General features: G+C 43.3%; 1 protein-coding gene across 3 annotated transcripts; it reads right to left on the bottom strand.

Moving 5' to 3' along the window:
• Positions 1–54,828: 54,828 nt before the first annotated feature.
• On the bottom strand, positions 54,829–143,638 carry LOC132427276 (transducin-like enhancer protein 1). Of its 3 annotated transcripts, none has more exons than XM_060014586.1 (20): positions 143,511–143,638; positions 142,629–142,729; positions 141,123–141,186; positions 140,964–141,008; positions 114,579–114,641; positions 112,611–112,715; positions 99,987–100,191; positions 99,232–99,248; positions 87,115–87,231; positions 83,250–83,303; positions 82,614–82,766; positions 81,077–81,221; positions 79,856–80,046; positions 78,313–78,389; positions 63,675–63,924; positions 61,451–61,698; positions 58,162–58,309; positions 56,624–56,774; positions 55,580–55,656; positions 54,829–55,434 (listed from the first exon to the last, which is right to left on the bottom strand). In XM_060014586.1, the coding sequence occupies exons 1-20, from the start codon at positions 143,532–143,534 to the stop codon at positions 55,327–55,329; spliced, it is 2,343 nt and encodes a 780-aa protein (XP_059870569.1). In that variant the 5' UTR covers positions 143,535–143,638; the 3' UTR covers positions 54,829–55,326. The 3 variants fall into 3 exon arrangements, with proteins under 3 accessions (XP_059870569.1, XP_059870570.1, XP_059870568.1); XM_060014587.1 differs by having other exon boundaries at positions 112,641–112,715; XM_060014585.1 differs by lacking the exons at positions 99,232–99,248; positions 99,987–100,191; positions 112,611–112,715; ... (3 more) ...; positions 142,629–142,729; positions 143,511–143,638 and adding exons at positions 93,616–93,698; positions 94,092–95,510.
• Positions 143,639–144,179: the final 541 nt, after the last annotated feature.

The raw sequence follows: 144,179 nt of genomic DNA, 5'->3' as shown, positions 1-144,179 counted from the left end.
TTGATTGGTGGGAATTTGTTCCTGTCTCATTGGTTGTTTGGCCTGAGGCCTCCAGCACTGGAGTTTGTAGGCTGTTGGGCAGGGCCGGGTCTTTGTGCCAAGATGAGGACCTCCAGGAGACTTTGCTCCAGTGAATATTCCCTGGGATCTGAGGTTCTCTGTAAGTCCAGTGGTTCAGATATGGAGCTCCTACCACAGGAGCTCAGGTCCAACCCCTGGCTGGTGAACCAAGATCCTGCAAGCTGCGAGGGGCAGCAAAAAAAAAGGAGCAGGACAATAACAAAGAGTAAAAAATAAAATAAGATTAGAAAACTAACAGATATGTTAGAAAAAATAAAAATGTAGATGAAACAACAACTGGAAGGTAAAACAGAACCACAACAGCAGAAAAAAAAAAAAAAGGCTGCAAAAGGCCTTGGCTGTGGGGAGCGGGGCTAGGCTCAGCGTGGCTGGAGGGGCCCAGGAGTGCCTCCGGACTTGGAGGGTGGAGGACCAGGTCTGGGACCCCAGCAGGCTCCCTGGGCCCGAGTGGACAGGGGAAATGCTAGGAGTGTTCCCCCCGATCCTCTGATCTCAGAGGGTCCTTCCCCTTTGGTCCCTCTTCTTCTTCACGCCTCCTCCCTCCCTCCTACGCCCCTAGGACCCTCAGAGGGCAGAGGACCAGGTCCAGGAGCCCAGCAGGCTCCCCGAGGCCTGAGTAGGTAGGGGAAATGCTAGGCACATTCCCCCCTGATCCTCTGATCCCAGAGGGTCCATTCCCATCCGCCTCTCCTCTTCTCCACCCTAGGATCCACGTGGTTGGACGGGGCCCTGGAGGGTATAGGACCCAGCCCAGGAGCCCATCAGACTTCCTGGGACCCGACTGGGTGCAGGAATCACCCACCACACCTCCCCTGATCCTCCAGTTCCAGAGGGTCCCCCCCCCACAGTCTGCCTCTCCTCCTCTTCTCCTCTCCTCCCTCCCTCCCTCCCATGCCTCTGGAGGGGGTCCTGGAGGGTGAAGGACCAGGCCCAGGAGCCAAGCAGGCTCCCCAGAGCTGAGTGGGCAGCGAAAATGCTAGGCACATTCCCCCCTGATCCTCTGATCCCAGAGGGCCCCTCCCAGTCTGCCTCTCCTCTTCTCCCCACCCCCACCCTATGCCCCTAGGACCAATGCAGCCGGAAGGGAACTTGGAGGGTGGAGAACCCAGCCCAGGAGCCCAGCCAGCTTCCCAGGGCCCAAGTGGGCAGGGAAAACACTAGCCGTGCTCCCCCTGATCCTCCAAGGCCCCAAGGGTCCCTCCAGGCATGTGAACCTCTCCCCACTCCCAGCCACCCTTCAGGGGCGCCAGTCCCGTCTGGCTTCCACTTCTCCCCTCCACTCACTCCCCACCACATCCTACCCAGTCACTCAGGGGTTCCTCCCATCTCCTCTGGGGTTGAGGTCCCCCACCAGCATCTAGCAGGTGCCCTAGTTGGGGGGAGACATGAACTCCAAGTCCTCCCACTCCGCCATCTTCAATAATAGAGTTTTTATAGCGATATATAATGGTATGTACCAAACTATTAATGGTGGTTGCCTTTGGAGATGTTGGGAAGGAAATGGGACATACAATAATGGTTAAATGGGATATCAATAGTTAATTCTGAATGATGGGAATATGGGTGTTTGTTATGTTCTCTTATGCTTTACTATATATTTTAATCAAAAAAATTTTTTAAATAAATGATAACCTCCTGTTCTCTGAGTGGGAATTGTGGATACCTGCAGCCCACAATGGAGAGAAAATCCATGATGTCCACCACACCATCAGTCACATGGATTCACCTGTGCACTGCCTTTAGCTCCCTCCATGCCTCAACTACTGTCATACAGTCTAGCTATCATTTTAGTTTCACTCATCTTGGGATGGTGTGATCAGGGAGTTTATAGTAGAGTAACAGTTTCACTGTAAAGAACTATTGGTGGTCCACAAAGCTTCCAGCTCTCAGTCCAGGCTGTCTTTCAGGAGTAGCTTTTCCAACAGTCATTCAGTGACTCATCAGAACCCATCCAGCCACACTTCCAAGCATCAGGGAATGGACCACTCTGACTCCTCACTAGACAAAGATTGCAGGGAAGTCAAGGAAACTTAGCAAGTGGACACTTTTTCATGGAACCCAGAAGCAGTCACTGAATAAAAGCTAAGTAGTAAAAAAGTAGCAAAGCCTGTTGATAAATCAGACTCAGGAAGCACAGTAATGTATCAATTATATTAAAAAATCCAAATTATCATTTGGTGAGTGCAATTTGGCATCCAGATGGACCACACTAAACAATGCAATTCTTTTTAATTATTTAAATATTATTTTGAGAATCACTTAACTTGGCAAGGAGAACTGTTTAAAATCTAATGTTTTATAGGAACCACATTACAGTTTTGCTACATAGGGGAAGACTTTCTGTAGTCTTTGCATCATTTGTAGTAGATGATTCTAAGGTTTTAACAGACTGCACGCTCCAGCAAGGAGGAAGGGAACTAATATTCACTGAGTTCTTTATATGTACCAGGGCCCGGACTGGTACATTTAAGTGTCTTACAGTATGAAACCAGTATCATGTAGAGATGATATTCTAGAGATTTTTTCCCACAATCTAAAGATTCTAGAGATGAGAAAACTAGGTTTTGACTATGGAAGTAACTTACCCAAAGTCAGACGTTCGGGAAGTGGCAGACCCAGATTTCAAACCTAGGTTGCTCAACTTCAAAGCCTTTACTCTAGAGACAGCTCATTTAAAATAAAGTTTTAAAAAGTAATAGAGACTATAGTAGGAAACATCATGTGTAGTCATCACAGTAAATGGAAATGGAAATTCTATGCTATATCTAAGGGCTTTTGTGAGAGAATCTGTAGAAACATGAATTCTTTGGCCTATGAACCCCTACCCCCCCAATACTCTGTGGATTGTGGAAATCTCCCTAATTGAGATTTAGTAATCCATGATCAAATTTTAATGAGCAGATGAATCCTCTGGGGATCTTATTAAAAGGCAGATTAAGATTCAGCTGGTTTAGGATGGAGGTGAGACTCTGCAGATCTAACAAGCTCTCCATGATAATGATCTTTCTGGTCCATGGACCACAGTTTAAGTAACAAGGAGTTGCAGAATATTTAACTATTTTCAAGTGAAGATGGCCTTCTGGGACAACCTTCTGCTGATGGAAATCATTAAATCCTGTTTTGAATGACAAGATCTCATCTTAAAAATTATTTAATTTTCTTGAAGACCTTGGATTTATATCTTGCAGAACACACCCTAAGGGATGACTTTCCTACAAAAAGAGCTCCTCTAAACTTCCCCAAATTACAGATCTATCATTTCACCAAACACATACCCCAAATCTGTGGTCTCTTTTTCCTCAATACATTGCACACGTTGATTTCTCATTTAAATAGTCAGCATAACCAGTAAGCTGGTTTCAAGATGAACTTTTTACCACTGAGCTTTGATATACTTTGCTTCACTTAACAGAGGAACTGGTTAAAAACAGCAGCAAGTATTAGACAACTCTAAGCATTTTTAAAATAAAATCTGTCTTTACGATCTCAATAAAATGATCCGAGACACTTAAGGATCCTTTGAGAGACTTTTTTTTTTTTGCAATAGCACCTTCAAAATCACACTGAAGTTAAGTATTTCAAACCACTATTTCAAATAGCATTAAAAAAAGACTATGTTCCAGCCGTCTCCTTTTTAATTTATACCTGAGCAATTTCATGCAAATCTTTAGATACATGCTCTCCTGCAATTAAAAAAACAATGGGTGTCATTCTTATCCATTCTGAGAACATAATTCTACTGTAATGTTCTAAAGAAGGTAAATATATTGGGTAATTAATCAGGTAGAAGCATTAACCTTGATTATAATTAAACCAAAATCATAATTTTTGGCCAACATGTCTCTGCCACGAGATGAATCATGATAAACAATCCTGCTCCTTGGGTTCACTCATTTGATTAATTGGACTATATTTTGTGGCTAATATGATCCTGACAGATCAGAATGCCTGCCTCATCAAAATTAAAACTTTCATGTTATAGAATTGAAGAACCTTACCCTCAATATCTTCCAAGAATAGTGAATATTGTGTTTGCCTAAAAAATAATACACTCCCTCTTCTTTCGTTAACTACTCAATTCTCTTTAGATATCTATATCCGTACATAATCACGCCCTTCCTGCCCCATGAAGCCAATGTGTTTTAGAGGAAGTCAACTCCACCCCTAGCCAGTCAGCCCTGAGCCAAGCAAAGTATCCCTTTCTCTGGGCAGAGCAACTGGTTCAGAGATGGACTCCTGATCCAACTGAAGTCAATAAAATATAAGAAAAGGTTTATTGTCACAATCCAGGAAAGAAGCTTTCTCACTCCCCAGAGGGAAGATTCAGAAGGATCCCTCTCCCTGTTCAAGGCAAGCATCAGTGAAGCCACCTTTAACCACAAGGGGGAGCCAACCCTTATGATGAAGCTGACACCATAGGGGAGCAAAAATAGAACCTATGCGAAGGGTTGTTACAGAGGAAATATCCTTCATACACTCTTTCCATCTTCTATTCAACCAATATTCCTCTAATTGATCTATGAAGACATTTTGAAAGCCTCTTCGGATGCCTTGCTTTAGTTCAAAAGTACACTCTGCCACATTTCCCCTGGCACGATAGTCCAATATATCTGTCAGAGAAGGAAATGAGGTTACTGTAATGATGACCCAAACACTTCCTCTTCTTGGAACTCCAGGAAATAAAATAAAGCTCATAATTCAGAGTTTGCTGAATCTCTCTTCCTCTTTTTGAAAACTGGAAAGGCAAAACGGCATTTGCCCACATCTGATCTTCCAACGTACCTCATTTGCCAAGATTACTCAACAATCGCATTTACAAGTCCTTTTTTTAATGTTGAAATATAATTTAAAGAAAAAACATGCATTTATTGCAAGGGGGTGCTTCAACTCCTCTTAACAATCTATTTGCTCAGGCTTCCCTGGTGGCGCAGTGGTTGAGAGTCCACCTGCCGATGCAGGGGACACAGGTTCGTGCCCCAGTCTGGGAAGATCCCACATGCCGCACAGCGGCTGGGCCCATGAGCCATGGCCGCTGAGCCTGCGCGTCCGGAGCCTGTGCTCCGCAACGGGAGAGGCCACAACAGTGAGAGGCCCGCGTACCGCAAAAAACAATCTATTTGCTCATTTTGGCTCTCTCTTCCCCTTTGACCACAATTCTAATTAAGGAGGGACTGTTACTATTTTCTCCACTGTGTTAAATTGGATAGAAGTTTCTTTGTCCCAAAAAAGAAGTCCAGAGGTATAGCTAGCTCACGGTACTTGTGGCAGCTTCATTGTCACCAAGGACTTGAGCGTCTTTTCTCTTACAGCTCAGGAATCTTAAGCTTGTACCCCATGATCCACACTAGTTAAGAGCATCAACCTGCTTGTCCATATCCCAATCAGCACAAAGGAGAAAGGGGGGTACAGAAACATGTGTCCCTTTCTTTAAAGGACTGCACTGATTAATTTGTGCTTATTATGCTATGACAACAAGCTCCAAAATATGAGGTGCTTACAACGTTTATTTCTCTCTCTCTCTCCACTCCTCAGATTCATCATCTCTCACCACTTAGAATGGATCCCCTTGTGGGTTCGTGCCTCCCCTAATCTGACTCAATTTCCGACACCTCCATGACTCCCTAACACCTTGCTCTGTGCCCTCTGCAACTGGAAATCCCCTATGCTGTGACCTCCTCTCTGGAAGTTGCCTTCACCTTCTTGCTCTAGCTAGAGCTTTCAGGTACCACTTCAAGAGGAGTCCTTTTAAGTAGAGGCTGTTTTTATTCTCATACCCAATTTTTTTTTTTTTTTGCGGTACGCGGGCCTCTCCAGTTGCGGAGCACAGGCTCCGGACGCACAGGCCCAGCGGCCATGGCTCACGGGCCCAGCCGCTCCACAGTATGTGGGATCTTCCCGGACCGGGGCACGAACCCGTGTCCCCTGCATCGGCAGGCGGACTCTCAACCACTGCGCCACCAGGGAAACCCCTCATACCCAAAATTCAACAAGGCTTGAGATGGGCAGGATCCCCCTTGCTCCTTATCTTTATTTCTAAACTATTGTTTCCCCCCAATCTCTAAAAGTCCTCAGTTACATGGAAACATGTGTTATCAGATTAGATTACCACATTAACCTGCCCTTATTGCAATAATCTACCTTCCACTGGTTCCCATATTAACGTCCTAGACCTTGTCATTACCAACAAATGTACTGCCTCCAAATTTTCCATTTAGGTCACCATCTCCTATTCTTCTTGCATCCCTTCAACAATCTTGATCCAATAATTCTTCAACCACATTGGGACTTCCACTGACTGCCCCTACCACATTTCACTGTCTGTTACACGCTCTTTTTTTGTTTTTTAATTGCACTCTTATTTGCCTCCTTGCCCTGGTTAGATTTCACAATCCATTATTATGATGTTTCCCTTGCATATGCCTGCTACACACCCAGCAAGATCCCAGTTCGACCAGGTGCCTGCCTCCAAGCAGCTGGACACCGCAGGAGTAAGCTCACAACCAGTATGACGGTTCACCGTTCAACGTCTGTGCAAACCTCAAGTGGGACCTCAGCGCTACCAGACAAGTCTTATTTATTCAACATTTCAGACACAATTTGCTCTCCCCCTCCTCCTTAGGAGGCCCATTCTACAATTTCTCCCTTCTCTGCAAACCTCCAACAACTCCTCCCTAGTCATTTTCAGCTGGCTTTTTTTTTTTGCTAAGAAAATAGAAACAAACCAAGAGGTTAACTGCTATGACAACCCACCCCAAAATTTCATTGAAAAGACCATGAGAGCTCTGGATTCTGAGAGAAAAGTAGGAACACAGGTAGGAAAAGTATAGTAAATAAGACAGCATCAACAACAGACTTTATCTTCTTTATACTTGTTTTAAAGGCCAGCTCTTCATTCTGTGTAGGACCCACCAGCCAGAGACCCTGGGCATATGGAGATGAACATACCCCCAAAGTCCAGTCCAGTCTTAGAACCCCGACTCCAGTCTTGGTTCTACCCACCTTACAGCTGCATAAACCTTCCTGCCCAAACAGGACGGACTGCCCAGGCAGTTAAAGGCATGAAACTGCAGAGACCTTATTTTCCTTATAAAATGGCACAATCAGCTTCTATGCTCAGTTTCTTTTAATGTATGCAAATGAATGGGGAAGTGGGAGTGGTTGAACTTTCCTATAAATCTATTTGAACTCCTTTGGGGAAAGATGTAAATAAGTAGAGCTACACATTCATTGTAAAGACACAGATATGGTATTATCATCATTAGTAATAATTTAATTATATTAGCTAATTGTTATTACATTTTTATGCATTCACGTGAAGGCAAATCTTGTCTTCCTGCTATCTCTGTCATTAAAACAAAAGAATAATGCTATCCTAGATGAGAAGAATAATGACTACACCTGTCAAAATAGATTTATATCTTGAGTCTCAGACAGCCTCTGTAGAATGTCTTTGCCAGGAATATTCATTTGTTCTTTTTTCTTTTCTTCTCTGTTTTAGAGAATAAGACAGAAAGCAGATTTTAATCTTTACTATTGAGCCTCCCTCTCCAATGATGCTTGGGGCAACAACCTTTCAAAATTAGGTACCAATCAGTGCCAATTCCTTTGGTAACCATTGTAATAACATTAACATGATGAACTAATGAGATATTAATGTGGTTGTAATAGACATTTCCATAGGAGTTCCATTGTAATTGAGCAGGTTAATAATCTGCCTTAATCTGTACTTGGCAAGTGGAATGTATGATGAATAGAGAAAGGCAGAATTTTGATGACTTTCAGCTTGTAAGGTGTTTACTCTTTCAAAACAGAAAGGAAATACCTGTTTTTAAAAGCAGGTGCACTGGGGCTTCCCTGGTGGCGCAGTGGTTGAGAGCCCGCCTGCTGATGCAGGGGACACAGGTTCGTGCCCTGGTCCGGGAGGATCCCACATGCCGCAGAGCGGCTGGGCCCGTGAGCCATGGCCGCTGAGCCTGTGCGTCCGGAGCCTGTGCTCTGTAACGGGAGAGGCCACAACAGTGAGAGGCCCGCGTACTGCAAAAAAAAAAAAAAAAGCAGGGGCACAAGTGAACATTGGAGAAAACTGAGCCCAGAGTGTCACAACCCTTATTCTTCAAGGCATTTTACGCACTTAACTTTCTAAACAGCACTAGATGTGGGGAATAAATCTTTATTTGTATTCGATATGCATCTGGTAGTTCATCCATTTATTTGACTTTTAGTCTATCAATACTTAGCAATTACAATTACGGATGGCAAAGCGTTGGGAATTCAACGATGGTACAATCAGCGTTGCTTTTAAAAGAAAGAGACACCACATACCCACCCCCACACACACACCCACAGCCACACATATACCACACACCTACAGACACACACTTGAACGTATACACAAAGACACACACACACATGTGTACACTCACACACAGAAGAGCTTCTACTGTTTGAGAGAAATAAAGAAATAAGGTCAAGAACCTATAAAGAAATAAAAAGGAATGAGGTGATGGAAAAGCCAAAGAAAGATTGAAAAGCCAAGATATTCAGAGTGTTTCAATTGGATTCAAAAGGATACCTGCAAATAACCCTGGTTTGAACTCTGCTGAAAGAGAGAGGAGCAGAAAGAGCAAGGCCTTTTGTATGATTATTTATTCCAGCAAACAACAGCACACGGCAACTCAGAGCCTTTCTATTCCCTGAGCTAATATTTGGAAGACATTGTATCTCCAGGGCAAATTCTAAGTGTTCCTCCTCTCTCTAAAGTAAAGAGGAAACGGGAAAAAATCACAGGTTTCCATCATCCAAGGATAAAAAGAAAATACTGATGATATTCACCACTGAACGTTGTACAAGGAAGATGAAAAATTAAGAGGAAAGTACGATGATAAGCTTTGCAAGGCAAATACAAATAAAGGCTGTGTAAACACGTGCGTTTTTTTTTTTTTTTTTTTTTTTCCGAGGCAGACTGTCGTTAAATTAACTGGCAGCATTTCAGAATCCCTTAGCAGTAAACACTGCTGCCAATTCTATTCAGACCTTAACCCCTCTGCATGAGATGTGCTTTCCTGGACTGCTCCAAGTGGTCTCAGTTCTGCCCAGCCTGAATTCAAGGAGGAAGTAGCCTGCAGATTCGCTAGCTTCCTCCATCTTCCCCAATTCCCTTTCCAGCTGATAATTACAGTGGCCCCATTTCTCTGCTTCCCCTGGAAGAACTGACTTCCTTAGTGTGACTCGGCACCTTGTACCTGCCTGGAGCACAGCTTCCAGGGCTTTTGCTTCGCTCCCTCATCATAGCCAACCTGCAATTACTAGAGGGGATTGTCCAGATTCTGCCTCGAGTTTCACCCAGAATTTCACTACTTAGCAAACTTTTGGACCCACCTGTAAATTTGACACCAGTAAGGGTTTTCAACACTAAGACTTTTGGAGAATTAAGCAGGCAGACCAGATAGGAGACAGACCATCATCATGGAAATCAGAACAGCCTGTTTTTAAATTCTGGTTTCTCCATTTAATACGTTATGCTACTTCACCTCTAGTGCATTTCAGCTTGCTCATAGATGAAAATCTCTGTATTAGTCTCCTCAGGCTGCCATAACAGAACACAGACTGGATGGGATAAACAATAAAAATATATTTTCTCACAGTTCTGGAGGCTGGAAGTCCAAGATCAAGGTGCTGGCAGGGTTGATTTCTGGTGAGCCCTCTCTTCTTGGCTTGGAGATGGTTGCCTTCTTGATATGTCCTCATGTGGCCTTTCCTCTGTGTGCACATTAGAGAGAGAGTTCTCCGGTGTCTCCTCTTCTTATAAGGACACCAGTCCCATCAGAGTAGGCCCTAACCTTATGACCTCACTTAACCTTAATTACCTTCTTTAAGGCCCTGTCTCTAAAAACAGTCATATTGAGGGTCAGGACTTCAACATGTGGATTTGGAGAAATACAATCCAGTCTCCCATAACACCTACCTTGGAAAATTTCAAGGATTTCCAGAGTTTTCATACTCCATGATGGAAGCCCCTGTCCTGAAATGTACAAAGAGGGTGAGAGGAGAAAAAGAAGGTCAAATCAAGGCAGCTTGTTTCAGGAACATCTCTGTGAAAAAGAAAACTTAGCTCTTATATTTTCTCAGGCCCTTATTAGCAAAGATTCTGTATTTATAAGAGATAACTAAATAATGGATAATTTTATTCTTCTCTTATATTAGGAAACATTGGGATAACCATAGTGCATATGACCAGAATATGCAGAATTCTAATTTCTGTCCCTGCCATTGACTGATATGGTCATTGTGAATATTATAATTTCCCTCTATTTTTAGAGGAAATCAAATATTGCATAATAAACTACAGTGCAAACAAAACTATGTTATGCTTCTCAGCAATTATAAATAACCAGATCAACCCTAATCAAATTGGGGGAACATTTAGAGTCTACTGAGTCCATTAGCTGTGGTGTAAGATAAACAGAATAAATAGAATATTCTTAATGAAAGACACAGACCATTGCTAGCTCTGCCCATACCCTCTTCTGAATGGACATAGGGATGTGCAACACCTTGGGATCAGGTGACTGGACCCAGGGTGTGTACCGAACCCAAACTTTGCCTAACCCTATATTAGTTAAGGAAAGGCCGCAGTTCCCGTGTCTTCCCAGCAACAGGGCCCCTAAGGCCCATCTTTTAGCTCTATTTCCTAATAAACCCCCTGAAACCTCTTAGAAACCTTTCTCTTTTCATGGGCTGGCTTGGGTGAGCTTCTCTTTCTGCAATGAAGGGAACCATCACTACCAGTTTTGGATCTAGGATTACAGCTTTTCTGTGCCTTTTGATGTCATCAAATCCAAGTAAACACTCCAAAGCCTGAATGTCTCTCGATCCAGTGGCTGCTAAAGGACTTGTTGTTGGTATTTGGCTTACTAGATGTTATGTATCTTATTCTATTACTGTTACTCCATATTCAAAGTGTGTGGAGATATCAGTCGGTATTGAATCACCATAATAGGTGATTTACAAAGAATTTGTCTTCACAACTGCAGACAAATTCACCTATAAATATTAAAACATATCTCGAGCAAAAAACAAAAACAACAACAACAAAACATTGGTTAATATTCCCCAGCAGGAAACAAAAAATCAATAGATGAGTTTTTAAATTCCCAGAGCTAGGAATCAGGAGGCCTAGACCCTGATGTCAAATCTCCCAATAACTAGTTCTATGACCTTGGGCACTTGTCCATCAGGATTTTTTTGTTTTGTTTTGTTTTGTTTATTGAAGTACAGCTGCTGTACAATATTATGTAAGTTACAGGTGTACAATACAGTGATTCACAATTTTTAAAGGTTATACTCCATTTATAGAATATTATAAAATATTGGCTATATTCCCTGTGTTATACAATATACCCTTGTAGCTTATTTTATACCTAATAGTTTGTACCTCTTACTCACCCACCTCTATATTGCCCTTCCCCCCTCCCCTCTCCCAACTGGTGACCACTAGTTTCTTCTCTATATCTGTGAGTCTCCTTCTTTTTTGCTATATTCACTAATTTCTTGTATTTTTTAGATTCCACATCTAAGTGATATCATACAGTATTTGTCCACGAGAACTTGAAGGTTCCTTATTTTTCTAACGGTGACAACAACACTTTACCAAGCTGACAGAGTTGTTATGGGGAGTCAGTAAGGCAACAGACGCACAGAGGTGACTGAATAGCTAGAATGCTACATCAACAGTAGGTTTTAAAAAATGATATGTAACATATTATTCAAAATATTATATATCAATATATTATTAAATAATGTATTATTGTAAAATTCTGCCTTGATAATTTCAAAGTTGTGATTATACTTCTATTTTGAAATGCAAGAATGTGTCACTCAAAATGTATGAAAACATCCTTTTATCTAACAAGTCTCCACTTTAACATGCAAAGTCTACTTATGAGAACCAGCAAGTGAAGTCTGCCCATAGCTCCCAACCCTGGCCTGACTAGGACATGAGTTGGGCATGAATTGGACACGATGGCTGACATCAATTTTCCTTCCTCATCCACACCCTACTTCCAGTCTTCCTATTTCAATCTTAAGCATCATAAGGATAGCAAGTGAATCTATCTCACTTTGCATTATATGCTCAGTGCTCAAAAAATACTAGGTGTTCAATAAATACTGTTGAACATACTGTTTGAATACTGTTGAATTTATTCAAATAAATGAATAAAATTTCCTCAAAAATTATTCCTTCTTGCGCACAAACTACACTACTACAACACAAATTTTCTCTTCCCTTCATTATTCAAGAAGCCTCAAAATACTTGCATTCCTCCAACTTGATTTAAGTTATTGAGGTCAGGAAATTTGTCTTTGACTTTTTATATTCTCTCCATTGCCTTTAATGCAGTAGATGCTCAGTAAGTGTTGGCTGATTGGTTGAATGATAACTTGAAAATTTAGTGCAACTGACAATTCTTTTTTTAAAAAAATCAAATCAGTTTTGTCATGAATTGACTAATCAATGCTTCAATATTCTAATACCCAAACAAACTTTTCCCATTTTTAAGGAGCAGTGATTTAAACCAAAATGTTCATATAGGACATTAGGAGAGTCATAATGTTTTTAATTCTTAACCTTCTCATTCATGCGTTATACTATTTTATGACTTCCTTGTTATCTTCAGAGCCTACTTTGTTTTAATGGGGAAAGGACTGCAGAAGTATATGTAGGAGACACCTTGGGAAAATGAGGAAGGAATTAACTTTGAAGTTTTCTAGTCTGAAAGATTAAAAAGCACTCCAAAATAAAACAAGTCAGCATTCTCGATGCTGGAAAATGACAGTGACTGAAAAAGCCTTTCTGCCTGTATGAGCACTGTCCTCTGTCCCCATCCCTAGTGCCGGGTAACTCAGAGATATAATTTATGATGGATTCACAAACAAAATGGTCAATGGTTCAGCACAAACCAAACATGAGCAGACACATTTCTAAACCCAACCGTCATGCTGCTTACACAATCTGTTGATCCATTGAACAAATATATGTTGAAAGATTAAGCGGGAGTTGACTGCCATTCAGGAAGATAAATGTAGAGTAGACTCATTTTCCGCCTGACTTAATGCTTAAGGATTTGTATTAGAAGGATGTTGGGGAGGGGATGTCTGCGGGGGATGGGAGGAAGGGAAATTCCAGTCACCCAGATCTTTAGAATGAGATTATCTCGCCAAGGACCTCACACAGAGGCCTTTACCAGCCACCTCTTACATCCTGGACCTTCTTTTCTCCTCATTCTTTTACTGTAGGAAAAAAAAGATCCAAGGGAATAAATGAGTGCTGCAGGAGCACTTGGCTCAGCTATTCAGGCCTCATTGATGGAACGATAGGAGACAGAATGTTTTATACAGTACAGTTGGAGATTTAAAAGGGGGAAAAAGAGTCAGCCAGTCATAAAGGCACATTGTTATCCAGCTGTCTCATAAAAGGGCTGTGAGCCATTAAGCTATAGAGAGAACTCAATGCCTGAAGCTAGAAACTCAGTGTTCCTGCTGGTGGGGCCAATGCCATCCCCAGGCAGAGAGCAGGGCCAGCCTTGATTCAACTCATTCTTGTTGACACCTTCCTCAATTGAGGTATGAGGCCAGGCTTCTGGATCTGCATTTGTCCAGCTTTGCTGGGCTGAAAAAGACAGCCCTTCAATGCTGTTGATCCTGTTATAAGTGTTTGAGCTTCACAGGAGAGCTTTGATAGAATGAAAGTAAAAGAAAGAGAGGGGAGGAAAGAGGGAGAGAGGAAGGAAGGAAGGAAGAAAAGAAAGAAGGGAGGGAGGGAGGGAGGGAGCAAAAGGAAAGAACAAAAGAGAAAGCACAACCACTTGTACAATAGAAGTGGAGTTTCCTTGATTTGTAAACCTTGGCCATGGCTACAATACAACAATGCAATCATGCTGCTTCCTTGTTTAGGAAGCTGTGAACAATTTTCAGAGACATCCAACACCTCTGGCCTGGTCGGGAATGCATTCAAAAAGAAAACCACTGAGCACTGCAAAAAGAGATGGATCTTGACTTACTGAAGTACATATGCCAATAAATGCAATGGGAAGCAATTCACTTCGATTCAACATTTACGGAACACCCATATGGGTCATGCATAACTCAGGAGTAGGAACCATGCAAGCTTTCAAAAGACCTGGCTCTTGCAAAGTGCACACGCCAAAAAATACCATGTGGACATGTGCAGAATGGTGCTTAGATGTCCAGGAAGAGGTACGTTTTCCATTGTATTGAGAGTAACTTGAATCTTCTAAATTGGAGAAAATTTTAGGCAGGTCCTAGACTTCAGCAGTGCTGTGAAGAAGAAAAGGGAGATGAGCACGGACAGTTTCACATATACATTGTGGGCACAAAGGCCAGAGAAGAAACAGTATTCAAAATAGACTAAGAACATCTTTATTTGCCAAACAAAGCAGTATGTTTGGAAATCAAGAGGTGATGGGTGAAAATGACTGATGAAAGGCCTTGAAGTTATCTTTAGCCAGTCATAAGCCCTTGTTTTCCATTTTTAAATGCATCTAGTGCAAGATGAAGAAATGCTAAAATATAAACGCGTGCACACAATTCTCTAAGTCACATTTCTTTGGGTTCGTGTTCTTTTTAACTTTTAATTTTGTTTCTTCTCATCAGATTTCCTACCCTGAGTCATCCCAGGCCTCCAAGTTGAAGAGGTTAATGACCAACATATTCTAGCCCATTATTTCAGTTTCTTGTTGTTTTTGTTGTTTTATTTCACTGGGACATTTTGCTGGGATTTAAAATGGGGTCACACAACAGGAGAGACTGGACCATTCCTTCAACATAACGCCCCCATTATCTCCTTGGTGACACTGTTATTAAGTTTATCTTTCATGAGCACCTTACTTTCAGATAAAACCAACCATCTCATAGCACAAGTCTTGATCAACAAGTTTTAACTTTTGGACCAGTAAGTCTGCAGTTCATTTTATTCCATTTGTTTATTTTAACCAAATATCATTAACTTGGAATGCTTAATCTTAAGTATCTGATCTCACATCTTCTTGGATGGCTAGCACTTGGCAAGCCAAACATTAACGGCAAGAATAGAAAAGAAGAAACACTGAAACTAGTGAATTCACTGGAAATGGTTTGCAGTCTAAAGAAAACAGGACCATCTGGGTTAAGTTATAGACTGAGCTTTTTGTTTGGTTTGGCTTGGGTCGGGGGAAGTCTTCCCTATCCCCCTTTTACACTTTTGTCGAGCAGCACAGTGTCAGATATTATTATTCTATGAGTGGCTTTAGGTTTTCTGCAAGGCTACCCTGTTGGACAAGCAAATCTATGTGAATCTTGTACATGATGGAAATTGGAAAGCATTCTCTGGTATGTTCATACAGCTTCCTAAACTTATTTCTCCTCTGCCCTGGCGTGCACAGGGAACATAGTGTATGGTCCAATCTCACCAGATCCAATCACCTCAGGTCCAGGCGAGTAAGACTCTCTTAAATTACCTCCATAGGTGAGTACGAGCCAGCTGACAGCAAAGCATAATCTGCCCAACATGGGCAGGGACTAGTACAGGCTCTCCTGATTGATTTGTGGCTGTCCCAGGGAAAGGAACAGGATGGATGTGGACCCAACCCTACTTTGGCAAGAGGTTATACTGGCCTGGATAGCCCTCAATAAAGGCGTACAGAAGGACTAAATGGTCACTGGGGGATTTCAAAGGTAGGGAAAGTTAGTGATTCTGCCACAAAATTCTATTCTGGATTGAAAAAAACAGCTCTATTTTTATCCACTAAACCTAGGAGAAATTCTTGCAGAATAGCAAAACTAATGGTAGCCAAAGCTAATGGAGTGTTCTAAGAAGTATTTTATTCTTTCTCAGTGAAGCTCCATGTGTATGATGACATTTTCAGAAGGAGCTAAAAGCTATCTTCCCCAAATTAAAAGCACAGTTAGAAAATCTGCTCCAAATACAATGGTCTGCTGGCTTTGAAATATTGCTCCAGAGACAAGCCCTATGGCGCTGGAGAAGACCTGAATCAGCAGAAGGCAGGAGGCGGCGCGAAGACGGTATTTATTATGTCTCGCAACGAACTACTCCATAGGTCACTGCTGATTTCTGTTTACACTGTGCTGACCCTTCACACTCCAGAGCAGTTTGTTCAGCTGTGATCTACAACCGAGAGTACACGCAGTCTGTCATCTGCTGGGCTCCGCTCAAGCCGACCGGTGTACCCAAGAAAACAGGCAGTGTTACATACAGAGAAATGCCCACCAACCTGCAGTTTCTGCAGAAAACAGAAAAATTGTCTGTTTTCTCACTTTGCACTTTTGCATTAATAAAAATTACGTCTTGGGATCCTGGTGTAAAGCATGATCCTAACAAACTGGATTTTAACAAAGCGATTCTTTCCACTTTACATTATGGAAACTGGAAAATGAGCCTGTAGAAACGATCCTATCTGTAGGTCATTATTTCACCCATTTCAGTTAGGAGGTTCAAATACTGACGTGCAGTAGTGCAGTGCTTTTTGGAATGCATTTGTGCCAACTTTTTTTGCAAAGGATTATCTGAGGTCACCATGCTGTGGTCGGAGAGAAACCATGGGCCATTCTGTTATCCTATGAGGTTGATGTTTATGGTCTGACTTATGAGGGTCTGTTTCTTGAACTTGGAGCTCCCTGATCGTTTTATCTACCCATTCAAGAGCAGAAGACTCCTCCTGTCTTCCTGGGTGTGAGAGTTTAACTACATTGCCATGGAAAAAATGTTTTGTGATTTTTCTGAGGCTAAAAACAGTCTCATACCTGTGTAATATAAGCAATAATAATACAGTGTTTGTTTCCCAGACAAATTCTAATGCCAGGGACTAGACTACTTCAGTCACTCACTCCTGATCTGCTCAGATGGGCTCTTTAAAGGGGAATTCCCATATACAGATTACCCTTTATGATGGGCTCCCCTAGAAAACCTTCTATATCTGCCCCCTCCTGTATCAATCTGGCACCTTGTACTTCCCCCTACCACAGCACTCAACACTGTACAATCACCCACACAACTGGTTATTTGAGGACAGGATCCATCTATGAATCCTGGTGCACCCACAGAGCACCAGTGCCTAGCCCAGTGCCCGACACACAGCAGGCAGTCAATAAATGCGGGAGTGAACAGTGATTCTGTTACTTCTTCCCTAAAACTCAACAGGATCTTGGGCTCTGGGGTCCTGGATTCCTTTAAAAAAAAAAATGAGGTTGGGGAGAAGGGGGTGGAGAGAGAGAGAGAGAGAGGAGGAGGGGAGGGGGAGGAGGAAAGAATGAGAAAAGAGGAAAGAAAAGAAAAGAAAAGGTAAAAAGGAAGGAACAGAAGAAGAAAGGAAAGAAAGAAATGAAGGGAAACCCATAGCTCTGTGTCTAACACAAAGAAGGATGGGCTAATAAAAGAAGTAATGCTGATGAATGTAAAGTGATCAGGTAGGCACTATTTTTTGAAGATGAAACACAACAGAATTTAGAACTCTGTTTCCAGCAACATGGCAGACTAATCCCTCCAGGCATAACTAAAATGCTGAATAAAATATTTAAAATGTCATTTGAATGCATGGTGTGGCTGGCAGGGAAATATAGGGATAGATTGGAGGCCAGAGGTGAAGAATGTGAATCTCAGAAGTAAGCAAGCAGTAGAGAAAGCACTCACCTTAGGACTATCTAAAAATCCTCAAGAGGCCCACAGCTCACTTTTTACTTGGCTGCACCCAGCACAACTTGGGGCTGTAGCAAGGGAGCAGGTCAGATTAAAAAGCGTTGGCATAGAGCTGCCCTCCTAACCCCAAATATATATACTTTCAGAGGTAGGGGAAAACATTCCATACACTTTACAGAGGAGACGTTGGGCATGTATGCCTCATTGGGCTTGAGAATTTCTAATCACAAGTCCCATTTATGTGGGTGTAATGTAAGAATGCCCTCTGTCTGTGTGACTCCCAGGAAAATACATATGGAAAAAATACTTCTTTAAGTAGTCCAGCCATCATATACTCATGCTATGAATGAAAGAGAAAAAAGGGAGGAAGACAAGCCACCTCCATTTCCCAGAAGTTGTACACACCAATTCTGGCCATAACTTACTCATATGACGATACCTAGCTGTGTATGCTGTCTTTATTCTGGGTTCCAAGGTTCTATTGATGGAGAGAAATGAAAGAATAAATATTGGGGGTAGGGAGCGCTGCCTCTATCTTCAAATATTGAGATGACTCTCAAGAGAGAATTAAGGTAATATTTGATCCTTGGACATCTTTCTGGTTAGTGATAGACAGGATTTTTTGAGTCTCATTGCAGAATAAATTGGTTTTGTTTGTCTGTCTTCAAATTTTCATTAAAAAAAGATAACTAGGTAAAAAATATATTTGAAATTGGAAATCAATTTCTTAAATAATAAGAAAAAGGGATGAAGAATCCAAGAGCAAGACATCATATAAACTGCAATTACAGTTCTTTTTCTCAGGGAGCTTGAAGTTCCTAGTATAGACAGAACTGCTCAGAACTGATGTGACCTTATTGTTTCTTACCTGTTTCCTTTCATTTTGCTCCTCAACACAAATTTCCTCAAAAGAGTATAGAAGCAAAGTCCTCCTGCCAGAGCTAGAAAAACAGGGAAATAGCTGAATGGTTTCCTTTTGGTGGACTGCCTTGCTTAAGGCTTTTTGTTTGTTTGTTTGTTTTAGGTTTCAACTAAAACATAGGAATAATTTGTCATCTTTAAAAGGTTTAAAAAGAGACACTTTCTATAATAAGATAGCATCTTTAAAAAAATAAAAAACAGATCCACAGCTAATGTAACTAAATGTTCTTTGCAGAAGGGAATTGTAAATTTCCCTTTATAGGATTAGCTTTACATAAAAATTAAATAAATAGGGCTTCCCTGGTGGCGCAGTGGTTGAGAGTCCGCCTGCCGATGCAGGGGACAGGGGTTCGTGCCCCGGTCTGGGAGGATCCCACATGCCGCGGAGCGGCTGGGCCCGTGAGCCATGGCCGCTGAGCCTGCGCGTCCGGGGCTTGTGCTCCGCAACGGGAGAGGCCACAACAGGGAGAGGCCCGCGTACCACCAAAAAAAAAAAAAAAAAATTAAATAAATAAAAATCACAGCACCAAATCTGAAAATCCACAGTAGAGGCATGTGAAAGGTCCCAGAAATAAGGGAGATATTTTATTTTCTGTATGGTGCTGCCAGCTAATGTACCAAATATAAAATAAAATTTATTATTGGTCAAGTATCAAAATGGCAGCGACTGGTAAGAATGGTTATTCTGGCTAAGTTAAAGGGAGAACTAAACTATGTATTGGTTTGGGGATGCAAAGAGGACACTCTTACACACTCTTGCACTCTCATACACCTATATGTACAGTTGTGAGTCACAGCAACCACTATATTAGTACAAAAGTTTTCCAGATGGTTCAGCCCTATTACCTGCATTTTCAATATCTCTACTTAGTCCCTGTACATGGATAGCAATAAATCTACTATAATCTAGTGCCCCAGGAGGAGAGGAAAACAAACCTAAAGCCTCTGTGAAATAGTGGTTACTTTCTGAAGAGCAGTTACAGTACAGATATTTTGTCCTCTTGCATTTCAAATGACTCTCGATTTATTTGGTAAGTGTATTCCTTGTAGCAGGAATCCTCTGCCCTCCAGTCATCCTCCTTTCCCCTCTATTTTTGAGACGCCCTGGGTCCATGATAGTAAGGCACCAAAATGTAATCCAATGGGCTTAACTCTCTGAAAAACTGGGATCATGAAAACAAAGATATTCAGCTAAGTCACAATTTGAGATGGGTGTATTTTGTAGGATTGTTTTTGGTTCAATGCAATGCAGATCCACTTAAAAAAGTTTAACCAAATATTGTATATTTCTCTTGCAATAAGTCTAGGAGTAGGCCATCCTTTTCTATCTTTTCATTCTGCCATCTTTAGCATTTTGCTTTCATCCTCCCTGCCTCACTATGGCCGCTATACCTCCAGGCATCACATCCACATTCCAGACAAGAAAAAACAAGTGACAAAGGGGAAGAGGAAATATCTACATCAGGAACGCAAAACTTTCCCAGATATCCCTAATAGAATTCAGCTTGTGTCTTGTTAGCCAGAATTAAAAGAAAAGCTGCAAGGAAGGTTATATGATAGACTGTTTTTACTAGACATGTTGCCACTGCAAACAAATCAGGGTTCTAATAGGAAGGATAAGAAAGAATGGTATAAATATTTAATGCCAAAATTCTAGAATTTCAATCCACAGAGAAAGTAATTAGCGTCTCAAAGGAAAGTATAATATCATATTCACTTTTTGCTCTCCAAGTGCTGACACGTAGTCCGTGGTCATCCAGCAGCTATTTCTTGAGCTCTTTTTGTATGCCAGGTGCTATTTTAGGTGCTTGGGATACACCCAGATAAAAATTCTTGTCCCATTATATCTTACATTCTAGCAGGCAGAGACAGATAATAAACTATAGTCACAATAAATAAAGACTGCAGTTTGTTCAAAGGTGATAAATTCTACAGGAAAAAAAAGTATAGCTGAGTAAAGAGAATTAGGAGAGGAAGGTGGAATGGACAGGTTGTAACAAAAATAACACAAGAATTAAGTATTAGTTTTTCCTTTCATTCCTCAGACCTTTCTAATTTCTGGAACATATAGTATGTTTTATCTTGGAAAAATAGTTCATTATTTTTTTCAACTCCCATTCCTGAAAGTGCTGAATCCAACTGCTGTTATTTACACAAGAAATATCAATAATTGTGTCATGTAGTGTAGTGGGCTAGACATTGCCTCACACAGAGAACTGTTTGCAATTTACTCAAAGGGTCTAATTCGATAAGGAAGAAGGAAAATTCTGAGGAAAAAAAGAGCAATCAACGAGGAGAAAATGCTCTTCTGACCTGGTGCCTTCTGAGTGTCAGAGCAGCGCCTTTCTGGGGAATGTGGCTCTTCAACAGACAGTGCAATTGGATTAACTCTCCTCTGCTTAAAATTATAAAAATAAGAAACACCACACACACACACACACACACACACACACACACACAGAGCTACATTTCAATGTAGAAAAAAAAAAAATCCAAAATCAACATCTCCCAAGGGATTGGGGTTTGATTGATTTTATTTAAAGTCTGGGTGGGTTTCTGACCACTAAATATTTGCTTAATTATCCCAGCAATGAAGAGTGATGCTCTCATTAGCAGGGGTTAGAAGCCCATCTGTGCTCTCTGTTGGTGTTTTGTACAGGATTGTAAACCTGCAAATTGCATGTACAGTTGGGGAGTTAGAAAATTATAATTGCAGCTCTGATATTCATTATCCCATGAACCCGGGTAGAGCAATTTTTTTTCCCTGGGCCTTGGCCTATTTTGCATAAATTGTCGTTAACGGTACTCTACCGCAATACATAATTTCAACACTATTTTATGCTAAGCCAAAAAGTCTTGCCTTGTGTACTGCTTACTGGCAAAAAGTGATGCTCTCCCAGATCCTGAAGCTGAGGTTATTACAGAGCTCAAAACAATTGCTGCACAATTAGAAAGCAAGAGGAATCTTATTGCTTTTGACTTTGCAAATACAGAAATCACAAAGATGCCACATCCCCTGTCCCTGAAGAAAACCAAAAGTGAATGCCTCTCCAGAAGGATGTGAAACACTATGAGGTGAATTTCACAAATGTCTGGGGAAATGACTGACCCAAAGTCCTTTGATAGTTACTCTCAGGAGAGGCAAATTCAGATTTTCTGAGGCTTGGAGCTTTTAAAAACATTTTTGTAAAAAAAAAAAAACATTTTTTTCAGGGAGAGAGAGGTGCTCTTCAGTAAAAGGAATACTTAGTATTTCTTCAGAATTTAAAGAAGTCACAATACATTATTAATTTTTAATAGGAAATATCATAAAAGTCACAAAACGTGTAAAAAACTGACATTTTACCTACAAGCCACACCTCCATAATACTTTTTCCCACATTTTTCATCTGCACCCTTGACCATCTCTTCGTACAACAACGATTTTGAAAAGTATTTTCCGAGGCAGATTTACCATGAAATGGATAAAGCTTCAGCTTCAGGCCCCTCACTCCCACGGGTCCCTTGCAAGGCCCTATACCAACTTCGTATTTTTCTCAATTTCGTTCACGAAAGAAAAAAGATTATGGTGTCTTTATAACTGTGCATGTTGCATTATCGCGTTATATTCCTGAGAGGAAAGAACTTCCATTTACTAGGCTTTGATGAGAACCAAATTTTCTACTAAGAGCTGACGGTGAGACACATTTTCCTTACCAGTTTCTGACTCTATATGCTTCAACTTCTGTTCTTCCTCCACTACTCATATCCTTAGTGCTGAGCTATGAAACATGTTCATGGTGCGAGATAACTCCTTCCCCGCACCTTCACGGCACGACACTGGGTCAAGTAGCCAATGGTCAGTAGGAGCCAATGGTTCCTGGAAGCCATTCCCACAGCAGAACAGCTAGGCTAATCCTCCTTCTAAAGAAACATCCACTATGTACTTCTGGAAGTGACTGTGAAACAAATAAACATATCTCACTAAACTTGAACTACATGTATCCCCAACTCAACTTCCTCTTAGCTGGATCCCAGCACACATGGCCTTTCCAGTGCCACCCTATGCAAGAGAAAGAAGAGTGGAAGGAACGTCTGAATGGAAAGGGACCCTGATCTTAAACAATATGTTTAAAACGTTTTATTTTGCATAGTTTATACCTATGACCTTGCAAGTAAGTGGCCCTGAAGTTTAATAATCATTCATTTAATGGTAAATCTTCACTGATTCTCCTGAGTTCTAGCGGCTCCACACATGGTCCTGCTGTGCGCGTGATGGCTCAGAGGAAATAGATGGCTGTACAGGTGTACAACATTCTGAGCTTCAGAAACACCAGTATGGCATCTCCGACTCCTTTGAATCTGGAGATGTGAATTCTGGTCTGGATTTCAGCTGACACAAATTATTCACTTAGTTGTGGTTCATTCATCTAGCTATCATGACACTGAAAAAATACTTATTGAAGTCTCTCATCATTAAGAGACTCTGCTAAGATGTGTCGCTGATTGAAAAATACGTCCCTGCCCTTACAGGACCCAGGGTCTAGCGGAGAAGACAAAAAAAATACATAACGCAGACTACATTGGAAGAACAAAGGAATTATCAACAGAAGTCCAAACTGGAGTCCAAATGGTCAAACTGTGGGCTTATTCAACTGAATATTTTTATAACCTCTGATCCTCAGTTTTACCATCTATAAAATACAGGTGGTAATATTCATCTCACAAGACTAATATAAGGATTAAGGGAGATAAAATTATACAAAATTGCTTAAATATAAGGCTTTCTTTAAATATCACTCCCCGGAAGCAAAAACAATCTTATTCTTTTATATATCTGCTTCTGTTCTAATGCTCCATAAATCTCTGCTCAAAGTAGAATAATAAATAACAGGGTGAATAAATAAAAATATAAGAGATGTGAGGGCTTCCCAGAGAACATCTGATGTTACCCAAGCCTTGAAGGGCATTTCAAACACAGAGAAAAGATACCAAGAATGTATCGGACAGGAGTCTTTTCAATAACACATGGCGGAAACACACCTCTAATGGCTTCAGCAAAAAAGGGGGGAAAGTTGGCTCACGAAACTGAGAAATCCAGGGGCAAACTTGGCTCCCCGTTGGCAGAACCCTGGTATCCAAACAATATTCCCAGAACCAGTTTCTCTCCACTGCTTGGCCTGCTTTTCTTCATGTTGGCTTTATTCCCAGGCAGCCTCTTCCCACACCATGGCAAACAGTCACCTTCAGCTTCAGGTTTACATGGGCCCAAATCTGCAGTCTCTGTGGATGGATTCTCAGATCTGGAATATGCAGATGAGATCACCCATGAAGATGACTGAAGGGTTGGCATACATACCGGGAGGCATTTCGCCCACCCTGAATCTCAGGAACTGAGAATGGGGAATGGGTGGATCCCTAAAAAATCCAGCAGCTACGTAGAAGGAGGGAAGAGACTGCTGGGGAATTCTCCTCAAAGCACATTTCAGGTAGAGAAGAAAATAAGAGCAAAAGCTCCAATGTCTACTTGAGTACATACTGCCCTGGTGTCTGGGAGGATACAAAGGTGAGGGAAATGTGATTCTGGCCTCAAGTAAGGGAGGTAAGGCACGTCGGAAGAATAAGCAACCATAATCCAAGATAGGAAATCAGTAAAGCCCTAAAAAGGTTGGTAGATGCCATTATTCGTCAGAGAAGGCAGAGATCTCTTTCAGCTCAAATTGGAGACTTTCTAGAAAAGACATGGCACCCGAATCGGATTTTGAAGGAGTCTGTAGGAAAGATGGTGTTCACAAATCATCTGAAAATGGAAATATCACAAAATCAGCTCTAGCATTGGCTTTTGGAGCTGTGGAGTTATTTAGCATTCTGGGACATCAGAACTTCCAGTCATTTCTCAAATCATCACCATGGTCAAACACCAGAGTGGAAAAAAGGCTGATAAGAAAGGTTACAGAGTGGTTTCTGCTGTGGAAAAGAGTTATACTCTCTGGGCTAAAATCTCCACTTTAAATTGTAAGTAATTATATATCCTTGCATTTGTTCCTTTATTCATCAATTTAAGTAGACCTCTTCCTTTGACTGAGGTAAAATTCACGTAACATAAAATCAACCATTTTAAAGTGTACCATTCAGCATCACCTAGTACATTCACAAAGTTGTTCAATCATCACCTCTATCTAGTTCCAAAACAGTCTCATGTCCCCAAAATGAAAACCCCTACCCCTTACGCAGCAACACCCCATTACCCCATCCTCCATATCACCAAGTCCCCGGCAACCACTAATCTGCTTTCTGTCTCTATGGATCTACCCGTTCTGGATATTTCATACAAATGCAATCATACAATATGTAACTTTTTGTGCCTTTTTTTTTTCCATTTAACATACTACTTTCAAAGTTAACTGGACCTCATTTGATATCCCTTCCCATATCCTATAATGTGGGGCTACATATATATGAACTCTATACCTAAGTTCCACTGCCTAGCAGCTGTCCTGTGATGGGCCGTCTACCATCTAATATCCACTCACCCTGGTAGTCAGTATGCCCCCAGGGGTCATGTCTTAAGAACTTTTTTAGGCCCTTCCGTAGTCACAGGCCAGTATTCACCTGACATAGAATGTTTGATAAGTTAGCTGGTTGCATGTTGGGTGCTTGCAGACTCCAAAATATATTCTTTGGCCAAACAGAACTCCTTCTCCAAGGACAGTCAGTCAAGGGAGCCCAAGAAATAGGCAGGAAGCAGAGCAGCAGCTCAGATCCAGATCCTTACCCTTTATTACAGAATTTAAATCTCAAAGGGTTCTTAAAGAACATCCTTTTTTTTTTCAGATCATGAAACTGAGGCCCAAGAAGCTTAAAAAAAATCACCCAAGATCACACAGGTAGAGCATCAGAGCCCACTTACAAGCTCAGAAATTCTCAGTCTAAATTCAGTGCGCTCTGATACAACATAGTGTCCGATACTTTATACTTTTCTCTCTAGAAGCAAGAACCAAATGTAAGAAGGCAGCAGATCTATAAAAAAAAAAAACCTCTCAATCCTGCAAGGAGCTGAGAGGAGTCTCATTTTTTTCATCTGTGCAAATCCAACAGGGAGTAACACTGCAGTTCACAAGGGAAGAAAAGCTGGGGTATCAAAACTGAGAGTAATTTTGATCTTAAATTAAAAGCATATTAATTGATGAGCAATGCTTTCTATCATGTATAAATCTGGAGCTACCATTGATGTTCTTTTTCCCTGTGTGGGGTTTCTCTTTGTCAATATGGCTTATATCTTATTGTTTTATAGCAATGACTATCTGTGTTCCACCATCTCATTTCATTCAAATTTGCTCCCAAGGGCACTGAACGTGAATGACCCAGTAATGAGGGAGAGGGTGGGATTTAGGGGACAATGTTTAGGATTCAGAGGCAGTGAGGGCGTCTGACTCATTCTGAGCAGCTAAACTGCTGTTCTCCCTCTCCAAAAATATCGCTTGTAAATGGGAGCTCAGATCCTTCTAGGTAGAAAGGCAAGCCTGTAAATATCATGTCAGGATCTTGATTTTTTTTTTGTAACATAAAGTTAATGATGCTTAAAATATGCACAATATGTACCCCTGAGGAGCACTGAATTATCTTGATGTCTGAACTTCTGGGGATGGTCTATAAAGAAAATAATTCAGAAGTGAGTGGAAATAGACAGAATTGTAAAACGCAATTAGGAAGGGGGGCGGGGAAGCCCCAGATGTAGGCGCAGCAGAACCAAAGGGAAACAAACCAGTGCCCTGATGCGCTCATCTTTGTTTTCTAATCTCATCTTTGAAAGATTCACTTCCTGGATTTTTGCCTGAGAGATTCGTGAGCACTTCCTTGAGACAATTTACCTCTTTTTAACTCGGGGAAGAGGTGCTTTTTCAAAAACAAGCCAACTGGACCATTTTCTCCTACAGCACTCAAACCCTCTGCACCTAAAACAAACAAATAAACCAAAAAATAAAATAAAAAAAAACTTCTAACTATTTAGGCTTTCAAAAGCAGGTTGGCTGCAAGCCTCCCTAGGATAATCATTTGCACCTTCCTTCACCCACGCATAATACACACTTTATTCAGCAGATAGCAAAGTCGTTTCCCGGTGAGTCAAAGGTCACTTTTTGCTGTATTAATAGCTGCTCTGGGAGGGTCAGTGTTGTGCTATCCTACATTTTTTCCAGGGCCTGGAGATGCAATTTCCTACAATCTGCAGGCAATTTCCCACCAATTTTCTTGGGGAGCTAATAGGCTGTGACAGGAGATGGAGCTAGCAAACAGCAGGCGGCTTCAGAAAAGACAAATTGCATCTCTGCCACCTAACTGGGCAATCTAGATCGACAGAGTTTATAGCTTTGTAGTGTTATTGGGCCCCATGCTAACAGCAAATCATTCACACTGCTCGCTGAATTTCATATTCCCTTCCTTCTGAATTTGTTATTGCCGCACATCACTTTGTAGCACTTTCCCTGGAAACTGCAGTAAAAAAGGCAATCACATATATATTAGTGACTTAAATGTCTCCTAAATTGCCTACCAGAAATTATTAGCATTCAATAACTTCTGTTTACGGAGTTAGGGCTACACTGGCCATTTTTAAGTGATGGGATAGGAAGGTTGGAAAGAAAAGCCAAAAGGGAATGGGTAACAGGTTGAAACCCTTTGGTGGGCACAGAGAGACTCTTTCTTCTTTTGAACAGGCCCGTGTGCTTGTGCACAGTCAAACGTATTTCAACAAATAATATAAGCATTTGTTAAACGTGCCCACAGCACTGATTTATGCTTTGCCTAGATTGTTTTTTAAAAAGTTAACAGTTTAAGATTAACAGTGGAAATGCTTTCACAGAATTAAACAGAAACACCCATATTTTAATTTAAATATTTTTTATTACATAAGTCATACAGGTTCAACCTAAAAGAGTTAGAAAAGATAAGGAAATAGAAGATCTGATTAAAGAAACACCTAGTCATTATATCAACTCAAGCATTTTTGTTTTCACTAACTGAATTTACAAAAGTCCTACTCTGTGCCAGGTGGGGCACAAAAATGAATTAGGCGGGCTCCTGCTACTGGGGGTTTCACGGTCTAGAGGAGGACACAGGCACACAAACAGATAAACGGGAAGACACTGTGCCCCAGCTGTCCAAATGCCACTTTTGAAGAAAGCAGGAACAGACTGCCTGCAAAAGTAAACTGAAGTGAGAAGCAGACCAACTCAGCTGGAGTTAAGAAGTGCAGGTGAATAGTGCAGGTTCTGTTTGAGAGGATCAATGTGGAAACAGTAACTGCATCTAGAGTCCATCACTTGAAAAGGACACAGGGAATCCCCTGGTGGTCCAGTGGTTAGGACTCTGCACTCTCACCGCCAAGGGCCGGGGTTCAATTCCAGGTTGGGAAACTAAAATCCCCAAAATCGCACAGCATGGCCCCCCCAAAAAAGGGACACAAACTTTAATGTTTTGGACAACATGGTCTACGCTGTAATGATTAAACTGATAGCAGCGTAATATTAGGGTAATTACACCCTCACTCCAGCATAAAAAGGCTGGAGCCAGCCTTGGGGTTACAGGGGCCCGCAGAGCAAAGGGTGCCGAGCAGAGTATGTGCCAGAGACAAAAGTAGAATTCCTAGCTCATCTTAAGAATCTCACTCCTAAACGACAGCTATTGCCAAGAACTCAGACAAGCCGGGAATGGTAAAAAAAAAAAAAAAAAAAGACTCCAGGAAGGCAAATTGCTAATCACGTCCTAAAGATTAGGAAGCACCTGTTCTTTACAGATTAGGAAAAACTGAAGCAGAAACACCTCCCGTTTCTCTGGGCTAGATTAGATGGCTACTGGAAGGATTGTGTAGTCTCTGCTATATTTGCCGATGCCTCCAGAGGAAGCAGTGTTATGATGCTTTCTTTTTCAGCTCATTATCACATCAGGTCTGCATAAAGGTAAGCAAAAAGGATCAGGGGAAAAGGAATACGTTTTTGGTGTGGAACTTTACTTTTTTTTTTTTTTCAATCCTGGGATTTTCGGGGTTGATTTAAGCAGAACACGGTTCGTGGTTTTTGAGGACAGGCAGGGGAGGTTCACCCAATAGAAACTGAAAGGGTTAGAAGAAGATTTCTGCTCTAAATGATCTCTTCCACTTGCCGGTTGTGAGATCTGAAACTTCATCCTCCATATTTGTTCCTATCCCGAAGGCTTGTTTAGATGACTGTGAGCCTTAAAGACAGAGTGTGTTTTTAATCTCATGGATCCAGAGTGAGGCCCTTAATAATCCTCCATATACAATGATTGTGTGAGCTGAATAGAATGAAGGATCCCTTAAATAAAATGCAAATAACCTCTTGTATAAGCCAGTCATTATCCATGTGTTCCCACCTGAGAAGGTTCCAATTGAATAGGCCTGGGCAAAGGCCCCAGCACCTTCGTATTAGATTCTCCTGCAGAGCTAGTTTTGAAAGCCCCTGGGATAGTCATGGGGTGAAAAGAGTGGAATGGACACTAAATGCACATCCGCAGCAAATCTCTAAGGGCAGCAATGACACCCTGTGGAGAAGGCAAGACAATGGGCCTTCCATTCAAAGCCACACTTTACATCTTAGGAGCAATAGGAACTGAACCACGTGACCTAGTCAGAACTTTCTATTTCCTTATCTGTGGTAGTGCAAGTGGTTACCAGGGTCACAGGAGGTAATGCTCGTGACACTCACCCCATTATGGCCAGCACTGGCAGAGCACCTTGCAGAGGGGAGGCTTAGAAGAAACGGCAGCTCTTTCTCCTCCTAGTCTGGAAATGGATTTTCTATTCCCTGCTGCCCAAGCCATCCCTGGCACATGAAGTTCAAAGCTTCTCCCAGGTCTCAATTTTCCACATGGATTCAGCCCAAGCACTGAGTACAGTGTTTTCTCTCCATCCTCCCTCTTCCCTGTCTCTGTCATTGCATTTCTCTTGGGCATAAATTCCAAATGGATAAGCCATTATGGAATATTATTGCTCCATGCGTGGATGCCCTCAGTTCCTTCTTGTTTCTAGACATAAGGGCTTTTCATCAGATTCTGTACAATTTCTTGCATGCTACATTCACTTCTCTGTTTCCCTAAGTATCAGAAAAGTGAACCCTAAAGTTAATACCGCTAGAACCATAACATACAAAACGGCACCCTGTGGCTTCAAAGAGTCAAAGGGCTTCACTGAGCATTTCACTTGCTGCTTTAAGAATTAGGTAAGGAAGAGAATATAGCTCATTAAATTTCTTAGATAATATAAGGACTTGTCCAAGATCACACAGCATTTCATATATTCCTCAAAGTTAAAAGAAAAATTTATGGAAACATTATCATGACTTTCAGGGACTTAGATACAAAGTGGTCGGACCCTATGACTTTTCTGGGAACACCCAAGAATTAGAAATGAACTAGGAAAGGTCACTGGTGAGACAAAAAATTCCATCTTTCATTTCTGTTTAACCTTTAATACTAAATGCACTTACTCAATCTAAGAATATTTAGAAAGAAATGATGTTGAATAAAATTAGTAAGGCTTGCAATTTTTCATAATATGAGTAAATGAGATAGGATTAAAAATATTTCCTACTTATATTAACGCTGTCCAGTGGGAAAGAAAATTAGTTTACCCTTAGTAGAAAGATACATAAAATTTTACTGTAATTCAGCCCTAAGGAATTTTTTAATTACCTCAGTAATGAAAAATGTAAAATTACTGAGTGTCTGTGCTGGGATCTTTCAACACCCATTCCTCAGCTTTGAACCACTTGCTATTTTAATATCCAATTTCATAAATATTATATTTCCAAAATGTTTGGCCCTTCAGAAAACAGGAGTGAATGCAAGATAACATCTAGCTATAGCTTGCACTCAACAAGAAGGGAATATCCACGGACTGTGCAGATCCAACTGAGTTTAAATGCCAGCCAGCCATTTCTTAATCAGGAGCAGTGACAAAAATCACAAATTCCATTGCTGCTCTGTCTTCAGAATCAGGTCCAACAAATCAAAAATAACAACCTTCACTAGTTTGTGTGGCCTGGCAAAGGATTAAGCCAAAAAAAATAACATATTTTCCCAATCAGCAAATGTTCCTATGAATGGATTGGCCCACAACCCCAAGTTCATTTCTTTGAATTATATTTTGCATGCAATTCCGTTTTTCCAATGATCCATTAGTTAACCAGAAATACTGTACATATTTTAATGGATTAGGAGACCTTAAGGGAATTGATGCATCCCAAATGCAGGCCTCGGGGGACTCTGGTTTATTGCACTGAAGATAATTCTTTCCTGAAAAGGAGCGAGCTTCATTTGAAATTAAGATTTGGAGATCATCAATGGAATCAATTGAGCCAGGAAGTCTTTTGTAATGTATGGCACATGGGAGGCAAATGAGCGTTTGCAGGTTACACGGGGAGAGGAAGGCCTAGCCGGTGACAGAAACCTTTTCCCCTACCTGCATCACTTCAGAGCCTGTAAATGGTATGTTTTGTGAAGGAGACGTAAACATTTTTCTCTGTCAATGTGCTACACCAAGAAGTTCATTAGAGAGAGAGAGAGACAGAGAGAGAAGCGTTGGTCGTGCTCCAGAATGTCTTGACGCAGTTAACCACAAAATAAGTTATTAGTTTATTGTAAGGGCAGCCAGTTTTTAAGTAATGGAGTAATCCACTGTGGATTGCAGCAAGGAAGTGGGACAAAGGGTGTGAAATGAACAGATGGATTTGATTTTAAACAAATTAGACCCATGACAAGGGATGTAACAAGTCATCTTTCAGTCTTCCATGCTATGAGGTAACTTCCCTTGTGACCTTTCCAACCTACTAGCTCATTTTTCCCCTACCAGGAACTCAGGTCTTTCTGGGAGAGCAGCCTTGTGCTTTGCAATTGTAAACTACTGTCTCTTGCTTCTAGGAAACTAATGGAACGAGGCACCACAGGGGACCGCCACCAGAGAATGCTTGATTACTTAATCTCCAAACTATTTGTTCTCTCAATCTCAGACTCATTCCTGGACAGGCTGATAAGAATAAGAACAAGAACAAATGCTCAGGAGATGTCACACCTTTGTAACTCTGGATTCTGAGAACACCCAACAATCTCACAGTGGCATTACCCATCAGTATGGCTGCCACCAACCCCAGGCTGATTCATGACCTGGACCATCTTTGTCCTTTCCACCCTTTCTTTAATCCCTCCCCTGCATCCCTGCTCCAACTTCATGCGTTCAGTGGCTGAAAGCTGCCAACGGTGGCCCCTCTGCTGTGAGGCACACCCCCTCCACTAAGTCTGAACTCCCTGGCAGTACCCGCTGCCTCAAAATGTCCTGCTGTCTCCTCACTGTGTCAGTAGAACTCCCATCCCCTCACTGCTAGTGTCAACTACAGCTTTGGAGGGAAGTAATGGGTGTATGTAAATTCATACTTACAGGTGAATGGCTGACCCCTTTGATCTAAATTATAAGTCTCCTAACTGACCCTTCCCTCTAGCCCACCTCCACAGAGCTGCGGTCTAAAACAAAAACTTGACCAGGTTCTGTTGGTTCCCTGTGACCCACAGAATGTGGAAGCCCCCACCCTCACTCCATCTGCATCCCCATCCAACCCAAATACCCACCATTTTGGTCCAGGACAACCCTGCTCCACCCTCTTCCCATTACAGAATCATGCTGCAATATTTACCTTTCCTCTGAACTTCCTTAATTCAAATTAGAACACACTTCTTCAGTCACAACCATTTAGCAGAATCTGAGTTCAAAATCTGAGTTCAAGCATCACCTTCTCTGGAAACTTCCCTGACCTGCACCCACCCAGTAAAGGTCATGGCTCACTTCTTAGTGTCAAAATCTTACCTCTTACCACCTCAAACAGGTCAGAATGGCCATCATTAAAAAATCTACAAATAACAAATGCTGGAGAAGGTGTGGAGAAAGGGAACCCACCTACATTGTTGGTGGGAATGTAAATTGGTGCAGCCACTATGGAAGGCAGTACGGAAGTTCCTCAAAAAACTAAAAATAGAGTTGCCATATGATCCAGCAATCCCACTCCTGGGCATATATCCAGACAAAACTATAATTCAAAAAGATAGGTGCTCCCCTATGTTCACAGTAGCACTATTTACAATAGCCAAAACATGGAAACGACCTAAATGTCCATCGACAAATGAAAGGATAAAGAAGATGTGGTACATATATACAATGGAATACTACTCAGCCATAAAAAAGAATGAAATAATGCTATTTTCAGCAATATGGATTGACCTAGAGATTATCATACTAAGCAAAGTCAGAAAGACAAATACCACATTATATCACTTATATGTGGAACTTAAAATATGACACAAATGAACTTATTCACAAAACAGGAACAGACTTGTAGAGAATAGACTTGTGGTTGCCAAGGGGGAGCGAGGTGGGGGAGGGATGGATTGGAAGATTCGGATTAGCAGATGCAAACTATATATAAAATGGATAAACAACAAGGTCCTGCTGTATAGCACATGGAACTATATTCAATATCCTCTGATAAACCATAATGGAAAAGAATATGAAAAAGACTATATATAACTGAGTCACTCTGCTGTACAGCAGAAATTAACACACATTGTAAATCAACTATACTTCAATTTAAAAAATATATATATCTTACCTCTTTCATGACAGCAACTCCCAGCAACATTCACTTAACCTCTGCAAATTCAACCCTACGTAAATTGTTCCATTAATCAGCTGTAAAATGTGACTGGCATGACACATATATTAAGTACAGAAAAACAAAATAATCCAGTGGGTGAACAAACATCAAAAAATGAGCACGGTAGAGAGAAGCCAACCCAAGGAGGAAGCTTGTAGCTTGTTCCCATTCCCAGAATGAGGGACACAAGGCCTTGTGCTTTGGTCTCATCCCATTGTTAGATGCAAGAGGAAAGGCCCAATGGGGCTGAGGTAGGAGGAACCTAACAAGGTTCCAGAGGTGATGTCAGCCCCAATAGCCACGGGGTGAAGTGGTAAGGATGGCCTGTCTTCCTCCTCTTCTAATACGGCCTCCAAACCCCTCTTCCCTCCAGAGAAGTCTGTCTCTGTCGGCCTAGTTCTCGCCGTAGTGGTGATATAGAATCCAGAAAACGTGTAGCAGGAACAGGGTGAGAGAGGCGACAGGAAAGTAGACGCCATCCGCTTGCTGCTCGGCTCTCGGCGCCTTGTTTCCACGTGGCGCAAGGGACAGAAGGCCCGTGCAGGGCAGAAAGGGAGCTAAACGAGGAGCTGGCGGGTTACGGAGGGTGAGGAGGAGGAGAGAAACTGAAAAGGCACAAGGGTTGGGTCCAGGAGATTCTTCAGGATGAGCAGGTGAGACGCTTTGAGACCGTTCCGGGCAGAGAAAGATTGGGCAATAGAGGGAGGCGTCGCTAAATGTGGCTGCGGATCTCGCGAGAACATAAAGATGTACTTCATGCAAAAAGGGGCTGTCCTGGGCTTCCCTGGTGGTGCAGTGGTTGGGAGTCCGCCTGCCGAGGCAGGGGACACGGGTTCGTGCTCCGGTCCGAGAGGATCCCGCGTGCCGCGGAGCGGCTGGGCCCGTGAGCCGTGGCCGCTGAGCCTGCGCGTCCGGGGCCTGCGCTCCGCGGTGGGAGAGGCCGCAGCGGTGAGAGACCCGCGTACCGCCACAAAAAAAAAAAAAAAAATGGTGCTTTCCGTGAGGTGAGGGTATTGACTGAGAAGGAGCAGAAAGGGGCATTTTGGGGTTCTGGAAACGTTCCGTTTCTTAATCTGGGGTGGGGAGGGGTATAGGCTTGCCAGGTAAAATATAGGAAACTCGGTTAAATATTTGGGACAATGAATATCAAAAAAGATTGTTTATCTGGGCTTCCCCGGTGGCGCAGTGGTTGGGAGTCCGCCTGCCGATGCAGGGGACACGAGTTCGTGCCCTGGTCCGGGAAGATCCCACATGCCGCGGAGCGGCTGGGCCCGAGAGCCATGGCCGCTGAGCCTGCGCTTCCAGAGCCTGTGCTCCACGAGAGAGGCCCGCGTACCGCAAAAAAAAAAAAAAAAAAAAGATTGTTTATCTGAAATTCAAATTTAACTGGGTGTCTTATAAACTGGGTGGATTTGCTAAATCTTGCCACCATAAGGTGGTAGTTACATGAGTACAGGCCAGTGCTTCTCAAGTGGAGGTGATTTTGCCCCAGCCGACAACTCTGGTGACATTTTTAGCTGTCATGACTTCGGTGGGCATGCTACTGGTACCTAGAAGGTAGAGGCCAGGGATGCAGCTGCTAAACATCCTACATGGCACAGGGCAGCCCCCTCAACACAGAATCATCCAGCCCAAATGTCAATAGTGTTCATCTTCGTAAAAAGTCAGCAAGCTGAGGTTTGCTGATATGTTCTTTTTACTGTACATATGTCACAATAAATAAATTTATGACAAAAAATTATTTACTCTGCAATATCAGAGACCTTAAAATGAGTGAAGGTTTGAATTAAACGGGATAGTGCATCTCAACAACATCAGGAAAAAACCCTCTATTTTTAACTACATTTTTTCATGGGAATGTGCTTCCCTAAATTTGAGTCCATGAGGAGATTGGGCAAGGTGGGGCTCCAGGGTTATTGAGTTGCATATTTCTGCAACATTTACCTAAGACTTCATGGCCATGGCTCCTGGGGCACCCCAGCAAACTCACAGGGACGCCATGAGATATTTTACCTTTTTAAGGGAAACACAGAGGCACTCAACAACTGCCAGACGTACAAAATACTAGCTTGAGCTCATTCCCAGTTTTTAGCATTAGATCAGAAAAATCACTATGGAACAGGAAATGAAGGGTGACAGTCTTCAATCTGCTTCCCAAATGTGAGAAGCTGTGAAGTTCCCAGTTGGTGCACACATCCCATTAGTAAGCATGGTCATCTCAAAATATTTTTTTCTTTTGATTTATGTTTATTTCTTTAAATAGCTACCAAGTTTATAAGACACAAATATTATTAAGTTGTTTGAACTTAACTACTTAATAAGTGGAACTGTTAGATATTTGTTTCGGCCTGTGGTGCTGTGAACAGAGAAAATTTGGGAAGCTCTGCCTAAGAGAACCGAATGGTTGTGTAAGTTCAGCAGTATTTATATATTATACATATCACACTATTTTAGTTTTTGAAAATAAGTGTGTCTCTTCTCCTTAAGGAGATCATCTTTGTCAACCTGAAGACAGAAATGTTTGCTAAATGACTATTGTATGAAGGGGAGGAAATGCCTTTTATTTATTTTTTAAACCACTTTTATTGAGATATGATTGACATACAAAGAGCCATACATATTTAACGTACACAACTTGATGAGTCTGGAAACCAACGAGACCAAAGGGGGAAAAGAAGAAAAAAAAAAAAAAAAAAAAAGCAGCTTTTTAGAGAGAGCTTGTTACTCCCAGAATGTAGCTAACATGTGATTTCAATCAATGGGTTAAAATGTGAAAACCCACAAAAAAGAGAAGAAAAAAGGAAAATTTGGGATCAGAAGATTTGAGAAGCAGGGTTTTCTTTCCTCATCTTGACATAACACAGACACAGCAGCCTCCTCTATTCATGGGAGCAGCTTGGCCTTAGTGTGAGCACAAAAGGCACAAGAAAAAATTCTGGACATTAGGGCAGCTGATGTCATGACATCTATCTCATAATCACCAGTGGAAAACAGCCCATTCCTCCATGGGTTAGCACAGAATTTTTCAGTTGTGTTCAAAGCATTGCCACAGACACACTCATTTTGTCACCAGCTTCTCACTTAGCAAACAGCAGGAACACCACTGGGCTTCCAAGCCTGGCTAGGTTCAAATTCCCTGGCTTTCCAGAAGGCATCCAGGCCTCTCCGCTTTTGCACAGGGCAGTATCCCCATGACCCCTTGCAGTTTTCCACGGTTGTCTCATACCCAGTCACTCTCAGGCAAGCACAATTAGTTGCACTGCCTAGTGCCAAGGGAGAAGTGCCAAGCTAGTGAGGAAATGAATCAAAATGAATTGAAATTATCTGCAGAGAACTGACGAGGAAGGCTCCTGCTGCGGCAAAAATCAATGAGTGAAAAAAATGGTCTGCCTGAGAAAATCAATGAAACCAAAATGGGCTGACCATAGAGAAGAATTCTCTCATATACACAGGCCATGCCTGACCTCAGATGTGCTCAGCAAATACAGCCCTTGCCCAGCTTGTTGAAGGGAACATGACCTTTCCTCTGCAGCGGTGCTTCTTAAACTTCAATGTGCACATGAGTTACCTGGGAGCCTGTTAACATGCAGATTCTGATTCAGTAGGTATGAGATGGGGCCTGAGAATCTATATCTCTAACAAGCTTCCAGGAGATACTGATGCTGCTGGTGTGTGGACCAGACTTAAGTAGCAGACATCTAGAGGAATGTGGCTTCTCAAAGTGTGTGGTCCCTCTACCGCAGCATCAGCATCATCTGGGAACTTGTTAGAAATGCAAATTCTTGGACCCCACCCCAGACTGACTGAATCAGAGGCTGTGGGGCTAGAAATCTGAGTTGGTTTTTTTTGTTGGTTTTTTTTTTTGTGGTACGCGGGCCCCTCACTGTTGTGGCCTCTCCCGTTGCGGGGCACAGGCTCTGGATGCACAGGCTCAGCGGCCATGGCTCACGGGCCCAGCCGCTCCGCGGCATGTGGGATCCTCCTGGACCGGGGCATGAACCCGCGTCCCCTGCATCGGCAGGCAGACTCTCAACCACTGCGCCACCAGGGAAGCCCTAGAAATCTGAGTTTTAACAAGCTCTCCAGGTGGTTCTGATGCACTCTCACATTTGAGAACCACAAGTATTCTAGATCTAGGCCATGTTTTCATGTAGGTCCCTGACCATCTCTACCATTGAAAACTTCTCATGGTAAGCAAACCTAAGATCCATTGCCTTCCTCTGAAATCATCATCCTTAAATCTCTATTTTATGTTGTTAACTTTTCACACGCTCTTATTTGTCTCCTAAACTATATCAAGAGCTATTGTCTACCAAACTACATCAAGAGCTATGAGAGCAGGGTCATAACTTGCAGAGCTCTGCATCTCCAGCTGCTTTAGCACTGTTTGCTATATAGCATGTGATCAATAAGCACTTGTTGATAGGCTGCTGATGTTAGGTGGATTCACAGTGAAGTCAAATACGGCTGAGAAGCAGGAATTTAGTTGCTAGGTTGAGCATCCTCTTCAAGTAACTAAAATATAGGTATCTGCATTCATTATCTAATGCTGCATAACAAACCACCCAAAAACTTAGTGGCTGAAACAACAATACTCATTTGTTATCTCTCATTGTTTCTCTGGATCAGGAATTTGGGGCTGGCTTGGCCGAGCAGTTCTGGCTTGGCTTATGGGTCTCTGATGAGGTTGTAGTCAGATATTGGCAGGCTGAAGTCAACCAAAGGCTGGACTGGGCCTTAAAGATCTGCTTCTAAGATGACTCGCTCATGTGGCTGGCAAATTGGTGCTGGTTGTTAGAAGAGGCCTCAGTGCTTCTCCACTGGGCTACTTGAGTGACCTCACAATGTGGCAGCTGCTTTCCCCCAAAGGAAGCCACCCAGAAGGCCAAGGCAGGAAGTCCCATACTGTCACTTTCTTAGTATTCTTTTGGTCACACAGGTTAGCCCTGGCAACACAAGGGCCTGAATACCAGAGGCAAGGATAACTGGAGGCCATCTTGGAGGCTGGTAATCACACGTGTATCTTCAGTTTGGCATAGGCATTGAGTTTGCTCTCAAGGAGTTCACAATCTTGGGGAGGGAGAAAAATAGTAAACAAGTTCACAAACAAAGGACTTAAGACAGAAATACACGCGTGGAAAAAAAGAAAGCAACAACAGAAGTAGACGAGGTGGGGGGTAACTTTAGATAATGAGGTCAGGGACTCTCTGAGGTAGTGAAATTTGAGCTAAATGATGAGCAGGAACTTCCACGTGGCAACCAGGCAGGGGGAATGGTTTGTGCAAAGGCACTGGACAAACTTGAACAAGCTTGGCATGTTTCAGAAAGAGAAAGAAGCCAAGTGTGGCTAGATGGTAGAGAAACAGGGAGTGCCAGTGAGGAGAAGCCAGCATCCAGAGAGGCAGGAGGCAACCTGTTTGTTGTCTCCAAAGCCGAGAAAAGAGAGTTTCTACAGCAATCAACTGTTTTAAAAAGCTGCTGAGAGGTTGAACAAGAAAAACATAAAGAACTGGCCAATGGATTTGGCAAGGAGAGCCCTGGAGACCTTGTCAAAAGCAGTTTCCGTGGCATGGCTGGGATTAAAAGCCTGATGAGTCTGTTGAACTGAGGCTGGAGGTGAAGAAACAGTGGCAACTGGCATGGAATTATTCTGAAAAGAACTGATGTGATAAGAAGACAAATGGGGCAGCACCCCTGAGGGCGTGGAGTTAAGGAAACTTTTTTGTTTTGATTTTGGTCTTCCGGTTTTGGCTTTTGGTTTTAAAATGGGAGATAGGCCAGCCTACATGAAGTATGCTGAAGGGAGTGAGGTGAGATACAGAAGTCTCTGGAACATAGCAGTCACTCAGTGTATGCAGTTCTCATCCTTACCCTTGTGACTGAATTTTCTTTAGACCCAACTAAATCGAGACAGCTAATTTGGAAACTTGGGACTTTTTTTTTCCTGATTTCATTGAGAATTGTAGTTCTTTTGGTAGCTCTTCTCATTTAACCCATGAGTAGCTTTCCTTTTTTTTATTGAACCGTAGTTGATTTACAATTTTGTGTTAGATTCAGGTGTACAGCAAAGTAATTCATATATATATATATATATATATATAAAATTTTTCAGATTCTTTTCCATTATAGGTTATTACAAGATATTGAATATAGTTCCCTGTGCTGTACAGTAAATCCTTGTTGTTTATTTTATATATAGTGCTGTGTATCTGTTAATCCCATACCATGAGTAGCTCTTTAGACTTTAGTGTCTAATTTCTAGAGTTTATGGAAGAAATAAAGCCATCTTTTTTCTACAATATGCAGTTTTAAATTCCCACTGCTTAAGACTAGTCTCCTTTCTTACAGTCTTCTGCTTATTCCTCCTGAGTTTTTGTGACTAAACGGGGCTGGGTGCAGAGACTCAGCCCCAGCTCTGCCCAGCCTAGGGTGTCTCCAGTGATCTCAAAGGGCAGTGAAAATTTTCCTACAGATTATTGAAATAGTCAACTTTTATTTACTTTAAGTACATATATATGCCATAAAGGAGGGCTCTTTTTTTTTTAGCCAGAACATCCCATTGCTGCCCTGAGGCACATGGGGAAACCACAGGTCCCCTCAGAGGTTGCCATACGCAGTGCACAAGCAGACTCTCTGTTCCCCAACTGTACCTAATGAATATTTTCCTTTCTGTGTGTGCCACAGCCTGAAGATGATCGGGAAATACTGATCTAAAAACACTGAGTAGGAGTAAAAGTCAGTCCAGGCCTTCTTGCTTTTTTCCTGTCTCCTCCTGGATGGACCCCTACCTAGCTGTCCTCCCAACCTCCATGGTCAGCCCTGCCCTTCTCCCTTGGAGAGTCCTACCCTCTTTCAACTCAGCACCTTCTATAGGACAGGGTTCTACTTAGGTTTAAGGTTGCTGCCTGGAGAAGGAGGTGAAGGAAGAGACTTCAATAAAATCAGTGATCCTCATGTGTACGTAGGTTACTGTCAATCTCCCTGGTTGCTGTGAGTTAGCACGAACCCTGCTCCGGAATCCCTACTCCAGAGGCAGTTAATTAGAAAGTGAAGAGCCCTAATCAGGAGTACATACTCCAAATTCTGTAAGTCCTTCAAATATTATCTGAATCAGAACCAAGTATGCCGTAATTAGCATAGAGATGTTAGGTTTCAGTTTTTCATTGGGAATATAGGTGTTTTCAAGCTGTCTATTCGGCTAGAATGATTATACGTGTACCACCGTCCTGTAGGAACAAAGCAGTAAGCACAGGAAGGCCTGCAGCCCAACAGCTTCAGGGCAGTCCCCAGTTCCAGAATACCATGTGTGCCTGAATGGACTGTTGCCTGACCCAACTAGACTTGCTGATGTCTCCAGGCAAAGCACTGTTCACAATGCCCACAAGGACGGAAAACAGGGGCTGCACCAGGCCTAGAGCAGACGTCATATGTTTCTGAACCTGTCTCCTTATAGAAGCCAGAATACTCTGAGACCAGCTTCTATTTTTAACAGACCACCTGTCTCAGTTACCTGCTGCTGTGTGACAAACCACCCCAAAGGTAGGGGCCTGAAGCAATGATTTATTAATTTTCAGAATTCTGTTGGTTGGCCATGTGAGTCACTGTGGTGCTGGTCTCATGCAGGTGTGTCGTCTGATGGTTTGCCTGGGGCTACATGTAGGCTTTTCAGATTGGTTTCTTTCACTTAGGAATATGCATTTAAGTTTCCTCCATGCCTTTCATGGCTTGATAGTTCATTTCTTTTTAGTGCTGAGTAATATTCCTTTGTTTAGATTATCATAGTTTATGCACTGTAGTGTTCTGGGTTTTCCAGGAAAACAGAACCAGTATATACACGGCGGGAGAGAGAGAGAGAGACAGAGAGAGAGAGATTGAGAGATCACATGGAATTGGGTCATGTGGTTATGGAGACGGACAAGTCCCAAGATCTGCAGTCGGTAAGCTGGAGACCCATGAAAGCCAATGGTGTAGTTCCAGCCCGAGTCAGAGTCTGAAGGTAGGAGAAGACTGTCCCAGCTTGAAGACAGTCAGGTAGAGAAAACATGAATTCTCACTTAGTCGTCTTTTTTTTGTTCTCTTTGGGCCTTTAAGTATTGAATCAGGCTCACCCACATTGGGGAGGGCAATCTACCTTACTCAGTCTACTGATTCATATGTTAATCTCATCCAGAAACACACTCACAGACACAACAAAATAACATTTAACCAAAAGTCTGGGTACCCTGGGGCCCGTTCACACATAAAATTAACCACCATATACAGTCACCTACTGAAAGACATTTTGGTTGCTTCCGAATCTTGACAATTATGAATAAAGCTGCTCTGAACATCTGCGTGCAGGTTTTTGTGTGGACATAACGTTTTCAGCTCTTTTGGATAAATACCAAGGAGCACAACTGCCGGACGGAATGGTAAGTATACGTTTAGTTTTGCGAGTAGCTGCCCAGCTATCTTTCAAAGTAGCTGTACCGTTTTGCATTCCCACTAGCAATGAATGAGTGTTCATCCACGTCATCAGATTTTTACACCAATTTTGATATTTTAAATATTGCAGTAAAACATGATTTATCTTGATCACTGAGATTTTTGGCATCACCTTAAACTTTGAGCCTCAGTCCTCATCTCACCCTAATCCTGGCCCTGGATGCAGTTCCTTCAGGACAGAAACCATGTCTTATTATTCTTTTTAAATAAAATATGGCAAGTAGAGCACTTAGTAAAGTACCTGACATACAGTAAGTACTCAATAAATGTTAACCATAGTGTGATTATGTCCTTCAAGGAGCACCTACCAGAGTTACCTGCACATAGTAAATGTTTGTGGAATGAAGTAACGGCTTTTTACACAAATGAAGTATCCTCTTACTTTTCACATATTTTAAAGGCACATTATTCTCTGTTTTGTCAGGCTGAGCAAATTTGGTGTCTGGGGCCTGTCCATATGTTTATATTCACCTCTAACATGTCAAGCGTTGCATTTTAAAAAGTCAAGTCTAGTGCTTTTAGGTAGCAAATGCTTCCATTGAATCCTGGATGGAGAAAGGATTTTCTATTCAGGCTGGAAAAAAAAAACCTGGTTTCCTCTGCCTCTCTTGTTAGGGAATGTGATGCAGATATGCATTTGCTCTGGGATTCTACTGGTGATTAAAATAACATTATAAGGGACTTCCCTGGTGGCTCAGTGGTTAAGAATCCACCTGCCGGGCTTCCCTGGTGGCGCAGTGGTTGAGAGTCCGCCTGCCGATGCAGGGGACACGGGTTCGTGCCCCGGTCCGGGAAGATCCCACGTGCCGCAGAGCAGCTGGGCCCGTGAGCCATGGCTGCTAGGCCTGCGCATCCGGAGCCTGTGCTCCGCAACAGGAGAGGCCACAACAGTGAGAGTCCTGTGTACCGCAAAAAAAAAAAAAAAAGAATCCACCTGCCAATGCAGGGGACATGGGTTTGAGCCCTGGTCTGGGAAGATCTCACATGCCATGGAGCAACTAAGCCCATGCACCACAACTACTGAGCCTGCTTTCTAGAGCCTGCGAGCCACAACTACTGAGCCTGTGAGCCACAACTACTGCAGCTCGCACGCTAAGAGCCTGTGCTCTGCAACAAGAGAAGCTACTGCAATGCGAAGCCCGCACACCGCAATGAAAAGTAGCCCCCGCTCGCCACAACTAGAGAAAGCCTACGCACAGCAACGAAGACCCAACGCAGCCAAAAATAAATAAATTTATTTAAAAAAATAAAATAACATTATGATTCAATAAAAAGTGCACAAGGCAGTGTCGCTTGCACATGTCTCTGTCGTTGTTTTCTTTTCTTTCTTTTTTTTTTTTTTGCAGTACGCAGGCCTCTCACTGTTGTGGCCTCTCCCGTTGTGGAGCACAGGCTCTGCAGCCATGGCTCACGGGCCCAGCCACTCCGCGGCATGTGGGATCTTCCCGGACCAGGGCACGAACCCGTGTCCCCTGCATCGGCAGGCGGACTCTCAACCACTGCGCCACCAGGGAAGCCCCGGTTGTTTTCTATTTAAAGTTCAAAAAATAAAGTATAATTCAGACCTGACTTTAGGGTTTGCCCTAATGTTTTATCAAGTCTAGTTTTACTTGATCGGCATTCATTTCTTCTACGATTTTCCTCACATGCTAGAATCATTGAAATGTGGATCCGAATGACTGAGGATTTCAATCACCGGCAAATTATAGAACTGCAATTCCTAAAACAGAAGTAGCCGTAAACTGGAGTCATTCAAAATATAGACAGTTATGAGAAGAGAATCTTGTGAAACAGCCTATGGAAACGCCGGGAGAAAAGTTTCCCATTCCAACAGGACAGTCACTGCTATTTCTGTGACTGTGCCTGGAAGCTACTCCAGAAGTTCTGGCACTTACGCAAGGCAAAGCATTTAATAACCTGCTTCTGAGCAGCTGTCAATTAACAACGTAAGGAACAACACACTACATACAATGAAATTTCTGTTTAACTCAGATCAAAGGCTTATTTATACCCATTTCTGTATTTCCCAGCCTACTTCAAAGAAATCATACGTGCATCAAGGGCTTTAGACAAGCCAGGTGGGATGTCGGCCTTGCCCGCCGCACAGTCAATTTGAGGAAAGCAAGAAGGGAAGGAGGAGCAGAGAAAATGGTAAGTTTAACGGTTTTCAGCTTGTGAAAATATTGGCTAACTGTTGATTTATCTTCGTGTTTCTCTCTCCAGGAGGGGGAGAAAGGCCAGCACCAAAATCCATTTCAGCACTTTTCTCGTGTGAGTCATTCAACCAACCAACCCTTCAGCACTTCGCCCTCAGAAAACGTGTTGAGTTGTGGCTTATGGGAAGGAAAGCTTCCCTCGGCGGGGATGCCGAGAGGAAGAGGAACGTGGCTGACTAGGGCAGTGTGGTCTCCGGCAGAGCTAGTTGTAGAGGGGGTATTGCTCTGAAGATGTGTTTTATCAGTCAGGCAGGTTTGTGCCACAGAAATTTAAGTTTATATATGTCATACCACCATTAATAGGTAGCAATTTATATTTACCAAGTGCAAATAATCCATTGAGGTTTAAAACTTAAACAGTGAACATCTAGTCCATTTAATCTAAATAATCTAAGTCTAATGTTAGTAGAGGAGCCCAGAATAGATGGGATACTGAAGTGTATTTTTATTTTAACAAAAGCCAACTGGAAAGGCAAAAATTCATACTGTGAGTAATCCAGCATCTCTACATGGCAACGGTGAGAGCTGAAATGACTTTGAAGCACTCTGTTCCTTTTAAAGCGTCCCTTCTGCTACTAACTGTCCCACATTACTAAAAAATAACCAACCCCTGTTGAAATGTTCAACTGAACTGCAGCCGTGACAGAGCATTTTTTTAACGGCATTTCCCTTACCTGTGCGGGATTCAGCTCCACAGATGCTAGAGACGACTTAGAACTTCTCAGTTATTTAGATGTGTACGTTAAGATTTCCAACTACTTCATCCTGAGAGTCCACGTCTTCTAGAAGGGAAAACATCTAAAATGGATATAAATTAGTAAACAATATGACTAAATGTTTAGGCAGAGATTAAAAACAACACTAAGCTTTACATTCCATGTACTGAAGGTATGAAAAGCCCACCTCGGAATACCTTCCATGTACTGAAGGTATTCCGAGTGTCAAAATATCTGATAAAATCAATTACAGCCACTAGCAGATAGTCATCATGCTGCTAAGCATTAGTTCAGAAATTAGAAAGACAAACATGGTAGACAAGGTTTGCACATTGACAAAGTGGCGACGATGGAAAGCAGTAATAATCACCTGGACCATATTCCTGAATTCTTATTTGTTTGATAAAAGGTTAGAAGAGCAGACATCTTGCCTGGGTGAATTCTATTTTATTCACTCTTCAAATAAAAGTCTTTCGAGCCCAACAATATGTCATGGGATTGTACAAATTGGCATTTGAAGATATCAAAAGGATGCCTGACACCTAGAGAGACACGGAGACACGTGACTTCACTGTCAGTTGCTGGCTTTTCTGTTCCTGTTTCCATGACATTACATAGGCGGGGGGGGGGGGGGGGGGGGGAAGGGGGAGTTATGGGTTGTGTTAGTTCATTACTTCAAATAAGATGCTTGAACCCTTTACCTTCTTTGCACCCATCTGATACTGGTTTCCCTGGTAACGGAATCAGGGATGCCACCCACCCCCCACCCCAAGAGCTGAGAGCAGGAACTCTTACTTTACTGATCTCGGAAGATAACACTGAAGGGGAGAGTCATGAAGGCTACGGCTCCTGGGTTCAGCCAAAGGGGTGAAAGAAGAAAAGGAATTAAAGTGACCTGAAACTTCATAAGGCTTTAAAAAAAATAATAAAACAAGGGTTTCTTTAATTCAAAATCTAGTCATTCAAGTAAAACAAATATACAGATGATGGTCTGCCAGGGACCTTAAGAAGTGCCATGCCACAGGTCTCAACAGCTCCTCTCCCCACGGCTCATACTCATGCATTTTCTTACGCATCATGCTCACTTTGCTTAGAGGGGAAGAAAAGAAAAAGGAAAATTCCAGACTAGGGCTCATTGGGTCATTTTCTTCCTGTAGATCAGTGTTTTCTTATACTGAGTGATTTGCTTTCCAAGGGACTATAGTTGTTTTTAAAAGGATTTTCACTGCAGACGGTACGTTAAATGGAGAATGTGGTAGCATTAAAATGACTGTCTGCTTAAAAAAATAATATACAAGAAACCATAGGGGAAAGAAGAGAGTGGCCATTAAACTAAACTATTAAGAATGGTTGCACTTTACATTCCAAATATGAAGTTATGTATTGGGGCTATTACAATTGCAGAGTGCTGTGTAGTGGATTCAGTAGAATGGCCATGTAAATTGAAAAGCAAACTAATGTCTCTTCAAGCTCTGGAAACCACAGAAGGAATTTGCTCCCAAGTGGAAAACTCTAGGCAATCAACCAATGAATCACTCACCCAAAGAACAAGAGCTTTGTCTTTCTCATCAACTGTCTTTTACACAGAAGTGAGATACGGGTCACTTCATACAATAAGAAAACCAGAAGGGCATAGGTTTTGTCACAGAGACCTCACTTGAGTGCTGATGGTTTGTATTATGGAAAGGGAAACAGTGTGTTCCTTTCTTTCATTTTGCCATATAAAACATTCTCATGAAATATTACAACTGAAATGCTTGATAAAAATAAAACTCTTGATTGAGACTCTTGTGTTGGGTGGAGGGAACAGATTTTACTTTTATGCAAACAAGAAAGCCAACTACAAACATGAAAACTAGGCTTATAATATATTCACACCCTATGATTTAAAAATCCCATGCTTGAGGTTATACCAAAGAAGTAGTTCAAAAGAAGAAAAAAGTTCTATACATGGAGATACTTGATGCAGTAGTGGTTATTAGAGTTAAAATGTGGTAAAAAAATAATAGTAACCATGCAACACTGCAGAAGTAGCCTAATAAATGGTGGTGTATCATTTGATGGAACTAATAAAAATAACTGAGGACTATGCAGATATATGAGGGGAAAGAACTTGTGATAGTTTAATGTGAAGAACAGAATACCACAGAACTAAATGAGTGCTGTGCTTACATGTGAATGCACATAGAAAGAGACTTAAGGGAAATACCGCAAAAATAGAAATATTAGGATGGAGGCGTTTGCAGTTTTTTTTAAGCTTTATAGTTCCTTCCTTAGTGACATAGATCTGTATAGATTCTACATATATAAAAGACAGTAATCTGATTTTTGGACCCTCCTGCCTTACTTGTGTAAGTGGCTTTGCATGTTGGCTATTGCTTGCTCAGTCGGTTCCAGAGCATACAATAAAACTGGGTTGTTACACTGGTTAGCTCTCTAACTAGATACAGAGGGAGGAAAATAAAGAAATAGTATCAGGCTCTGCTTACAGCAAGGGCGATGGCCACATGCATCCAAAAAATGCTGACGCTGACAATTAACAAACAGGTAGAAATTGTGCAAGCCTTAGAGCACACTCCTTTTGGGTGAAATGCACAGTATAGCCTTTAAAACTGCAAGAGATATATGCCATCCAAACTCTAAGGAATACTGATGCATACATTTTCTTCCTAGAGAGAACAGTCTGAATGATCAGTGTTCTAAGAGATGAACGGTACCCTCCCAACATACTTACTGACACTGTCAGCATCTTTTTCAGAGCTGAGATAAGCTATGAAGAGTAGACCTACGCCAGTTGCCAGCAGACGGTGTCAGGACCGAAACAAGTCTGCAGCACCTCTATAAGTGCTGCAAAGCAACTCCAAGTTTCTTTAGAAATTGCCTTTTCAAATGTTGACACCTGAGTTTGGTTATTTCTAGGGAAAGATGCCAGCTCAGAAGGTCTTGGACACAGAGGCCTGACTTTACAAGACCCACAGATGTGCTTCAACAGACTAAACTGGAGTTGCTGACAGTGCCAGTTACTGATGTGCGAGCTTGAGTTCATTCTGAGACCATCTCCTCATTGCCCAAGGCATTCACAAATAACAAGAAGCAGGTAAGTTCAGTGGTCAGCCAGACAGGGACTCAAGTGGCAGCTTCTCAAACAAGAGTGACCAGCCAGCATCATGTTAAATTCTCAACATGGTTAAAGTCTCAAAAAATGATAAAAATTTGTAAATTTTGTTTTAAAAATCTCAAATTTCTTAAAATTGTTGAATTCTCAAAAAAATGGCATCTCATTTAATGCCTGCAACAATGCTGTGAGGTAGGCATTTTTATTACAATTTGACAGTTGAAGAAAGATCCTGAGGGACTAAGGAACTTGCCCAAGGCCATGTACATATGAATGTAGGTATATGTATACATATGAATCACCTCTAGTATCCTTACCTGATGGGAGTTGATTCCAAATGCAGTGTTCTCCTAACAGTGCCCAGTTTGTGTCCTCATTACAAGTAGGATATTACTCACACAACTACAGAAGAACCTTTTATTTTAAACAACAAAAATGCTATAGAAGTAGGTTATAGTTCCCTGCTTTTAACTCATTACTAACATTTACCGTCATTGTGGTTTCTAAATTACCTCCTTGAGGCCAGCAAAGAGTAACGATGGAAAATAATTAACACATGTAATTATTATAAACTATTGATTCTTAATATTGAAAATAAAACCCACAAGTTTATACAACAGAAAGCTATCTTGAAAAAATTGGACATCCACTTTAAGTGGCTGAAAGAAACTCGCAAGGGTCTATGAAAGGTTTTCTAGGAATTGTTAACAGGACAGACATATTAAGTATGAGGACAGGATGATCAAACAGCTGAGATCTTTAGGATCCTTTCAAAGAATGAATATAAGTTAGAACAAAACTAAATGGGGAAATGAGATATCATATATGGCCCATCATTAGCAAATATTCTTTAGAGTAAGAACAATGTGGTCAACCTGAAACAAACTAGCATTGCCATGCTTTGCTGAGGGTAGTATAAATGGGCCCAATATTTCTGGAAGGCAATTTGGCAGTGAATAATATCAATGATCTGAAATATCACTCTATCTCTTGATGCAGTAATTCCATTTCTTGGGATTAACTCTAAGGAAAGGAACAGGAGTAAGGCGAGAATATGATATACAAACATTTTCTCTATAAGAATTGTATCTCGGTGTTCGAAATAGCCTATATGCCTAATAAAAGAGAAAGGGCAAGTTAGAGTAAACCCAGCATAGTAAGTTGTTTGTGAATAACTTTTAATAATAAAGTCAACTGAATAGCAAAAACCCTCAAATAACCTAATTTTTTAAAATGAGCAAAGGACCTAAATAGACATTTTTCCAAAGAACACATACAAATGGCCAACAAATACATGAAAAGGTTTTTAACATCACTGATCATCAGAAAATGCAAATCAAAACCACAAGGACATATCACCTCACATCTGTTAGGATATCTATAACCAAAAAAACAAGAGCTGACAAACACTGGCGAGAACATGGAGAAAAGGGAACTCTTGGTGGGAATGTACATTGGTTGAGCCACTATGGAGAACACTACAGAGGTTTCTCAAAATGTTAAAAATAAAACTACCATATGATCTAGCAACCCCACTTCTTTGTAGACATTCGAAGGAAATGAAATCATCTTGAAGAAATATGTGCACCCCCATGTTCATTGCAGCATTATTCACAATAGCCAATGTACAAAAACAATATACCTTGTGTCCATTGACAGATAAATGGATAAAGGAAATGTGACATATGTAAGTATATGTATGCATATATATATATATATATATATATATATATATAATGGAATTATTATTCAGCCTTTGAAAAGGAAAGCCTGCCATTTGTGACAAGATGAGATAACCTACAGAGCATTAAGCTAAGTGAAATAAGCCAGACAGAGAAAGACAAATACTGCATGCTGCATTATATGTGGAATCTAAAAAAAAAAATTCAAACTCATAGAAACAGTAGAGGATGGTTGACAGGGGTTGAGAGAAATAGGGAGAGGTTGGTAAAGGTACAAAATTACAGTTATAAGATAAATAAGGTAGAGGATGATAATAATAATGTATTGTATAACTGAAATTTGCCAGGAAAGTAGAACTTGTGTTCTCACCCAAAAAAAAAGGTAAATATGTGAAGCGATGCATGTGTTAATTAACTGGATGTGGGGAATCCTTTCACAATGTATATGTATATTAAATCATCATGTTGGACACTTTAAATATTTTACTATTTTATTTGTCAATCATATGTCAAGCTGAAAACAAAAGAAAAAGTGAGAAGCAGGTTCCAAAACCACATGGACAAGTAGGTAGAACAGTAGAATTAAGACAATGGGCTTTGCAATCTGACCACCTGGGTTAAATCTCACTCTATAAACAATTAGTTGTGTGATCTCAAGCTGGTTACTGAATCTTAGTTTCTTCAGCGGTTAAATGAGTATGAAACCAGTAACTACCTCATTGGGCTTTTGTGAAAATTCAATGAGATAACACAAAGTGTTCAACTGTCCTTGGCACATAGTAAAACACTCAACAAATTGTTCACTTGTTCGCTATTATTAATCATCTGTACTATAGTTGATATAATTGGCATAAAAATAATATATTATTTCTAAGTGGTACAATTATAGGTTTTTATTTTCTTCTTTGTACCTTGCCATATTTTCCAAATTGAAAATCAGAGATATATGATACTTTTATGAATAAAAAAATAATCATGAGAAAACAGCTGGAAGCCCTTGGACCAGTACCTGGAACACAGCAGTTCTTCCAAATACTTGCTGGAGCGTCAGCCACCGGCGGCCCTAGCCAGCTAATGTCAAATGAGTAATTCACATCCAAGACTGCTGAGAGCTGCCTGCCCGTCTCTTACCGTTGGTCTCCTTTGGGCAGTGACTCACCCACATGCCCCTCCATTACTGCCAGTAGATTCTTCCCCAGTGCCCCCCGCTGGAATAATTTCACCTTAGCCCAGTGACCGCCCCCATGTTGAGGTCACCCACTCAGTAAGCACTGGCTGACTGACTGAATCTAATATGATAATTTGAAGAAGAAAAACATTCTATAAAGTCAGCAGCTTATTGTTCTACATACAGTAAGTATTCCGGTTTTTGAAGAACAATTTCTAACTTCTAATTATGCATCACCACTCCAACATTGTGTACATTCTCGAGGCTTCCACTACATGAGGTGATTATGGTAGGTTTTCCAAGCCTTATAATAAGACTCACATAATTCACACTGAGTAATGGCTAAGTTAAAAAAAAAAAAAAAAAAGCAACTTTTTTAAGAGCTCAATTTTGGTTTAGACCTATTATAATATTTAGCTGCTAAAGTTAGTTTTGGGAACAGAGACTAATGTAAGAACAGCAACATCCAAACAGTATGCCTTGCATTTTATTTTGGTTTAGACCTATTATAATATTTAGCTGCAAAAGTTAGTTTTGGGAGCAGAGACTAATGTAAGAACAGCAACATCAAAACAGTATGCCTTGCATTTTATTGTCATTTTACTTTTAATCCTCAGCCCGAAGCCAAAAGTATACGGTTATTCCAGTCTTAAGAGAATATGAATATACTCTAATAGTTGATAATTCTACTGTAAAGATTATTGCTCTAGATTAGCAGTTCTCAAAGTGTAGTCTCCAGACCAGCAGCCTCAAGAACAGCTAGGAACTTGTCTGAGAAATGCAAATTCTCAGGTCCCACCCTGACCTACTGAATCAAAAACTGAGTCTGGGACCCAGAAATCTGAATTTTAATTAGTCCTCCTGGTGATTCTGATGCAGACTATAAAGTCTGAACACCAAACCACTTCACTGTTGAAGTGCTAGGACAAAATATGAAGCCAGAGAAGTTTTGGCTGTCTGGAGAGAAAGTTCACTGGGGCAGAAAATGCGCCTCACACAAGCTTCATCTTGCTCAGGGGAGCCTGAACCTGTGGTGATCTGCCGATTTCACTGCCGAAGGAAGAGTGAAGAGAAGATATTCTTGAGAAACAAATAAGCCACGATCTACAGCAGGGCGGAGGGTCTGAAATGTCCTCCCTCACGCTCAAGCTGATGGCAGAGGAAGCAATCTCTTGATGGAATTAAACAGCATGCTGAAATTGAGAATTTGATCCCTTTCTCTGATTTGCTGGAAAACTTTTGGGAAAGTCACCACCTCGTTGTGCCGTTAGCGAAAGTGCAATTTTAAAAATCCCTGTATCAATGCTTTGGAGCCCGTTGCTACTTGCCAGTCATGAAACAGTCAAAGAATTAACCCATCAAAAATCCCATCTCTCAGCCACTGTGAGGATGATTATAATTTATGTCAGAAACTTCCCTATCATCTGCCAAATAACAAAAACTTTAAAAATGTTAATTATCATATTGATGAAATATGTTGTTCTTCTTATGAAGTACCAGAAACATCTAGTTATGAAAAAAGGCATTACAAAACCAGTCTCACTAGGCCTTCAATTTTTACCCAGCAAACTTCAATCCCACGGAAGAGCCACGTGGCAGAAACCTACGTTCAAGGTTAAGACGTGAGTGACTTAAAACAAAACAGAACAGAAACAAGAGTAAATATATATAAAATAAAACCTATTAAAAAGAATGGGGAAAACAATCATTTGCATAAATTCAGTCCTAAATGAGTAAACACAAACCTATCTACACACCTATATACATCAGGGAAATGTGCAAGTTGTAAATATTTCAGATAAAATGAAGAGGAAACCTGGAGAGCTGGGAACGATCACAGGCCACTCTGCAAGGCTAGAAAGAACAAACCTGAATTTGGTTCTATCTCCCATGAGGCCAGGAGGACACAGCTTCCCTGAGCCTTGGTTACTTAAATAGGGATAATGACATTCATCTCCTGATATTCTTATATGTGAACCTGCCTTGCACGCTCTCTAGGAGGATCTGAATTTGTTGAACACTAGTTTATAATCCATATTCAAGGCAAGAGGTACATAAACATTTGGCTTACCCAGGTGTCAACGATCACATGATTCCAATCTCCCGGGGGGAGAGAAGTGGGGCCTCCTAACTTCACAGTTGAGGAAGAAATCTCCCATTCATGTCCTCCATCTGTGAGACAGTTGGTGGTCCCAGTCGTGCTTCACATCCCTGAGTCTGACCTTCAAGACCCTGAGAAGGAGGTATGACTATTTTATCGTTCCCGTTTAACAAGTGAGGAAACAACTGTCTCGGTAATTCCCCAAGATTCCAAACCCCGAGCAGAGGGACGAGCTCTGTAGAACGCCTCTTCCAGGACCAGACTAGAGTCTCATCCAAAAGCAATGGACTGGTTTCATCAGATTCAAGATAATCGATGTCTTGATAAGATCTAGACCCTCAGAAAATCCCATGAGAGAAAGAATATTGGAAGCTTGGGAAACCATAAAGCATGAAGGGAGAAAATGCACCAACAGAAAATAGGACTATTTCTTTAACCCAGAATCCCTTCAAATATATTCCCCCTTCTCCAGGAGCACCCGCTGCACAGTAGGAGAAATCTCGTCTCCCACGTGACTAAGTCCCCACCAAGGGACCAGTAGTGGAAGTGATGAACAAATTCCTAGTCACCTGCCTGGAAGCATACCCCTTCCCCTGGACTCCCACTCTTTCCCCACTGCTGACTAGGAGTGGAGGCCCACGGGAATAACGGTGCAAGTGCAGAGCTGCATCACTGCCCTGAGGCTCTGGGTCATAGGTGGGTAAGACACAAACCCTTTTGTGGTCTCAAAGCCACTGTACTGTTGGGTGCTGTTACAGCAACTTAACCTCTACTCTACAGAAAACAGGGATGGTGAGGCAGGGAAGGAGAGAGAACAGAAGAGGTAAACAGCTCATTAACAAGCCATCGGAGTCTGTAGTACAGAAACTTACTTCATTATACAAGGAAGGGATGAGAGAGAAATCAGCTTTAGTAATTAGGCCTTTGCCATCCACTTACTGAGAAGAGAAAATATTTAACGAACTATGTACATAAACATTATTTTGGCAAAAAGCAAACAAAATAATGTTAAGTGTATAAAAACAAGAAGGTCTGGATAACAAACGAAAAATGTTAAACTGCCAACAAATTGCTGGATCATAAGAAAATAAGAACATTAAAAGATTCCTTAGGTGCTATTTTTAAACAGCCAGAAAACCTGGTTTAAAATTATTAACCATTATTTTTGAAAATATAGCAGTAAATAATAGGTATATAAAGAATGAGTCATGCAGCCTTTCCAGGAGGAACCATGCACGGCAACTTATTAAAAGCCCAGGGTTACAGGTTTCATCTAATCAAATTAGTGAAAGCTTGTCCACAAAGATAAGGACCAGACTAATGACAGGGAGCCAGGGCTGTAGCTGCAGGGAAAAGCCTTAACGAGAAGGATGGAGCGAAGGGCTGAGTGTGGTTGGCTCACGTCAATTAATATAATAGATCAAATAAGTATTAATGAGATAAAACCAGCAGGCATCCCACCTTTCTTTTACAGGTTAATGAACTCCACAGCTTTGTGGATATCATCAGTCTTAACACTAAACCCAAGTCACCTCCCTTTCTTGAAATGTGCAGCTTGTGAAGGGAGAGACTAGAGATTTGAAAATGCTAGGCTTTCCTAGAGAAAAGAATATTCTATCTCCCAGTGAATCACCAAGAAAAGGCAAAGCTTTAATTTGTGACCTCGAATCACAACAGTATCCAAACAAAAGAATGAATCTTGGCAAAGTTATTTTTGCTTCCCAAATAAAATCGTCGTTAATAAACCTCCGGTTACTCATTATTCCTAGTCTTGACTTCCTGGTTAACTCAGAAGTGTTAATTAGGTTCTAGTGCGGTGGGAGTCCGTGACAAAATATATTTATAAAATAAGAAGTGCACTTTAAAACTTCCTCTACAAATGTTTGAACTTTGCTTATAGAACCCACACCAACGATCCCAAAGCGTTGATAAAAACAATGAAGAAGAAGGAAAACCACTTATTGGTACTAAAGCCTTTACTGTAATAAACCAAATATATTTACAATTTATACAAATGTTTAACCTTCAACAAAAATACAAAAAAACATTTCACAAGATGCAAAACGAGGAAACAAGTTCATTGGAGACACCACTGCTCTACCACGGACAGACAGGAGGGGAACGGCAAGGAACAGAAAGGTAATCTCGGCAGATCTCACAGAAAGAAAAGGATGGACTCTGCCCAGGTCAGCGGGCTCCATTCCTCAAGCCCACAACCCTCACCCCTCTGTCCACTTTGCCTCGGTGCTCCATTTGGTCTAGGTAGGTAGGTGACCTTCTGTTGATGTGCTCACTGCCTCCTCTTTGTAGACGCAAAGTAGTTTTGTGTCAAGGTTTGGAAACAGGTTTTTGTGTTTTTAAAGTTATAACTTTTCTATTTCTACAAATTCAAAACATTTTGGCCCAATTCAACTATAAACGTTAAACCACATAATGTTTTCAGTAGATGACTTCATAGACTGTAGCTTTCTTGTCCCCTGAGCCAGTGACTATGTACTTATCATCCACAGAGATGTCACAGCTGAGCACGGATGAGGACTCTTTGGACTGGAAGAGAAAACAATGGACATGTGTTTAATGTGGAACAGAGATGCTCAGGGCCCTGCTCCCAACAAGGCACCTTCACTGCTGGCGTCATCAGCAATGCTGTGGTCCAACTGTCTGTCATTCTATGTAAGGAGCACGGACTTACCTGGAATATGCTAGCTCCATAGGGTGTCCGCCAAGCATTGAGGAGGTTATCTTTTCCAGTACTCACAAACCATTTACCTAGAATTAGCAAAGGAACATGTGGTTGTGGCTTAACTAGATTAGAATTCCTGCTATACTATTAGCTACTTGGGCTTAATCAAACTCAGAGCATTTTTAATCATGAACTATCATGTCCAAGGGGTTGGGCCATGACATGAATAGACACAGCAGGTTTTAAATCTGGGCTCCACTGTGAACCATCTGTGATCTTGGGTTTAATCAAAGCGGTGGCAGGAACCATGTCAGTCCCGTTAGCCACCGGATACATGACAGGTAGCTTCACATGGAGCATGCGGTGGGTCCTCGAATAGTCAGTCAATGACGTTGTCTTCTGTTAGCTTCTTTATGATAAAATGGGACTAGGAAGGATTAAATGACGAATCTAAGTTAAATGGCAGACAGCACATATGGCACATAGGATGGTCAATATGTGATAGCTAGTCATCCATCCATCTGTCCATCCGTCCGTCCATCCATCCATCCGTCCATCCATCTGTCCATCCATCCATCCATCCATCTTGTGAATAAATATTTGACCCCCCATGAACTTCTTCCCTCATTATCCTCACTGCAGAGTGTAACGGTCTGGGTGCAGCTAAGTGTTCCCTTCTCTGCCCATGGGCTGCTCATCCCGGTCAGTTCATAGCAACCTCCTCTGCTCCTGCCTCATTTTTCTATAAACTCCCACCAACCCCTCTCAGAGGGGTTGCCTCCACCCACACCCCTGACACTCCCCGCTGAAAACAAACATGTGTCAGAACTTCGTATTAGGCAATTCTATCACCTGCTGACTTTTCCCAACTCAGGGAAACAGACAAAAACAGACGTCCCTATGCTCTGAGGGACATTTTAAGACAACAGAATTACTGCATCCAGATGCTCAGAGAACAACATTTTTTTCCAGATATCATCTCCACTATATTTTTTAGAAGTATTTTCCATTTAGGCCATCAACATTTCCCGGTTTCCTTTCAGTTGAACTCACCACAATAAGCAAATTTCAGGGAGAGCACACAGCTCTCGTGGAGATGCAGCTGGTACTTGTCAGGTTTGTTCACGTGGAGAACTTCCACGTTGCTGCTCTCCATGCCCACGGCCAGCCACTCCCCAGTTGGGCAATAACCAAGGGAGAATATCTACAAGAAGCAGAAGAGGCTCACTGAGTATTCTGCCCAGTAGACTTAGGAAGTGAACAGACAACAAGAAAAGGGGAAAAACTAGCAAGAACAGGAGGAGGTAATAAGCAAAGGCAAAGTCTACAGGACAACCATGCCAACCCAGATAAGTCAAGTGTTAAAGGCCTTTATGAAACAATTGGAAAAAAATAAAAACAACTGCAACACTTATGTCATGGGTGATAAAATCAAGAAATTGTTCTTAATAATAACGGTATTCTGTGTGTTGTTTGAAAGGGTTCCTTATCTTTTACAGATACTAACTGAAATACTTATGGATGGAATGATATAACGTCTGGGATTTACTTAAAAATAATCCAGTGTTTGGGGGCAGGGATGACAGATGAGACAAGACTGGTCATGTGTTAGTAACTGTTGAGGCTGGGTGATGGGCATATGTGTTCATCATATAATTCTCTGTACTTTCATATATGCTTGAACATTCTCTGTTCTCATAAATTGAATATATTTGAAATTTTCCATAAGAAGTTTTAAAAAAGGGCAGACCAAAAATAGGATCCTACCCATAATGGGAACAGGACCGGAAGGGAACAGGGAAGCCTGTAAGAAACTCAACAAAATTTTGACAGGGACATGAAATTTAGTTGCACGTATAGTTGTTTTCCATTTCTGTCCTATTTTTCTGACAGGAATTATTAAAGAAAAAAAAGTAAGTAAATAAGTCACAATAAAAAGGACAATTCCACCATCAACAGAAAACACTTAAATGGCATGCACTATCTTTCCCCAAACAGGCCTAGATTCAGACACTTGACCTCTAAATAAGCTCCACAGTCCACAAAGTTGCCATTTTTATATCATTTCAAAACTCCATAAATCGAGTCAGCCGTGAGTCCAGTGTCTGAGGGATGAGTAACAAAATGGGCATCCACTGAGATACTGCTGGATTTTTTAAGCTCCCTGATTTAAGCAAAATGAATCAACTTGCAGAGCTGTTATGATTTTTCTCTACTCCTTGTGATATCCCTGCATATTTCTCAAGGTCTATTTATATGTGAATAAAATCATTTCTCATCCCCACATTAGATGGACAACAGATCAGACCCTGTATGTTCTTCATGGCACAAATTCCTGAAACAACTCATATACAAGTAAAACAACTAACACATCTTAACCTACAGCATTTTAAAAACCAGTCTAAGTGTTTCAGGGTAATTTGTGTGTGTGTGTGTGTGTGTGTGTGTGTGTGTGTTTGTATCTCAAATTAAAGCCAGGTCTGTTTGTCTAGCTACTACTCTTGGGGGTGGGGGGGAGCGGGGGAGGTATGGGGAGGGCGTGCACCACACACAGAGCACCGCGTGGGTTCCGGGGAGGGACAAGCCTGCACCTGGGAGGTGAAGTCGTGCTGCTGCAGCTGCCGCCCTTCACGCAGGTCCCAGGACCGGACCGTGTTGTCCAAGCCGCCCGTCCAGAGCTTGGTGCCGTCGTTAGAAATGTCAATACAGCTGGCCCCGTCTGTGTGGCCCTGGAATTGCCTGATAAAACAAACCAGATTGAATAATGATTTCCTGCCAGAGCTCAAGGTAAACACTGTTGTGTTGTTAGTTTTGGACTCGCTGTGCGTGTGTCACCTCCTCGGTGTCTGCTGATGTGCAAGATCAAACCAACCTTCCCCCCGAAGAGGAGAGGAAACGGCACCTGCAGACTTTCTTTTCCTTTTTTCATGATCCAAGTGCTGAAGAAATGGAATGCCGTTTTAGGTCACCACACAGGAGAAGTTAAATACGCTCCTATAGCTATTCTCACAAATCTGTCTGGAAGGTAAAATTCCTCCTAGGTCTGGAAAAGTGTTTTAAGTGTGAAAGTGGGGAAAAAAAGACAAACACACAAAATCCCAAGTGTATTCCTTAAAGAAAGAAGCAGGCTTGGCCTATAACTGTGCAGGCCTGAATCACCACATCACCAGCCCAGGGCCGAGGAGCACTCCCATTTTCACGAGTGAGTAACACCGCAATGCCCTTCGTGCCAACAAAGCATGAGCTCATGTATTTACTCAACCTCGCGTTTTCTATTCGAAAGAGCCCCACGTTAGGAAATCTGGACTCCTGGAGACAAAGGGGCATGCCGGCCTCCTGACTCAGAGGTGTGGGGCAGAGACAGAGCTGATTGCTGACTGACCCCTGGGCACGGTCCTGCCCTCAAATCTGAGCACAAGGCTGTTGTTCTCTTAAAGGGGAACCTCGTGCCTCAGTCAAAAACCACCACCAAAGAACAGACTTGTGGTTGCCAAGGGTGGGGGGCTGGGAGGGATGGACTGGGAGTTTGGGGTTAGCAGATGCAAACTATTACATTTAGAATGGATAAACAACAAGGTCCTACTGTCTAGCACAGGGAACTCTATCCAAACTCCTGGGATAAACCATAATGGAAAAGAATGTAAAAAAAAAGAATGTGCCACTTGGCTGTACGGCAGAAACTAGCACAACACTGTAAATCAACTATACTTCAAAAAACAAACAAACAAAACAACAAAGAACCACTACCAAGGACAACGAGCCGACAGGGATTTGCTGAGTGCGATGCTCTGCCAGGCCCCAGGCAGGGCTTGCCGAGGGGAGGTTGACGTAAGCCACCACGGGGCTGGTGGCATGGGGGTCGTGGACCTGCTTTTGCAGGCCAAGAGGGAGCTGGCAGAGGAGTGACTGGAACAGGTGAGAAGTGTTCCGAGGTTCGATCAGGGTGGTGAACCAGGCAGAATCCATGAGAGAACTGCTTGGGCAAAAGTTTCCACCGCCTCTCCTTCCTATTACCTTAGTATTCCTGCAGAGCTCCCAACTTTAAAGCTGACCTTGGAATTTAAAGGGCATGGAGGAAAAGACAAGAGCACCACTGTTGCCCTGAATTCTGAAACAAGATGTGAACCATCACTCCAAAAATCTCTTCCCTGAAAACTACTCAGAGCTTCCATCCTGGTCCTCTCCCCCATGCACCCCAACTCTCTGCCTCAAACGTCCCAGCCTGCACCCAAGGCTTTCCCGCTGGTCTGGAGCAGTCCTGCCCCACATTTCCAAAGTGCTGCTTTTCTGTCCTCAAACAGCTCGTGAAACCCAGGGACCTCCTCTTCATTTCATCCTCTGAATTTTTTTTTTACCTCTGAAACTCATGAAATACTTTTGACTTCTTGAAAACAACTGTGTTTCTCTGCTGACCTAAGCTCTTCGTGGGTGTCCCTCGATCCCTCCGTCCACTTATCTCAGCGCTACCCTCAGGTCAGGCTCCTAGAACGCAGATCCTAGGGCTGTTCAGAATGTGCTGGGTCACAGCAGATACAAAGATATTCAGGAGACTCTGTACTGCCCTGTCACACAGAGTGGCCGCTAGCCACGTGTGGCCTGTCCAAACTGAGAGAGGGAGAGATGTGTGAAGCAGGCCAACGTATCCAACAGGTACGTACTCCCTGGGGGCCGGCACAGAGCAGGGGCCCAGAACATACAAGAGGGCAGAGTGCCTGGGCCCCATTACAGCTCCTCCACGATAACATCAGGATAACAGCAGTGCAGAAGCGACAAGGATTAAAGAGATGAATATTTGAAAAGCACTTCGAATGAATATTTTCGGAGAGCTATTTATTAAGTTTAAAAAAGAAAAAAGCAGAAAGAAAAGAAAAAACAGCCGACACTTGCTAGGCTGAAAGTTTGAAGGGGCTGTTGGCTTGGCTCCGTTTGTTCACTTTGCTCATTCTGAGCTGCCCGGAGAGTGACAAGAAAAATAACCACACTGTCACCGACACACAGGGACAGAGCCTGGTTCGGTGACACTTAGTGGATTTCTACAGAAACGGTTGAAGAAAGAGTGAGCTGCTATAATCAACTCCACGGCCCGTCCCTTCCCTCCAGCTCTGGGCCCAGAAGCACGGGAGGAGCCCTGCTAAATAACATCCAAGTCTAAAAAGGCACCATGAACAGTGTTCCTGAGCGAAGATGAACTGTGACACGAAAGGGCGAAACACAGGCCCGTTCTGCCGTAGATGTTTAACTAGCTCTTCCTTTTCTCAAGACTTTTCTCTAACATCCCTGACGTGAGCACCGACTCAGCCAGAGGGAGTGAGCTGGCCAGAGCCGAGGAGGGACACAAAGCTGGCAGATTCCAAGCAGCTGGGCTCCTTCCTGGGTGGAATGACCCCTGGACAGAGCTTATTTAGTTATTGAGAAACACAGCTACTTTAAAACCATTCTGTGGGTGAAATTCGTGGAATCTCTTCTAATGTCCTTTTATTGATTTTCTGTCATCCTTCATCAGCTGGCTCCTGTGCGCACATACGAGGTTCTCGGCAAAGCCAAAAACATCTAGTATTGAGGACCTTTTGTACCTCCGTCTAATCCATGGTATGCTGCCCCTTGGCAAAAGCCAGGAGTGTTTTTTAAACAAATCTGGCATGTGTATGTGGCTGAAGAACGGGAACAGTAGGGAGGTAAATATAAAGCCTGGGTGACACCCAAGTGTGGCCACAAGACCGTAAGCCCTCTGAGGGCGGTGATACGGTACTGACACCCAGATCCAAGCCTGGCACGTGTGGGCTGAGCCTGGGGGCCGGCAGAGAAGCAGGGGTAATAGGGGGCCTTTTGACCCAGGTACTCAAGCAGGGAAGCCCCACTCGGGAAACCACCCCTGCTCACCTCACCAGCGTCTGGTTGTGCAGGTCCCACACGGCGATGTTGCCGTCGCTGCAGCATGAGAAGCAGACCTTGGAGTCGGGGCTGATGGCCAAGGCGTAGCAGGCGGGGGCCGAGGACGTCAGCTCCGCCTTGATGCGCGGGGTGGGAGCCGCCAGGTCCCAAATGGACAGGGTACTGGCTTCCCCTCCCACTATGAGAGTGCAGCCATCAGGGAGCAATTTGCAGGAACGGATGTAGTTATCCCTGTTCTGTGAAATAAACATAATTCAATTGTTATAATGCATGACCAAGCAGTAACAATGCCATGTTCTCTAACTGCTGTCTCCGTTGTTGACTTAAAAAGTGGTATTTCGGGGACACTACCAAAGCAAGCGTTCTGTAGTAAAGATCAGCATCTGATGGCCCCTGGCTCCTTTGAAGTCGTAAACAAAGCAAACTCACAGGATTGCTCGGCATGTGTGAAGGCTTAGATATAACTGCCGCCGAAGCCCAATTTCCTGCTGAGTAGACGCAACTGAGATGATCAGTGGATGTAAGGTAAGGGTACATGTACTTCTTTACAAAGAAACCACTTTTCACAGCTAGTTTATAAATCTTTGACCTCATCAGCCTCCGTTACTTACTATTTGGAAACTGCAGACATACTACCTATGCTTTGGTTTTCATTACTCTTAAGTTTCTGCCTAAGGCTTGTACTGCGTCTTTATTAGCCAAATGGATCCTTGTCTGAGACTTGACCACAGCTGCTTTCTCAAGTTGTAACATGGCTGCTGTGATATTTAAGCCTCTCAACCCAAAGGCCAAAAAAATGAATAAAAGAAGGCATCTGGGCTTCCCTGGTGGCGCAGTGGTTGAGAGTCCGCCTGCCGATGCAGGGCACGGGTTCGTGCCCCGGTCCGGGAAGATCCCACATGCCACAGAGCGGCTGGGCCCGTGAGCCATGGCTGCTGAGCCTGCGCGTCCGGAGCCTGTGCTCCGCAACGGGAGAAGCCACAACAGTGAGAGGCCTGCGTATGGCAAAAAAAAAAAAAAAAAAAAAAAAAAAAGACGGCATCTCTCCATCAAAACCAACACATTAGAAAAGGGAGGTGGGACCTAAAATGACCCCCACCCTCTCCAACAAAGAAATAACTGCTATCCTTTGACCCAAACAGATACAGTCAGAGTCTTTAGTATGCTTTAACCATGGCCTATTGTTCAAAGATTAGAGAAACTTTAAGCAATGTAATTTCAAAAAAGATGATGAGTGTTACAAAACTCTCCTACCATTGGGCTGCCAAAAAGCTTGCTTGGGTTTTTCCGTAAGATGTTCAAGTATGTTTCCCTATGTTTAACTTTCATTAATGGATATATTTTTAAGTTATTTGATTGCAAAAAAAAAAAAAAAAAAACCCAAGAACTAGCCCAAAGAGGCTTTTTGTCTCAAAAACACAGTCAGTCTTCGTTTTGGAAACACCCTCTCAGGAATCCTTGCCACTTGCCAGGGGGGCAGCAGGTAAAGGGTACCATATGCCGAAGCAAAGTGCAGGCAGACACCCTACAGGGGCAGGGCGGCCTATAGTCCACTTCAGGCCAATGGTACGTGGTGCGTAAATCCTGTGGCTACTGTGTAGAGAACATGTCCTGATGTATTCTATGATCCTGAAAAATGCAACCCGGTATTGGCTGGGGGGAGGCGGGGAAGCATTCCCACCACCCCCGTTCTGCTGAAGGCTGCCCTGATTTCTTGCAGTGCGATCTAGTAACTCGTTCGTAAAGTTAAGGTCATAAAACTCAGCCAGGTCTCCCTGAAAACACAGACCCTGTTCAGAATGGTTTTATGCCACGTTATCAAATGTTTACTCTTCAATATTTATCCAAAGGCTGTAGGGAAATTAAAAGTCGAGGGGAGTGCAGGGCTCAGAGTCCAGGCCTAGCTGCACTCCATCCATTAAACGGGAAACCCCCTTCTGAATACACATTCAAACAAGAACCGCTTCTGTAAACTACTGTTAAAATATGTTTTAAGAGAAATCCATCAACTCTGGGATTTAACCACTGAAACAGCAACAAATGAAACCTTCACGCTGAGGGGAGAGAGTGGGGAGAGCTAAATAGCTAACACAGGAAACAGAATGGGCTTCCATTTCCTCATAATGGGAATAAAACCCAGGCCCCGACAGCGATTTCCTTACTGAGTCTCCAGGAGGAAATTACCCTTGTGCACCAGCTCCTTCTCACTCACCAGACAGTCGAGCTGAGAGACGGGGCTCTTGTTGCCAGGGTGGCTGATGTCCCAGACCTTGACGCAGCCCTTGCCGCCCGTGTACACGTGTCGCGTGGGGTTGCTGATGGTCACCGCACACACCACCTCCCCGTGGTTCAGGGTGTTGATCTGGCGAGCGTGGCGGGGGATGCCGGGGCCAATGAGGGCGTCCGGGGGGAAGGGGACAGGCTGCATCTGACCGTCCGCAGTAACGTGGAAGGAGTATGCGCTTTTGGGGAGGGGATGGTTAGGGAGAAGAGAGAAGAACGGGAGAGGAGACAGAAAAAACATTTATCATAAAGCAATTAGTCCTTACCACAGCACGCTTCTATGAGAAAGACAGAGCAAAGATTCTTGCCACGACTTCCTTTTGAAATCAGTATAAGTTGAAGTGTTTACTGATGAAACAAACGAAATAAATAACAGCCAAAGTCCAGGGTGTTAAAAAAGATATATATTAAATGCTTTTTTAAAAACTTTTTTAAGATTTTTAAACTGTGCTCTTCATTCCGTAAGGCATTCCTTCAAATCCTGTTAAAAAACATTACATGTGCTTCCAAATTAACATAAAATACTTCCTTCTTGTACCCTGTATAATTGTATGATTCCTTAGTATAATTTAAAATGATTATTTTTGATGCTTAAGATGAAGCCCTTGAGAGCTCATAATGATTACACACGGTAAACCACGTACTTCAACATCAACAAACAAAAACAGCTTTCTAAACGTACCAGTTTAAGGCTTGGACTTAAACTCTCTTTTGCATAATTAACAGAAAATAATAAAGAGATTCTCTTACATCAAATGGCTTTCTGACAAGACTTCAAGTTTCCACCTCAACGACCTCCCTGTCTACTTTGGCCACAAAGCCCAGTTTTATCGAAGGCAGCAAAGCTTTCAACTAAAAGACTACTCTTCCCAGCCTTGCTCTAGCCAGGTATGCCCATGTGCTGACCGATGAGATGTAGGCAGAAGGTGCTGGACGGCACTTAGTTCATAACTTGAAAGAAAGGGGACCCTGAGGGACATGGAAACTACCTGTACTTTCCATTCAATTTTGCTGTGAACCTAAAATTATTCTAAAAAATGAGTTTATTAATTTAAAAAAAGGGGCTTCCCTGGTGGCGCAGTGGTTGAAAGTCCACCTGCCGATGCAGGGGACACGGGTTCGTGCCCCGGTCTGGGAAGATCCCACATGCCGCGGAGCGGCTGCGCGTCCGGAGCCTGTGCTCTGCAACGGGAGAGGCCACAACAGTGAGAGGTCCGCATACCGGGAAAAAAAAAAAAAAAAAAAATTAAAAAAAAGAAAAGAAAAAGAATTTAAAAAGAGGGAGGAGAGAGTGCCTTCCTTCTTCTCTTCCTCCTTCTTGCTACCTGAACTATGAGCAAGATGACTGGAGCTCCAGCAGCGTTTCTGGGCCACAGGGTGACTCTGAAGATGGAACTCAATTGCTGAGGGGGACAGAACAGAAAGATAGAATGCAGAGGTCCTGGTGACACTGTGAGACCTGGGGCTGTATCACTGGGGCTGTGATACCTGCCCTGGGCTACTGACAGCCAGTATCTTTTATGGGAGAGAGAAATAAACTTCTATTTTACTTAAGCTATTATTTTCTTCCCTGTTAAATACAAACAAACCTAATCCTAGTGCACACTTCTGTTTCTACACTAAAATCTTACAGCATATTTTTTCTCTAACAATCTAATTATTTAAACTCCAAGCACTCATATACTACAGATACTAGAAAGCACGCACAAAGAAAAGACCCTGCAGAGGATGGAAGATATAGGAGTGCTAACGTTTTATTTCCCACCCACATCTGAACTAGGCACTTTGAAGACCACTGCTTTCACTTTCTTCTTATCCAAAGCATCACTCGGTGATCTAGAAGTTCAACATTAAAGCTTTTCTATAGGTCTGCATACATAAACAATAAATGAAGTACATAGGGCTTCCTCCCTCCCATAACCTTCCGGAATAAGTCTGGGCCCTTTCTGGAATTTATCATTGGCACCTTGCAGTCCCTTTACAGATCCTAAAGACCTTGGGCATTAATACAGAACTTAAATTTTCATTTTAATGCTAACTCAAATTTTGAAAAATAACTAAGCATGCACAAAACTTAAAATTGATAGAAGACATCAGGTTTCTACCTGCCTGCACATAAAACCACATACTTCCTTAGCTTGAAAATAAAATACATGCTGTTATTTTCCTTCTATAAAAACAAGATGTCGGGCTTCCCTGGTGGCACAGTGGTTGAGAGTCTGCCTGCCAATGCAGGGGACACAGGTCCGAGCCCTGGTCTGGGAAGATCCCGCATGCCGCAGAGCAACTAGGCCCGTGAGCCACAACTACTGAGCCTGCACATCTGGAGCTTGTGCTCCGCAACAGGAGAGGCCGCGACAGTGAGAGGCCTGTGCACCGCGATGAAGAGTGGCCCCCGCCCGCCACAACTAGAGAAAGCCCACGCACAGAAACGAAGACCCAACACAGCCAAAAATAAATAAATAAATAAAATTTAAAAAACAAAATATCAAATATATGAAAAGATTTTTAAAAGAACGTCCCCTTCTCCCTGACCAAAGGACACAATTTTAGATACGTTATCTCCTGGCAAACTGGTTCCAGTAACTAATCTTATACAGCTATTTGGCCCAAATCCTTAACATTACTCTTAATTTGAATGACTGAGTACATATAATGGGAACCACAAAGAATGTCCTAGAAAATAAGTATGCATATAAAACAACTACAGCTCAAAGCCCTTATGTCAAGGGTTTGGTTTAGTACCAAACCACTAAATCTCCTATTTTTTCATACTGAAGTATATTTGATGTACAACATTATATAAGTAAGAGGCGTATAATACAGTGATTCACAACTTTTAAAGGTTGTGAGTTTATAGTTACTATAAAATAATACTCGTTATTACTTTATAATAAAATATATTTTATAATTATAAAATATAATATACTCATAAAATAATACCGTTTATAGTTATTATAAAATATTGGCTATATTCCTTGTGTTGTACAATATATCCTTGCAGATCATTTTATACATAATCGTTTGTAACTCTTAATCCCCTACCCCTACTTATCCCTCTCCCTCTTCCCTCTCCCCACTGGTAACCACTAGTTCTCTACGTCTGTGAGTCTGTTTCTTTTTCGTTATTATATCTCCTATTTTTAGCTCACAGTATCCTTTAGTGTCCTTAGTAATGTATCAAGCCCACATGATATTTCAATACATGCACATTACACTTAATTGAACCTATGCCATTTATTATAGGATATTTGGAGTTGGAATCAAATAGCATTGGATTATTGCCCTTGAAGATGAGACCACGAGAACTGGGGTTTAAGTCTATTCACATTCTAAATTATGTGACCCAGATACCAGGCACCACGACCTGGGTCTGAAAATAACAAATGAACGATGGTAAACGTGGGGAGAGAACTTGCCTCTTAAAGCTTTCTGTGCTGTGAGGAAAATGGCAGATGTGAAGGTTAGTTTTTCTGTTCGCCATAAATCAAGGTGGGTACCTCTAGGTGGGCAGTTTCCATCAGGTACCCTTTTAGCAATTCCTGATTTTTAGGGGAAGGAAATTTTATCTCCCTTCAACTGGAACTCTGTTTATTTTAGAGTTAAATGTTCCAGATTAAAATAGATGCACAAAGTACAGAGAGCTGTATGCTTGTCTCTGGAAGATACCCACCTCTCCCCTAGGTGTCCTCTTCTTTAAACCGCACAGGAGGTCTGTGATCATCACACTTAGGCAGTTTAAAATTGATTCACAGTGCAGCGAACTGCTGCCAGAAGCTGTGAACATGCGTCTGTCCCAGGGGAAACCCATATGGCTGTTAATACATCAGTCAGAGGGGGCCTCGGAGGAAGCTGGCGCTGTCTGCTGTGCTGGAGGGCCTAATCGAATGAACAAACCCCAGTGAGGCACAGGGCGGGTGTGGCTCACAGAGGGACCCACAGGAAGGAAAAACCAGGGGAGCAAACAAGACAGCTTGGAATCTGTTATTCACTTCCGGGAAGCACACACACGTCTTTGAGAAAGTCCACATTGACGGCGCATCGTGACAACGTTCAAGAGATCCCAGAAGGAAACTTACCCTCTTTACTGACTGAGGAACTAGGGAAAGTAAGATCAACCAGGAGGGCGAGTTTATAAACGGATAGTGTACATTTATAACTATCTCTCAAGCCTGAATTCAGAAAGAGACCAGCCACAAAAGGATGCATATGGTACAACTGCATTTACAGAAGTTCAGACCCAGGCAGGATTCACCTCTGGTATAAGAAGTTGGGGTGGTGGTTCCCCTAGAGACTGGAAGGGGCATGGGAAGGGGTTTTTCAGGTGCTCTTGGTGCAAAGTCACTGGGCTATACACACATGATGTGTACATTTTTTTGCTATATGTATACCTCAATTTTAAAAACTTGAATTTATTTGTTTATTCAAGAAAAAGGTGAGAGGAGGCTCCCGACCGATGAACACAGTAGGCTGGGTCCACAGCCAGGATAAGAGCCCAGACTCTGGATTCAAAGGGACCTGAGATGCGGGGGTGCCCGGCTCGAGGTCTCACTGACCGTGGTTTTCCGAACAGGCCTAACTACCTGAGCCCTGTAATGTGTCCATTTTCTGATCAACAAGATAGAAATAATAATACAATGTTGGGGTCGCAGGGGTTGTTGTAAGGAAAAAAAAGAGAGAAAACAGCTGCAAAAGTGCAAAACCCTTAACCGTGCTCGACACCTGCAGGGGCCTTCGGGAAATGACAGCATCGATATTAAACACCCATGACTTAAAAAGAGGAAAGTGAGGCTATGTTGAATCCAGGGCTCTTATCTCAAACAGGGGACAAGTGTGAGGGCCAGGAATGCGGAAAGGGAGGAAGGCGTGGGGTGGGAGCCAGGAAAGCACAGGGCGATGGTGAGGCCAGGAAAACCGGGAAATTCATAAATCCTAAAAGGCGAGGTGGGGAGACAGCACCGGGCAGAGAGGAGCGGAGGACGTTTCGAGAGAGGATGGTGGCAAACTGTGGGGCAGAAAGAAGGAGCCCCTGGGGCCCTGCTTAGGGGCCACCCACCCACATCCCAGAGCCTCAGAGAATTGAGTCCCCCTGCTGTTTGAATCAAGCGCCTGCAGATCAGGATTTGATTCGGAAATGTGGTGGCAGAACTGAACAGAATAAAGCCCACTGGACCTCACAGATTTAAAAACGGAATGAAATCAAACTCATTCAAACTCTTCAGTCACTGGGCACACGGCAGAGGTAAAGGCACTCAGAGTCCCCACAGGTGCTACAAACTGGGAAACAGGACTGCGTTCTGGGGAAGCACATTGTCTTTCCCTAGCTGACTGGCTCCTGTTAATAAAACTATGCTGTGTTCCGTGGGCAAAGGAAAACAGGTGTTAGAGTTGTTGGTTTGCTGGAAGTAGAGAGGAACGGCAGTGGCCGGATCCAGCGAACAGTGATGAAGAACCATGGACCCCAGAGATAAAGGCTGCGGCCAAGACCCCGCTGCCTGTGAACCTGGCCCTCTTCAGGGGGAATCTGTTGCTGTATTAACAGGTATCAAAAAAAATCGGATCACGTCAAAACCTTCACTGGCTCTTCCGGCTCTACGGCTCACCGAGCCCTTCACAATTGAGTGTCGATGAGTCTCAGTTCATACGACCGCCTTGTATCCTAAATTCCCAGCCGCACAGAACAACGGGCCAGTCCCCTAAAATATCGCATGCTGTCACGTCATGCACAAACTGTTCCCTCCTGCCTAGAATAGCACGGCGTCCCCCTAAGCGCACATCACTTCCCCCTCCCTCGGCCTGCCTCAACTCCCCAGGTGTCGTGAGTCCTTCCCCAGGACCCTGGCTCATCCTATAAATCGGTATCACGCTGAGAACTACAGCCCACGTTTACATGTGTCTGTCTCATGCCCGAGTCCTCTGGGATGACTTCGCCAACGAGCATACAGCTGGCACTCAGTAAACGAATCCGAAAGCCCCGAGTCATTTACTGCTCCCTAATCACTTATAAATCGAGGCATGAAAGGTTGCTCCAGCAGCCTTTCATTTGTAAGCTGCCAGGTTGCTCCTTGTAGCTTACTCTCGTGTAGCTACGGAAAGTAAGCTACAAGAAGGTGGGGAGTCTCTAACCACCTGGGCTCTGCCAGGCAACTCTCCCAAGGAACTCCTAGTCGTCGTACCAAATGTGGCTCAGAGGCGGTACCAACTTTCCCAAGGGGGGAAGGCAGTCCCTAGAGATGAAGAGCTGATGAAGAGCAAAACAAAAGGCAACGAGAGCAACAGTAACAGTGAAATCCACAGCCCACCCCATCAGTAGAAGCCGGTGGGTGTGGAACCCCTCAGATACCAGCTGCAGCAGAAGTTGCCATGGGTCATGAGTTTAGGGGCTGAAGAGCATGCAGTAAAGTTCAGGAAGTGAGGGGACCCAGGTCAGAGTTTCAGTTTAGTCACTAATAAGATGTGGGGACCACACGGAACTTATTTGGGCCTCATTTCCCTGTTTTTACAACGTGCCCTGACAAAACTTACCCTACCAACGTGACTGCTGAGGTGTGGGGGAAATGAAAGCACGTAGGAAAGTACGAAGCACAATACAGATTCAGCCTTTGGTTCCCACGTCACAGAAGGCAGCTCGCTGTCCCTTATTATTTACAGCAGGGAAGAGGCACGGGGAGCTTAACAGGCCCAACTCAGCTCGTAAGCAGGAGAGGTCAGCCAACCACAGAAGTGGGGCTCTAACCTTTACCTTAGCTTCCACATCAGCACTACCTTAGACACTCTCGACTCAAGAGGGCTCGTGGGGCCCATCAGGAGGGAGACGCCTACCCTACACAAAAGGAGAACACCAGGCATGTCAGCGTCACTGATGTGCTTCATTATGGAGCCCTGGGCACAGGAGGCTCTGAGGGCTGAGAGCTGGGGCATTTGGCTCATTCTAAGACAGATGAGAATAATGTTAACTTATGACTTTGGAGGATGCTCTCTGCCTGAAGAACTAGTATAGGGAAGGTGGAGGCTGGGGATGCTGTGATGTGGGGTGATAAGAAAACCAGAGCCAGGTTTCCCTGGTGGTGCAATGGTTGAGAGTCCGCCTGCCGATGCAGGGGACACAGGTTTGTGCCCCGATCCGGGAAGATCCCACATGCCGCGGAGCGGCTGGGCCAGTGAGCCATGGCTGCTGAGCCTGCGCGTCTGGAGCCTGTGCTCCGCAACAGGAGGGACCACAACAGTGAGAGGCCCGCGTACCGCCAAAAAAAAAAAAAAAAAAGAAAAAGAAAAGAAAACCAGAGCCATATTATTCTAAGATTTCAGGGACAAAAATGTCCTCAGGTATATAATTCATCTCCTTCTGGTAAAACCTCTTTCTTTGCCAATGTAACAAGCTCTACCTTTAACATTTTTTAGGGTCTGCACACCTAACTCCTAACATCTGTGAAATCCTTTACTTCTTTCACAGGATTTTTCTAGTTTGGCATCCGGGCATCCTCTCAAACATGCAGATCCAGGTGCAATCCCTACCCTATCTGAAGACAGCATTTCTGCGTCAATGGAGGGCTTTAGTAACAATTAAATGACAAGTTGAGGACTTCAAAGCCTTACAATAGAAGACTTTTTCTTTGTTTCCTTATTTAGTTGAATGCACGGCTATCCTCATTTTTTAAAAAAGCAAATGCAGAACTTCTTAAAATGGATAGGAAAAAGAAAATTACTAGATAAAGTAAGGAAGAAGAGATGGCCTAGCTGATATACTAGGAGGTTCTCTGGTCAAAGTCAGCATTTATGATTCTGAGCTCTAGGTCCTACTTCCTCCATCAATTAAACATTTCCAAATTGTAAATGTGCTGGGGCAGCAACAGGGCTCCTAGGCAGGACAAAGATACAAACCAAGAGATGCGTGGACGAAAAGTAAGACAAAGATAAGTTTAAAATATACAGCCATTTCAAAGGTCAATTCAAAAATTCCTAGCAAAGGAACCAACCACTGCAGGCAAACAGCAGTATTCGATCAAGAGATAGACAAACTAGGCCTGGTAAGCTGAAAGCTATTTCTGAAGAGGTGAAGAGGGAGAGAGAGGGAAGGGACAGTTGTCCAGCAGCTAAACATAACTCACATCAAAAGGAAGGGCCTCACACCTCAATATAACTCCAAGAAATTAGCTACGCATTCCCAGACCATCAAAAAGTAGAAAAACAAGAGTTAAACTAAAACCCACATGGTGATAATATGGCACAAAATAAGCATGTTACTTTTAGCATTTAATAGACAAAAAATCGGGCTTCCCTGGTGGCGCAGTGGTTGAGAGTCCACCTGCCAATGCAGGGGACGCGGGTTCGTGCCCTGGTCCGGGAGGATCCCACATGCCACAGAGCGGCTGGGCCCGTGAGCCATGGCCGCTGAGCCTGCGCGTCCGGAGCCTGTGCTCCGCAATGGGAGAGGCCGCAGCGGTGAGAGGCCCGCGTACCGCAAAAAAAAAAAAAAAAAAAAAAAGACAAAAAATCACCCAAATATCGTGACAAGTATAAAGGGGGCTGAACTAATTTTCAAATCCACGAAATAAACTGAGTGTGGAATCCAGACATGGTCAGCAGAGGGATCAGAGAGGAATGGAGGGCAGAGGGAGGAGGACTGGCCACTGACACATCTTCTCAGCCAGAAGCCCGGACTGGCCCCTATTCACTGCCGCAAATCATGTTTTCCTAAGAAGCACTTTTACCCCAAATGTAGTTCAGATTTTCTCTTCCCTTTAGGCTCCAACTCCAAAAAGGTAGTTTAAAGATTTATTTAAACACTAAACAAGTGGGTGGAAGATTTCTCAATTACGTGTCTAGCATTAAAACACAGGGTAAAGGAACCTGGAACTTAGCTGGAATCTTAAGCCAAACTATTATTAGCGTGAGTTATGACTGACCTCTAGGTGCTACTATAGGAAGCAGGTAGAGCTCAGCCCCCCAAGTATTTATGGAGAGGAAAGCGGTGTCACGGGGCCAGAAAAATGCCTTGAGGGGAGAGAGGCGTGGAGTACAACGAAGATGTCAATCTGTCTAAACTTCAGGTTTCTTTCTTATCAGTGATCTCCACAGAGTTCAGGCAACAAATTTCCTAAAACTAAAAATGAGTTCAAGTTAAGCTGACCAAACAACAGCAATTAAATTTCACCTTGAGGGTTTGGAAACACAGTCAGGGTAAACCGCTTATAAATCAGCATTACACATCTCTAAAATGCAAACTGCACTCTCCCTTGGAAAAGGATGAATCATAGGGTCTTGCGCAATCCTGGGCTCACCGCCCCACCCCCCCACCCCCCCCCACCCCACCCCCCCCCCCCCGCACCAGTCAACGGGGCAAACATTTGTTTACTGGGTATCTGTGCTCAAGGGGACTTCAGAAGCTTCAGTTCTAGTGGGGAAGAAGCTGACTGAAACATGACCTGGACATAGGATTATAACTCAAGGCCAAAGTGTGGAAAGTGTCACAAGACATTACAAGGTGCCAGAAGAGAGACAGCACATAGGGAAAGGCATCAGCAGAGGCTTCACGAAGGAGGCAGCAGCTGAAGTGGTCTTTGAAGGACAGAAAATATTTCCGCAGGAAGAGGTAGAGGCTAGTGAGAAGGAAAGCTGCCCCAGGTAGAAGGAGGAGGGCTCTTCTCTTCATGAACAGAGCGTTATCCCATTTGGCCAGAGCACAGGATGCAAAGAACACAGCACACAAGGCTGGAAAGAAAGGCTGGGGTGATACTACCAGAGGGGCTACATCAGGAGTTTATATGCACCTTTTGAAGATATCTGAGCAAGAAACAGACAAGATCAGATAAATATTTCATTAAGGGAAAAACACACCTACAATCTTAGTGAGGATTTTAACAAATAAGAAGACTGGGTAAAAATGGGAATTAAACAAGGAAGTACCAAAGGCTAAAGTTTGGGTCCAGATGTTAGATAGAATAGGGACAATGCTGGGAGATGGGAGATTGGGATTGACATACATACACTAATATGTATAAAACAGATAACTAATAAGAATCTGCTGTATAAAAAAAATAAAATAAAGTTCAAGAGAAATGAAAAAAAAAAAAGAAGAAAAATAGGGACAATGCCTTTAACAAAAAGAAGTTAGGAGAAGTTAGAAGTGGGAGAGAGAAAAAATGTCCAGGTGGGTTGGGAAACCCTACTGAGATCTTAGATCACTCTGACACCCAAACAAGTACAGAACACTGGCAATGTCATCTTGCTCTACGCCACTTTGATAAAAACAATGGAAGGAAGCAGGGCGTTTTGCATATGCTGGTTCCTCCACCTGGAGTCTTTTGCCCTTCCCCTACGTGATTACTGCAGCTCTGAAAACACTCTGAGAATCCTCCCCTGACCCTCCAGATGGGATCAGCCCTTCACAGAATTTCACAAAAACAGTACTCCTCTGTCACAGCTCTTATCTCAATTATAATTACACATTTATTTTTGTGATTCCTTGATTAATGCCACCGCTCCATCACTAGGCTGTGAGCTCCCAATAGGGTCCTCTATGCCTAGTCAGCAGATTTTGATGAAATCTGTAGAAGAGAGGACAGGAGGGAGGTGACTGACCAGACTGTAGTAGGCAGATGGTGTGGGAACCTGAAATCACATCCCATAACACAGGGCTGAAGCAATGGACATACTCAGACAGAAGAGACCCTTCATGGAGAAACGGTGGTCTCCAAATATCTGCAGAGCTGCCTGCCCTGAGGAGGATGGAGTAGCAGCACGCTGTGTGGTCTCGGGGAGCGGGAAAGAACAGGACAGATAGGTAAAAGTTCCAGGGAGACAGATCTCTACTCAAGGGCTGGAAGAGTTTTCACACAGCCAGGGAAAATGAGTCGCCATCACTAGAGGCACTGGGTCAGAGATGCGCAGCCACTCGGTGAGGCCACTAGAACCACAGATGGGCATTCACACTAGACGCACTTTTTTTTTTTTTTTTTTTGCGGTACGCGGGCCTCTCACTGTTGTGGCCTCTCCCTTTGCGGAGCATAGGCTCTGGACGCACAGGCTCAGCGGCCATGGCTCACAGGCCCAGCCGCTCCGCAGCATGTGGGATCTTCCCAGACCAGGGCATGAACCCGGGTCCCCTGCATCCGCAGGCGGACTCCCAACCACTGCGCCACCAGGGAAGCCCAAGACGCACTTTTAAGGTCCCTCCAGTCCCACCTGCACTCTCCCGGCTGTACCACTCTTCGAGGGCACTCATGCAGCTGCCCGTGAACCCTCAAGCTCCCTCTCTGTGCTGGGAGCCCACTGTCCCTCTACTGGCACCAGCCCACCCTCCCGGCCCCCTCTGCCGGGTGGCCTTATCCCTCCTGCACCAGCTTCAGCTTCCTGCATATCCACCCTGCCCCAAGGAAGGCCTTCCCTTCCTAACTCTGGTCACTCTCTACCTGTCTGTCTATCACCCACCACTCTGCCCTCACAGCACTCAGCATCTGTCGCAAACTTAACTCAAGCATCTACTGTTCCTTTAACATTCCCCCCACATCAGTAGGCTCCCCCCAAAGCCGGAAAGACAAACGTTTTCTTTCCTGGAGCACGGCAGGCGCCTAACACACAGTTCTCCATCAAACATCCACGAAGAGCCTCCGTCTGTCCTTCCCAAATATTACTTCGACTGGTGTTTCTCAGAGAATGACTCTCGCAAACCCTTTACCACCTTGTTCACTCTACCCTGGACACGACGGTTTGTCACCATTCCTCTTATAAGCCTCGCACAGACGCTGCCCAGTGTGGTCGGCTGACATTCACCGTTGCCCCCGGCGAGGTGCTCGCTCCTCAAGACTAAGTGTTGAGAAACTTTTACACAGCAACTCAGAGTCAGTTCACAACTGCTGGCTCTTGTAATAAAAAACTGGGACGTGTATTCTGTATCTTTTTTCCCCCTATCCATCTGTATTTGCCTGTTATAAGAGTCTCAATCTTTGTCATGTTGGGAAAAAACTGGTCTGCTGCCATCATAGCCAGTTTGAGAAGACCACCTCAGGCGGTATCACTTTACTGAACGATGAAAACAGTACGTCCTCTCATACTAATTAACGGATTAATATGGGGACTAAGACTGTGTACGCAGCCCAGGTCCCAGACCATGGGCAAGTTCATTTTTCCCTCTGATACCAATTTACTCAATCTTCCTCCCATGATATGGCTCACCTTAAACTTGAAAGAGAATCCAAAAAAATGTTTTAACTGTTTTAGAAAGCAGCGACCCCTCAGATCCACAGCCCAGTGCCCGTTTTGACCAAGGGGAGAAAAGCACCGTCATACCTGAGTCTCACAACTTTGCCTCTCTGCCCACTATCGTGGTCCTAGCCTACGCAGCTGTGAACACAAAGAAATCCAAGGTTCTCACAAGTCAAAGACATGACTATTTTGGCTCCAGGAAGCGTGACACCAGTACTGTCATCCACTGAAGGTGTAAACTGTATCTAACTGCACACACAGTTGTTAGGAACTGGGTCTAAGTTAACCCTCCCCCCCACACCAGCCCTGAGGACCAGCTCTGTGGCTCTCAGCTCTGCTCACCCCATGCCCTCTGCCTCATATTTCACATTCGGGGCGGGGCGGGGGGGCTTGGCAGCTGGAAACTCCCCACAGCTCTGACTCCTGAAACTGGCTTTCCCTAATGGTTCGCTGAACTTGGCCTTAGCTACCTATTATTTCCCTGAAGATTCATCAGTTACTGTTAATTACTGCATCTTGGCTCAACATTAACTGGTTGCTCGTTTTCTTCTTTATTTTTTGGCCACAACTTGCGGCATTTGGGATCTTAATTCTCCGACCAGGGATCGAAACTCTGCCCCCTGCACTGAAGCGCGGAATCTTAACACTGGACTGCTAGGCAAGTCCCCATTTGCCCTTTATCCACTCACCAGACAGTGGGACACACAACAGCTAGCTACACTGCCAGCAAAACCACAGGTAAGAAATACCCATAAGTGCCCTGTGGCATTCCAGGCTGGACACAGGGGGGGCATTCCCAAGAAAACACAACATAGTAGTTCACAAGTATTCAATCGGAAAAGATCTACCAGCTAAGAAAGGATATGCGATGCCGCCCCACCTCCCAGTCCTGCTCTTCCCTGGGCCTAGATGTCACCACAAATTCCTAACATTGCTACTAGCTCCTAGTATAAACCAAAGCTTCATTTCATCATGAGTCAAATTACCGTGAAACAGATATTATAACGCAGGGAAAGAGGAGCAATGGGAATCTGCTTTCTAAAAGCAGATGACGGGGTAAGGAATTCCATCTTTCCTCATGCTATTGGTTTGTCTGATGCAAGGCTGCAATAAAAACCACAGAAGGATGACCAGGTAGTTGAACGGACCACTCAAAATAATGCAATATGCAACAGATGCATGAGTAATAGCTGAAAGAAACCACTCGGAGGTAGAAGGTATAACCAAAAAAAAAAAAAAACCTGAAGGCCTGTGACATGTACCTCTATTTGGAAAAATCAATGAGTTGGAACTGGCTTTCTGCCATCTTCTATCCTAGGGGAAGAGAGTATTTGCTGAGAAGTAAGACAGACTCTCACATTTCAGGTTTGTTTTACTTTGGGGTTTTTTTTTTTGTTTTTTTTTTTTTTGCGGTACACGGGCCTCTCACTGCTGTGGCCTCTCCCATTGCGGAGCACAGGCTCTGGACGCGCAGGCTCTGGACGTGAAGGCTCAGCGGCCATGGCTCACGGGATCCTCCCGGACCGGGGCACGAACCCACGTCCCCTGCATCGGCAGGCAGACTCTCAACCACTGCGCCACCAGGGAAGCCCTCAGGTTTGTTTTGTACAAAAATTGAGAACTTTAGGAATTCTTTGAAATCATGTTTCTGATTCCAATATTATGGAAAACAGGTGATTTTAAGTGACCCTGGAAGAATAACCAACGGGGCTTTTTAAATTCTGAAGGCTCTTTTGCCCTTTAACCTATCTCTCCTGCTTCCTCTCCAAAGCCACGTTGCACTTTATAATCTCTCAGAGGAAGGCACCCAGCAAAACTTTACTTGGGGTTCCTGGGGAGGGGGGGTGGTCAACCCCCGATGTTGGCATCCAACAGAATGTACCTTTCACGGAACTCCCGTTTCGACCAAAATAAGGAAAAGGTGGCACTGAGCCGGGTAAAGAAACAGCACGTTTCCCATTTCTGAGATTTCAAGTTTGTGACAGCTTATTGCCCACAACACAGTCCTGTGGAAAATCTCCAGCAGCTACCCCCTAACCAAATGGCAAAGCCGAGCAGCTTTCTGGGGAAGGGTCAAGCAAGGAGGACCAACCGCCCCTGGCTCTCGCCTCCCTCCTCGCCCCCGTCCCCAACAGCTTCTCTCCAGAAATAACTAAATGCATGACATCATCCACAGTGAGAAGACAGAGGCGTGACACCTACCAGGTGCCTATTTATAGCAAGTGTTAACACTCCTCAGGAAAAGACACTAGAAATCTCCTTGGAAACGCCCAAGCCTGTGCTCCCTTTGGAATTCGAGTCTGCTGATACCCATGACTAAGTAACCGCCTTTACAGTAAAACCGAAGAGTTAGAGGTACTTACGGCTTCCCCCCGGGGATTCCTGCCAGGTTTGGAGGGATCGTAGGTACACGCATGTGAGGGGGAGGATCAAACCCAACCTGGAAACAGAATAAGGCATCGCACACTCAGTTTATGCAGGATAGGCACTTTGTGACACCTCTAAAGACTTTTCACTAGAAACTCAGAAATCCCCAAAGCAACAGAAACAGAAACAGGGACATGCGCTAGCATTTCTCAAAAGAACGAGCATAATGCAAAAAAATAATACAGCCGCCTCTAAGTACCACAAGACCCTCTTTTGTGGTAAGTAGGAAGGTGTGTGATTGATCCGTGCATCGAGAACCAGCTTCCCGTGGTAAATACGCCCTGTGGACTTAGGATGTCCTACCTGTCCAAACAAGTACAAAGAGCAATACGCTGAGTCAGGACAACCTATCAACTGCGGCACTATCGACGTGTTAGGTCAGATAGTTCTCGGTTGGGGGCCGGCCTGGGAATGGCGGGATAATTAGCAGCATCCGTGGCCTCTACCCTCTCAGTGGCAACAGCATCCCCCAGTTCTAATAAACAAAAGTGTCTCCAGATATGACCAAATGTCCCTAGGGGGCAAAATCACCCCGTTTCATACCACTGGTCTAAGTCATTGCTTAGAAATTCACGCATGGACGCTCTATTTTGTGCACCCTAACGAAGGTACCTAGTCCCTCAGCTGTCCCCTTTGCTTTAAATTCTCTCGCCCTCCACTGCACAGCCTTTCCTAGTAGTACAACATAAGGGAAAAAACAATGAACTTTACTATCACCCCAAGTTATTGGAGGTAATGAAGAAGGGAGAGGAGAGAAATGCACGTGACATGTTTCAAACAGCCAACAGAAATGATTTAGGGACTTTCATCTGCTATGAGTTACAATCTAGTCCCTTTTCCTGATGCAGTTAAGGACTACACAGTCAATTTTCCCCTTCACATGCAGTTCTGTCTCTTCCTGGTCAAACATGAGGCCATTTACACAGTGGGAGAAGGTAGGACAAGAAGGAGAACCTGCCCCACGGTTTCAGTCCCTTTATGTTTCTCCCTGTTGAGCTGAGATCACTTCTTACACCTAAGTCACGCTATTGGGTTTAAAGAATAATATAAGCATGGAATGAGAAAATTACGGCTCCTCAAATATTTTTTTCTAAGAATTAAAGAGGAAAAAAAAAAAACAAACAACTTCAAGAAACGAATGAAAAGGCTTCTGTGAGCTACTTGAGTCATTTCATCGCCTTCCAAAAAAAAAAAAAAATCTACTTTGGTGGGAGAAAACCAGATGTCCCCTGAACCGCTGAAGTAGCTCCTAAACACTGCCTTTTTTCATCCACAAAAACAGTAAAACAAAAAGCATTTGGCCTTAACTTAATGAAGCGGCATGCCGATGAAGGCGGACAAGAGGGAGGCGGGCGCAGCGAGGACACTGGGTCTTTGTCTGCAGGCGTGGGGACTGCAGGCCGCTGGCCGCTCCTTGGGTCCCGCCCGCCCGCCTGCGCCCACCCACGGCTGCCTGCCTGCCATCCCCGCCATCCCTACCATCGGGGAGCGCCCGTAGGCCACCACGGCGGCCGCGGCTGCGGCCGCGCTCATCTGCGGCGACATGTTGTGGAGGCTGGCGTAGGCGGCGCTGGGACTGGTCAGCTCGCCGTTCATGCCCGCGTGGGGCACCATCCCGAAAGGCGCAGGGTACGGACCCGGCACCGCCAGGGGCGTCCTCAGGCCGGCCGCTGCAAGGAAGCACAAGCTGCACGTGACTCACCTGGCCGCTCAGGTCCAGCCTGACCATCAGTTCCAGGGTCCTCTTCAGTGCCCTTCATTATAGGGAAGGAGGAGAGAAGGCTGGGGGGAGCAGAGGGGTACCGACTCCAAATCCTACACAGGGTCCCTTCTTCCCTGGAGCTGAATTCATCTCGAGGAAAGAATGGACCCCGGGGGAAGAACTGCCCACATATTTCCTCCTTGGTCGGTACACTGGGCAACACTGCGAACCAGGGAGATTAAGCAGCATCACTGTACCCAATTCACAGAAGGCTAACCAAGGCACAGGCACTACCTGTTGACTTAAACTCCAAAGAAGGTTCTCTTGATAAAATCCAAGATTTCTCCTTCAGCCCAAATTTTCCATTACCTGCTACCAATTCCAAATGAAAACCTGATCCTGGATTTATGTAAACCAGAGCACAGGTTTAGGGGGAATATTCTGGGGCCTCTCTTCCTCTGGGCCCAGAGTGTTACATTTTTCCTTTGCCAGGGAGGAAGATAAAGTTAAAAGTTATGAGTTTATTCAGGGGCTGGGGTCCCAGTGAAACCCTCCCAATTTCTCCTGAAGGAGAGACCGTGATTCCTGAGGGATATACCGGCAGAACACTGGCCAACTAAAGCAAGCAAGAAGCACACTTGGGCCGGTCAGACAGGCTGTTTCAGTCAATATTAGCAAACTCAGACACACAATGATAGTTTGGTAAGGAGCTTACATGCGGAATAATTATCAGAAACTTTATTGAAGTCCCTGGGATTTGGATTATTTGGAAATAAAAGAAAAGCCAAATGTAAACAGTCAGAGACTGAACAGGGTGCAGCTGCTGAAACCCAAGGACAAACATCTGTTTCTTATCATGGCTTTTCAGAGATAGGAAGGAGGGAGGGGGGGCAGAAAGTGCATCTCATATTCACGAGGAAACTGCATGAGAGCTGAACTGACGAATCAAGTTGGGAAAGGGAAAAACAAAACACAGCCCACAAGAGGCAATGCCCTACCCGCTTGGTTAACGAGGGGGTCCATGGCTGGAGGCTTGCCGAGGCCTGGACGTAGTCCTGGAGTGGCGCTGGTGCCCGGCGTTGGCATGTCACTCCGAGGTGTCGGTGTGCTGGATTTCAGAACAGGCGTGCTGGCTTTTTCATGCTGGTATCATTAAACAAATTAAATGAGTATTATTTTTAATCCAAGCCATATTACACAATTTATCACAACAGCAGCTGGGACACTGGGCACCTTCTAGCTACTCCCGCAGCCAATTTTCATAAATCCACACAATGTTGACAGCATTAACTTGTGAGGGAGAAATGTTGACCTTTCCTCTTCCTGCCAGAATTAAAACTCTAGCTAGAGACACAGAACATGATCACACTCCTTCCTCCGCAGATTTTATTTTAAAAAGTATTTTTTCATCAGGCTTGTGGACTTTGGATCTTGGCCAAGTTTGAAGGATGACCACCCAGAGGAAAGTCCCCGGTCACTCAGAAGCGACTGCCCCGGTCATCGAGAATATCACAGGGAGGACCCCCTTTCTACCTTTGCTGCTTAATGGCAGTGGGATTGAGACTAACAGTGAGAGGCAGCGGAGCCATCAATTTGATGAGAAGCAAACTGGCATCTCAGGGGCAAAAGCCCTAGACCTAGTCCTATCATTTTGAGAGATGTGCCTAAAAAAATAACTCTTTGGCATTCAGCAGCTGCACCCATTTGCCAACGTAACCAGAGTGGACCCACTAGTGCAGGGGCCTTCAGGAGTCAAGAGAGTAACAGGGTCACAGGGCATCTTCTTCTGCATCTTAACCCTTCGTGTCCCTTTAATCATAGTCTGAGAAGCACTCTGGGGTAGCAAAGAACATGGGTTAGAGAGACCCCAGCTCCCTCTGGCCTTGGATCTGACGAGCTGTGCAAACTTGGCAAATTCCTCCAGCTTCCCTCCCCATCAGTGAAATGGGATAATGCCTTGAGGGACTATGTAGGGATTAACTGCAGGGTTGTTATGGTGCAGTTATGGTGAGTGAAGAGATGAGATACTCCACGATGTTTGTTGAATGACTGAAAGCATGAATTGGCCTGATGTACCCACATCCCCCCCCGAGTTCCAGGCTTCCCCTGGTGCCGCCTTGAGTACATCACCATCTGCCCAGCAACCCAATCACAACATGACCCAACAGGGTGGGTCAGTCTAAAACCAGGGGAAGTGTACCGCTTAAGAAAATGAGGACTCCTTAGGACCTAAGGCATTTGAACCATTTGCCAACTAGGAAGTTGAGCCTATGCCAGGAACATATCCCCCAAGTAAGAAGGAAATGGGCATGGAAGCTTGTTATCTCTCTCTAATCATGGCCCAAAATAGACGACCCAGAGGGCAAAAGTAATCACCATGGGGACAGAAAGCAGAACGATGAGCTTCACTTTTAAACCCTTAAAAATGTAACTCTCAATTAGTAAAAACCCCACATTTCAAATACTTTAGGGAACCTCTGGTTCCCTGATAAAACTAAACTGCTAAATAGGCAAGTGACAGTTCTTATGACCTACCAAGCTCATTTCTTTGGATTTCAAAGAAGTGGAACTTCCCGAGGAGGCGGTGGATGCCGGGCTGCTGGAGGCGTCTTTCTTTAGCAGACGGTTTTTGTCGATCCCATTTTCCCTGGGTGAGTGGGCGGGGCTTGCTCGTGGAGACGAGGGGTCCTCAACAAGCACAAGCAAAGGGCTCGTGATTTCACTTAGAATGGACGGACCTTTCCACACCAATTCGCCAAATTAAAGGAGAGCCCTGAAAGTCCTTCAGATTTGGGGGATTTGAGGGTGTGCACCTAATACTGCTATTACAATGAATAGGATGGTGTTTGCGAGTGCACCCATGAAGACACCATAAAGAAACAAATCTAGAAATAATCGTATCTTCCCTCATGCTCAGATACTTTGCCCAGAGGGCACGGGACCGAAAGGAGCACCAGATACCAACTTAGGAATCCAAAATGGTTAGGGAAACAGATTTTTTTTTTTAAAGGAAACAAAAGTTTGTGTCGGTTTTAGACACTTATTGTTCCATCCACGAACGACCATTAAATCCTTAACGTGTAAAGTTGCAAAAGACCAAAATATGGTGGTTCCACTTCCTTTCTCTCACAAGTCACTCTGAAAATAAAGTTTGATAAAGAGAATGGTTACCTCATTAGACACATCCACAACTAAGTTGTCATCACTTTTGTCACCATCGCTGTCCTGAAAAAAAAGAAATTTTAATGCCATTTACTAAAGGGTTTGAGGCTCAATTAACTTTCTGTAGCTCTTGGTAGCAGACAGACTAGCAAATGACCTGGGCTCCCTTCCAGAATGCCAGTCCTGGTAATTAATACCACCGTCTCCCCTTCGCATCTGACCTGGGGACGTGCAAAGACCCAGGCAGGAAACTCTGCTGCAGCAGCACACCAGCTAAACAATCACAATGTGTATACAACAGGTGATGGCAAGCTGTAAAACTTGGCACACAGTAAGGGCTCAATAAATGTTTGCAGCAGCTGAATCTCTCTTATAATCTGAAATCTGCATATCCTTATCTCAGAGATCTTTCCCCACTGGATTTCAAATTAAGAACACAATTTCGGGCTTCCCTGGTGGCGCAGTGGTTAAGAATCCACCTGCCGGGCTTCCCTGGTGGCGCAGTGGTTGAGAGTCCGCCTGCCGATGCAGGGGACACGGGTTCGTGCCCCGGTCCGGGAAGATCCCACATGCCGCGGAGTGGCTGGGCCCGTGAGCCATGGCCGCTGGGCCTGCGCGTCTGGAGCCTGTGCTCCGCAACGGGAGAGGCCACAACAGTGAGAGGCCCGCGTACCGCAAAAAACAAACAAACAAACTAAAAAGAACACAATTTCACATCATTGATTTTTTTGTGTATCACCTTGAAGGCTGCCAATCAATTCTAGTGTTCATGGACAATTCATAATTATAAAGACAAACTTGAACCCTGTTCCCATGGGGTTACTAGTTACTACAAAAAATTAAATAAAGGAAACAAAAAACTACAAACAACAAAGCTGGCTACTGGTTGGGATAATGTACCAAGATCTAACCTCATGATAAGAATAAAGCTCTTTAGCAATCAGCTTGGAATATTCTTGAGATGGAAGGAAGATAGGATGGCAGTATCTGGAGGGCCCTGGCATCCTACATTAGGGCTTTTAATGTCTTGACATGAAGCCATAAAATTGGCTAATCAGAGGAAACTCCAAGGTTGCACGCACTGAGTTTCAAAAAGCTTCAGAAAAGCTGTTCAATTTAACGTGATCACTCCTAAATCAAATTCAGGGCAGGCTGAAGAAGTCTACTTTCTTAGCCAAAAGGCCTTATATGTCTTTTAGTACAGAGTAATACAATGGACATACGGAAAAATAAGTTATCGCAATGGGTCCTATTCTCAAAAAGGAGCAGGCCCCTGGCTTATGATCTACACAATTCTTTTACTGATGTCACTGTCAAATAAGAATACACAAATAATGTTTGAGACATATTAGTACAAGTGCAGGTGTCACCCATTAGCTTTTCGTGGCCCCCAAGTCCAGCTAGAAAGGTACCCTCAACTCTAAGTTCATGTCTTAAATGTTTTATCTAGCCATACCTAAAGCAGTAAGTGTGGGAGACCCAATTTACTTTCGTCAGTAATGTGTTACTAGATATACCTTTAGTCATCGTTATAAAGGCACCATGCAATTCACTAGCAATAACAAAAGATTACACCCAATGAGGAAGCCTGGGTACTTAAAAATAACAGGCTATTGAAAGAAATATTTTCATGCAATAAAGAAAAAATTAATACTAAAGAAAATTTACTTTCTCTTAGTAAAGCCCACAGAAAAGCACAAACATTGTCGGGTGTTAAGAAACCCAGGGTGCGGGAATTCCCTGGTGGTCCGGTGGTTAGGACTCCGCACTTCCACTGCAAGGGGCATGGATTTGATCCCTGGTTGGGGAACTAAGATCCCACATGCCACATGGTCTAGCCAAAAAACAAAACAAAACAAAAACAAACAAAAAAAACCACTGATTAAAAAAAAAAAAAAGAAAGAAACCCAGAGTGGTGGTGACTAAGTATAAGCCAAAGGGGATTCCCTTTAGGAAAAAAAAAAAACCCAGTATAGAAATAGTTAATGTAATGTACAGACCAAACTGGCAAAAGGTAGCAAATAACTAATTTATTATAACGGAACTGTGCAGTGAGTCCTTAAGTAGTGTGAAATTTAAATCTTAGCTTTGTACTGGACCCTTCTGCAAATATAAACCTTCACGGTACAGTATACACCTGTCATCAAACATCTAAGGTCTGAGTCCTTTGCCCCAGGTTCTCCAACATCATCTCAATATATCACCCTCAGCTACCTACACAACTAGACATACCTAGTACAAACAGGTTACAAAAAAGTCATGCAGAGCTATGGATTCTAGATCCCTCACTACTAAATAACTTATCTACAGAGCAACTCGGAATTCTATCATTGGCAAATTTGCAAATTTCTGTATGTCGTGGACTTTCTTGACTAGCTTATTAACAGTTGATGCCATATATAAACGTACTTGTGTGGGATACTGGCTCTGGGCAAAAGATAAGGGGTAAATATGTGCTAAAAAGGCTTGGGCTGTGGTGGGGAGATCAACAACTTGAGTTCTTGGGATGTTATTATGGTACAAAGTATGGACCAATTTGAGGACCTCTGGCAAAATATCCAATCCTAGGCTCTCGCTTTGGGAATCCTAACATGGTGATGAAGAGCATGGATCCTGGAGTCTGACTGTCTCCAGGCTGTGCCGCTAATTCTGACCTTGGGCAAATCACTTAAAAGCTCTGTGCTTCACTTCCCTTATCAATGAAATGGAGGGATGATACAAAACTCACAGGGTTGTTTTCAGAGTTAAATGAAACAAGCCACGTAGAAGCACACAGTACCTGACGCTAACTTGAGATGTTGCCCAAGAAATGTTACCCACAGTTAGCCATTGGCTTGCGCCAGCCAGCAGAAGACAGAGGTCTCGCGTGGAAATCTCCGCACAGCCTGCACAGCAGCCAGCCAGGCATCTGTCAGCTGCAATGTTTATGACGCCGAGACCAGAACCAATGGCCGTCTGGCTTGGTTTGCTCTCCTCATGAATGTGGTTTTAGCTACATCTAAGTCAAGAGTCCTCACATCCAGTCGTGTGATCTCATCTGTAGGGTTTGAACGAGATACCCCCAGTGTTTCTTCCAGGTTTTTTTTTTTACCATGGACTTTTATCACTACACTGCTCCCTGTGGAAGAGGACGAACTCTGCCTTAAGACATGATAAGAGCTTGAATATATTACCAGAATGGCATTCAAAAAGGTAAGTTGGTGACACCGAATTCTTGCCCTTGTTATTTTAGCAGGACAGGCTACCAAATTTGCAAGGTCTAGGACAAAATGAAAATGCAGGCCCTAGCCTCAGAATTGAGAATTTGAAGAAGGTGGAGAGCACAGCATGAAACCAATGGTGAGGCAGGGCCCCTGCAAGACCAGGGTCAGTGCAGCTGCACAGGCTGCACACCACGAAGCCAGCCCTACAATTTTGTATTCCCTCTCATGAGTAACTACGGCAGAAAGCCTAAAATTTAATACTAAGCCTGGCAGATGCATAATTTACAGCTCAAGATGGAAATAATATCCTACAATGTAAGAATCTATCCTCTTGATACTATTATTATTTTTTTTTTTTTGCGGTATGCGGGCCTCTCACTGTTGTGGCCTCTCCCATTGTGGAACACAGCCTCCGGACGTGCAGGCTCAGCGGCCATGGCTCATGGGCCCAGCTGCTCTGCAGAATGTGGGATCTTCCCAGACCGGGGCATGAACCTGTGTCCCCCGCATCGGCAGGCGGACTCTCAACCACTGCACCACCAGGGAAGCCCGATACTATTATTTTAAGGGATGTGAAATTGTCACTAAGATCTTAGAGGTCCTTTGTATACTCACTTAGAAGCTGAGCAAGGAGGCAAACCAGTATTATTTCAAGTCCTTTATTTACTTACATAGTGGCTGGAGTCCTTATCGTCCACCTTTCTTTTTTTGATGTCATTGGAAAACTCAGGTCCATTTCTGCGTTTATCTGTGCCTCTTAGACTGTCTGGGACCAAGAGGGAGTTACTCTGCAAGACAAAAAAAATTAATCAAAGATTTCTTCCCAGGTCTCCCTGTACACATGAAAACCCCACCTGGATGTGATAGCTGGTTTAGAAAGGTGATGCCTACATGGCCTTTCATTCCATTTAATTCGTCTCATCTGAAGACTTTGATGGCAAACATTTATAGAGATTTAGGCACTTAAAAGGGAGACCCTGACTATGCACTCAAGCCGTCCAAAGCCTGGTGGATCCTCCAGGCCCTGCTCACTTGAAATGTTCTTCTGTTCTGTTTGCTGTTAGAGAAATGGGAGCCTGCTGTTCATATGCGGATGTGTTTTCATTCTTTCCCACTGAGACTCCCTGGTCAGGAATAAGAATGGCCTATGAGCAAAACCTGAGATCACTCTATTAGACATATTCTGTGACTGTAAGAGTCAATGTGTGCCTCTCTAAAAAGACACAAAGAGAACGGGTGGGATTAACAGCATGGTTTCCTAAAAGGCAAATCACATTTTCCACAGTCACAATGAAGGAACTCTTTTGAGTTCTTCTAATTTATTGTTGAAAATAAGATTTGGTGTTCCTTGCCAAGAGCACTGAAATTTAAGACCCAAAGCAGGAATTCCAGCCAGTGAATCTTCAACAGCAAGGCCAGCTCCCACACACAAAAGCGGGAACAAGGACTAATCTTTTCCACAAACCACACAGGATACTTTCATTCACATGTGCTGAGTATGAACTGTTGACCCAAAGAAAACAGGCATTTTAGATATTTGAGGGTCACATGACACGATGTGACATCCCTTCAATTCCCATCTCCCCTCGGGGCTAAAGCATCAGAACATGTTACAATGAGTTCTTTTAAGTGCGGGATTAGCATACGCAAGGGGGCAATTTGTTCAGTGGTGTGTTACTGCCTTGAACAATGCTGAATGGGCTGTGCAAAAACTTTCTTTCTCAAAGCCCAGATAACCTCCATTTCTGAAAGATGTTGAAGAACTAAGTCGGGGAGTCCAGGGCCAACAAACAGTAATGCTACCTTTCTCTGCCACGATATAAAATAGAAGGGGCCTGGGGAAATCTTTAAGTTAGACCATCTCTAAAGCAATAGTTACGTACCATGAGCAAATCTTTAATGGTCCATTTTTAGAGGCCATGGATGGGTCTTCGTTCCTAACCAGCCCAAGGAAATTAGCCAGGTGGCTGGCTCTCAAAACTCCCCCGTGAAAACCGTGAACCCCACCATGGGAACGTTCTCAGCTCAACCACACACAGGAGGAAATCAAAAGTGGGAATCAGAAGGCATTCTGAAGCCTCTTTGCCCACTTCAGAGGCTGCCTCTGAAGCAGCTGAGCTCTCATTCACGACCGTTCAAGCTGCACAAATGCCAGGAGGCTTACATAAAAGCAGCAGGGAGGGACCAAGGCAATTCAATATAGAGAAGCTCAGAATAACGTCTTGAGCTCAGTGTGGGGCTGAAAGGTGAGCTGGCTGGATCCCTGAACTAATTACATTGGTAAATATCTGCTAAAAACTAACCCCTCTGACCCAGACCCACAGCCTGACAGGTCGCAGGAGACTTAACAAAACTGCAAAGTGCTTACATGCTGGGGAGGGGAGAAGCAGCTTGAGCTCATGTGGAAAAAGTGTCCATACACACCTGTCTGTCTTCTAGATTATGTCAGCCCCCAAGTCTCCTCCTCCAGACTCAGACCAGCTACATTAAGGTCAAGGCTGTATCATATTCAACTTGACATCTACCCACTTGCCCAGCAGAATGTAGCATAGAGTCGGTGTCCACTCACAATTTAAAAGTCTCTTTCCCCGGGGTCCCCTGTGTAGCCCTCCTGCTGTAATTAGCAGGGGGCATCCAAACCACTCAGCCATCCAAAGACAGCTTTTTAATGATCTGATTTTTTGAATGTCAAGTGGTACTGTGAACATAAAAGTAAACGACACGCCTATTAGGAACAATGCAATTTCTGCTAGAAACAATAACGTTTCTCTGGCTGGACCTGTGAGCCCGTCAAGCTTTGAGGCTTCTGCGTCTCCATATCAGAAGTTAAATTCCCGTTTGAGCAGCTTTAGTGAGGCCTGTAATCTGAATGCGTTTTGCAAAGCTCTGAAAGTTCTTCTAAATTTAGATGGGGCTGATAATTAGCACCCTTGCTTATCTGAAAATTGGCTCCATTCAGATGGAAGATTGAGACAAGTTACAAAACGAAATGTCTCATCATACCTTTGATGCTGTACAACTGATTCAAAACAAGGCAGCAAAGAGTATGGGCGGCAGAGGCCTGGGAGAGCCACAGTCCAGAGTCAGGGGGTGCCTGGCTCACGCTGCAGCCCCAACAAAGACGAACCACTTTCTTTTACCCTTGTTCCCATGAAACTTGCTTGCTGTGTGTAATTGTCCCTGACATCCTCCAGCCCTGACACTGCTTTCATTGTTGTTCTTGACTTAAGCAAATAGTTCCAGCCTAATGGACTTCATTTGCTGTTGGCAACAAAAACAGTCTTGCTTAACTACTGCCTAGGTGACCCTAATCCTCTTGGCTACCTCACTTGCTCCCCAGAAATCCAAAAGTGACTACATGGGTAGTACTGGACGTCTCCTAATACCATTAAGTCTTCTTCCCTCATGCTGCGTTTTGTTCTCACGTACCGTCTTATGTTCCTCAGGGCTCAGAAGTGGAATACAGTCATTCTGATGGTTGTTCTGAGCCACTTTACACATATTTTGAGAATGCGTACTGACTGAATATCCTTTGGATCCTTCAAAATTTAGGGTTTTACCTTGATTTGTTAGATTTGAACGAGGAGAAGACAGACTCAAATTTAACGTTAAAATTTAATATTTAATCAACATTTAAATGTTGATTAAAAGCCTGTTTGTGAAAGAATAAAACTGAGGTTGCTTCGCTTTAAGTTACTGAAAAAGTCATGCATTCTAAACACTGAAGATAATTAGGACCAAACTTCTCAAGACGCCAAAGCAACCTTAACACATATCCAGCCTCTTCACCCTCCTCAGTTTATCTAGAGGATGTTCAGAGGGGAAGGCAATTTGCCTAAAGTCAAGAAGCACTATCCATTAAGGCAACTCGCCTGTGTTCCCGGAAGAAGTGATTTTTAAACTCAGTTTATACACATCAAATACTTGGACCCAAATACTTGACCCCCCAATACTTCCCATTTAAAAGTCACATTGGCTCTTTAACCTATTGAGCTTAATATTCTAATGTGACATAATAATGCCTACTGCATGCTATCTCTGATTGCCCCCACCTCCTAATCACAGACACATCTTGATTTACTTGGTTAGAGGCCCACCATAACAAAATTGTGAACATTTAAAAAAAAAAAAAAAAAGAACATTTTACAGCCTACTTTTAAATGACCTGAAAACAGTCCCGAGTTCCTGGCTTTCCACTCATGAATCCTGCCCAAGGTGCACACTAACAGAGACCCCAGCAGACAGCAACAAAGCAGCCCAGGTACTCACAGCACTGGCTTCATGCCACATCGACCACCAAGAATAGTGGTTCCACGGACCTATTTGCTGCTGCAGCCTTCTCTTCCCAGAGTCCATATCTTGAAAGATATGTAACGACCAAACAGCGTTCATCAAGTAAAATTCCCCTTTCAAATTTTTATTTGCCAGAGTTTTTTAATCAACATGAGAATTAGTGTTACCACACTGACTGCTATACTCTAATTCTAGCCAAGAAACTTGATGTTTTATTTCACCTTGCAGCTGGTAAAAGTTAATCATCTCCCAGACTTTTTCAAACGCTGTAACTATTGGGCAGACTTCTACAAATGTTCTGAGAACTGGGATTTCCAGACTGTATATAAGTTTTCCTTTGTTTAAAAATTTTCTTAAGAACCAAACAAAATCATCTTATTTACCTTATGTCTTCTACAAGAACTCAAAGTACAAGTCTTATACAGCCCATGGGGGATATTACAAATCTGAGCATATCAAGATCTAAAAGCCCATTATGTCTTCAAAACAAGCTAAAATTTGAAAACCATGATGATTTTCTGCACCTAACAAGTTGCACACGTTGACGGGAATAGAGCCAAGTAAAACGATAAGGGGAGAGGCAGACCAGACAAGTCTCTGAAGAAAACAAGAGCCCTCTGAAATGTTCAGTACCAGAGACAGAGTGTCCAAAAGACCTGTTAGCCCAACAGGCATGCTTTTCTCTCCATTTATATATATGAGACTACACATGAAATGACTTGATGAGGTGTAAGAACAGAGAAAACGTTATGAACCACAAGAAGGGACCCATCCCTCTTAAAATCTGAAATATCTGAGAACCTAAAACCTCAGTGGGCAACTGCACTGACAACAGACAAATCGTTCACTGTAGTTACCCTGTGCTTCCTGAGGGTCACTTCCTGCACTAACAGTGATGTGATGGTTAGGAACAGGTACAAGGGCTTCCCTGGTGGCGCAGTGGTTGAGAGTCTGCCTGCCAATGCGGGGGACGCGGGTTCGGGCCCTGGTCTGGGGGGGTCCCACATGCCGCAGAGCGGCTGGGCCCGTGGGCCGCAGCTGCTGGGCCTGCGTGTCTGGAGCCTGTGCTCCGTGGAAGGAGGGGCCACGATGGTGAGGGGCCCGCGCACTGCGATGGGGGGTGGCCCCCGCTCGCCGCAGCTGGGGGGAGCCCTCGCACAGAGGCGGGGACCCAACACAGCCAAAAATAAATAAATAAATTTATATATTAAAAAAAAAAGAACAGGTACAAGACTGAGCAGAAAAGCTGCTCAGAAGAGAAAAGAAAAAGTAGGAGGTCTTCCAATATTACACCTGGTGTGCACTCCTTGAGTGGTCAGATCCAGAGCACCATTTCCCAAATAGGTGAACCATGTTTTATAAAAACACACACCAGAACCGTTCCCTGCTGAGTGGGCACATGTTAACTAGAGAGTTGGTGGCAATGTGAACCCAGTGGGTAGAACTGGACAGCGTATTCTCTTAAAGTAAAAATAAACATGCAAACACACAAGTACTGAACCATACCTTCATATAAGAACTTACCATGTAAGCAGAAGAGTCTTTTGAACTTCAAAGAGCATTCAGTCGAATCGGAAGAAAATGTCAAGAGTTGGACCCTGTACCACCTTTGTTCTGACCATTCTAGACAATCATGTTTCTATTTCATGCTCTGAACACCCACCCCCTCAAGACCAAGGTAAAGAGACTCAGCTGCTTTAATATGAATAAAAAATAGTCTTTAAAGTCTTGTTCCAAGAATTTTACTTTTCTTTGGCAATTTAACAGGAATGGTTGTTCATGTATACAGAGGTATCTTGGAAGGTAAACTCCAGAATATATAAAAGAAAGCATGTTTACATTGTCAGTGTGGCCAAAACCCTTTATAGGAGTATTCATGTATCCTTCATCTATCCTGAGACCTCAAAGCAATTCTTCTGCCAACCGAGTCTAAACCTTGAAGCCACCAGCAGCAAATGTGAAAGGAAAACCCGTTCATGGAGACAGCAAAAGCGAGACAGGTTTCCCTAATGCGAAAATAATACACATTATTCAAATGGATTTCTTTAGCTGCCATGCTAATTCCCCTTGGGAATGGTGTCCTCCTCACAGGAAAAGTGTCTGTGTCAGAGGTACAGATTGGAAACTCATGACACCTCATTTATCCTCAGTTACACTAAGGCAGTGGGAACCTAATTTGCTAGCGCACTCTACACTGACAATTAACTTCTCGGTGAACATTAAAACAATGAGGTAAGGACGCACCCCATCACATCTCTGCGCCTCTCATCCACACCTGGTACCAATTAAGCCATCACCCTGTGTGGTACTTCGTGCTGCAGTCCAGCTGGTCATTCAAGTATTCTGTGTGACAAATGCATTTTTAACCTGTACGATTAACGATCCCCACTTGTCAACAGTGAAGAGTGGAAGCAAGTGGAGACATGTGGAAATGTGGAAATCACATCTTGGAAGACTGGCTGTGAAGCAGGCCCAAAGGGTACATGTCTATTTTTCATATTGTTTAAAGGCAAAATATGTGAAAAAAAACAAAGAAACAGGGTGTTCTTGCACCTCGATCTAAGAACTTGGCACTGTCGGGCGCAGACGGGCGACACAGGAGGATACTCGGAATAAAACGGAGCCAGACATACACACCCAGTGAGTATTTGGGCTGGAAGAAGTACTAAACCACAAAATGCCTTCGGCATCGACTCTCTACAGCCACAGCTTGCCCTTCCACCCTCCTTCTCCAGGTAAAACAAAATAAAACCAATAAAAAATTTTGGAGCTCATAACAAATATAACTGTTTAAAAATAATCTTTAAATGACCTCGTAACACCTTCATTCCCCTAATCAGGACCGTGGTCACAGCCAAAATCAAATTTGTATTTCAAACCTTTTCTAGAAGCATGTTTTCGAAGTGCTCTTCATTCTCCAGCCCCCGATGAGATGCTTCTACTGCAAGAAAAGGTCCTGAAACTAGAAAGCACTGCGTCAGGACTTGACTGTGGTATCTGGATATCGGACGCCACTTAACCCATCTCTCCTCATCAGAAAGACCGAGACACAAAGTTTATTGCTTACTGTGTTCTAGAGGGAATACTGAAGATGATGATCAGGCCAAAAGGAAAATAAAAGTTTACAAAATCTGCTCCAAAGGGTGGGCATTAAGGTTTCTAATTACAGAACACAAAATGAAGCCTAAAAAAGTTTGTGGAGGGAGAAAATAGCCTCTACCTGCTTTCTGTTTGTTTAAAGATGCCCTATCCTCACTGAGATCTCAGGGAGGTAAGACCTGAACATTCTCTGGTCACGCACAGGTCCTGACATCCGCCTGGCAAGCTCCGGCCCCACAGCGAGCAGACACCTCACCTGGCACAGGAACACGCCACTCCCGACAAGCAAGAAGCTGCCAGTGCTTTCCTTCCTTCAGGGGGTCACCCTTCTCGTGGCAGTGATGCTGGTTTTCCCAGAAGATCTACGTTTTTAAGCACAGAGTTTTAAATTCTGCCAGAAGAAAAATCTACTGAGGCAACCACTCAAGAAAACTTAATGTTTTCCGCTGCGCCTTAATATTGAGATTTCAGGTGATGCATTTCAGTTTTATCCTTTATCTCCAGGCAATTCCTTGACATGAGTCAGGTCAACAACATTTAGGCGAAAACACCTCCTCCTGGTCCCTGTTTACCTTTGATGAATTCGAGCACCGTGAGACTGATCAAGTTCCTAAGAGGCTGGGATGGGTTTTGTGATGCTGACACACTAAGAATCATTAGGAATGGTCACCGGTCATGTGAGCCCTCACCTCCACAACAGCCTCACACATTTTTTAAAAAGGAAACCACAAGTAACTACGTTGACGGTGACTAACGACGCATCTACTGTTGTCAGGGAGGACTTTCCTAAAGGCTTGCTACGGTATGTCTGACGACTTCCCATTTGCAGTCCCTAAACCCTCACCCTGCAGACAGCCACCATCACCACTTTACAGAAGGATGAGAAATCTTGCCTGTGCAGCCAGAACTCCACTGGGGGCTGCCTTTGTCCAAAACCCATGTTCTTTCTATCACTGTCCCCTTTCCCCCCACACCCACAGTGCCACGGTCCTCAAGAGCCACTGGGAGACGCTGTGACATTCAAAAAAATAAAATTTCAGAAACAGGCCAAGAGTGAAGTATTCCCCAAAGCAAGCCTCACACCTTATTTCCTCCTTGCTCTCTATACTGCTGAGTGTCGTCTTAGAAAAGAGTGAAGGGATGGGTGGTCCGTAACTAGGATCTGGTCCTACCTCTGCCAATAAACTAGTGAAGTACAACAGCTAGAAAAGAAAAAGATAAAGACACCCCCTTACATTAAATAAAGTGATGGCTGTCATAACTACTTTTAAATAAGTTCTAAATGTGAACATAATTTTAGAAATGTTATAGAAATGGCAACAGGGTCCCTCAGAAAGACATGATCTAAATCTCCACCTCTGTTAATTAACTATATGACCAAAGACACCCAACCTCCTTACTTTGGTGTCTTATTGAGAAAATGATGGTGACGCACCATTTTGACCTCTGAAGTAGATGAAAAGTGCTTAGACTTTTCTGGGCCAGGAACCCCTTTGGAGAATTTAATGCATGTTATGATCTCTCCTCAGCACTATGTAAGAGCACTGACCCACTCTGCATACAATTTTAGAGGGGTCCCAGGACCTTCTGAAGTCCACTAGGAACCCGCCTTAGGTCTACAGATCGTCCCTGTCCTGAGTCTCTCCCACATAGCCCCCTCAAGTCTCCTCCCTCTTCCAAATGTCTCAAATAGCGATCACATGAGTTAGATATTTCAGTGCTTTTCGTTCAACACATAATTTGACTTTGACATTAAAAGCTACCACTGCAAAATGGCAGCAAGTATACGCAGTGCCTCAGCCAGTGCCTGGCACATAGTAAGTGGTCAATAAATATGCTAAATGAATGAGTATTTAAACATCCATTCTACCATTTTTCTTAAAACCCATACAACTCCGTGTCAATTCTCTAACTCCAGGTCTTTCAAGTAGACGTATTTAAAGTGCATTCCCTTCAGCCAAAATTTAGTGCAATTCATCTTTAAATTAATTGGGATATCTAAAGTTTTTATTACTCCTGAAGAAGTAAAGGCTTTTGTTAGGTCATTTTTTTGCTCAGTAGTAGCACTCTGGTAAATAGGCTTATGTTAGAAAAAAAAAAGGTTTGCGAATTAGAAAACAGCCAAACAGCAAAATACACCTCTCAAAAGTTACTAGCTTTATCATTCATCCCTTTCAGAAACAAGAAACTTAAAAATAGTGTCCGTATTTTCTCTCTGTTCTTAGCACCTTTATTTCCTGGGTTTTACATTAAACAGGTTACATTAAGGTTCATTTGTTTTCCTACCATAAAACCTTAAACCAGCAAATGGAATAATCTGTCACTAAAAATAAACATAAACTATCTATGAACCAGTTTTAGACTCACAGATAACAATCCACACACACTCACACTCCCTCCGACATAAGTCCCTGATTTTTGCACTTGATATAAAAAATATGTTTGTTCAACATAGAAGGAAGGGCAGGAAAAAAAAACAAGACTATATGCCAGCCTAGAATTTTTTAGAACTCCTTGGTCTTCTTTATGGCAGAGGTTCTCAGAGTTTGGTCCAAGGACCCTGAGGGTGTCTCTCTGTGGGCAGATTTCTTCCAATACTTAAACCGAAACAATGTATGGCAACAAAGAGAATGCAGAAGCCGAGGAGAATTCAACTGCCCTCTTTTAGGCCAGGCATTAAAGACATCTGCAAATGTGCAAAAAAAAACTAAACTACTCTTCCCACTGCAATTTTTTATTTTGGGAAATAGTTATTTTTCATTAAAAATGTTATTTATGCTAACACAAGTAGCTCTTTATCTGTTTAGGTGATTTTAAAATGTTTTATTTCTAACCCAGAAAATTTTCAAAATATATGACACACATAAACAAAAGTTCTCTGGGGTCATCACTTACTTTAAGGGTAAAAGATTCTGAGACCATAAGGTTTGAAAATCGCTGCCCTATAGCCACTGCTCTTAACCCCTCGATGAGTGAACAAACAAAACAGCAGTACAGAGCAATGAACTGACTTTATCTGCCAAGTAAAATTCAACTTCATAATTCAAACCACTTTATTAAACAGATAAGTACTATAATATTTTAGGAGCTAACAGTACACATCATCTCATTACCCACTGAGTCTCATATTTAATTTTACACAAAGTTTGAAGAGAGCTAGTTAATTTTATGTAACTGCAGCAAAATCCCACTTATACGGACAGTGAACAATTTAATTCCTCTCTACAGACTGAATTAAATTTTTAGATTAAAAATCAGTGTCGTTTCTCCATTTTATATTATCATTACCATGAGTTTTCTGTAATAATTACACAGGAAACTCAGCATATATACTTATTCTGGAAATACTCTTTGAAATTATTATTAAGACTTGACAAAAATTTGGTGTGAAAAAGGAGACATGCAAATAACACATTAAGTAACCATGTATCTTATATTATTTTATAGATTGGTTTATGCAATGTATCTACCACATTTGGACTTAAAAGTTCAGATTGCTAACTCAACATGGACTTACAAACTAAACTAACTAGACTTGAAAACAATCCACAGCTGCCTGAAACTCAAGAACGATTTAGTACTTCTTTAAGGGTACAACTCATTAACCTTCGTCCACCTCCCCCTCACTTCCCCAGTCAAGTTCTTGATTACATCTTCCAGCCAAAATTACACACAGATTATTAGACATACTCAGAAATACAGTCATACCGAGTTATGGAAAAATGCCTCTACGAGCTTAAGTGTGCAAATTCTACTCTTTCCTGCCACTGGCATTTCAGAGAGGCATACACCATGGTATCCCTTCCACAACTGTCTAGAACTCTTGCTAAAACTTTCTGCAGCCTTGTATCTTCTAGTATTTTTGTTGCTTTTCCTTGGTTCTTTGAGAAAGGGCTTGTGATACATGTACCTACATATCCCTACACATCCCTCACTGCAGATATATTTCCTATATTACCTTACATATAGTAAGCATTCAATAAATATACCGTGACGTAAGGTGGAACAGTAGTACTGATAACATAAAGTTGAAATCAAGTCTCAAACCTAGAATAAATTCAATAGATTAAAACATGCAGCAGACTAATGCATGTGGGCATTCCCAGCATCATCTTCTGCCATCTCTATTCTCTGGCCCAGGATTAGGGTTTTTAATGTGATACTCTATTGAATGAACATGACAGAAAAGATGACAATCTATAGGGACACTGAAAGAGCAAAATAGAAAGGTCACCTCCATAAATCAGTTTACTTAGGTCCATACTTTCGGAGTAGGTAATTTTATTCCCTAGATCTAATTTTTTTCTCCCCTTTTCTCCTCCCAACATTTTCCAAAGAAAACCTACCTCATCCTTTCACCATTATCCATTCCACCAATACATCCTGACACATGAAGTAAAACAAAGCTCTGTCCCAAAGAGAATTTTAAAAATAGCTACCGTTCTACACAGAAGGTGTGTGTGGAGGGGTGCCTAAACTGAAAAAGTTTACACATCATCCCCCCAAACATAAGAAAGTATCAGAGTGATTTAAAAGTTCAGTATCCTATTTTTTAACAATAGTTAGATTGAAGATGATCAAAATACTGCCATGTTCAGAAAGAAGGAAGGAAGGAAGGGGGCAAAAACTGGAGGTTATCTGAGCTGAAAAGGGGCCAATTTCTCATTCTGTTTGTTCCACAACATGTAAAAGACGCATTTTAGAGACAGGCCTCCCCACAAGTAACCGGCAGATATGTGTACAGATCAAACGTGCTTTATGTAAAATGAGTAAGATTTAGGCTGGTGGAAAAAAAATGAACTCGATAAGCACAGAGCCCCGTGCACTGAATTTCCTTGGTTTTGAGAGCTTACTCAGACACTCAGTTCTTTGGACTAAAATAAAGTTAAGTTCAAGTTCACACTCCAAAGACAATTATGAAAAGAAAACTAGATATGGAAACCTAGAAACTAAGACGCATTCGCAGAGGATAATGAATGGTTTAGGTAGAAATAACACAATACTAACTAATTTCACATATGGATTGTGACCTCTTGCCTGCAGAACTGACTTAAGATAAAAATGAATACTCTCTTAAACTACAGGTAAACCTGGACTCGAAGTGCAATGATAAACATATTTTTTAAATGGGTCTGGGGCACATAGGGATCAAAGTGTATTTTCAAGTGAGTAATCATAGCAAACAGCTTTGCCTCCCTCTCACCTGATGGAAGTTTTTATAAAAGACAAAGGGTGGGGGGAAACAGTCATATTTTTTTAAAAAACAAAGAAAAACAACAGGTCGCTGAGAGAGAGTAGAATATACGTGTCTGTGCCTGTTTTTAAAGAAAGGCGGCTGAGGGTGCACTGCAGGGGGGGAGAACGCGTTTATGTGCAGCAGGCGTCAGGGTACTTACTGTGCCCGGTTCTCTGTCTGCTCCCGAGGTTACCAAGAAACGCACAGACATGCCCGTTCAGACACAGAGGCAAGAACAGAAATAAAAAAAAGGGGGGAATAATTAGAACACAAGCCCCAAACAGTTTTAAAATGGCTTTTATTTATATAAGTCATTGCACATTCCTAATACAGTGATTTCCTGAAAATTACAGTATTTTGTAAACATAAGATTTACAGTTTAACCATACACAAAAGCCTATTTTTTTAAAATTTCTTGACAGAATAAATTACTTTTTTTCAAAAATTAGTCAAGTGCAATTTTGCCCAATATTTAATGCATACTAGAATTAAAGCCTATGAAACTAAGTAGTAACAGATGCAATTATCAAACCTTTCATTTGAACACATTCACTTTCAAATTTAACTTCTTATTTCGCCCCATTTAACAACATTACTTTCTTTGAAAATTACCCAATTAAGCAGTTAACAGTTTTCCATAATATGGTACAGGCCACTGGCATTAATGAGGCAGTTGCCAAGATGTCAAGATGCCTGCCATCTAAAGAGATGGAGAAATCTACAGATGCCCACGTTAAACCCTGAAAACCTCCAGGGTGAACTGTGTTTCAGTGGCCAAGCTGTGCGACAGACAGTTCCTCTTAGCTCATTGTTTGCTCTCTGAATGGGTTGGGGCTCTCTTTAGCGGTGCACAAACTTTGCAGCACTGTAAGAGTGTTAGGGCAAGGTCCTAATCCGGCTTGCCCGGCCTCTCACCTCTGTGGTGCTCTGCATCGTGGTGCTTCTTGTCATCTTTAATTGCCAAGTGAGACTGGCCACTCAGAGCACTAGACAGCGCCAGGAGGCCGGCACTGCCGCCGAGGGGCGGGATTCCAGGAGGCTGAAGTCCCGAAGGGTGAGGGGTGAGGGGCACTGGAGGTCCATGGCCGTGAGAAAGATGCTGAGCTTGCAACTGCTGCTGCTGTTGGTGGTGGCGGTGAGAGAGGAAGAGGAGGAGGGAGAGAGAGGGGGGTGGTGGCAGTGGTGGCAGCAGACGTGACAGGAGAGGATGGAGGAGACAGAACAGGAGGTTCCACACACACACACACACACACACACACACACACACACACACACACAGGAAGGGAGCAAGGAGACAGGGAGGAAAGAGAGAAAAAAATGTGGTTAGCACTTTCAGTCCATCAAAAGCTTTCATCTGCTCAGTTACCTGATATCATATAATCTTCCCAAAACATAATCCTCAGATCGACACTGTCACTTTCTGGCCTGACTCACCCCCTGAAAGTGTAGCTACTGATTATTAGCAACCTTGGATAAGTTAGTAAGCCCTCACACGGTGGTGAGTTCCATCTCTAAGCGCCTCCAAGGATGAAATCCAGTGCATCGTTGAATCTAAGATGCCACGGATTTCAGACTCATTCTGACTTCAGAAAGGTTAAAATAGGGGAGGTGCAGATATGCATCCTAATATACAGAAACTATATTCTCAACTAGTCACCAGTTACTAGGTGACTCCATTGCACCCCAGCATTCTTGCGTTAACTTACCACAACGTTAGGATGAGACAAAACCAAACATTATCTTTAGTTAACAGAACTTAGAAAGCAGGAAGAACTAGCATCTCTCATGTACTTGTGTGCCCTTAGTTCATCAAGCCCTCACAGAATGGAGGAAGTATTGATATTCCCATTTCACAGATGGGGCTCAAGGCACTGAGTTTCTCCCACCAGGTGGCAGGGAAGTGAAGTCAACGTAGGAAGGACCCTCATGGCTGTGCTCTAGTCATGGTACCACCACATACAGAGGGAGCCCTCAGGGAGCCACGCATGTGACAAATGGAAGGAACCTTAGAGACAAAACTTTGTTTATCCCTTCCTTTCTCCTGGGCCCCATGCCCCAAACCCATCCCCCTCCCGTGTGACCCTCCCGTGTCACAGAGGAAAACACCAAGACTCAGGCCAAGAACCTTGCTGAGGAAGGCACTCCCACCAGCTGTGTGGGACTCCAACCACGATGACCAAGTCCCCATTCCCAAATGCCTTCGCCTCTCTCACTTAACCCATTCCAGAAGTTAGAAACCTGTTCACTTTAGAGTATCACTGCTCTCATATATTTAAGATTTGTTGCAGGAAACGAAAAAGTATCCAAGCAATGGCCCTTGCACCATAAATCTGGCCACATTTCAGCTGTCCAACATAAAACTCGTTTTTGATGAGACAGTAAAAACGATTAAAGCTCAATTTCTAAGGTGTAATGTTAGGAAATTCTTAAGATTCTGATTTGTGCTCACTTCCCTGGGACTCAATTACTCGTTTTATTTATTACACCCTTGCACGTACTGAATATATTAGATCTTCACACCAGATCTTCAGCAATTTCCACCCTGACCACTGATCTTTGACTGAATCCTAAACATTATGCTTCCGGCACTCAAGAGCAAGAGAAAGCAGCATCTAAAAGGCAGAAGTCAGCATCTATAGTCATTTTACAGTAAATTTTCAACCACTCCTAGTACCTTTTTAAAAATCTTTAGGCGCCAACCTTCTCTTTAAACCTCCACTCCTTCCAAAGAGAGCACAGTTCTAATGCGAGGGAAACTGGAAAAGGGGTGAGGTCAGAGCAGGCAGCATTAATAGTATTCTTGGAAAGTATTTATAAACTACTCATTCACCATTTGAGATCATAATAACAACTTCTTTATGCATAAAATCACCTTCCTGTCATCCCACAGACACTAATTCTTGCTCCGTCACCTTTTAAGAGCTTGGCAGTAGCAGGACATAAAACTGAAGGAGCTGGCAGCAGCATCACGGTCCACTAGGCATGCTCATTAGCACTTAATTAGGAACTAGACACCTGCCATAAGAAATGTGCTCGGAGAAAGATGAGGAACAGGTCTGCCCTACCAGCGATTACTATCATTACTCAGAGCGAAAGCAATGTCCGGCTTCTTGGGGGGAAAGGCAGTGATGCATACACAAGCGGGTGCGGTGGGGTAATTAAGCACGGCACTGATTAAAGAAGATGAGAGAGGCTAAGCAGAGGGGAAGGAATTTAACTATAGGGTGGAGGATACCAACCCTATCACCCTTCCCTGCACCCCACCCCCAGCCCCCCTCTAACGTTCCCCCCCAAACGGAGACACCAAAACACAACTCCAGACGTGTGATTTTACGTTAGAGCAAAGGCAGTCTCAGGTGATATTTGGATATGCTAGAAGGAAGCAGATTTTCTGCCAAGCCCAAGTTGGTTTTTGGAAAGATGAACTGGAAAGCATTCTCTGATGTACTATTGAAAAGAAAGACTAAGCTTATAAAATAAAGGGGCTTTGCCACAGCTGTGAAACAGACCTGCAAAGTTAAACTCAACCTTCAGGCAAATAGCTCTCAACAGGGCTATCCAACAGCCTAATTGGCCATGAGTAAGTCCCACCTCTAGCCTGCTCTAGCTTTCCAGGCCCCTTGAAGAGATAGCTCACTGCCCATTATTAGAGGCAATTAGGTTCTTCCATCCTTAGCTTGGCGATCTTGAAAGCTCCTTCTTCCTCCTTTTTTTTTAAAAAGCATAAATCCTATCACAAAATGAAAGGAGTACTAAGTAGGTAGCGACAGGATGAATCACAGCTATTGAAGATGCTGAGGACCCAAGAAACGTGGATACTGCTGCCTCACATTCTCCTTCTTTATCCTACCATGCAGTGCCCCTAGATAATATTTCCAGCTTCCTTATCTGGCCTCAGCTCGGAATACACCAGAGGGAGGAAGGGTGGGCGGGCATAATGGCTCCCATTTCACAGATGAAAGAGTGGCTTGCCGTGGGGCTCATAGCCAGAACAATGATTGCAAAGCTTTTAGTCCCCAGAACAGCATTTTTCCTGTGACCCCAGCAGCCCAGTCCTGTTCACAAGGGATCCGTTGCAGACCTAGTGTTCCCAAGCAAGGGGAAGGAAGAGGGCAATCTCTTTCTCCACCGAGGACCTCACGTTTCTCCCTTCCCAGGTAAGGAGATACTCTTGAGGGTATGCAATACTGCACACCCAGAGACAATCCACATTCACTATTGGGCATTTACCCGGAAATAAAACCATCTTCACGATGCAGCCTCATCAGCAGTGACAGATGGGAATTTGTTCTTAGATTTATGACTCACGAGTGCCATCCCTCCAGTCCCCACTTTCCAATACCCTACATCTGAAAAAGGAAAGTATCTTTTGCTCTAGCTCTCGTCCAAGGAAGCCGATAAAGAAGAATCAAGCTGAAACAGAGATAGTTCTGGCTTCTCTCAGAAGAAGATGCTTAATAAGTAGTAAGTGTTATTTCTAAGATAAAATATTTATTGAAATGAACAGAGGGCCCACATCCAGGAGATTGAAACAACTGACTCCCCCAAAGGGCAGCCCACTTGCCCCATGTGTCCTAAAGAACATTTTTTTCTCAACACGGCTTACCTGGGACAGACTAGTACTCATCACCTTCACCAAAAGGAAGAAACATGAATGTTACTTAAAAATATATGCTACAAGAAAAGAGATCCTGACATTGCTATATAGCCAGCAACACATCAAAAAATCCAATGGCTCCGTCAATTAGGGGAATTTACATGAATCAGTCCTCCATAGACCCAAACCTACCCAAATCATCGGGGAAACTGTAAAATGTTTCTCAACATGACAGCAAGGCTGGCTGGGAAAATTCAACCTTCTACCCATTCATTAGCTTGAACTAATTAGTAAACATTTTCTTTAAGTTAATGCTTATAGATTTATACACCACAGAACACATAAGCAACACAGTTTATAAAGCTATCAGAAAAGGCATTTCTGATGAACAATGGTGGTTTGGGGCAATATGTATCAATCTAGACTGGTAGCTCTTAAACAATTTCAATACCACTTTCCCCACCCCGGGGACATTTGGCAACATCTAGAGACATCTGTGGTTGTCACAACTGGGAGGGAAAGACGAGTAGAAGTGTTGCTGGCATCTAGTAGGTAGAGGCTGTGGATGCTGTTAAACGTCCTACAATGCACCGGACAGCCCCCAGCACAGAGAATTCACGAGCCCAAAATGTCAACAGTGCTGAGGGTGAGAAGTTCTGGTCTCAATCTAAGCTGGAATTCTGTCCCATTACATTAGAAACCATGTTCTTATATGCCAAAGGACTTGCCAAATTGTTGCTTAAAAACCAGAAGTACTTTAAAATATTAACTTTTCACTGTCCCTTCCCCAACGAGTACCCTGTCACAGCTCAAAAAAATGAGCCTCTGCTTCCTAACGCTGACTCCACTAACAATTCAAAACAAAACAAACAAACAGAAACTTCACATTTTACAAAACAATTGGGGAAAAGAGCTAAACGGGAACTTTTACATACTGTTCTGGTGCCTCAAAGGTGATTAGGGAAAGGTTTAGTTTGGGGCATAAGGAGATTACTGTACTTGTTCTTAACCCAAACAATCTGAATAGGCTGGGAAGGAGACAAGTAAAACAAACACCAAACACTGAGTTAGTGATACCGAAAACCCGCAAGGAATAAACTAACCTCTTCCATGTCAAACAACAGCCACACATTTAGAATTTTAATTCACGTTTTACCCAGTGCAGACTGGGTCAATTATGTTGCTATGTGAAATTGACTTTGCCGTTTACATTCAGAGCCTTAATATAACTGTGCAGTGGTTTCTACATTTTTGTTTCTGAAACAGGTGTGGCACAGGGTTTATCACCACAGAGCTGCCTATACAAGTGGAAAGGACACCAGAATAAAAACGAAGGCCAACGTCCCTCTCATTCCCACTAGATGCTAATAAGTTCCTTATCACCAACCACTGAATTTCTGAAATTTAACCCACTTTATAACCTTTGGGAAAACTATGTCACACAGATCACAAACTGAACCCAACCAGAACTAAAACCATGCCCCAAAATAGCATCTTTAATGCTAAAAGCATGACAGTAAGTGGTATTTATAGCACTTGGTATTTAAACACTTTTAAGGGGGGGGGGAGTGAAAAGTAGCATTTATTGACAGTTCTCTCCAAGTCATCCTTGATTTTCTGCTATTTCTCTGTTCTTTAAAACACTCAGTTCTTATCTTGGGAGAGTGCAGAAAAAGAAAATTGGTGTGCTATGATAAACAAGTGGGAAAAGTGGGGAAGAGCTATGTGGCAGGAGAAACATCAAGGACACTACTACAGGAGTTATCTGAAAACCTCCCAATATGTGGATGGCCTCTCGCGTGAAGGGGACAAGGGTGATAAACAGGCAGAAACTGCTTGCTGGGGCCAAGAATTCGCAAGCCACTTGAAGACAATAAAATAAATAAATACATAAATCCATTGAGAGGCTCCATCTCGATGCAGGAGCCCACAGAAAATGAGATGCAGAAGCAACACTGATGGCCCGTACATAGGCAGGCACCAGGATGAAGGCCTAAAATTCTGAAAAGCATCTAAACTCGTCTTCACTGCTTCTGCATTTCAGCTAATCCGCACAGGCCAACTCATTCTGCATCACCCCCCGACTTATTCATCCTACCTGCCCTGGGTGTCTGTTTCCGTCGTGACTTAAAAGACCTAAACTAGAAAAAGTTTTTTAAAAGCCATGTTTACTTAGGTAGATCCATTTCTAAAACCATATAAGGCTTCAGTGAAAAGATGCTCGCATCATCAGCCATCAGAGAAATGCAAATCAAAACCACAAGTGAGACAGCGCGTCACACCCACCAGGAGGGCTAGAATCACGACAATGGACAATAACAAGTGTTGGGGGAGAAGCAGAGAAACTGGAATTCTCATCCACTGCTAGGGAGAATGTAAAATGGTACAGCCACTTGGCTGTTTAAGCTAAATGGAGTTACCATATGACCCAGAGTTCCATTCCTAGATATAAACACCAGATAAAAGAAAACATGTCCACATGTCCACAATCTGTACGCAAATGTTCACAGCAGCATTATTCGTAACAGTCAAGAGGTGGAAACAACCTAAATGACCAGCAACTGATTGGATAAACGAATGCAGCATATTGATGCAATGGAGTATCATTCATCAATAAAAAGGACTGAAGTACTTGCTACAACATCTATAGACCTTGAAAACATTATGCAAGTGAAATAAGCCAGACACAAAAGGCTACATATCATATGATTCCATTTATATGAAATGTTCAGAACAGGCAAATCCACAGAGATAGAAAGATTAGTGGTTGCCAGGGGGTTGAGGGGAGGGGGCATGGGGCCTGACTACTAATGAATATGGGTTTATTTTTGGAGTGATGAAAATGTTCAAGAATTAGATAGTAGTGATGGCTGTGCAAGTCTGTGAATATACTGAAAACCACTGAGCTGTGTGTGCTTAAAAGGGTGAATGATATGGTAAGTTAAGTCATCTATCAATTTTAAAAAAACTGCATAGATCTCATTTCTAAAATGAGATGCTCAACTTTCTCTTCTGAAGATTTTTCTTCTTCCTCTGAAAAGAGGGAAAATGTTATAATGCCTTCTTCTAAGAAATCCATATAAAAATCATACGAAAATATATGGGGAAATGAACAAGTAGACAATGCTTCAGTAAGTTTCCTGATAAATAAAAAGCACACTGCCCAATTCACTAGAACCCAGACACTGAAGCCAAGCTCTGCATTTGTCAGAGATACCTAGTTGTACCCTCAGTGAAAAAAAAAAAAAAAAAAACTAGCTCGACCTAAAGGAGAGGTAGGATGCATAAAAGACTTCTCTGAGATACTGCACCATCTCTTTGGAAAATTAATAAAAGGGCTAGACTGGTGGAATTTAAGTGGCAGGTATGTCACTAAATAGGAGCTGGAAGATCCATGTTTGTTGTCATCATTTTATTTACTCCCTTTGGTAGCAGGCTATGCATTATTCTCTCAGGGTGAATTTGTTTTATAAAGAAACTTACAGCTGGGTTATTGATGGGCTTTCCAGGGATTAACTGCATACTCATAAGAATAAGTGGCTAACCTCATCCTCTTAAACTTCCCACACTACAATCCTATAGATGTCTGACAGCTACAACCGGAGGAAAAAAATAATCCAACATTTTTGCTAATCCTTAAACCAGTCATCTCCTGCAACAATAGGGAGTCCTTTAGGTCTACAACTCAATCTCTCAAGGACAGAAAGGCTTCTTCTGCAGACACATCAGGAGTTTGTATTCACAGCCATCACCTACACAAATACACAGAGTCAGACACCACAGACCACCCTAGACTTCTTTTATTTCATACTAAGTTGTTTTAAAGTATAGAGAATTATAAATTTGCCTACGGAACAGGAGTATACACACATGACCACGAACTGGCGCCCCAAACCTGAGCCCCATAGGCCTTGACAGAAGTTATATTCATGGAAAGTAAGTCAGATCACATCCAAATAAACGAGAAAGGACAAACAACGCTGCTTACATTAACCCCAAATTTCCCTGAGTTCCCTGATGTTCATAGCACTGCTATGGGAAATTGTTTAAATTTTCTTATATCCAACAGTCAGCATCAAGGCAGCTATCAGAAATCTGGCATTCTGTGGTAGGGGAACTGTTCATCTGTCCATGTCTTCTGACTCTTCTCTCCTTCCAATTCTATCACAAGGATCCCCGCCACCTCCCAGGGCCAGCAAAAGGCCTGGTGCCCTTTCCTCTCTACGTTGAGTAAGCAAGCCAGTGATGCCTCGTCCTCACATTTTTGCTTCTCAAACCCCTCCATCTGCTCCCCTAACTTAGCTTTCCGCCCTGGTTCTGAACTTTAATAAGTTTGTTCGTCAAAAGTTAAATGGCAGTGCTTTTGCACTTCTGAGTCCTTATTAAAAGTCATTCAAGCACGACAACTTAATGGCAGGAGCAGAGCATCTGGCTGGGTCTAATCTCAAACACCAACATCCATGTAACCACCAGAAAAGACAAAGGAGGAGGTGACCTGCTGCTAGGAGCAATCGCCCCTTCACAGGAGCTTGGCCAACTGGACCCAGAGATCTGCTACAGGTGCTGAGAGAAACCAGGCAGACAGAACCTCAGTTCAGGGTGTCAGCACCACATGCTCGTTGAAGGCTGCCAGCCAAGGTCTTACCCCCCACAAAAGCCATGCAAGGTAAATGGTATTATCCATTGTCCTGTAGAAGGACACTGGTAGAGGTTAACTGGCTGTACAACGTCACAAAGCTAAGAAGTGGCAGTGCCGGGACTTCCCTGGTGGTCCAGTGGTTAAGAATCCACCTTCCAATGCAGGGGACACAGGTCCAATCCCTGGTCTGGGAACTAAGATCCCACATGCCGCAGGGCAACTAAGCCCGTGTGCCACAACTACTGAGCACGCAGGCCACAACTAGACAGCCCTCGTGCCACAACTAGAGAGAAGCCCGTGCCCCGCAACAAAAGATCCCATGTGCCACAACCAAGACCCAATGCAGCCAAAAATAAAATAAATAAACATTTTTTTTAAAATAAAAATAAAAAGTGGCAGTGCAAAGTCCCAACCAAGTGCATGTCATCCTAGGCCCAGGCTTTGTCCAGGTTAACACAATACAAACGGTCTTAGGAAGATGAGCATAAAACACTGAGAAGTTAGGCAGTAGGTATTTGGTTAGAAATAGATATACAACTATGTAACTGTTTCAATAAAGAAAATCACACTCTGCTAATTATTCTTTTACTCTTCGACTTTTTAATCAAAAAGCAACCATGTTTCTTTAGGGGGGTGGGAAAACTTGGCTGAGAAGAAGCACAAGGGGACTTCCTGGGGAGGTGGGAACAATCTGCACCCAGAGAGGAATGTGGGCTACAGGGTGTGTGCATGCGCCAGTGATCAATCCGTACACTCAGGAGCTGTGCATCTCACCTGTGAATTACACATCAATTTTTTAGAAAATCTGTGTGTGTACAGGTATGTATATATCCATATCTATATTTATATGATTTATATTAATTATACGTGATATAAACCCAATTAAAAGATAACACTAATTATTTGGAATCCCAATCTCAACTTAAAGTCAATTCTGTAGTATCAGAGCAGCTAGAAGAGAGCTCTTAGTTCCCAACTACCCAAATACTACAATGGGGAGTGATCTGAAGAGCCCGTCCGTCAATTTTCCTTTCCTTCTGGTAGCCATTAGCTATCCCACAAATAAAATGTTACGTCAGTCAATAACCTACTTCGGTTTGAGCATTTTTAATAGCATTCCAAACTAAAAAAAAAATCTTTGAGGAATGCTGATTAAATTGTGGAGACTATCCTGATGTTTGGGGAAAAAAAAAAACCACCAAGGTTCAAATACATAAGTTTCCTTCCCACAATGAACTTGTTTTCTCAAGTACAAGGGAGTTTGTGCCAAACCAAACAAACCCTGTATCTATTAAGATCTCTGCATTTTTACTGTTACAAGAACGTAACACGTTTAATAACAAAAGAGCTTATAAAAAGCAAAATTCAAAAAGTAAGGTTGCAGTTATTAGTCTGCCAATTACCAGATATGCCATCAGTCAAGCTGTTAAAAAAAAAAAGTATAACAAAAAATATCTCAATAGTTTCTCCAAGTATCAAATATCTAAGAAGCTTATCTTTCTTAAATACCAGGAATCTACGTAGGTTGAAGGCAGGTGCTGTGGTGAAAAAGATTTAAAATTCAGTATTTTCCGTCAGATATGAGAACTAAGTTTTCTATGCTGGTGAGAAATGGGCACCATTAATTCACGCTACAAAAACGGAAAAAACCATAACCTCTCTCTTCCTCCTAAAAGAGCAGCCACGGTCCCAGGACACAGCTGAGCTTACCTAGAAGCCTGGTGTCCTTGAGAAGATTTAACTTTTTCCAGGTTTGCTAAAGAGAAATATCTGTAGCCCTGTCAAGCAAGCAGTAAGCTCCTTGATTGTACCTTAAAGGGAATGAGAATGTTTCAGCTCATTTGCATTTTAAAGGGTACTCTTTCATGATCTTTCACACTTGTAATAGATGTCTAAACCGTTAAATTACTATTTCTTTTCTTAGCTTGAAAGTCGATGCAGACGAAGAGCATGGCCTCTCCCAGTGTTCTTTACCCTAAGTCGGTCCCTGAACAATACTGACAGCTGCTATCAAACCGGGCTGCATTTACCCTGCGCGCAGCTGCTGCTTGTAGGAACAGACAGCCTCCCAGAGCCTCCTCCCCTCTGGGGAGACAGGCTGACACACTGCATGTTCAATGAAGGGGTGCAAAGGTCTGCTGAATTGTCAACCCAATTTTATGCTACTTCGATTTTCCAGGACGCGCACAATTCCTTTCAAGCAAAAATCAAGCATATGCCACAGCATGAAACTTATGGTGCGGGATAATTATTGATCACTACAAACTTTAAAAGAGCCTGCTGACATAAATTAATATACTGATCCAAAAATTACAATTATAAAAGCCGCACATGCCAGTATGCTGAAGACCTGCAACTGGCGTTAGGTCTTGTGCTGGGCCCAATTCACTGATTTGGGTTATTGTTGCTAGCTATCAGAGCTAATCTGCCTTTATAATCTCAACAACATGTTTCCTGGACTAAAGCCATTCATAAAATTAGCGATTCATCTGCCCTTCCAGAACAACCTGCTATTTTTATTTTCTGATTCAACTCAAAATGAGTATTACCTATAAACATCTGGTTAACACAATTTCCTCCTTTCTAATGGACAGGATTGGGCAGCGCCTTTGAGAATGTAAGAGTACAAAGTTTTACCATTGAGAAATGATACGTAAAAATTCAGAGCCTATCAGAAAACAAACATGTTCCACAAAGTGTAACTGGGTACTTGAGAACTGCCTTGCATATGTTTTCCTTTAATCAAAACAGGCTTTTCCATCCTCATTCATCTGGGCTAAAAATTTCTGTGCTCGAGCTACAAGTACAATTTGCTATTAGTCTTTGCTAATCAAACACGGTACATGCAAAAGTACCAGTGAATATTTGATTTGATCTCTGAAATAAAGCAATTCATTACACAAGAAAAGCGTACAGAAGGCGGCAGACAAATGCAGATGTAATTGTGTTTTTTGTTGAATGTGATTAGAGAGCCCACTAAGTAACAGTCAAAAATGTGACACTGAGGGGGAGAGATGCAGAGCCCAGACCTGTGGGGAAGAGGAGGGGAGAATTGTTTATGCAGAGCTAAGCTGTCAAGTGTAATAAAGCAGCTTGAATAAAATTTAAGCTGAAAATCCACTGAAGCTCCCCATTTCAGGGAGGAAAAAGCTATTAAAAGGAAATGAAGGTCACCCTCCCAGTTTATTTCACCTAATTGACTGCCAATAGCTTACCACAGGCAACCCGACTGCAGATCTGCAATTGAGAAACTGATGAAAGGAGAGTTTTCAAGCTGAGGCTCATTCTTTAATCCTCCTTGGCTCTTATGTTTTTTCTCCATCTCCAGTTGGGATGTAATTTTAAACCCTGATGGATTAACTGGTTCCATTGTCTGTGGCCATCACTGCACTATGGCACTCTTAATCCGTACAGCAGCATGTCTAATTATCATTACAAAGTGTCTGAGGGAACTATAAAGACCAGCAGGGCATCTTCTCACAAGCAATTAACATAAATTGATAAATGAGTGATTTGAATCCGCTCAAGGCACTCACATATGAATAAAATCAGCAAGGACGGTCGCTTATTTCAGCTACTTCTTTCGCTTAGTCTGGAAGGGCAGAAAACATGAGAACCGTCCTGGATCCTGCAGTGAGGGGGCGGGGGGATGAACTCATGCAGGGGATGGACCCAACAGTTCACCAGGCTCATTAATGCGGAGCAAATGACTTGTGATTGACAACCAGTTGCCAGCAAGGAGCACTGACTGAACTCAACCCAGGAGAGCAGAAACCTGGTGAAAGGCTAGAGGGCACTAGGGCAGACAATCATCACTTCTTCAGCGGCAAGAGGGCTTTCTTTTCATTGGGGTGCCACTTAAAAATTCATGAAAGAGGCACAAGAAAAGCAAAACAGTTATGCATAGGTTCTAATACCCTGGGAAAGCAAAAGGCAAAAAAGCAAAAGACAACGAAATGAAATAATGCCGAGCTACGTCTTGACCTCACTGGGATCTAAAGTTTATACAACAGAAGTAAGGAAAGTACGTATTTAAAACCCTTGCCAAAGCTTTAACCTAAGGGAGCAAGATAAACTACATTTATTTTTCCATTGAAAAGAAGACTTATTTTTTCTTCCCCTCCTAAAAATGTTTCTATCATCTCCCTTATGCTAATCTTTCTTCCCCTACACACCTCAGCATACCTGACACTGCCACCCCCGGCTTATCAAATGGGTTAAGATCAAGCGACACAACATTATATATAGATAGATATATATTAAGCCAACAAATTAAGAAGAAATGAAAGCTGGTTATACACACTGTAGGAGGTAGACCTGGTAGGCCACGTACCCCGATGATGGCATTCAGCTCTGCCATGGTCACCTGTTTGGCACGTTCGACAGCCTGGGCCACCTGCTGTTGATGCTTTGAAAACAAGGAGAAGGAAAAGTGTTAGCAAGGCAGCCAAGACCTTCACTGTACCTTCCAACAATAAGACAAATGCCACATGAGGTGCAGACTGAAGTGTAATATGTCTTTAAATGTGAACTTGCTCGAGCACACATTGTTCCACAGAACACATAGACAAACGGCAAAGGAAAACTGAGAGCGGTGCATCCCTTAGTTCTAACCAACACCAGTTACCACTTTACTTCTGATGGGAATCTGGGGCTCAGAATGGTAGAAAGTCAAAGGAGCACATCAAAAATGGTAACGTGAGGCCTTAGAAAATAAACAGTATGGGATTTGGAAGATCACCCTGGTTCTCAGAATGGGTTTGCTATGATAAGTTTGAGCAGGAAAAGTTTACAGCCATTTAAAAACACCCCTTTTGATACTTAAAATGTAAATATTAAGCCTGCAATCACTTCTCTGGTCAACAAATCTCAACCCACCAGTTGGTTTTTGGAAACTCTGGGAATTCCTCTCCTCCTTTAACCCCTAGATGTTTCACCCTCCACAGGGGAAAGGAAAGACCCCGCCCCCCGCCCTCCCCACACACACTCTGAGATCACAGGCTGGAAATAGCCTGCGCACCTCCCAGCTGCACCCACAAATAAAAACAAAGCCACAGGTCTCTTTGGGAGAAAGGAGACTGTAGCAGAGACCAGGATTACTAAAATCTAATGAACAACAGGCTTCAAAAGGCCAACAGGGGACCTCCCTGATGGCGCAGCGGTTAAAAATCCACCTGCCAATGCAGGGGACTCGGGTTCGAGTCCTGGTCCGGGAAGATCCCACATGCCGCGGAGCAGCTGAGCCCACGAGCCACAACTACTGAAGCCCGCATGCCTAGAGCCCATGCTCCGCAACAAGAGAAGCCCGCGCTCCGCAACAAAGAGTAGCCCCCGCTCGCCGCAACTAGAGAAAGTCCAAGCGCAGCAAGAAGACCCAACGCAGCCAAAAATAAATTTAAAAAAAAAAAAGGCCAACAAATCTAAACTGTAACATCGAGTAAATAATATGCTGGAAAAGGCTGCCATAATAACAGCAGAGATGGTGCTACCCAGCATGGAAAAGTAGATGCCAATGAGAGCAAACACTCAGTATTCCAGCTCCAAGGCCCATAAGTTTTTCACTGTCTCAAGATATAAGCATCCTGTACACACTTAAAACAGTTTTGCATTTATTAGCTTGTATCCAAAAGTAAAGGCAAAACTAAAACATAACTAGCTTTGAGTCATAGATTACTCACATAAAGAGCTTTTCCCTCTCAAATATTAAGGGTAAACTTCTATTACTTTGTAACTTAATAAAATGGCTTATATATGTATATTAACTCCATAAGCTAAAGTAACATGAACAGGTAACATGAATGGTCTTATCCTTAATAGTATTGGCATCCACTCCCTCCATGGACAGCATTAAGTCAATCTGCCCCGAGGTACAAGGACAAAGGTAATATCTGCTCCCGTGGTCAAGTCAACCCTGATGGAACCATTTTTAAAATGCAGTAAACGAAAAGCTCTCTAGAGAAAGGACACGTGAATCATCGGTAGCTATCAAGCTTATTTATACTACTCCTCTGAGGAAAGAAAAGCTTTATGCTTGATAGTCGTTTTGCAGTTTTCCACAGAAAAAAATTAATTTAAGGTTGAGCTATTGTCACCACTTCTACAGTGTCCCCTCAGATCTGTTAGATGGGACAGCAGGGGGTTTACACACTTCAGCTGTAACAGATGTTCTTCACACTTGTTCCTCGTGATAAAATTAACATCTTAAAACTAGCTAATTTGCAAACAGAGAAGCAACATAATTGCACTTTAACAGCTGAACAGTTTTACTTACTTCCTGAGACAGAAATGGGATGACTTGTGCACAAATCGTATTCAATCTCTTGGCGATTTCAGTCTATAAAGACAAAGCAATATAAATGTTTAGTATATTTCATAATCAGTTCAGAAAGATAAAACTTCATACCCAACATCTGAGTCCTCCACTGCCTCACTCTTGAGGGCATAAAATTGCTTTCCCAGGCTATGTTAGCAATATTTATCTTGAGATAAACAGCAGATATTAATCCCACTTGCAAAGTAAGACATAATCGCACGCGTTATTGGTCACTTAAGAGATAATGGGTAGTTTAATTGAGCTGGAAAATCTACACAGTTTAAGGCTATGTAATCATTTAACCTGGTGGGATTGCAAACCTCTCCGAACACTTATTCAATAACGGCATATCAGGGCACATTCATACAGCAAGTTCATTCAAGCCGGAGTCAGAACCCTGGGGAGCAGGGGCACCGCCAAAGCAGTCTAGCTCTCAAGATAAGGTCTAGAGCAAGTGGAAGAAGACCTCCTTCCCACTTGTCTCAATGCCTGCACAACTGAAAGAGGACGTTAATGTTAGGAAGCCTTCGCTGAGCCTCAAAATTTCAAACAAGCCTAGAAAACACTGCTGAAACAGAACTCAAGTCCAGAGTGACAGTCAAGTCAAGGTATTCTGGCTATCTGTGACGTTTCACCACAATTCCGCATCAAATGCCAGGACCTCACTGACAGGGCCCACGGTTCCACTGAGTTTAGGAAAATGGGTCCTGAGTGTCTGCAGCACGGGCTGCTCTAGAGAAAGTAAGAAAAGTCCCTGCTCAGCTCCAAACGCACAGCAGTCCCTCTACAAGAGGGACAAACTGGCAAAGAAGGGAATGAAGTGTGCTCTGCTCCCAGGCTAGGGTAGGATCCACATGCCCACCCCACCTCCAACACCCTCCAGTAATGCAAAGGAGCCCTGCTTTCCTCTAACTCTGAAGAACCAGTTCTGCTTTAAAAAAAAAAAAAAAAAGTCATCCGAAGAGTCCCACATAGGCCTTATTTATTTCATCATTTTCTGTCAATGCTTACTAATGCTGCCTCTATTACTGAATTAGGCAATGAAAAGCATTACGAGAAGAAAATTATGAAGCGCAAAATCCATGCCCTTGAGAAAGAGAGAATGGAATAAGTGAGACAAAGTAGAAACCTCAGGAACTGTATAATCAAGTACATAAAAAAGAGCTGCCTTTTGTCCTCTGAGATGATTCCAGTTAACTGAGCAACAAGCCTTTGGTTTTATGGGATTGGATTTAGGCCAACCCAACTCAATTCTCCCTGACCACCAATGAGACAGGGTTACAGACAGTGCCTTGGAAGAAATGTACTGGAAGGGGAAAGGACTGGTATAGAGAACAAATCCATGACCTTGCTCGAACAAGCGGGGCAAACAGATACGTACATGCAAAAAGGGTGCAGCTGTACTAGGTGCAAACACAGAACTGGGTCAGCCCTACCCAGTTCATTTGATCACAGCCACCCACTCAAGCTAACTCAAGGTCATGAAAGCATGGGCGGGCTACCCTTGCCTTTGCAACAGGGTTCTACACTATATATCTGGGTAGATGTAAAGGAGTAGGGATGCCCTCTGTGGACTCTGAGGTCCTTGCTCCCCACTTCCTACCTGCCATACATTCCAACAGCATTCTGTACTTTTCCCATCTCTAAAATGTCCTTCATGTTTTCCAATTTTAAAAATGACATCCGCTCACTTTGAGCACATACACACAGATGTATACTATATAGAAATATACAAGAAAGTTAAAATAACCCTAAGTCCACCATCCAGAGATTACCACAGTAACATTCTGGTGAGCCTGGGAAGCAGCACCCCAGGCTCTCATTACCTGTGTGCGCACAAGCCCAGAGTGGAGAGAGACACTTTGATACAGAGGGGTCCCAATACGTATACTGCTTTTCCGTAATTTGTTATTTCCACTCAATAAAAACAGATATGAATAAGGACATCATCAATATATCCCACTTGGGCTTCCCTGGTGGCGCAGTGGTTGAGAGTTCGCCTGCCCATGCAGGGGACACGGGTTCGTGCCCCGGTCTGGGAAGATCCCACATGCCGCGGACCGGCTGGGCCCGTGAGCCATGGCCGCCGAGCCTGCGCGTCCGGAGCCTGTGCTCCGCAACGGGAGAGGCCACAGCAGTGAGAGGCCCGGGTACCACACACACACACACACACACACACACACACACACACACACACACACACACACACACACACACACACACACACACACCCCACTATACAAGCAGACGGGTGTCTCAACACTCCCAATATCAGGGGATATTTATGTTTCACCTAATTTTCCACAATTACACACTGTATGTCGAATAACTCTCTCCCTGGATCTCTAAAAGGAATCTCTAGAAGTGAAATCGCTAGGTCAAAGTGTATGCATATTTTAGACTGTAACACATGCTGATAAACTGCCCAGCAGAGAAGCTTACCAATTTACATCATCACCAGTCTATGAGGGTGCCTGCTCCCCCACCCAGTGTCAATACTGGGTTTTGTTAACCTTTTAAAAATCTTTATCCATCTAATAGATTTTAAAATGACCTCATTTTTATTTGCATTACTTGGATTCTTCCTGAAGTTAAACATCTTTTCATATATTGACTGGTCCACTTTATTTTTCCTTTCTCTTTTTTTCTTTTGGTATTTATTCATCCTTGTCTTTTGGTAGTAGTTCTTTCCATATGACAAATACTGACTTTTCCAGTTTTTCCACCTTGTTACCTGTCTTCAACCTTGCTTATGATGGATTTTTTGCTGTGCATAACTTTGTTTTTACGTGGTCAAACTAAAAAATAGTCTTCCTACGTTCCTGGCCTTTGGGTCAGGATTAGAACACCCCCAAATTACAGAAGCCATTCTTAATTTTCTTCTAGTGCTGCTATGGCTGTACTTTCTGCAGTTAATCACTTGACCTACACGGAATTTACTTTAGTTTAAGAAGGAAAGATGATCTCCTCTTTAATTAATAATTATATATGTTATTACATAGAGTGGCTTCAAGGTAGAAGTGAACTTGACTGTCAGGGAACAGTTAAGACCTGGTCTGAATGAAAGCAACTTGTAAACCTTTAACATTAAACATTTAATATTAAGAACAAAATAAAAGAAGTACAGATTAAAGCACAGACCATAAAATTGAGTTAGAGTAGCTAAGACTAAAACAGGAGGACCAGGGTTAAAGTTCAAAGCTCAAACTGATGAAGAAACATCAAAAGCCATACCATTTGTCCTGGGAATTCTAAATAAATGGTCTGGAGAAGAAACGGAAATAAGAACAACAGAGAAGGATCTTTTCCCAGCTGTCTCCTCCCTCTGCCAGGTCTATAAACCCTAATCTTAAAACTATCCTCTGACAAGTGAGTTTAACTTTGATCACAGAGGCCTGGATTCAAATCTCACCTCTGATTTACCTTAAAATTCTCCGAGCCAGCTATAGAGTACCTACTCCTAGCAGCGTGAGGATGCAACTTATTTCCCTGACGGTGCTTTGGGAGGTCTAAGACATCACCACCACCCCAGCCCTTAAAATAGTCTGGATGGCAGCATAAGAACTGACAGTGATTCTTTAGTATTATCTCTTGCTTCAACACAACGGTATTCTGATAAGAACTTTAATTTAGCACAAATTAACAAGTAGTAGTGTTTTCCACCCGTGCTTCTATTCCTGACCACAGAGTTTACAAGCAGGTTAAACTGTATAGTTGACCCTGCTTAAGCAGGTGTTAAGAAAGTTCTGTAATCTTTTCAGACTGCCTTCTTTCTACCTCTTCCAAAGACTAGACAACTCCAGTGGGGGGAAAAAAAAAACAAACTGCAGGCTAACTGTATTTCCCACCTGGAAATCATTTTCCTGCCCAAAGCTGAAGACGTATGTGGTACCTGCTAACAGTCATAACGTTTATAAGGAAACTTACCCTGTGCCTGTACTTCTGACACCATGTAAGGCAACAAAACTAAGTCAGCATTCAAGAGCTAGCCCTAAACTAGATTTGTGTGGAAACTTTGTGCCCAGAAACTTAACCAGCTTGATTAAGGCCCCAGCATCAGGCCTTACTTCAGGGACAGCCACCACCCACTGAGGCAGCAGGAAGCAGGAGTCCAAATTATCTGTCTAGAACCAGCTTTTATTCTCCCTGTCAAGGCCAACTCCCTTCTCACTGACTTGCTTATGGTAACACGGTTGGCCCTCATAATCCAAACACTTGGGTTTGCATCTCAGCACACTAGTATTAGGTGTCCTGAGATAAGTCACTTCAACCACTGAGCCCCAGGGTCTCTTATCACCGACCTACTTCAGTGTTTCAGCAGAATCAAGTAAGCTAATATGTAAACTACAGCTGCACTATTACGAAGTGCTTTGCTCTTATCCCAATCCTTCAAGGCCTACCTCAAATCCATGTAGAAGCTGCCTGTCTCCCATAACACCAATAGACAAACTCTAGGCCCTTCAAGATCCCCCAAAGCATTTACCATCATTTGGCAAACTAAGACTTTATGTTTAACATCACATCTTACGTGAAGCTTCTGGACAGTTTCCTAACAGCTTCCAGCATCGAGTCTTCTCAACATAACAGGGAAGCAGAAGGCTCTGGCTGAACGCTTTGATACAGCTCCTCGCTGAATCCTCCCCACCAAAACTGACCAGAGGGTACACATTCCACATGGGGGACTTTCAAAGGAATGCCTCGCTGAACCAAAACGGAATCCCCGTACACCCTAAACTCAATGACCAAGATGTAACCACAAAAACCGTTCCTAACCAGTGTCAGAATAAAGTTCTGTTTATAGTAAGAAATTGTGTCTTAGTAGGTACAAGATTCAGGTACATGTATATTTTAACTGAGTTAAATAGGCCAAATATCTCAAAGGCCGGCAACGAACCAAACCCTGGTACATGTTGCAGAGCTCTTAAACTGAAGACGTGTTCTTCTGAGCACCTGAACTTCAGTTTTTAGACTTCATGATTCCTAAAAGCTCGGCTTTCCACCTTTTCATACTCCTCCCACCTCATCTAATTTCCAGACTGAAGAGCCAGCCTGCTCCCCAACGGCTGCCCACTTCTCCACTACACACAGAGTAATATATAATGAAGGTTGTTGTAGGCTGGAAGCAGGGCGAGCACTGCTTAAGAGTAACTGCCCATGGGTCTCAAAGCAACACAACGGCACCTGGCCCAAAGTCAGCTTACGGAGGGGAAACTCCACCACCATTAAATTGCAAATTGATGGATCATAAAAAATGCCGCTTATGCTGAGGGCTGGCAAACTGATCTTTCTGTTTCCTCAAACCAAGCAGGAGGCCAAGAGAAAAACACAGTGGAGAGCTGGTAAGAAATGCCTGGCAACAGATAAACAGGCAAGAACATGAAAACAAAGCGCACAAAAGGAAATAGATAATCTCTAAATCCCTTCTGACGAGAAGGTTCAGAGTCTGTGAAATGACAGCCTTCAATACAGAAAAATGTTCAACCTCACCAGCAACCAAATAAAATGCAAATGTTGTTGTAAGTAAAGTGGGTCATTCTGCGCCAGTTAAGTTAGTTTATTAAAAATAAATTAATGAAATCCAACGATGATGAGTCTTCTGGGAAACTGGAGCAATCACACATTACTGATGACAGAGTAAATCGGTACAGTTGTCTTGGAAAGCAACCGGGCAATGTGTTTCAAGTGCATGAAATTATTCAAACCTTTTGGTAAGGCTTCCCACAGCTAAAAATTTATCATAAGGAAATAGTTCAAATGAAAAGCATTCCATGCATGAAGCTGCTCACTGCAGCACGAGTTTCAAAGCAAAAGAGGAAAAGTCAGGTAAAAATATAACAGTCGTTCAACACATCACAACCATCTGCAGCTTTTTAAAAACTTAACATTTGCCCTCCTGATAAATCAGTTGTCTAGTACTAGGAGAAAGGGTTAAATACACGACATCAACCCAAAGCCAAGGCAAATAACCATTTTAAAGTCATGTTTATGATAATGATGCTTAAATGGCCAACACATTTACTAGATGAAGCAGGAGGGGAAGAACAAAGCTGTGCTGTTAGTGTGACTGTTTTTTGTTTGTTTTACAACATATGCATGTGGCCAAGCGCTGTAATTTGATACCCCAAATAAAACCAGTGATTATCCTGCTGTAGCCGGGTTATCAGTGCCATTTTCCCCCCTCCAGTGACCTTGTAGATGCCGCCCTTGATTTATCGTTTGGATGTATCATTAAACAGGGAAGGGAGCAAAGGGTGATCAGGCCCACCACTCCTGTGATTGACCCTGGCACTGAGTCACAAGGAGGCTGGCAAACCCTGAAACCCTTTGGGTGCCCGGCCCTGTAACAATCTTCATGTCACATACGGAGAAGTCAATGCCTGAAGGAAATGATTTGCCCAGGATCATAAAGATTAAAAGCCACGTTGTTGCCTAGTCCTTTCTCCAGGAAGCAGAAGTGGGAAATTGGAACATACTCTAGACCAGAAACAAAGCTGATGTACTCAGCCTTGTTTGCAAAGCAATACAGCCCTAACAGGACCACAGCAGTACAAGGCCAAGGCCATGTCATCGCTCAGCCAACAATGGTACTACAACAAGTGGCCCCAGTCTGTCACTGACAGGGTCACTGTACTCCTGCTGTCTTTGGCAGAAGTACAGTGCAAGGCAAAGTAGGCATTTCACAAGGAGCCACAGTTATAAATTGCAAACCTTAAATAAACAAGTAGCAGCCGAACTGTACTTTTGTCCTCCCCTTCGCAGGCAAAGAGAATTAGTGCCTCAGGCCTAGCATCAGACAACCTGGCCCACCAGTAAAGCAAAATCCACAAAAACACATCCTCAAGTACATCTCTATTTCCTGAAGATGACATCTGATGTGCCTAAAGAAAATTCAAGGTGTTTGACTAAAACTGCATACCCAAAATGATATACGCAAAACTCTGCAAATAAACTTCCAACACTCCCCCCACCCCTTTACAGGAGGGGGAAAGGCTTCTTGGCCTAGAGACCTCCTTCAGAACACTGGCGAGTCACCAGACCATCTCCCATCCTAGCACCATGCTTCACCAGCACACTCATGAAAAGCGAATTTTATCTGAAGTTCTAATGCATCAGAGTAGCTCTGTTTAAAATACAATGACGTCGATAAATGACTAACCACAATTTGGGGGAAATCCAAATGAAAAGGACTTGGGGTCTCTAAGCTGATGACATAATGGTTACGAGGTTATCGGCGGTTTTCAAACGTAAGAATGCATCAGGATCACCTGAAAGGCTTGGTAAAACAGACAGCTGGGCCCACGCCTAGAGTTTCTCAGCCAGGAGGTCTGGGGCCCCAGCATCTGTATTTCTAACAAGGCCCCAGGTGCTCTGCAGCTTGTTGGACTAGGGACCACACTTTGAGAACAGTGCCAATGAATAACCATGACAGCGGCAGCATCTACTGCTTAGTACACACCAGCTCCAATTACATCCAGGGTCTAAGCGTCAGTCAGCGTAGGTGCCCTTGGAGACTGGACCGGAAGGTTAAAATAACTCACCTAGGTCAGAAACAGGAGGGGAGGTCAGGCCTGCCTTTCTCCAAAGCCTTGCCACAGTGAGAGATGACCGCCTTTCTCCACACTTTTTTTTTTTTTTTTTGCAGTACGCGGGCCTCTCACTGTTGTGGCCTCTCCCGTTGCGGAGCGCAGGCTCCAGACGCGCAGGCTCAGCGGCCATGGCTCACGGGCCCAGCCGCTCCGCGGCATGTGGGATCTTCCCGGACCGGGGCACGAACCCGTGTCCCCTGCATCGGCAGGCAGACTCTCAACCACTGCGCCACCAGGGAAGCCTTTTTTTTTTTTTTAACATCTTTATTGGAGTATAATTGCTTTACAATGGTGTTAGTTTCTGCTTTATAACAAAGTGATGAATCAGTTATACATATACATATGTTCCCATATATCTTCCCTCTTGCGTCTCCCTCCCTCCCACCCTCCCTATCCCACCCCTCTAGCTGGTCACAAAGCACCGAGCTGATCTCCCTGTGCTATGCGGCTGCTTCCCACTAGCTATCTATTTTACGTTTGGTAGTGTATATACGTTCATGCCACTCTCTCACTTTGTCCCAGCTTACCCTTCCCCCTCTCCATATCCTCAAGTCCATTCTCTAGTAGGTCTGTATCTTTATTCCCATCTTACCCCTAGGTTCTTCATGACATTTTTTTCTTAGATTCCATATATATCTGTTAGCATATGGTATTTGTCTTTCTCTTTCTGACTTACTTCACTCTGTATGACAGACTCTAGGTCCATCCACCTCACTACAAATAACTCAATTTCGTTTCTTTTTATGGCTGAGTAATATTCCATTGTATATATGTGCCACATCTTCTTTATCCATTCATCCGATGATGGGCACTTAGGTTGCTTCCATCTCCTGGCTATTGTAAATAGTGCTGCAATGAACATTGTGGTACATGTCTCTTTTTGAATTATGGTTTTCTCAGGGTATATGCCCAGTAGTGGGATTGCTGGGTCATATGGTAGTTCTATTTATAGTTTTTTAAGGAACCTCCATACTGTTCTCCATAGTGGCTGAACCAATTCACATTCCCATCAGCAGTGCAAGAGTGTTCCCTTTTCTCCACACCCTCTCCAGCATTTATTGTTTGTAGATTTTTTGATGATGGCCATTCTGACTGGTGTGAGATGATATCTCATTGTAGTTTTGATTTGCATTTCTCTAATGATTAAGGATGTTGAGCATTCTTTCATGTGTTTGTTGGCAATCTGTATATCTTCTTTGGAGAAATGTCTATTTAGGTCTTCTGCCCATGTTTGGATTGGGTTGTTTGTTTTTTTGTTATCCAGCTGCATGAGCTGCTTGTAAATTTTGGAAATTAATCCTCTGTCAGTTGCTTCATTTGCAAATATTTTTTCCCATTCTGAGGGTTGTCTTTTGGTCTTGTTTATGGTTTCCTTTGCTGTGCAAAAGCTTTGAAGTTTCATTAGGTCCCATTTGTTTATTTTTGTTTTTATTTCCATTTCCCTAGGAGGTGGGTCAAAAAGGATCTTGCTGTGATTTATGTCCTAGAGTGTTCTGCCTATGTTTTCCTCTAAGAGTTTGATAGTTTCTGGCCTTACATTTATGTCTTTAATCCATTTTGAGCTTATTTTTGTGTATGGTGTTAGGGAGTGTTCTAATCTCATACTTTTACATGTACCTCCACACATTTTTACAAAACAAAACCAAGGCAAGAACACAAACTGGGGCTGGAGGAACCCATCTGACTACTGTGGGAAACCTCAAACAATATTCATTCAAATGAGTCCACCTGTGGCAATGTAATCTTGCCCCTTCTTCAACCTGATGATTAAAGCAAAACAAAGAGTACCAGATGACAGAACCCCATCAGTGGCTCAATTAATGAGAACACAAGTCGCCAATTATGGGCAGATCCTAACTTTTATGTTCCGTCTCCCCCCTCATTTGGCAGCTCCTGCAAGCAAGCATTCTAAACCCCAGCCCTTTCCAAAGGGGCACAGACTCTCTCCTTTCACTGCTCACCTTTCACACTCACAGCTTCTCTCCAAACAAGAAGGGGTTAAAATAAAGGGAAAGAATAGCCTGCTGAAGGCTGCCGAGGCGAGATAGCAACACTAATTGCTCCCATACTCCGGCTCCTCGAGAGGCAGATTGCAAGGGCTCGCATCTCCAGAGAAAGCTCTGGGATCTTCGCAGCAGCTCTCAGCAGAGCAACTCAAGTGCCCTTAATTGTTTATGTTCTTAATGCAGAGCCTCTTGAATGCATTCATTTTTAATAGCAGGCTTGAGTGTGGGGCCCATCAAAGAATGACAAAGCAACTCTATTCACTGGTCCTCCTTCTTGCAATGACGGTCTTCTGATTTATTTGCAAATGACAAGCTTGGCAGGCTCCACTTGAGGGCTGCCCTCTTTTTTTTTTTTTTTTTAAGAATTCAGTTGCATTTTCCATGATGAAGTTGAGTCTGCAACGCTGTGTATTTGTGTAAATTCTTCCCCCTTCAGTTCCTTCTAATTAATGACTTAAATGTTTTGACCCAACTGTTGCCAAGCAGTGCATTTGGGCTTCACTTTGTCATTCTGGTAAAGATGCATCCTTGACAAAAGCATCGCAGCTGTTTCAGTGCCTGAACAGCACATTTCCATCATTCAGAAACCCTTGTTATGGAGTTCAGAAAGTGCTGTTCACAGGAAATTGTAATGACTTGTCCCATGATGGAAAAAGACAGCGTTCGGTGGTGTCAAAGGAAAATGCACTCTTGTGCACCACAAGAAGGGTTTCAAGACAAACGCCACGGGGTGAATCACGGAACGCTACCGTGAAGTCACCACCTATTGTTCTGGGAATGGAAAGAGAGCAAGCCTACACCTTTCACCTTCTTCACAGGTCTTAGTCATTAGGGAGCTCATGAGAAATTAGATAATATCATACAGTAGCAGGAAGATCAGTGGGAGGAAGAGCCAGCTACATCATCATGGCATGAAGGCTAAAATTACAATTACGAAAATAAAATATGCCTATGTAAAGACAAAGACTGCACGGGAATATGCAAAAACCAAGTCGCCTCGGAAAACCAGGTTTATGAGAATGGTCTTTATTCAGAACTTGGAATGTTATTTTCCTCGCAATAACACTTAAACCCTTTCCTTTTCATCATGGCAATCTTTTAGGCCTGTGTAACCCGTCTTTGGTTGGTACTGACTTCCAAGGGTCTGTGTCACTATGTCCCTGACTTCCATCATGACAAAGCCAACACCAAGTGCCCACAACTATAAAGCACAATTTATCATTAGCTTTAGCACTTCTCATCATCCCCCCTTTCCCACATCTTGTTTGGAAATCACTGAATAAGCAGTTTGGTGTGAATGTTTCCCTAACAGGTTGGAATCGTTAGCCAATCTAGAGAGTGGGAAAGGAGTTTCCTGCCTTAGGTGACCATGGGACCGTGGTTCCCTAATTTTAAAAACATGCTACAGCTGAATGACCCACACACATGAAGGACGGCTGCCACTCTTCTTCCAGAGCAACTTTGTAGGGAAAGCAGCTACTCCGTCAAGAGGCCTATGCCGTCAAAGCCGTGTGGCATGGCAGCAGAACGGCCCCAAGTTAGACAGACGTGTGTGTGTGCATGCGTTGCTAAGGCCATCTGAGTCCCAGACTCAGTCTCAGTTGGGAAGCCCCATCCCTGGGCCTTCTTCCTCACAGGCTGAGCTGCTGGAGAGGTGGTCCTTTGGGAAGGAAGGCAAGGTTCCTGGCATTCCAAGTGGAAACCTGGGATTCTCTTTTCCATCAACACCATGTGCCAAGAAGCCTGCGAAGCTCCAGAATGCAATTTACCCCCCAGCGTGGCCAGAAGATGCATTTGAAGGGAGGGGGCTCTACTGCAAACTGGGAATCGGCCTCTGCCTCAAGAACAGTGCTCTGCTGAATCCAGCAAGTGCCAGAGGGGCATCAAAGGCTGGCAGCCACTGAGGCAGAGACAGAACTTGTGCGCAGCGAAGTCAACAGTGGAAAAAAAATATATTTTCTCAAAAACACCTTAGGGGGCTTCCCTGGTGGTGCAGTGGTTGAGAATCTGCCTGCTAACGCAGGGGACACAGGTTTGAGCCCTGGTCTGGGAGGATCCCACATGCCGCAAAGCAGCTAGGCCCGTGGACCACAACTACTGAGCCTGCGCGTCCGGAGCCTGTGCTCCGCAACAAGAGAGGCCGCGAGGGTGAGAGGCCCGCGCACCGCGATGAAGAGTGGCCCCCGCTTGCCACAACTAGAGAAAGCCCACGCACAGAAACGAAGACCCAACACCGCAAAAATAAATAAATTAATTAATAAACTCCTACCCCCAACATCATCTTTAAAAAACACCTTAGGATCATAACTGAAATGGAATCTGGGAGGCTGGAGAAAATTTTCAAAGCATACCCTTTTGGAAAAGTTTTAAGTATTTACAAGATGGTAAGTACAAGGATACTAGACAACAGACTTCATGAATGCATTCAAAAGTCACAGAATATTAACTCAGCCAGCTATGCAGGTGGAGGCAAGGAGAAATATTTTAAATACAAATTAATTTTTTTTTTTTCCTTTGGTCGCCCCGTATGGCATGCTGGACCTTAGTTCCCTGACCAGGGATCCAACCTGCACCCCTGCATTGGAAGCATGGAGTCTTAACCCCTGGATCACCAGGGAAGTCCCCACAAATTAACTCTTAAAAAAACAAAATAAACTGATCATCACAACACAATACAATCCACAGAGAAATCTAAGCAAGAGAAAAATAATCATCATTTCTCCAAGATAACAATCAAGCTAAGTTCAGGAAAACAAAGTGTGCTCTATGAGGATAATTTACTCAGGGTCACTTGGATTGACCAGGAGTATACATAATGAAAAGTATATAAAGAAAAACCCCCTTACGACCAATCATATCAACTTGTAATTTTTTTTTTAATTTTTGTATTTTATTTATTTATTTTTGGCTGCATTGAGTCTTCGTTGCTGCGCACAGGTTTTTCTCTAGTTGCGGTGAGCGGGGGCTACTCTTTTTTGTGGTGTACGGGCTTCTCACTGCGGTGGCTTCTCTTGTTGTGGAGCACGGGCTCTAGGTGCATGGGCTTCAGTAGCTGCGGCACGTGGGCTCAGCAGTTGTGGCTCATAGGCTTAGTTGCTCCGTGGCATGTGGGATCTTCCTGGACCAGGGATTGAACCCATGTCCTCTGCATTGGCAGGCGGATTCCTAACCACTGCACCACAAGGGAAGTCCCTCAACTTGTAATTTTTAAATGATACAGTGTTATAACGTGTTGTCTAAGATTTACTGGGGAAGCATTAAACAAGAAGGGATAAGAGAACACTGGGTCAGGCTTTCCTGGTGGCACAGCGGTTAAAAGTCTTCCTGCCAATGCAGGGGATACAGGTTCAAGCCCTGGTCCAGGAAGATCCCACATGCCACGGAGTAACTGGGCCCGTGCGCCACAACTACTGAGACTGTGCTCTAGAGCCCGCGATCCACAACTACTGAAGCCCGCGTGCCTAGCGCCCGTGCTCCGCAACAAGAGAAGCCACCGCAACGAGAAGCCCGCGCACTGCAACGAAGAGTAACCCCTGCTTGCCGCAACTAGAGAAAGCCCGCGTGCAGCAACGAAGACCCAACGCAGCCAAAAATAAAAGAATTTATAAATAAATAAATTTTAAAAAAGAACATTGGGTCACGGAAGTGAGAACAATTTCTAAACCAGGGGCCACCAGAAGTTATCACTCGTATCACTCACCAGTTATTTTACAAGTGGACAAATCAATTTCTGTGCTTGTGTGTGTTTTTAGAAAGCATCCTAGATATTCTCCCATTAATTATGTGGGTTCAGGACATGTCAATTCTTGTTTCCCAGAGCACAAGAAACCAAATTTAACCCACGTATTGTGTTACACTGGTCTGCACTCGTGTGGTTCCCACAGGGCTGGGCTGGCTCAATAATGTCGACCTCCTTCTGGAAGAACAGAATAGACTTCCTGCCATTTGGACTGTGAAACACAGTAATCCACCAGGAATAAAGGTCAATGTTGCACTTTTGGTCATTACTGAATCATTTGAGATGATCTGCGGTGAGGATGAGAGGAAAATCGAAGGCTGTGAGAACGCTGCAAATGGCTTGACCTCAGACCAATTTCCATCTCCATCTGTCTAATAGACATGTGGATAAAAAGCCTCCCTCCTTCTGGGCTACTCGGCTGTTTTCAAATCCGCAGCACAAGCCAGGAACCAGTTAAACAATACATTAATAAGGGGAAATAACCTTCTAAGCCCCAGACTGACACTTACTCAGGTTTTAGGTCATCAGCTCAAGTTTGGAAAGTAATTTTCCAGTCTGCAAGCAGTACTGCAAAGCAGAAATTTTAACGAATACGGAGAATCATCTGCAGAGCTGGGGCATGTGCCAGAAATCTCCTTATTTGTACATGCAAATATATGCATGCTTACACCTCCACCCCCCCACCAAAAGACATCCACACGATTTCTATTACGTCTGCTAACACACACACAAAGGGGAACAGCAGTTCCAAAAACTGCGCTGCTGCAAAATAAGTCTTTTTTTCCAAGTGTCCAATTAATGCTGCTTAATCCTTATTAAGGCATTTCAATCCTTAAATACAAAATATTCCTGGGAACCCAGAGCCCAATTATCATTTAAGCCGTGGAATAAATGTTAATATCCTAACTTTACACTAATACTCCCCTTTACCGGTGAGGCCAAGCTCCTTTTTTGAAGGTAATGGCTGTACCATATATAAGTTGAGGCCCCCACAGTATATCAATGTCAAACAACATCGTGTCAAGCTAAGATTCAATTCAGGTAAGTGCCACTGCCAAATTTTCTTGTTCCCAGACGGGCTTTAAGATTATTTTATTGCTTAAAATTTAATTTGTTCCAACTCGTGTCTCCATGACAACGTTGGCTAACCCTGCAAATCATTTGGGTAATTGGATATCTTATCTTTCTATTGCTCTCAAATCGAATGATTCTGCTAGAATTGTAACAGCCAATCAAATTTACAGTCCTCCTGAGTAATAGACTTGGAAAAGTAGCCACATTCATCTCCTCTTTACAGCCATATCAACCAGTATGCAACACACAGTAGAATCTGGTCTTCAAACTATACTCCAAAGTGTAAGTGGTGTCAATACCAATATTCTCACTGTGCAAACTCTACTCAAAAGCCCCCTTTTATACTATTTTAATTTGAGAAGGAACAATTGGTGCTCATTCCATGTAAACCTTGATCAATTTCAGTACTTTGAGGGAAACTGACAAGAATAATTCTGCATGCTAATCAGAAAAAATAATAATAAAATAAAAACCACAGCATTTTGGGGTTATTTGCCCTTATGATAAAATCATGAGCAAAACAATGGCTGCACAAGATGACAGTAGTACACCAACACTGATTTGCCTGGGGCTCTTTTAGGTGGGCAAAGCTACATCTGATACATTGTAAGAAATAAGAATGAACACAGATTTAGCAACCAGTTCAAAAATCTCTGCACCCTTAGAGAAATCCACAGTTGAAATGTGACACCCCCTTATTATTTCATTTAATTCACGAGTATCACAGCATCCAGGGCAGTCAATTATGAAATACAGATTTCTTATAAGATTTCAAAGTCAGCAGTTCCGCTCTTGAGTTAGTGGTATGATTTTGGCCTTTGGTCAGCTAAAAAGTACAGAAGTTGGACACATTTCAGTGGTCCAATTCCAATCTCCTCAGTAGCTGTGCAAAGAGATTTGCTCCACGGGAGCTCAGGGCCCAGGCACTGTAAGAGAGCCAGCCGGGTTACAAAAGGAAAAGGCTCTGGAACCCAGGCCAACTGGCAGGCCGAAGGGGTTGTCAAGAACCTCGTGCTTCCCGTACAGACACTCAGAGGACTTCAGGACTCAAGCTAAACACAAACAGACGCAACGTGGAGCTTCTCAGCACACCGATGTCAGCAGGCAGCCGAGCTTTCAAGCAAGTGTGAGAGCAGGTATTGGCAGGTATTGTCGACTGTGTCCTCTTTTATCCCAAATACTTACAAAAAGTTGCTACTGCATCATGCTTGGCAATAAGAGTCAACAGCCTAAACTCCCAGTCTGTCTAATCCCAATGGCCCTGGCTTTTCTCCCTCCTGTGTTTTCCCTGCTTCCTCAAATATTAGCACATAAGCAGCAGCTGTGAATTGACAGTCCACAGAAATCTCAAGCCCACGTAGTACCTGGAGAATACTGCAACACAATTATCTACTCAAACTTCTGCACACACTTCACAAGTTTTCATAGCCAAAATAAAACTATACATATGTATATATCATCAAGGCGCACAATTTTTTTTTCTCCAACAAAGCAACAACTCGGTCATGTAATTCACACACACATACACACACACACACACACCCCTTTTTTTTCAAGATGACAAAACTCTCTTCAAATTCAAAGTTGGATTTTCCACATTTCATTAAAAATAAAAAAATCAGAAACGCACCTCCCATCCTTTATTTTGCCAAAACTCACTTCAATAAAATGAACCAAATCCTCTTTGTTGTTCATCCATCCCCTTAAATGAAAAAACTCAACACAAGGCTATTCTCACTGGTAGTCGTATTAACTTAAGGCTGTTGCCTTCCAAGGGTACATTTTGCTGTTTGGCTTAAATAAGGCATCTTAATTCCTCTGGATTCTTTAGACAACAGAGATTGCCAATAGGAACCTAAAAAGAAGTCTCCTTTGGAGCTTAGAGATAAATGCTTCTGATCTGAGAATAAAAAAACTTTGTAATTGAGGAGAAATAATGAAAAGTGAACAGTTCAGATGCAGGAAGGAAGGAAACTGGGCTTGGAAAAACAAGATGGAATCATGGCCTAGAATTCCAAGGGCAGGGTACAGTTTTAAAGGGACAATAATAGATTTAGGTAACAGATTTTGAGAACAGCTGTCCTGAGAGTGCCCAAGTGCCAGACTCCTGCACACAGAAACTCACTCAATCCTGATAACTACCCTATCCAGCAGGTGCTACTGTCATCCCCTAACCTTCTAGCCCAGCGGTCCCCAACCTTTTTGGCACCAGGGACTGCTACTGTGGAAGACAATTTTTCACAGACTGGGGGGCGGGCGGGATGATTCAGGTGATAGTGCGAGCGACGGGGAGTGGCAGATGAAGCTTTGCTTCGCTTGCTCCCCCGCCGCTCACCTGCTGCTGTGCGGCCCGGATCCTAACAGACCTCGGACGGCTAATGGACCCCCGTTCTAGCCTGTTCTTTCTTTGTAAGGAGGAATAATTAGTATCCAAGGGAGACTGGAAGGATTTACAGAGAGCGCCTACAGTACAGTTCCTAGGGCACAAGGAGCTCAATGGATGGAGCTATGACTACTTACTCTAATGTCCCAAATAAGCTTACTCTACAATAAACCCAAGAAGCTGACTTTTGAAAGCCAAACTGCTGAAATAGACAACTGTCTGAGAACCGAGCGGGCACCTGTAGCTGTAGGCTGCGCGGGCACTGGACACCCTTCCTCCATCCCGGTGGCCCATCCATTATTCTCTCCATACCAGACCAAGATGCAGATCAATGTTAAGACCCCCTTCCCTAAACTGAGAGCGACCTTTTTATTTTCACTCACTAATCCATAGAAGCCTTTCAAGTGGCACAAATAAAGGCGGCTGCATTTTGTTCTCTAAATCAATTTTCTCCCCAGCCATCAACTAGATGTTCCTGCACAGAGAAAGAACAGCCCTTCCCTTCTAATTCAAAAATCCATACTGCCATTGCCCTTGCAAACTGCTAAACAAGCAGTATCGGCAAGTCACTTGTGTTCTGTAATATATTTACTGCAAATCCCAATGGCTCGCCTCCTAATGCAGTTTTCTATTGTGTCTGTGCGTGTCAATACACTGGCCGGTCACCTTACTTGTAAGAGGCTCTGCCCGACTGTTTACTCAAGGCATCAAGAGGGCGCCAAGGACAGACAAAGGCTGCGCTCCTGGAGGCCCTAGCCTTGGAGAGCCTCCTCCACATGCTGGGGTCCTCAAAGAGGTTTTGTTTTCTGGTACTTCACACCCCTATACCACCCACGGCCTCTGAGGCCAACCTAAATTCTCCACCAGGACAGCTTCCATCCACACAAAGTTCAAAATCAGAGTCCTTTTGCACAATCACATCCTGGTTTCCCACCCATAAACACTAAAGCTGTTCCCCCAGTGAATATGCTTATCACATCTTAAAGGGGCGTCATCAAAGGCCAAAAGGTACAAGGGCTTGGGAAGGGGAATCTGGCTTTTCTGTTTAAGTACGAACCTCTGCATTCAGGTGACAGCTGAAAAGCAAGCACCCTGACACCACATAATGGTGCATCATCTAATACAACCATGCCAAGAACGAAAAGGCAAGTTAACGAGGAAAATGTTATAATATGCTATGAACACCTGTTCGGATGGAATTCTTAAAGTGTACCTGAGAAACTCCCACTTTCATGTGCATCAGTCTCAAATGGAGTTGGCTGCTAAAGAAAGGCTTGAATTATCTATTTATCTTTCGGGTGAGGGGAGGGCAAAAGCTATATGCAAGATACGTGACAGGCCGATGTTACAAAAAACGTTACCTTATAGACTCCTGGTATCAAATAGGTGGGTATAATACAGGGTGTTCACTGTACTCTCTCTCCTTTTCTGTATAGTTGAAATTCTTCATAACAAAAGTGTTTGGGGCGGGGGGAGGGACTCTGTAAAGACTTTTAAGTAAATAATCAGTGGGTATAATCATTATTATTAAGAAACCTAGTGACTAAGTCAAGTCTAATGCCTTGGAGAAGCGTGTAATGCAACTTACCCACAGCTCTATTAGTGGCTGTGGTCACCCTTAGGAGATGAGCAGTGGTTCCCAGGGCGGTGATGCGTGCACACATTCAATTCACAAGGAAACCCAGGCCTCAGAAACATGCTACTTTTGTTTTCTCTCTCTCTCTCTCTTTTTTTTTTTTTTACTACAAACCCAAATATATTACCATAATTAAACTCCCCATTAAGAAGCCTCAGCGGATATTTGACTATAAATCACTTTTCCAAAAGAAAAACAACTGAGCAAAAGTGCCTGGATGAGATTAGAACTGTAATCCGATAAAACATCTAGTGAAACCAAACATTTCATTCTTAATTTTAGCATAAGGAGCCACACTGGTACTGCAGATCCAAGTTTTTAATCTGGATTCCAAGGACTTGCTGAAAGATCTTAAGATGTCCACAAACAGCCAAAATTGTTGGGCAAAGCTATCTTGTGTATTAAAAGGTGTACTTTTTTTTTTGCCAAGCAGCTTTCACCTGATTTTCATACGGGTTCAGGATCCAAAACAGTGACAACTACCGCTCTACCTAAGGGGCACATTAAATGCTACTTAAATGCCTACTCGAACTCACTGGGAAGGGAGGATGCAAGTCTCAAATTCAAGCCTCAAGCAGACTGCAACACAGCTGGAATAACAGAAAAAGGCACATGAAAAAACAATACTACAAAAATCAGAGCAACAATAAGCGATGTGACAGCCTCCTGTTGGAGCAGCCATGGAAGACCTTGAAGTAAACAGGCAGCGTTGGTATCTGAACTAGACCTTGAAGGATACTGAAGGAGGCCATGTGAAGTTTGACAAAATAGCCTGGACTTTTAGGAAAACAGAAAAACACAAAACATATTTTAGGTATGAAGGAGGGACCCATCTGGCTGGATTAAAGGGCCTGGAGGGAAGAGGACAGAGGTAACCAAGTAAGACTGGCAGAGACAATAACCAGAGGCAGATACACAAGGCTGTGAGTGATGGGCAAAGAGGCAATTACCGGAGTGGGAAGTCAAAATCAGAAAAAAACAGGCATACCTAGGAGGCCAAAAGACCCACGCCCCTAAAGGAATTCTGCATTCACCACCTTAAAGGTGTTCCTTTCCAGGGCGAGCGTTCCAAGGCTGTTTAAAATGTGGGCTAGTGGTCTTGACCGTGGAGTGGGAGTGTCCCAGGGGCCACTCTGGACAAGCCAATAGGGAGCACTGAGAATATAAGAACTTTGATTTTAACCCCTTCATTTAAAATTTCCATGTATTATACATGTATACAACATACCAGTACAGTAACATATTTATAGAACTTATAAATTATAAGTAAACAAGTCTAGGGATATGTTTTTAAACTTTTTACTGACAGGCTGCACAAAATACCACAGACTAATAAGCTAGTTAGATCAGCAATGACACTAATATCAAACCCAGTCCAGTGAATTCCCTGGCTGTCCAGTGGTTAGGGCTCCACACTTTCACTGCTGAGGGCATGGGTTCAATCCCTGGCTGGGGAAGTAAGATTCTGTAAGCTGTGCGGTGCAGCCAAAACAAAACAAAACAAACCAAAACAAAGAACCCGGTCTAGTACCACATGTATTTCAGCGGTTTAACAAACTGCATGAGTTGGACACACAAGTTCAAATGTACCTACATTCTCAAAGACAACTGATTCTGCTTTATCAAGTGAATAATGATTATCTAATGAGTATCTATTGGAAATAGGTGCACTACCCTTCCGGCGTGCACAGCAATGTACACCTACCACTCAATAGCAGTTTTTCTCTATTCGGCAGATGAAAAAATCGATTCAAGGCATAGAATTCTTCTAGCTTATTTTTTCCTTATACCCAAAATAAGCTTCATACTACCCTTTCCTCGCGAACATATTTTGTGGTCAAAAATGACTAAGTAGCAAATAATACTACTAGAAAAACTAAAAAACTGTGTTTGTTATACTTAGTATGAAAACATGCTGGGGAAGGGGGGTAAACAGTGTTCTCATGGTTATGACTGTATGTTGCTTCAAAGCAGACAAACAGAATTAAAAACTTAGTAGTTACTAAAAATTGAAATGCAAAATAGTGAAATACAGACTTGTGTGAAATCACAGGTTAAAACTTTCTGTCAACGTTTCTTGGAGTTTCACAAAAAGTGTTATGGTGACTGGGTGCTCTATAAACTGAGCAGTTCTGTAATCATGGTGGTTTTTCAAACAATTTTAGAGACCATTTTTTCTTTAACCAAGTGAATGGTAACATATGAATCTCTTAACTTACGTTAAAATTTTGGTAATCTTTTTTCATTTTTCTGATCAAACCATGCCTCAGAAAAAAATTAGAAAATCTCTCCCCCACCTGAAGGCCCACGCCTACACCCACACCCCCCCACAAACACAGACTCTACTTCAAACATCAAAGCCACGTTCATGGAACAATCCTACGGCACACTTCTCACTACAGAACTCACCGATCCCATCAGCAAACACTATGCTGAAGCTATAAATGCCTAATCTTGTCCAGTAAGCCAACTTCCCAAAACAGCTCTCTAAAGTTTAATTAAAAACCATTACACCAAATATTCCACATTAAAAGTACCAGTCCTGAGAATTTCAATTCTTAAAAACCTGAAGCAACAGTAAGCACCATGGACAGGAAGGGTGGCGGGGGGGGGGGGGGGGGGGGGTGGCACGGGACATGACTGAGTCAATCAAACCTCAATGAGAGTCCAGTCAGTTTCTTAGTTTAATCCACTTCTAGAGACCACAGAAGTTTAATAGAAAAGCTGAAGACGTAGATTTGGCAAAACTCAAAATGGTTCCAGGAGCCAGTAATTGAATGTATCTTTAGGGTAACTACCACACAACATGATTTATTTAAATATTTGCTAAAGGAACAGATTTTCCTTTCTGTGTTTCTTAATAAACACTATTTGGAGGAACATCTGAAGGCCCCTGGACAGACTCTCCTTAACTGACACACACAAGGTGCTGGGTTCCGAAGCCTGGCGGGGACTCATGCCTCTGGAGGAATGAGTCCCCTCTGGTGAGAGGAGCCCTACTTTAGGGCCCGCCTAGTCTAACCCTTTTTACAGAGCGGGCGGAAACCAGGGCCAGGCACCTTGTTAATGACTCACCCAGTCACTAACTGAAATCCCTAAATAAGTGACCTTAACCCACTCTATCTTACACCAAGGTAGATCCCAGAGATCAGCGGGACATTCGGGCCTCAGCCCAGCCCTCTGGAGATGGCAGAACAAAGGGGAGGGGAGGGAGGTTCTCTGACCCAACACGTGCCTCCCTGGCCTCACCCGACCCTATCACATCCTGTCCTTACATAAAATGCTGACATTTTGTTCCTCATGGGTTTTTTGGTTTTAATTTTGAACTTTAAAAATACTGTTCACCTTGAGTGCTAAACTTTTTGACACCTCCTTTCAACTCTGTGCCGGAGGCAAAGGCCTCACTCACCTCACCCTAGGCCAGGCCCTGGACAGAAATCTGCAACTAGCCCAGCTGTGGAAGGGGTCAGGAGGGTGCTGCTTAAGGAGTGAAGAATCCGCCCCGCTTGCCAATAAAAAACAAAGGCTAATCTTGCACCTCGGAATCTAGGTTCTAAACACAGGGAGCTTTATCTCTTAACTCCTACTTGTAAAGGACAGGCCTGGCTAATGAAATCAAGTGGGGGACCACTCCAACCTTGAAGACAGCTACCTTCTTTGTATTACAAGGTGGGGCTTAACTCTAAGTTCCTACACTCCAGCTGGTCAGTTCCATTCTGAGATACTGACTTAAAAAAAAAAAAAATCTCAAAATGAGAAACTGCAGACTGAAAACCCAATGGTTTAAAAACAGGAAGAAAGGTAAAACGTACAAATAGTAAGAGTCCCATCTAAGGAATTAACCCACAGGTGAATCCCTAACCGTTCCACCTTAACACTTTTAAAACACTACTAAAGAACCATTTCTTTCTAAAGAGAAACTTTAAAGCACACATCAAAACTGTGAAAGCAGTTTCACTCCAAAATTTATACGGTCTGAGACACTGTGCTTGCTGAACTATCACACAGAGTTTGGAAATGTTCAGCTCTCGTCTGGTTTTTTTTTTTCTCTTTCTCCTCTCCTTCCCCACCCCACCATCAGGATTGCAGAATACTTTCCTTTCAGAGCTAGTCCTTTCATTTATTTTTAAATTCTTCCACCACCCTGGAGAGCCCTAAGCACTCCCTGCCTGCCTTCAGAAGAACACAGGCACAGAGAGGCAAAGTAAATGATCAAACTCACTGCGTCACTGGGGCTCAACCAGAGCCCCGATAACACGTTTCAAATTTTCTTTGGTTCTTCGACTCATTTTAACCTGCGGACAGTACTGCTCAGTTGGTTACAACTTCCTACCTACCCACAGCTGTGGTCCCCACAGACCAGTCAGTACTGCTGATTTTCCTAATTTTTAGAACACGAGGCTCACCCCAAGGTGTCTCACAAATGATGAAGTTGATCAAAACAGACAAACACTGAGAACAGGCACGCAGTGGGGTAGACTTGGGTCGCTAAGCACAGGCCCAAGGGTGATTCCACCACTGGCCTCATGCTCCAATGGCAGTGGGGGAGGAGGGAGACAGGGAAGAAGCGCTGAATTGGGAACCGAGTGAGCCAAACTCAAGCTTAAATAGATGCTTGGCCCTGACAAGTCCCAGACTCTGAGCACGCACCCAAAGTTGCAGGCAGAGCAAAACACCTACCCAATCTAACACCTACCACCCAATCTACTTCACAGGATGAGGCAAATCGCTTTTGAAAACTAAGTGCTGTACAAATTCACGCCACCAATGACAACTTATGGCACGGCTTCATCAGTGTGCTGAAAAGGTATACAAGTGGGATAAATCAGGCTTAGACAAGTACTTACAGTGCATCTTATTCCCCAAAATATCAAAGGAGGTAATACCACTCCACATGACAGAAAAAAAACTTTAAATATCACACTGCCAAACACACTAGGCACAGCCCTCAAACACAATTAGACTCACGTTAACCTGCTACTTTTTCATGTACCCTAACACTGGTGGTATCAGAATGGCTCCATCTTTTATGAAGAGTCTCCACCTCTCTGTATAGAGATATCTAGAGTTTACACGACCTACCTGAAAAGAGGACAGGCAAGAATCTATAAAAGGCTCAAAGGAAAAATATTTTTGTCTTCATGCTACGATTAAAGATTTAAATATCCATGACCATCCTGATTTCATTGACTTTTCGGTAACCAGCCACAAATAGCAGCAGAGAAAGTGAGGGGAAGGCTTATCAGGAAGTGTTGACACAACATAAACACAGACTGCGGGCACCAAACCAAGTAAGGAAACCACAATTATACCATTCTTGATTTGGACGCACTTCCACTTTAAAACTTCCACACGGAAAAATCGGTGGCGAGATTTGACACTGAAACCTCTCAAACTCACTCCTCCAACAAAGCCGCTGAAAGGTGGGGAGGAGAGCGGTCATCACACTGGAGACAAATCTTAACAACATTAAAGCTCTCTCCGCGCAAAGTTTCCCCATCACTGCATTTTTTTTCAGTAACAAAGATGTTGTCAGAAATGACAATTTTTTCTGTCCCCTGATGATGCCTTGCTAGCATTTGGTTATAAGCCATAAAGCAGGACTAATTTCAGCCTGTCAGGAGTCTCGCTAATGCCCAGTTTCCCCCTAGAGAGAATTCCTGTCAAATCTAATGAGAGCTCCAAAGGCCCTCTCTACAATATAATGAGCACTTAGGCCATGCTGGTGATCAGGCGGCAAAAAGCATCAATTTGAGCCTGGCTACACCCTGGGGGCCAGACGTCACCAGTTTTAATAAGAATTATGATTACTAGCTGCACCAAATGCCTCCTCAGAACTTATTATTAATGTGTGACATTCAGAAGCATGTTTTTCAAATGTAAGGCCACTTTAAACTGAATTACAGCACTGTTCTGCATACCACTCTAGTTAAGGGTCTGTCAGCATTTACAATATAAACTAAGTTTCAGGGGGCTTAATATCCTACTATGAAGAACACAGCGTCTCTCAGCTTTTCACATCTTTCAAATTACTAAGCATATTATTAATGCACACTGGCTCACGGACAGACGATATATACCCACAAATGCCCGACGGAATACAGAAACTCATTAGAAAACTATTTTCACACCATGGGGTTCCCGACCCTCCTCGCCCCTTCTTCCTTCTTCCTACGCGATAAAGAAGAGGTCACTCCACCAAGCAACCTACAGGAACCCAGAAGAATTTCACACCTCCTGTAGCTCCCCCCATAAATCCAGCACCAGCACACATCACACAGAGGTGGCATTCCCTTGTATGGAGTCGGTGAGGTTATTAAATCCTCTGAGTTCATGAGTTTAAGAGAAAGCTCAATCTCCCCTTACCCTTCCAGAATATTTGTTGGGGGAAAAAAATGTGCCTTTACGGTAACTTAAAAAAAAAAAAAAAGTGGCAGGTTAGAACTGCTTGACCAAATCTATTTGTGTAATTAATTTAAATCACCATATATCTTCTAGCTTAATTACTATCAACAAGTTACAATTGCCTCAATCAGGCACTAGTCATTTAAGCACACAGAAACAAAGGCACAAACCCAACATAAACTAGGCTACCAACTTTGCAAATCAGAATAAAATCAGCACTTTTAAAGGCCCAATTACATTGTTAATGAAAGGCCCTGAACTTAACTATCTCCTTCCAAACACATAACTGAGAACAGATCTAAGGTACTTGACGATAAATTAACATTATGAAATCTATGATTAATTAAAAATCAAAGAGCGCAGAGTTACAAAAGCAGAATTCAACTCTGAAACACACTTGCTTAATGAAAGTCTTTGAATATAAGGAAGATCTGAAGGCTGAACTAATCAATTTCTCCACCGTGCCCCCGCCGGTCAGCCATGCTCTTTAATTTAATGAAACAAGGGTTTGAGATGAAATAGCACATATACATCAAGTAAGAATTGTATTGTTGCACTTTGAAATGTGTCCAACTGTGCAACTTCATCTGATGATAATTTTTTAAGAGGCAATCGATTTCTAAAAGACTTATTGTACCAGAGTCTTGATGAAAAAGTGAATGTCAGCATATCTCCGAAATACTTACACCCTGCCATTAATGCTTTCTTTGGCAGACAATGACTACTCAATCGAGGGTCCTTTGGGCTGAGCAATCATTTAGCTTTTCTTCACTTATGAGATCCTTAGTGCCTTGTTCCAGCTCAATACTCTTTTTATACACCATTATAGTAGCCATAAGTGTGAATTTTATGGGAACTTGCAAACTCATAGTCATAGCTCGAGCTTTCTAGTCACTAATCTTTTCATGCTTTTAAAACCACTAGGACTGAAGCAACGCCCAACATATGCTGTGGTCATAAAAGGATGCTTTTTTCACCTCCAAACGTGCATCAACTGAGACATTTTTCAAAAAAATGTTTGCTAATAAGCCACTGATCCTGAGTGTTGCTTTATGCAGCCCCAAAGCATAGGGAGAACTCCATAGTTAGTCATATACCTTGTTTAACCTGAATAAGGACACTCCCAAATACCCTTCTTTCCCACAGAGATTCACACTTCTTTCCAAATCAGCATAAAAACATTAGCTATTATGAACTTCAGAACTCTACAGGATACACAGATCTTTCAAGAGGAAAATAAATGTATCCAGGCAGAAAAGTCAAGTCAGAGCCTCAATTCCTACCTGCCTATAAACAGGCTAGTTTACACTTCCAAAGTACCTCTCACCTAGTAACTTAAACATTCTATAATGTCAAGAAGCAGTTCCTGCTGCAGAATACTGCCACCAATTTGCAGGAAGGGAAACCAAGGCTGAAAAATGGCATACAAATCCCCCCCACTCTTGAGGACAAAGCCAGTATAATAAAATCATGACTTACTTTGCATTTCAATTTGAGATTTTGCTAAAGCTTACCTGTTTATGCATTTCTATGTTTAATCCATATGACATTTCATAATACTGTAAAAAAGAAAAAAGAACCAAGCATTTCATTAACTCACATTTCGTAATGCCGAGAACCCATATTTGTTAATATTATGTGAAAAGGAAAAAAGCCTCATCTTTGATACCTACCATCACATAGTGCCTCTGCATTTCTGTCTTTTCACTTGCCAGTTTCTCACATTCCAATTTAAGGCTACGAAAACAAAACAGGCAACTTAATGTAAACATTATGTCACTTGTTTTAACATCTGCCTCACATATTTGCACTTCAAGTAAAAACACAGACCAATTTGGAAAAACCATAAACTATCTAGGTAAACACCCAAAAGCTTTGTCCTTGCATTTAATAGGGAAAAAAGGAATAAGGAGAACAGTACAAGGTATCCACTCTGCAGCTATTCTTTTTCTTCTTGGTGCAGACCTGGTCTCATGCCAAGAACGAAAAAAATCTGTCAAGACCTCTGATCTACTCAGAAGACTGATTTCTCCTCATGGTCATCTGTTCACTCGTACTTGCTTCCCTGCATCAGAGTTTGCTTCCGTGGACTTCACCAAAACCTGGCCTTTGCACAACCTTCAGTCTCAGGCATAGGCCATCTCTGCCAACTCAAATAGTCTCTAGGTTTGAAAACTGTACCTGTAAAGTTACTTCTACAATTGTTGGTCCCTTTTAAAACCTTTGTTTTTTAATTCCCTGCCAAAACATGTTACATAGCTTCTGCAATGAGGTACGTTGAAGTCTTCCCTGCTTGGTAAACATAGTGTAGGCAGGTATGCTTCAAGCTCTAGAGATTATTATCTTCAAGTAGACAAAAGGCCAATAATCACAAAGCCTCTGCAAAATAAGAAAATTCACACCCAAGCATCTGTGTTTTTCAAGTGTGACAAAAAATAAAAACTGTCATTACACAGTTATTTCTTCGCTCTAATCAGCTAAGACTTAATAGAAACAGGAGAAGAAACTAACATTTCTAGAAAGTCCACTATGGACAGGGTGCTTTACAAATAGTTTACATTTATAAATTTTCTGAAGCAGCTCTCATTACATGAAGACGCTAAAGCTGAGACGGCTATAAATGTGACTCCAAGCCCTGTCCTACCCAAACCAATCCAGAATGAAGCCAAAGCAGGTGGGCTTCCCCCTACACACATCCACCCCACCCCCCCTCACCACCGCTAATGATGGGCACAACTGAAAGCATCTACCCTCCATAATGGACTTTGCCTCAAAGAACTCAATTCTAGTATGGCCAACAGTGATTTCAACACCCGCCTTGCCTCCCTGAACCTGTACTCCTGAACTGGGGCATCGACTGAACCAAGGTTTCAGCTCAGCCTGTTGCAAAATAAATAAATGAAGTGCAAATATTGACAGTTCTCATGCAACTCCTAAATACACGAAAAAAGGCTCCCTGGAACACAAGCAAACGGGCAAAAGGGAAACAATGGGAGGAGGTGGAGACAAGAGAAGAGGCGGCCCGGGAAGAGCCGGGAAAGGGGGCAACGTGAATGACAGGTCTTAACTGCGACTCCACACGCCACCGCCTGGACGCAAGTACTAAGTACAGCCGCCGCCACCACCAGGGGCACGGAGCTGCCGGGGCAACCGCTCAACGGGCGCGGCCGGACACGCACCTGTGATACTGCGCCTGCAGGAACTGAAATTCCTCTTTAATCCGGTCCAGGGACTCCGGGATAGTGAACTTGAAGGGCTGGCCTGCAGCCTGGTGCGGCGTCTAGGGACGACCAGCGAGGGGGACCGAGGGACGGATATGAGGGCGGTTGGATAGAGAAGTCAGAGAACGAAAGAGTGGGTGGGACATAAAAAATAAAGTTAGAAGTGGCGGAAAACAGAGCCCCAAACTCGAGTTTGCACTTCACTTTGGGGAGAGGGAAGGTGGACCCTCCCAGATCCGAAGCTTCTAAAGAGGCTTGGAGCCTCTTCCAGCCTCCAGGGCGGGTCGCGCGGTAAGCGCGCCCGGGTCACCTGGCTGAAGGGACAGGGGCTCCCCGGCGGCGAACGGGGAGGACCTGGCCAGATTGTCGTCGACACCGCCGCCCTCTGCCTCACCGGGGCGATAATGACCCCGGGCACCAGAGGAGAAAACCCCCTTACGCTCCTCGTTTCCAGTGTCGCCGGGGCCACCTCCAGGCGCGCCGGAACGGGGGCCGCATTGACATGTAAATAGGCGAGACGAAAAACAAAGGGGGGGCGCCCTACCCGCCTCGGGGAAGGGAGAGGATGTGGCCGCAGGAGAAACCCCAGTCTCCCCGAGCGCCCCGCCCGCCCAGTCTAGACGTCAAGTAGGAGGGAGCCCAGAGCAAAGGGGGGAAATTGAGAGTTTCAGTCCACTCCCCACCACAGGAGGGGAGGGCCCGGGACCTCCCAAGCCTAGCACCCCTGGAAGCCAGGGTCTCCGCCAAAATGCAGCAGCCACCCACCTCCTCACCCAAAGCAATAGCACCCACCCACCCCCACTACCCTGCTCCCTATTCAGCCACCCGACCGCGCCTCACCGGGTGCCGGCTCTGCGGGAACATCGCTCTGGCGGCGGCCGCGGCTCTGTTCCCGGGCAACTCAATTCTCCGCTCAATTTCCAACTTTAATCTCGCCGAGGAAAATTAAGCCGGGAAGCCAGGCAAAAGCGGGTAGCGCGCTGGCCACGCACGCAGGCGCGCTCGGCAGGGCGTACAGGCCACTCGGCGCCGGGCCGCTCCTGATCCCGCTGGTGCGGGCTCCCGCGCTCAGGGCCACATCACGGGGCAACCCGGGCCCGGCTGCACCAAAAACCTGCGGGGCGCCGCCGGCACTCGGGAAGAGGGCGCAAGGGCTACGCTCCAATCCGCGGGCCTCGGCCGCCCGTGCTGGGAGGTGGGGGCGCGGTGACTCCCGCCGCGCTCCCCTCGGCGATCCGCGTGCGCCGCAGCCGTCCCGGGCAAACAAATCCAGGCGGGCTGCTCTCCTTCGCTATTCTCCGGGTCCGCCTCTTTTCCGGGTTTTCCCCGCGGCGCCGGCCGCCGGCGAGGTGCAGGTGGCGCGGCGCTCCGGGCTAACCCCACACAAACAAACGTGACGGTGTACAGGGCTGACCGCCGCGGGTCCGGGCAGCGCCCACCACCAGGCACCCGCGGGCTCCCTGGAGGCAGCGGGGTGCGAGGTCCCGGCCGCAGCAGAGGCTCCGCGCC

Source organism: Delphinus delphis, chromosome 6, assembly GCF_949987515.2.
Source record: "Delphinus delphis chromosome 6, mDelDel1.2, whole genome shotgun sequence".
NCBI lineage: Eukaryota > Metazoa > Chordata > Mammalia > Artiodactyla > Delphinidae > Delphinus > Delphinus delphis.
Note: the sequence above shows the minus strand (reverse complement) of the source record. Positions and strands in the feature narration are given on the sequence as shown.

What these genes read in the sequence shown, in the direction of transcription:
- LOC132427276 (XM_060014586.1), bottom strand. Translation starts at nt 143,534, where the DNA reads ATGTTCCCGCAGAGCCGGCACCCG. An exon ending in TACCAGGTCTACCTCCTACA is followed by an intron (nt 100,192 to 112,610) that starts GTGTGTATAACC and finishes CACCACCAACAG; the next exon opens with CAGCAGCAGTTGCAAGCTCA. An exon ending in TTGTGGATGTGTCTAATGAG is followed by an intron (nt 82,767 to 83,249) that starts GTAACCATTCTC and finishes GTGCTTGTTGAG; the next exon opens with GACCCCTCGTCTCCACGAGC.